This window comes from Passer domesticus, chromosome 5, assembly GCF_036417665.1.
Source record: "Passer domesticus isolate bPasDom1 chromosome 5, bPasDom1.hap1, whole genome shotgun sequence".
Classification (NCBI taxonomy): Eukaryota; Metazoa; Chordata; class Aves; order Passeriformes; family Passeridae; genus Passer; species Passer domesticus.
The window spans coordinates 52103153-52206780 of record NC_087478.1 but is presented as its reverse complement, the minus strand read 5'-3'; the positions used below and the strand labels follow the sequence as shown (position 1 = coordinate 52206780).

Below are 103628 nucleotides of genomic sequence, written 5' to 3'. Positions count from 1 at the left end.
GCACGGGAGACACGGAATCACAGAATCCTTAGGGTTGGAAGGGTCCTCTGGAGATCATCCAGTCCAGCCCCCCTGTCAAGGCAGGGTCACCTAGAGCAGGTCACATAGGAACGCGTCCAGGTGACTCCATGGAGACTCCCTGGGCAGTTCGAGTGCTCTGCCACCCTCAATGTATAGAAGTCCTTCCTCATGTTGAGGTGAAACTTCTCATGTTTTAGTTTGTGGCCATTGCTCGTTGCTGGGCACCTGCTGGGCGCTGAAAAGAGTCCGGCACCACCCTATAAGCACCCGTCTTCCAGGTGTTTGTAGGGGTACATGCGATCCCTTCTCAGCCTTCTCTAGACTGAAGCAGACCCAGCTCCCACAGCTCTTGCTCCAGATCCCTCATCATCTTTGTGGCTCTCCAGTGCACCCTCTCCGGTCACACCTTGTCTTTCGTGTAGTCACGGCCACCGAGGCCACCCGGGTGCCATTCTGCATGCCGTGTCCCCAGCAGTGCTCCAGCCATTTACAGCCTGAGGGGACAGAACCCCTCACCTTCACGTCTGCCATCTCTACCGAGGCTGCTGGCAAGACATTCCCTTGACTGTAGGAGTAAAAGATCGTGTGGATTATTACCATTAATTTTTAGTTTATTTAATGCTAGTAATGGGGTTAAAAAACATTAATGACTTACTGGAAATCCATATCACCACCTTTGCCAAGTATTATTAAAGCAGCTCACTCTACTTTGCCATTTCTTAAAAATCTTGCTCTTGAGCCCTATTACTAAAAGTGTTTCAATTTCAACATTATTTGGAAGCTACAACAAAATCTTATTGTCAGAGATATGGAGAAGGTCTTGAAAACACAACTTCAGGGTGCTAAAAAAGACCAGAAAGCGAGTGAAAATGACCCCAAAAATGACAGGAATAGCAAAAGCAAGAGTAGACAGCATGACAGTAATAATTTGCATCATTGCAAATTAGGTCAGGTTTAAACCCCAGCCACACAAAGAACATGGGTGTGTTATAAACTTAAATACATTATGTTCTGTCAGAAGAACAAGGAAGACAAAAATGGAAAAAATTTCTTATAGCCAAGTTGTGAGCTATGTCAGAGAGGTCAGAGGTAATGATTAAGCAAAAGTTATGGCGTGCAGTCACCTTGCTCCAGCTGAAAATAGAGCAGACATGCAAATATCCATATCTCAGTGATATATCATATCTCTTTTTTATGATTTCCTGCAAAAGAACTGCAGCAGTGATCACAGGGTTCTACTCCCAGGCCCCCAGAGTCTTCCCCAGGGTATTTCAAATGCTGAAAAGTACCTTAAGGACAAGGACTGCTGCACTCCTGCTGTTCCATCCCTGTTCAGGGGGTGCAGGAAGAAGAGGTGCTGCAAGAGGTAAATTGTGCCAGTCCCCAAGGAAGCTGGGTTGGCACAACACAATCCCCTCACAGAGTAAAGTTACACAAGGGCTTGCATTATGTCTCTCAGACCATTACTCATTCTCTGATTTAGTCCTGTGTAGCACAATTATATCCTGTCCTTTATTCAAGCCTCTTGGTGGTCCCATAAGTGTAGGTGGCCCTGAGCAGAATAAACAGAAATTAAACCAAAAACTTTTAAATTAAAATAAACCATTGCACTTCTGTTTTGCAAAGAAAGTTCTACAAAGAAAAATCACTAACCAGTTCCTATAATTTCTTTTCTGTGGGATGAAAAATCTACAGGAGTACTTGTCTGCTTCAGTGAAAATTCTTCTCATGATGGTATCATGTGGAGTGTGTGGTGATTTATTAGATCATGGAATAATCAGCCAAAAAGTCATCAAAAAGTTCTATTAACAAAGTGGTACAATATGTTTATACAAGAAGTTCCTTCTCTAGTATCTGTGGTACTGTGGGTTTAAAAAGAATGGTATACAGTAATTCCAGATTTTATTAAGAAAGCTAAAATTTTCTGCTTTGTGGCTTATTCTTAAAATATTGTTCTTGCCTACTTTCATGGGTATGCAGCTTCATATCTTCCAATTATCTCACAGAAAATCTACAAAATTTCATTGCTACATTTCTTTAAAATATTCCTTCTTTAAATTGTACAATAAAAAATTAAACCTCATAATTTTGTTGGACTAAAATGCATCATTTAACTATTGCAGGAGCTGTCGTTCTGAAATGCCTGTTGTTAATGTCTTGTTTTCCTTTTTGAATTGGCAGTTTCTTTCAGAAAGATTAACTGCCCAGTTTGATAGGTCATGTAGCAATACAAGGATTTTACAGGTTCATGTGCAGCTGGTTTGCAGCTGAGCAAACCCACAAACAAGAGGTATTGACAGTCCTCACTAAAGGAATGATAACACTACCTCTGACAGTAGGAGAAATGAATGTGTGGGTAGTATTCCCATGGCTTGATGGAAGCTGCACAAATTCCATACAATAAATAGGGTGCAGTCAACTCCTACTATGATATCTGGCATCAAAATGGTCCTATAATGCAAAGTTTGGAACTGGATTGAAGCATTGCTGAAGTTCATGGAACTTCAAACCTTGGTTCATGATCCAAAATCCTCCCCAAATCAAACAGCACACTTGGCATTTAACCACTGACTTGCGAGCTTATGGCAAAATGCCTGGCTTTCCTGAGCAAGCAATTTGTAATAACCTGTGGCTCTATTCCCTGTACACACACAACACAGACAGTTCAACAATGCAAGTGTAAAGCACCAAAGTTTACTTAATTGGCACTCCTTCATCTCCACACACAATTCTTAACCTAGTGAGAAAATAATAGATTTCCATTTACTTCACACACTACTAAAATGTTAGGTGACAAAAGGGAAAAATCACAAGAGGACATGTCTGTTGTCACCATATAAAGAAGAGCTGGGAAGGAAGAGGTGGGATTTATTTTAGATTTCATAGCAATAAGAGGGGCAGGGACATGAATGGCCATGAAGGTGTGCTAAAACACAGACAAAGATGGTATCTTCATACCATCAGCTTCACATTATCATCAGAGTTATGAATTCATACAAATGGGTTTAAATAACCACTTAACAAATTGCCTATGTCGAATTTCATATGCAAATACTTACAATCAAGATTTCTGGTATCCAGAAAATTATTAGGCTGACCTCTTTGAGATGGGTCTTGTGTGACCTAGTAAACACCAACATCAGTGTTAAATATTGTAACACAGTGCATTCCTCTGGGATTTATGTTGTTGGAAAAAGTGACACAAAGTATTATCCATTAATTTTTGTACCCCAGTCAGAGAAGTACCTTGCAAATTATTAAATTCTTGTTCATTTGGGAAAAAAATATGCTAGTACACCAGTGCTTACTTTGTTTGGAGCACATTTTATACATTAAGCTTAATTTTGGATTTTTTTTTTTTCCTTTCAGTTCTGATCCCTTTTCATAAAGCCAAAGTTTATCTTTGGGAAAAAACCTGCAATTACCCATAGTAAGCTTTTCAGCATGGGGTTTTTCCTTTGTGTCACCAAACGAGATGTATGTCTGCACGTGGCAAAAACTGATAGGGGGATATGTTCGCCAAAGCTATTCAGGAGTTAAACGTGCTTGTACAACAGCAAAAATGTGCAAAATGTGCTTGCATGTGCAGAAATGTACAGAACAAATATAAGACCTAATGTAGCTGAATATTTTAAATCCTTGTTGATTTCTGTGAAGCAGAAGCTACTCAGTGTGTTGGAAGACATCATCAAGACTTGGCAAGATCGTTAAGAAAGACTGTTCCACACAGCGTGCACATACTGAAAGTGCTTGGGAAACTGCTTGGAATCTTCCAGGATTTGCTTTCTTTTGAAAATCATGCCCTGGGACTCTGTAATCAACTAAATTAGCTCTGCATAGGCTTTTTGTTGTTGGAAATTATCCCTGATGGGGCTTTTCATGATGATTAAAGATTTGGTCATAGTTCAGACTCAAATTCCTCAGGAATACTTTAGAGTTTACCCAGTTCTAAAGACTGAGTAATTAAAAAACTAAAGTAAGGCTTTGTATGGTTCACTAAGTATGTTAATTGCATGACAAGTTTCAACTAAAATTTTACATAATAAAAACATTTCATGTTTTTCCCCTTGCTGAAGCAAAATTTTACGGGAAAGTTACTTTGTCTGTTATCTCTGCAACATTTGTATTTAAAACTTGTATTATTTTTTTTCCCCCACAGGGTCTTAATTAGATAGTAACCATTTAAAACTTTACACTTGACATTTGATTTTTCCAGACTAACCAAAAGGAGGTATATATTTGTTGAGAAAAGGAGATTATTTCACCAATGTAACAAGTGGCAAGAACTATCATGTGCAGATGCCTTACCCACATGGATAAATGTAAGTCTCTCAGATTGCATACAATAGATTAGGAACTACATCTGCAAAAGTGGTTGCTATCTTAGTGGAGTGGAGCCGCAAAGAGCAGATCTCAGACGGTAAATCCTTTCTGGGAATTCCGCCACAAAAACTTAGAGCAAAATCTTTATTTTATTTTAAATGTTCAGAGGTAAGCATCAAACATTCCACAGACAAGGAACATAGAGAATAGTTGGGTTTCTGCAGATACAGCAAGTCCAATTCTTTCTCCTGTAAGTAATTACAATTCTAGAAATTACTGTCAGTCTTGTTGGAGCTTTGCCTGTATGCACAAGAAGCAACATCTGATCTGGGTGCTCTTCTGACCCCTCTTTTTTTTTTTTTTTTTTTTTTTTTTTTTTTTTTTTTTTAAATGGTTTCTGTTTGGGTGGTTAAAATATCTGATGGATGGTTTCAAATATCAGAAAAATGCTGTTTAAAATACCAGGCAACTGAATTGTCCATTGTAGCATGGTATTTCCAATTGTAATAATTTCAAAGGAAAAAGGGTTTTTAATATCTCATGGCATCAGGCTCCTGTTGATTTATGAATCCATAGAGACCTAACCACTTCATAAATGAAACAGTCATAGTACAACATTAATTCTGCTGTATTTTGGACTTTATTCTCTCATCCACTTTTTCTGGTACTCAGGTGTAACAAGTAATTTCAGCTGGAACATATTTGTGTTCACATTTTACTTAGTTCCTGTGAAAGTTCATGATGAAATTTCATTTCATGACCATTTTGGCGTGACGAAAAAAAAATATTGTTTTATCGATTATGTCTGTGTTCAGTAGTGGTCAGCTTAGAAACCACTGTCTATCAAACAAAGTCTAAAGAATGTTCTTACTACTCTATTTCATGAAGATTCTAACAGATATTTGAGCAATCTTAGCAATTCCTAGGAGTTTGTACCACATAAAATCTTCCTGGTACAATGGAAGCTGTGTCAGCCCACTTTCAGAAATTCTGTTTATAAAATGTCAGTAATTTCACATGAGTGAACAGCATAAAGCCATCCACTGATAAGACAGCCCAGCAAACTTATCAATCAAATCCAAGCCAGTATCGCTGCCAGGGAGCTTCAAGACAAAGTCTAAATCAGATTTTCAGAGAAGACAGAAATTCTAGCAGAATTTCCAAATGACCTAAACAATTTCAGTGTGAGCAACAAAACACTGCCACCTAGGGAGCCAAAGAAAAGACAATTATCAGTCATTTAAATAAACTGACCATGAATGGCAGCATAAATTTAACCGGTGTACTTAATTGAGTACAATTGTGATTTTTTTTTTTTTTCAGTTACAGAGCCTCCCGCTCCATTAAAAAAAAAAACCCAAAAACAAAATCCACCAACAAACTATTCTATTTCAATGCATTTTCTTTTGAAATAATTTTATTTTTCCATATTTAAAACAAAGGCTACATCACTTATGCTGTGGGGATCACAGTGCACCCTTTGGTGTGGCACAGACCACCTAGCTGGATTACCTTGCATGCAGTTTCAATGATCCCACAACCTTACAATAAGCAACTCTGCAACATTTATTTTACACATTCAGTTTTGATGTGGGAAGTGAGAGCCCTGCCAAGTGCCAGTTCTGCAAGTTACTCCCTTGTACCTTCCTGCAGAATTGAAGGACACGTTTTTCTGGGACAGAGAACAAAAGGTCTGATAACTGCTTTTTAAGTAGTCTGAAAGCCTCTGTTCATGTGCAGTCTTACACAGCTGAAAGAAAGTGTTTGTTTCAAAGAAGGTTTGTGAAGAAAACTCCTCTATTTTTTGTTTAATTTTTCAGAATTGGAAGACATACATTGAATAAATGTATAGCAGCTACACTGAGCTCGATTAAAGCTGCACAGACAGAACAACATCCTCAAAGTCTAGCATAAGTTGTGTTTTCATTTTGTGTGATACTCATCATCTTAGAGACACTTGTGTTCACTGCCAGCTGTCAATGTCCTGCACAGTTAAACTTCTGGCTCCATTGAAACTCAGTGTGAACCTCTTCAGTTTGCATAAGAGCCAATGAGTGGAGGAGATGTATTGACATATTTGCATCATGATTATTTGACAATATGTTCCAAATCAGAGTTCTCTCCAGTAAGAAAAAAAAAAAAAAACAACAAAAAACCCAACAAAACAAACAACTTATTCCACACACTATTTATTTAATTTCACACAAAGCTGAATTTGATCTCTTCTTTCCCAGAGTGGCCTCTTAGAATGCACTTTATTAAGAAAAATTAATCAATAAATGTGATCATTCAACCAATCAGATCTTTCATTCCTAGAAATCAATAGATTCCAAAGGACGGCTTCTTTTGGAAGCAACCAGAATCTAGTAGGTGCTATTTTCAGAATTGTTGCACTACCAAGTTAGCTTTTATGGATGGTCCTGCACTTACTGACACATCTCTCATGCGGGTTGCTATTTCTGTTGCTCTTTCCCCACTGATATGGCCGATGCTCCCGGTGATACTGCTTTTGAAAGCCATTTCCTTTTCTGCTGCTGACAGATTCTGCTGAGCTAATGAAATTGCTGTGGTCGCTGCTAATGGCCCTGAACAGTTACTTCTCTTCCTTTCCCAAGTACTTCTATTTTTATTCTGATTTTACACCCCCCTAGGGTGCTGGAAAAAAAGAAAAAAAGCGGCACGTGGGTAAGCACCTCACGGCCCTTGTGACCACAAACGACAGGGGGATGACGAGCGGGAGCTTTGCAACTCTCCCTGAGCTCCAGACCGTCCCAGAGCAGGGACAATTCCTCCAGCACCAGAAAGGGGCAGCGCTGGGGCGGCTGCGGGAAAGGGTCACGCTGTGGGCGGCAGAGCTTTCCCTCCTGCCAGAGGCTGGCAGAGGCTGGGGTGCCGAGCCGAAAACCAGGAAAGCTCCCAAAGCCCCGGTGCCCCCGAGGCCAGCCCAGCCTCACCCAGCAGGACCGGCTCAAGCTGCCGGGGGTCGGAGGAAAGGGGGCAGCGCACTCCCCGCCCCGCGGGGCCTCCCCCGCGCTCCCTCAGCCGCAGCAGCGCTGCCCGGCGGCGACCCCCGGGCGGGGCGGGCGGAAGGAGGGAAGCAGGGAGGGGCGGCGGAGCGGCGCCAGCGCTGTCCCGCCTCCTCCCGCAGAGGCCAGGCTCCCCTCCGCCTCCATTTCCCGGCGTGCGGCGCGGGCGCGGGGCAGGAAGTCCCGTGCGCCTGAGTCAGGGGCGGCCGGGCGGCCGCTGCCGGGGTCGGCGGCGATGGCGCTGGAGACCCTGTCCCCGGACTGGGAGTTCGACCGCCTCGACGACGGCTCGCAGAGTGAGCGCCCGCGGAGGGCGGGCCGGGCGGGGCCGGGCCGGCGGGGTGCGGCGGGAGCCACCTCGGAGCGGGGGGAGGCGCGGGCTGAGCAGACCCTGCTTCCCCCGGACCGCCGCGCTGTATCCCCGCCGGGAACGGGAGGGAGGGAGGGAGGAATGGAGGGAGGAGGAAGCGGTCGCGGGAGCTGAGCGGGGTCGCCCTCCCCGCGGACCCTGCCCCGCGCCCCCCCGCCAGCGCAGCGCCGCTCCCCTGCGGCCAGGCCTGAGGGGCTGGGCGCCCGCCGTGACCTTCTTTGCTCTCACACCCTCTCCGTAGCTGTCGGGGCTGTTTTGGGGTGTGGGGAGTGGCTTTTCCAGCCCTTCATCGTTTGCTCCTCGGGGGAGTCGCCTGCGGTGCCCCCCGTGCCGGGGGGGGGCCAGGCTGAGTGTTCACCCCGTCTGTTCTCGCACTGACCGGGCTCGTCGTGGGAGCGGCGCTCCTTTCCTTCCCGGTCATTTCTCGCGGCCCGCGAATTTTTGCAGTGGCTTCCTTGGTTATCCGGAGAAGTCACATCGAGATGTGTTGTGAGCAGTTAGTTGTACTCAGCTTTTATTGGTAAAGGCTCTCTGTCACGGGAGGCGGGCCGGCGCTTGCAGTTTCACCTTTAAAATAGAATTGAATAAGATGTTCAGCGACGCTGAAGTCTTTCACGGTGGGTTCGTGTGCCCGTCAAAATACACGTTTTACTCAGCCTGTGGAGGTGACCTAGTTTCTAAACAGGGAACTTATATGGTTGTCACACTGTAATACACGCTGTAAATTGAACTGTGCCAAATTAATTATCCCAGGTGTTGCTGTGAAAATATGTCACTCATGGACCAACTGTTTCACATATAATGTTATCCCAGGGGATGATACTGTTTATGCCATGTTCATTTAGTCTGGATTTCAGTGGAAACTGAAGCTGTCCTGAGCAGAGCTTTTTATCAGTTCTCTAGTTGTAGAAAGGAAAATGTAGCTTTGACTCAAAATGCCAGCTCTCTGCTAGTTTGACCAGGACATGAAATGAAACTCCAGAAAATTTACGTGACTTAATATGCCCCATTATCACCATCTCAAGGGTGAAGAAACAAGGCTGATCTTCCAGCCAGAACAGCACACAGTTTTTCTATAGAAAAGCCAAAGAATAATCGTGTGACTTGAAAGGCATTTTTTGTTCTTGTTGTCTACTTTCACTTTGTATCACTAACATTTAGCAATTACAAGTTTCTCAACTGAGGACATAAGTCTAGTTTGTAAGTCTAGTGTACTACATCTCTGTCCTGGATGTGTATGGCTATGGCACTTGCAAATCTTGCTGCCAGTGACTTCATTGAATATTGATATTGCTGATTTTATGGAAGAAGTTAAGATTAAGTTGAGGGATCTGTGCTGCTGAGTTGATCTCTTGCACTGTTCCAACTATAAAGTTTTAGTTTTATCAGCTGAGAAGAAACTTTCTTGTAACATTATACCTTATCAAGTATGTATGCTGCTCTGAAGAAATGGATGATATTTGCTTTCTATGATTTCATTTTCTTCCTCTGTGTGAGTCAGTTTATTTAGGAAAAATGTTCTGCGTCTTAGAAAGCTTCTCTCCCAAGTAATATTTTATCTTTGCAACTCTGCCTATTGCTGGCTAGCTAAGAGCTTCTACTCTCTTGTCTCACTAAGAAAGTGAGAAATTATTCCTGTCTCTTATTTTATAGATGAGCAGTACAAGGTGATTGATGGCTGTCAATAATTAAGTATTTGGAAGCATTTAACGAGCTGTAGTGTTGCTCAAATCCATCATTTGTCTGCTGGAAATGTGACAGTCTGTGACTCTCTAGCGGGGTGCTGTTGTGAGGTTTTGTTTGAGAAATGCTCTGTAGTTTTGGTTCATAGAAACTGATTTGAGCAGCAATGCAAATTTCCTACTCTTGTATGACTATGAAGTTTTTTCTGTTCTTATAAAGCCCCAGCGTCTGTCAGTTTTTTTGTTCTTAGTCTTTTGTGTGAAGGGAGGAGATGTGATGGGGAAGTACCAGAGCATACCTCTTCAATGTCTCCCCTGCTCTGGATTTTGTAGCAGTAAAGCACTGAAGCTGACCTGGTGGCTGGTTAAAATCCATTCAGCAGGGCTATGCATCAATGAGTGTTTTACTGGTTTGCTGCAGCAGAGCTTACAGAAGATGCACTGGAAAGAACCTGAAGATGAGATGGACTTGATGGAATAGAATAGTACAAGGACACAATTTAAGGGCTACACATCAGTGCCTGGAGTGCTGCTGATGGAGGGCGTTTTACTCACTTCTTCTCCTGAGTGAAGTTCATTCTCCTGATCTTGACAATGCCTGATCTTGACTGTCTAGGCTGCAGGTGCTACTAGAACTCAATGGCACTAATGCCATTATTGTGGGAGAGTGTGCTGTGCTCCCTGGGTAGGCTTTGCAGTCTGCGTGCCTTTGTGGTTCGCATTGCTGCTGCTTTCAAAGTACTGTCTTAAAATTAATTCAGGTCTTCGCTGCAGTCATTTCTCCTTCTCAGCCTCCCTGCACGTAGTCCTTTTCATCTTTTCCTTATCAATTTGTCTTTATTCATTCTTCCTTTTCTACCTGGTGCAGTTTCTCAGATATTTTCTTTCTGCAAAAGATGTTTCAGTGGTGATTGATTCAGCAGTGCTCTCCCACTGGAGTAGCCATCAGCTACCATTTGGCTCAGTTGTTTGCAATGACAATGACTAAGAGGTTGAACATGCAGAATAAAAGAATATATAATTTTTAACTTTCTAGGCCAGTCTACTTGCTGAAATGTGAAAAGGGCACATATAAAGCTACGTGACAGCTGAATTCTTGTGTAAGAAAAGTTTGGTTGTCCAGCTGACCTTCATTCTCTAACTTTTTTTAGATAATCCTATTTCCAGCAAATGGCAGAAGATCACAAGCTGTTAGATTTCTTATCTAATTATGGAAAAGACACTTTAGTCTTCACATGAAAAAGGACTATACTTCCTGAGTGCAGGAGCCTTGAACTGTGATCGTTTACTCTGTGGTTCAGATTGGGCAGCTAAGTAATTGAGCATGATTTGGGGAGGAGGAGTGGGGAACATCTTAATATGAGAAATAAAAAAGATCAGGATAGAGAGCATGAAACTGTTTTGCACCAATTGTCTTTAGATTTACTTTGCTACTTAAGACCACTGTGGTTTGTGTTTGACCAGCTGAATGTTAGCCTTTGAACCTATTTGTCCCTTTGAACCTGCTTGCCCCCGACACTAACAGGACAGCTGTGCATTTCAGTGCCCAGCAGAAGAAAAATTCTGCCTGAGAAGGGTGAATTTGAAAGTGGGTGGGAATGACTAAAAGCCATAAGCTTTCCATGTAATGCTCACATAACTCACTGAGAGGTACCGGGGAGAAGTGGAAAGAAGATGTTGGGAATTCAGCTGCTGCTCAGGCTGAAATGATTAGACCCATTGCCTCAAAGTTCTTAATATAAATGCATTTGTATGGTTCAGCTGATGGGTAGGGTCACCTGCTGTGCTACAGTTTCCACAGTAATTTCTTTGCTTGGCACCTTGTGTGATTGTTAAGGTCTTAGTTTAACAATACATGTACCTTGGAAAAAAAAAATCTGCATAGTGCTTAGATGTTTGATACTCTTCAAGTAGTATTTGAATTTCTATTAAACTAACACTAAGTTATAGGATTGTTTTTAAACAAATAAGAACTTTGTATTAAATCTGCATTTTATTAAAGAAAAATGCCACAGCAAAATGAGGAATACAGGACTAAAGCTAAATAGCAAACTATTAAATGTTTTAATAACATTTTTTGATACTGCAGTTTATTGAATTGTCTGTAAAACTGTACTAATGTTATCAATTCTCAGAAATTCATGCTGAAGTGCAGTTGAAGAATTATGGAAAATTCCTTGAGGAATATACATCTCAGCTGAAGAGAATTGAAGATGCTTTGGATGACTCTGTTGGAGATGTTTGGGACTTCAGTCTTGATCCCATTGCTTTAAAGGTCTTCATATTTTTAATATACTCTGTTACTTTCCTAATTTGTCCTTTCCTTCAAAACCTCTGCAGGAAAAGCTTGATACATTTGTGCTCTTAAAATTTTGACTTGTGTGTTTGAGAAAACTATCCAGTACTATTTTAATTATTAAATAATTAATAAATTGGTGTATATCATATGAGAAGAAGCTTTCACATTATTATTTTCTAGTCTTATGGATACTGGCTGAAGTTGAATGAATTTCTAATTCTTCATGTGCTGGGAAGGCTGGTTGCAGGAGACTTCTCCCCTGTGACTGTTAGTGTTTTTGTCTGGGGTTCCAGGAGAGCTCACTAATAGTTGTAAAACTGCACAGTGAACTGTGTGTGTATTTGTAGGTTGTGTTTTGACCTAATGGCCTTGGTGCAATATTGGCTGTTTTCTTGGTCACAAATTCTCTGTCCTTTGTGGAGCATTAGCTTTTCCTCTTCACTGAATTTGCAGAAATAATTTAAAAGTGCTTTTGTTGCCTTGTGAAACTTGTCTGTACTGAAGATGCACTCTCAAGTAATCATCTGTCTGAATAATTTGGATAAATTATGTGTAGGGCCACCACAGTACTGCATGTTTATGGACTAGTTAAAATCAGGCTGACTTAAGTACAAATTGTCAGTGCCTGCATACAGATGTATTTTCTGCTTCCTGTTTCCAGCATTTGGAATTATTAATTCATGTTTTAGTTTTCCTGAGCTGTTTTTCTCCTACATATGCCATAATGATCATGCTTTCGCTTTACAAGTTTTGTAAGTAAATTGTTGTAAATGCTATGTAATACACCTGGTTATTTGTCTGTCTGCCTAAAGTGTAAGGAAAGGTATTTCCATGTGAACGTTAAGGGTTCCTGCAGTGCAGGCTGCCAGTAATGTGCAGTTGTGGCTCTTTTATTACTGACCCTATTTCAGATTAAACTGGGGGGAGTATTTGCCTAGTTGGATGAATGTATTTTTGACTAATGTTTTCTAAAGTTGCTGATTTGTTGTTTCTGTTTGGTTGTTTTGTGGGTTTTTTTTGCTTTTTATTTTAATTTTAGCTTTTGCCGTATGAACAGTCCTCCCTACTGGAGCTCATAAAGACAGAAAACAAGGTAAGCACTTTATGCTTAAAGGAAAAAAAAAGTTATTCAACCTCAATCCAAGCCCTCTAAATGTGAACTTGTTTGTAGTCTGTGTGATTTTTTTCCTCACTTTGTGTCTAGGTTCTAAACAAAGTTATAACAGTGTATGCTGCTCTTTGCTGTGAAATCAAAAAGTTAAAATATGAGGTAAGTTCAGCTGACTTTTATTATTGTGTATGAAAAGGTTTCAGTTTGGCATGCTGATATATACATTTAATTTTGTCAATAAAGAAACAAGACGTCTAAATAATTTTGTAGCTTGATTACATATATCCTATTTATTAAAAAACAAATTTCTGCTTTCGTTGTTAGGCAGAAACTAAATTTTATAATGGCCTCTTGTTTTATGGAGAAGGAGGTAAGTAGCTCCTTTTATTGTAAAAGTATGTAGTTTTATATTATTGCTTCAAGTTGCATTAAATGCTACAATAACTGTAATTTTGTTTTATGGATACATTACAACTGTAATTTTATTTTATGGATACATTAAATAATTAATATAATTAATAATTTCTCTGTGATGCACACCAAATAGAGAACTTTGAGGGTAAAGGGATAAATGTTAGTGTCTTGTAGCTGTCCTGAGTTAGCTTAAGATTTATCTTAAGATTTATCAGGTTTATCTGTAAAGCCCTGCAGTAAGTATTGTTACATGAACAGGAAATTTTGTTGCAGCCTTATTTACATGGGAAGTAGGGAGTGTGAGCTCCCTACATACAGCTTGTCTGCTGTAGCAGCTAGTTTGCAAGGTATAGCACTGAAAACATGTTTTTCACATGTAAACACATCCTAAACCAACTTATTTCCTTTTGGAACTCCATTTGACATCGGTTGTAGTAAAACAATAAATCTGTGATGTAACTGTAGTGAAACAATGAAACCATTAATAAATAACTTGGCCCAAGTCCTGCCCTCTTCACTTATGCAATTGGTGTTCCAAGTCAAGTTGGAGTGTGTTGGTATCACCCCCCCTTGCAGTGCAGGTAACTCACACTACATGTTTAGACCATGGCACAAGGTAAGAGGGGCCCAAGTGATTGTAAGCCAGTTCACAAATTGTGAGACACTGCTTCAGGCGTGAGACAGCTTTTTGCCTTGGAGTTAAACTGGTGACTCCTGAATGACTGCCCTTAAGCTTCCACCTTAAGGGATACTACTGTGGGAATAAGCACAGATCTTTGTCATAAGACAGAAATATCAGAGAATGTGAAAACTTTGAGCTCAGGACTGTTTATCACACTTCTGAGTGCTATATAAGATAACTGTTGTGCTTAAGGAGCATGGAAATGTGGGGGATTTGTTAGCTTGTTATGTGGGAGGTTTTTCTGGGGGTTGTGTGTTTTGGTTTTTTTTTTTCTTTTTTTCTTAGCAGACTTGCATGTCTTATCAGATATGGTTTTAAATATTTTAAAGTCATATGTTGCCAAAATGATATTGGGTGATCCCTCAGAATTTTCCATGTCTCTAGTGTGAAAAAGCCAGAGTATAGCAGATTATTATATTACAACAGCAATTTGTTCCTGATGGGCGTTGTGCAGAGAGTGCTTGGGAATGGCAGGAACTTACAGGTTAGCCTTCTGAGGGTGAGGTAGGAATGCAGAAATTATGTTATTTCCATATCACTACTTGTAGCATTTTCTTTGATAACAGCAAGCTTGCTTTCTTTAAACAACTGACAAAGTTACTGGCTCAAGGATGATTGAAATTTAAACAAATACTATGCTGGCTTTTTCCATTTATATAGAGATAACATTTTATCCCATCTTGTCGTTGCAGTGGCTAGGACTAGTCTAGGAACTTCAGGTGGTTGGGTAGGGTTTTTTTGGGACATACACTGAAGAGATTAAAGGTTGCATAAAATGTGTAAATGGGAAGCAAAGCGATGTTTAGTATCCTGTCCCAGAGCTCCATGTTAGAGAAAAATGGAGACTCCTTTAATCTCTGACAGCTGTAAAAGAATATATTTTATGTAGCAAGAAGACCTGCATTTCTTAGGCAGGTAAACTTGTAATTTTAAGTGAGCTTTTCTTGCTTAGAGTGACCCAGAAGAAAAATCTCAAGTCTAGAGCATCTGTCTGTTGTCAGATTAAAAAGACAGTATTTTGTCAGGTGATGTTCAAACCGCTCCAGATGACTGAAACACTTTGGCATGGCTGATGTAATTATTGTATTTCTGTGTTCTGTGTCATACAGATAATGCTGTGAAGCTATGGTGGTAAGCCTGTTCTTTTGTGCAGAAGGATATGTAGGAAAAAGAAATTTAATTATTTCTGGTTAATCGTGTAGTATATTCTCTCCGTAAAAAACATCTGGATGTTTCTTGCAAGATAAATACCTAGTATTTTCAGGCAAATTTCTTAAAAGTAGAAACTTTTATATGAAGTTACATAATACATATGCCCTTAAAGAAATATGAGGCTTATTCTTTCTCTTTCAGATGAAGGAGACTGTTCCCAGCTTTGTATCTAATTTATAAATAATGTAATTTTTAATGAGGAAGAAACTCCAAAAATAAGTCTACCTTAGGAAAGCAAAATTAGGAGGTTTTGAGGCTCCATTAATACACTTGTAATAGTGCACTCTACTAGTATGACTAATAAATAGCTTGGAGGGCAAGATTCAATATTAGTTTAACAGGTACAACACAGGCTTTAAAAGTGTTGACAAATGTTTCTCTTTTAAGCCACAGATTCCAGCATGGTGGAGGGAGATTGCCAAATACAGATGGGAAGATTTGTTTCTTTCTTGCAGGTAGAGTATGTTTTGATTGTTTGACAACAATTATAATCTTAATTTTACTTGCAAAATGGATTTAACAGTCTGCCATATCCTGTTTGCATTTTACTGAAAGGCATAGCAGCCATTTAATATGTTACTGTTTTGCCTGCAGACCAGTTGTTGTGTCACACATTATTTAGGGATTTTTTTATACTTCTCTTTAGAAGTCTAATGAGAGAAGAAATTAGAAATTACTTTAAAATATTTCAGTAGGAGAAGATAAATTGAGGTTGCTTTCATCTGTAGTTAAAGATAGCTGTTTTTATGACTTTGGTTAGCAAGTTCTTGTGTTCATTGAACATTGGAAATGGGTTAATTGTTTTATATGTTTGGGGGTTTTTTAGCTGGTAGAAGAAAACAAAATCAATGTACCTGAAAAAAAATTGCTTGTGTTTCTTTCAAACATTTTTGGAAGAGCAGTCCTTTGCATGAAAACAGGATCTGTTTTTATTTTGAGGATTTCCTGTGCTCTTGGGTTTCAGTCTATTGTGGAGTTTTTTGTCCTTAATATAACTTAAGCAACTGTCCCATTCCCAAAAACATTTCTATTTTTATGCAATATTGCTTGTAAGGAGTAGCTGTGGTAAAGTAGAGAATATGGAGGAAGCTTCCAGAATGTTTAAACAAATTCTGGTTTTACAGGAGTTAAAATTTATGTTCTGCTTCTGCAGCATGGCACTAATCATTGTCATGACGAGACAAATGCTGTGTAGGAAGTAATTTCTCAACTTCCTTTACCATGCTGAAGTACAGTGAATTGCTAGGATCATTTGGGTTTTCTTTCTCATTTTCCAACCTCTTGTTTTATCAGCTTTGTACGTTTCATCCTTCCTTCTCTGTTTTGCTTATGAAATTTGTTCTTTTCCAGCAGTTGGATTCTCCTAAATCCATTCAGTGTTCTACATCCCTAGATTAGGAAATGCTGTTCTGGTCAGTGTTATAAGCATATTCGCAGAGGTGGTGTGAAAATACAGAAGGTGAAAAGTTGCTTTCATAGAGCTAATGACCATGTATTGGTTTCTTGGCTCTTTTGGGTTTTCTGGATTAGCTAGATGCAGTAGCCTCAAATTTGCTAGTCAAAAAGGTTTTTTAAAGCATTATCAAAATAATATTCTTAAATATTAGTTTAAAAATTATAATCATGTCTGTATTATGTAGCTGCTAATATGCATGTGCTGTCGAATTGTACTTCTTGCCAGAAATTTTAAAATGGCAGCTGGTGCTGCCTCCCCAGGAAACATGATCTCATCTGTCTATTAATCCATTCTTCTGGAATCTGTTGGCTTATTTCAGCTGCATTTGTTAGAGTAGTACAATTTTAAGAAGTAATGGTTTGTGAAAACTGGTGACTAATAGAAGGCAGAAACCCAAATAGGATCTATTTTTGATGGAGAGGAAGACAGAATTCAGCTGTTAACCAGTCTCCTGGCTGGCTGACTGTTCAGCCAGTGTGGACTGTCTGCTGTAAAGCCATCTGTGTGCAGACTGGCTAGACTCATCACACACTGACATTTCCCTGATGGGATTTGTAAGGTAAATTAATGAGCAGATATTACTGCAGTTAAGGGAAACTCAAATTAATTTATCCTGTTGTTCAAGGAATGCTGTGTTAAAATCCATTATAGAAATGAAGATACCTCTTTACATGGTCAGAGTTGACATGTTCTTACTCATTTTGTGTTATGTAACCAAGCCTAAGTTCTGCCTTCATCAGGCAAACCTTTCAAAGACATTGATTTTCTTTGTTTTAAAGCAGTATTCTGTGGCTTATCACTCTTACAGTAAGAGCTTCTGTGGTAATTTCCAATTTGAATTTGGCTATTACCAGCATCCAGAGTGTGACTCTTGAATCTAGTGGGGAAAAAGCACAGCCTCTGCTGGATTTTGTCCTTGAAAGTCCTTGGTCTCTGTTGTCAAGTCACTTCTTTCTGTCTTTGATAAATTGAACCAATACTATAGGTAGTCAGAGTTGTAATGAAAGTTTGTGTTTGGTAGTTTCTTAGCTTAGTCCCAGATCCTTTTTCAGAGCTGTTAGTAGAATGTTTTCCATTTTGCTGTAGATCTGTCCACTGACTTGGGTTAGGGATATAATTGGAGCTTTGGCTGCATATTCTGTAGGTTATGTTCAGTTTTTTTGGTGTAATGACAACTTGTCTATGAGGAGGATCTATACATTTATTTATATGCATTTTGTTTTCTTATATTTCAGGAGCTGTCTTGCTTTGTTACCCGATGTTATGAGGTGGTGGTGAATGTAGTGCATCAGCTGGCTGTTCTGTATACCAGCAACAAGTAATTATTCCCTAAAATGCTGTATTGTTGCTATGTAGAGTTAAATGTATAAAACATGAATGTTCTATGTAAGGACATGGTCATTTTTGGAATATTGTTGTCTAGAGATAGAGTGCTTTGGTGTGCAAGTTTGAGCTTCGTAAATGATTATGGAAATGGTTTTGTTTTGTTTTCAGAAAAAATAGTGGTTGTATATAATGAGATGCAAGGATGTTAGTGTTTGTCATTTTTAGCCTTTATGTTTGAGAAATATTGCTGATTTTTCATCCTTGCTCTATTTGAGACACTCCTCCTGTTTCTTGATACATAGTTTAAAATCAAGTCACTTCTACAGTCTAATTTGAAAATGTAAATCTTGGCATATATTCTTTACAGAACAGCCATGGTTTTAGCATCTCAAGTTTAGCTTGGTAGGGGCTGTTTGGTTTAGCTCCTTTGAAAACTGTGAGGAAGGTTTAGTTCTGAACAGGATTGTTGGAGTTAGCTTTAGCTTTGAATACCTCTGCAGGACTCTCAATTGCTTCCCCATCCCCCAATAGGATAGCACCATTCTCAGTTTTATTTGTTGCTTTTATTTTTGGTTTGTACCACACCACAAGGCAGACTTCCTGTGTGGTGCTGGATGTGTAGCTTGGACATGGCTTGAGTAAATACAAAGTGATTTTATTCTCTGGGTATGTCAAGGTTATTTGCATAACTGAAGTGGGAATTGCTGACACATGTGTGCACTGAATACACTTGGTGGTTTCAGCCAGTCACATCTTTAAAAATACAGCTTTAAATTTGATCAGAGTATACAGATTTCACACAGTATATACTTTTCATCAGGTTTTGATGTTCTTTTGTTTCCTGGAGTTACTATGTTAATGAAGAAAAATGTACCCAGAAGACAGAGAACACACCATGATACAGAACTGATAAATATGATCTGTTCTAAGGATTAAAAAGGCATTAAAATACTGTTTTTATTTACAGGAATGCACCTAAAATTATAGAGACATCTGGAGTTCATTTTCAGGTAGGAATGATATGGAACTCTTTTGCTTATGTGAATATATAGATCTTTATGATTAATCCTGAGAAAAACAGCATGAAAGTGACTTTAGAGAACAACTTTCAATTGAAAGGTTTTATTTTATTAATCAGCTTTTTCTGACCTTTATATGGGAAGGCGTGGTGTCTCCATGTCTGTCATATTCTAAATTTCCTAGCAACTAAGTGTTTGCATGCTCCCTTATTGCAATGTGTGCCTTGGCATATAGACTATTTTAAAAATTGTGTTTTCAGTGTCAAGATAGATCAAGAAATTTAGTTCGTGTGCAGACATCCCTTTAATATTTCTTGTGTCACTACAAATAAAATATTTAAGCTGCTAAACCACAAATTCTCCTGTTTAACTCTCTAGCTGATGTCTCGTTGGCTGAAAATGTGTTAAAAGGAACTGAAATTTTATGTGTCTCATATGACTGCAATAAACTTTCTATTAATTACAGTCCTTTTCTTTTTTTTTCCCTTCACAAACAGGCAATGTATGAGCATCTAGGAGAGTTGCTCACAATCTTGATCACTCTGGACGAAATAATTGACAATCACGCCACGCTTAAAGATCACTGGACTATGTACAAGAGGTGTGTCTCTGATATGAAAAGTACTCCCACAAACTAAGACATAAAAGCATATGCATCTCTCTGTGTTCCAGGAAAGTCAGTGTGAGAACATGGATTTTGGTAGTCTCTCCAGAAATTTCAGTGAAGAGCTGGGCTAAGCTCCCACAGTGTCCTTCTAAGGGCACCAGTAAATATTTTGTGTGTTTGAGTATGAATGTTGCATTTTCAGTGCAGGATAAGCATCTTGGCAAACAGTGTAATAGTTGGTGGGATTTAAAGAATATTCAGTAGGTAATTTAGTTGTGTAAAGAACTGAGCTAAGGCTATGCCTGTTCATATTGATCATGGGAATGGGCATACAGCTTTAAGAAGGGGTGGAACCTTAAGTAAAAGCTGAGGATTCAACAATTATAAAGGTAGCTGAATTAGTGGAATATTAACTCTGTCCTTGAAAACCCAAATAAATGGAAGTTACTCAAATGCAAGTTGTTTATACTGACCTAGTGTTATTTTTTGGAGGATTTTTGTTTGTTTTGGTTTGGGTTTTTGTGGGGTTTTTTGTTTTGTTTTTTGGGGGGTTTTTTGGGGTTTTTTGTGGTTGGTTGATTGGTTTTTCTGTTTGTTGGTTTGGTTTTTGTGTAGGTTTTTTTGTGTTGTTTGGTTGTTTTTTGGTTTTTTTTTTATTTTGGGGGTTGCTGCTAAGGGCAGGAGGGGGAAATCAAAACATCTTAACAAAATAGTGCAGGATATGATAAAACTGTGACTATCTTTTATGTGTGCTGTAAACTTACAGGCTGCTAAAATCTGTCCATCACAACCCTTCTAAGTTTGGGATTCAAGAAGATAAACTAAAGCCATTTGAAAAACTGCTGTTAAAACTGGAATGCCAGTTACTTGATGGAATGATATTTCAGGTAATGAACTTAATAGTCCCCAGTATGTTAGAGGAAGCTTACATGAAAGCAACACTCTTTTCAGAATGATTGGTTTGTTTGTATTTTGTTTTTTGTTACGGTTACAGTGATGTGTGAATTTGGCTCTTGCATCTGTGCCTGGGAGAAAAAAGGTTCTGTTGTAAGATCCTGTCTTGCTCTTCTCATATGCTTGAACTGTGCCAGGCTTTGAATGGTAGCAGTAAATGCTGACTGTTTTGCTGAACTAGAGAAACACAGACAGCTTGGCATTAGGACTGTGTACTGTCAGAATTCTGCTTTTGTCCACATAGTAGTGAGCAGGTTTACATAGATAGGTCTTTATTTTAGCTGCAAATTAATTAGTTTCCTCAATAATCTTTAAAATATGTTGAGTGTGACCTGTCATTCCTTGCATAGAAGACATGTTCATTAGAGACCACTGTGGTGAGATATACCCCTGAATCATGCAGGGGCACAGGTGGATGAGAAGGATTTTGTTACATTTTCTGTACAGTTAAATTTAATTAAATTCATACAAGAAGCCATTTCTTTAGAAAAGTGTATATTATGATGTTGAAATGTTTTGGCACAGTGGGCAGATGATAATGTTGTTGAACCTGTTCAAAGCAGAGTGAGTTGCTCGGGTCATGCCATTACATCTTAAATGGTATTAGGGAAAAAGTGCTTGTTCTGTAAAAGCCTTCAAAAGGAAATTGTAGGTAAATAATTAATCACAGTTTGGCTTACTCTTTCAAAGGACATTGCTATCAGCTATCCATTTTTCATGTTGTATTTCCCTAATGCTGTATAAGTGCAAAGACTTTGTTATAGGTTTGAGACATCAATAGAATTTGACTGGAATTTATTCCAGAAATTTCCCCTCCTGTCCTGCAAATGCCTCTTCCTAAAAAAAAATTTGTTAAAAATATTAGATGCAGTTCTAATAAAGACATTTCTAATCTCCTCAGAAAGTATGGAATATGTCTCAATTTTTTGTCTGTCATGGGGTTTTGGGACCTTTCTTAAACTGCCAGCAGTAGTGTGTAGTTTTATGCTGCAAGGTCATGAGCCACATCCTACAAGCGACTTGTATAATAATATTGATTAAAGGACAATTAATAACACGTTATAATGTGATAATACAAATATGGATCTAGTTTCTTAACACTAGCTCATCAAATGGCTTCTTTAAAAATGCTCCTTAAAGGAAATGGCAAAATAAATAATATGGGGGTTGGAATGTCAAATGTAAAAGGGTTTTAATATTTTCTGGTTTTATACTTAAAAATGTAATCATAGTTAAGAACATGTATGTCATAAAAGGTTAAGGCTACTTTAGGTTAGTCTTAAATCAGTGTGCTCTTCCAGTATTCTCTTGAAAACCAGTATTCTTTCAAGGTCCAAAACTCATGGTATTATCTTGCTATATTGATATTTGCCCCCCCCCCCCCTTTTTATTCAGGCCTGTATAGAGCAACAGTTTGATTCCTTAAATGGTGGAGTGTCTGTGTCAAAGAACAGCACATTTGCTGAAGAATTTGCTCATACTCTTCGTACATCTTTCTCAAACGTCGAAGCCAAACTTGGTAAGGCAAGGTCATGTTTTTCCTGCCAGCTGCACTGTTTCTCGAATTGTTTATATCATTTGTGTGGGAGTAAAATTCACAAGGGTGTATTTTTTCAGGTGAACCTTCAGAAATTGACCAGAGAGATAAATATGTGGGCATCTGTGGCCTCTTTGTACTGCATTTTCAGATTTTTCGGACTGTAGACAAGAAATTTTATAAGTCATTGTTGGATGTCTGTAAGAAGGTAAGTGCTTTATGGTTTTGTCTTTCAGTAATGAAGTAGATAATTTCCTGAGTTGCATAGTGTAGCCCATAGTTCTTTCTTTTGGGAAAAGAAAGAACACAAAAAACGTCTGAAGTCAGAGTTTTCTACTTCTTATAACTCCCCCTGCCATTTTCTTTTAAAGATGGTCTAAAATTTGTGCACTCACATAGCAGCAAGGTAAAATAAACTTAATCAACTTACCATTTCTATTAAAATCTTTATTCTCAAGATCAATATGGCACTGAAAACAAAAATCTCTTTGAGTTACAAATACTCTAGTGCTGAGTAAATGCTGTGGGTTTTGACTGTGACTTTTTGACATTTATTTTGGAAGACCTCTAAGTGCAAAATTGACTGGAATGTTTTCATATTGGATGGCATGAAGAAATTGTTAAATTTTCTAATATTGTTTAGAATCACTGAGAGTCGTTATGATTTTGCCCATGGTGTCCTTAGTGAACATCTAGGGAAACTTTTAACATCAATGCAATACTCTGTAGAAAACAGTTACACAGAAATAAACTGAACTGTGCTAATTGCATTTATTGCTGCTTGGTAGTATTTCCTCCTCCTTTTTTTTTTTTTTTTTTGTCTTCCCAGGTACCAGCCATTACATTAACAGCTAACATTATCTGGTTTGCTGACAATTTTCTGATTCAGAAGATTCCAGCTGCTGCCAAACTACTGGACAAGAAAAGTATTCATACAGTTAAAACACAAAGGGAGAACTTTCTACAGCAGAGGGCACAGTCACTTACCAAGTATGCATCCTAATACTGCCTCATGATGCTATTTGGCAAATTGTTTTGAAGCATGTGGGCTTTTTCATTCAGTGTAGTAGCATGTTCTGTGGTGTCTCTCAGTGGTGTTAGTCACTTGTTCCACTTCACTGCAGCAGTGTGTGTGTGTTAGTGTTGTTGAAAAATTTTGGTCAAAACTAAGCTGCTTTTCATGTCATGCTTTCAGAAAAATATGTATTATTACACCAAAATAGCATATTCCTGGCATTCTAAATATTTGTTTCAGTTATTTCTGTTTCCATATTTTCAAATTCCCTTTTGTTTTTTTTAAACTAGTGTCTAGTAACCTGGGCTGCTTTGTTTTCTATTAGGGCTCTCTGCTTTCTATGTGTTTGTGAAGGTAAGTTGCTAGTAGGCTGATAGTGGAGCTTTGCTCTGCTTGGTGATGGTACTTTCTTTGCAAGGTTTTCTTTCTTTGTGACTTTTTTATTGCTTGTTTAATGGTCTTTGAAATTATCTGTATTTGAAGAAAGCCTCCTTTGTTTTGTGTTCTGCATGTAGTGTGCAGCTCACTTCTTTGTCTTCTAAAATATGCTTAAAGATGGGATGGAATATTTTTAGCTGTTAGTCTTAAGAACTAGTGTCCTGCATAGGAAGATAACAGGGCTAAGGTTTGTATGTTTCAGAACAAAACAAGAAAGTGGAAACTGGGGTCTGTGGAATGGCAATAAAAACTTAGGTTTTGCACTTTGTCTTCCAACCCAATAAGCAAGCTGGCAGAACTGAGTTGGAGGGCAGGAGGGAAGGGGGAAAAAGCAGCTCTGTGCCTGATTCTCTGACAGATTATTTTCACTTCTGCCCTGTTTTCAATCCACTTTTTCCTAGTCCTGATTCTTTCCTGGGCTTTAATTCCTAGGTAGGGCATAATTGCAGTGCTGCTTTGATTCTGGTCTCAGGCAGTGGTACAAGTCTTAAGATTAAGAAAAAGTTCAGAAAAAAATCTTGGTATTCACATACATTTCATAGAAACATAGAATCATTTAACTTTGAGAAGGCCTAAAGGATCACCAGTTATAACTCAGCAGTGCCAAGTTCACCCCTAAACCATGTCCCCAGGCCCACATCTGCACATCTTTTAAATACCTCCAGCAATGGTGGCCGAACCCCTTCCCTGGACAGCCCCTTCCCAACCCCTCCACTGTTCTAGTGTTTGACACCCTGTTTGGTGAAGAAATTTTCCTAATCCTCAGTCTAAACCTCCTTTTGTGCAACTTGAGGCTGTTTTCTCTTGGCCTGTCTCTTGTTGCTTGGGAGAAGAGACCAGACCCCACCTCACAAAAATCTGCTTTTGGGGAGTTGTGATGAACAGTGAGGTCTTCCTGGGCCTCCTTTTCTCCAGGCTGAATGCCCTCAGCTCCCTTGCAGGTCTTATGCTCCTTCCCCAGTTTTGTTGCCCTACTTTGTACACACAAATTTGAGGATATTTTAACAAAATCAGGTTTTGCATCTGCTGATTTGAATTGTGCAAATAACTTTTTTTGCTTGTTTACAAATCCTTGCGCTGCCTTTAATTAATTGGACTGTTCCCTAAATATGAGGACTCTTTTTAAAAATGTAATTTTTGGTAACAGCATCAATGACCTAAATACTTTCCTGCTACAGCTGCTGGAAGAAGCTGTATTACAGTGTCACAATTCTCTATTTAACTCTACTTAACCATTTATTAAAACTAGTGTAATTCACACAGATAAACTTCTGTAGAATTATGTTACTTAAGAACAGTCCAGTCTGGCATTGGTGTAATGACAAGTTATATTTGTTAGTGTGTGTTAGTGTGTGTGTAAGCAACAAAAAGTCAAACTGGGATGAAAAAAAGTAGCACCAGTGTTGGACTTTTCTGTCTAGTGTTTAAAAGCATTTTCTAACAATTTTATGTAGCCTTTTAATTTAAGGAGGTGTGGTATATGCACTGCTAAGAGGGCCATGTGTTCTCTTGAAAAGTAGATGATTTTTGACTCATTAACAGATATAATTGGCAGACTAACTAATCCTTACCTGTAGAGAATTAAAATGTAAATGAGTATAGGGTTCTGATACTTTTGGGAAGGTGAGTTATTTCGGGGACTGAAGGTTTAAAATATTTCCCTTGCAAGGGAAAGTTTTGGAAAGAAATAAGAAAATCTTCACAATCCTCTTACTTGAAGTGAGCAACATTCTCCGTTTCCTTCCACAGAGATATGCAGTCATACTATGTTTTTGTGAGTTCATGGATGACAAAAATGGAATCTATCTTGTCCAAGGAGCAGCGCACAACAAAGTTTTCTGAAGATCTTTCTAACCGCTGCAATGTCTTCATCCAGGTGTGCAGTCTTTTAGTGTGGTGATGCAGCAAACTGATGTTTTGGTGCAAATTGTTGAACATAAAAAGAAATCACAGGAGTTCTGTGATCATTGGTGTGTAATTTCACAGTTTTGGAATTCTTATAAAGCTTTTAATACCCAGTACTCTTCCAAGAAAATCTGTTAAAGGTCTTCTGATAAAGAATGTGAGGAAAGGGAATCTGACTAAATATTCAGTGGCTAGAATTTTGGATTTTTCTCTTGACATGGGAAATCAAGAAAGCTTAATCTTCTCTGTAGTAAAGGTTTTGAGTTTCTTTCCTTTTGAGTCATGAGCTACTTACAGTGGACTGAACCTGTGTTTATTTAGTTTTATCTAGGACAGTACATACTCCCAGTAAAGGTTTTGTGTTGTTTCTTAGTGATGGGACTTTGTAAGAATCTTACTTACATTTGTAAGAATGTTCCAAGACAGCTGGGGGTTTTTGCCTACAAACAGCATGCAGTCTTAATATAAGTTGCATCTTATTTCTGAATTTATTTTTTGCTAGTTTTCATAAGTATCTGTCTACCTGACAGAAATTTGATGAGAATAGGTGAGTGAAAGAAGCATGATCCTGAGTCTCCTTTAGCTAAAAATAGGCATGTACTAGGATCTGTGTTTTTTACGTTTGAATTAGTTGCAGTAGACTTTAAAATTTGCTCTATACTGAATTCAGTTTACTGCACCACTTACTGTATTTTTTAGTCTCTTTTTCCTTTTTTAATTTATTTTCCTTTTTTTATTTACTCACTTTCTTTGAAGTGAGTTTAATAATTGTTTGCCATGTTATATATAATCAACATTGTGTTTAAAAGCTTAAAGCTTAGCATATATTGATGTAGAAATTATTAGTATCTTTATTGTGGAATGAACATCTCTATTTAGAAAATGTAAAACTGTCTAAATACTGTCAGTGTGTTTGTTCCACAGAATCTGGAAGTTTTAGATTGTTTTTTGTGATGGGATATTTCCTGGGGAGATGGAAATTGTTTGATGGGTTGGTTTACAATAGACTGAAACTATTAGACCTTTGAGGCTCTGTGATTATTTGACTCACTAGCCTGTATTTAATTTGAATGGCTTTAGAAGAGGTTAATCAGATGATCTAATGAGTCATAGGCAGTTTCATGGTGCCTGCTAATGAAAGGGTCTCATTCAGCTTTGGGATCCCAGGCTTGCCTAGTGGAGTGATAGGCTCTCTGTTGTGCAGAGGCAAAGATTAGCGGTCTGTCATGTATGGAACAGAACAGAAAGCACTTACTTTATTGATATGTGGAAATACTGATTTTTAATTTTTCTTCCCCTTGTATTCATTTTATTTTAGGGTTTTCTTTATGCATACAGTCTTAGCACCATCATTAAAATGACAATGAATCTTTACATGTCAATGCAAAAACCTATGACCAAAACCTCAGTAAAAGCCTTGTGCAGACTTGTGGAGCTTCTGAAGGTAGGTCACTGGATGAAAATTATTTATTTCATGCAGGCATTACAGAGAACATTGACCAAACATCCTGTATTAAAAAAAAGAAACTGTGATGGGAAGTGTTTTTGCATGCATGGCATCTTGTTTGAGAGTGGTTTGGTTAGAGAATAGATTAGGGAGCCTAGGACTGGGTTTGTTGGTTGGTTTGTTTGTTTGGCTGGTTTTTTTTCGTAGCTTCTAACTGGCTTCCTTAGTTGATGTCACAGAATGTTTGAGGTTGGAGGGGATCTCTGGAGATCATTGGTCCAACCTATCCCTGCTCAAGCAGAGACCCCTAGAACTGATTGTCAGAACTGTGTCCAGGTGGCTTTTGAATATCTACAAGTGTGGAGACTCCACAACCTTTCTGGGCAATCAGGCTGTGACAGTGCTTGGTTACCCTCATAGCAACAAAGTGTTTCCTGATGTTCAGAGGGAAACTCCTGTGCTTCAGTTTGTGCTCATTGCCCCTTTTTCTGTCACTGGACACATCTGACAAGAGCCTGGCTCCATCTTCTTTGTACCTTCCCTCCAAGTATTTATGTACAATGACAAGATCCCCTTCCAAGTCTTTTCTTTGGCTGAGCAGTCCCAGCTCTCCCAGCCTTTCCTCTCATCTGAGGTGCCCCAGTCTGTGAATCACCTTCATGACCCTTGGCTGGACTCTCTCCAGTGTGTCCATGTCTCTCTTGTACTGAGGAGCCCAGAACTGGACTGAGGACTCCAGATTTGGCCTCACCAGTGCTGAAAGGGGGAAGGGTCACCTCCCTTGAGCTGCCAGCAAAGTGTTGTACAATGGGGACACATCTACTGTTGGCCTTCTCTGGGACAAGTGCACATTGCTGCCTTGCACTCAACATGCTGTTCACCAGGACCCTCCAGGTCCTTTCCTTCCAGGCTACTTTCCAGTTGGGTGATTCCTGGTATATACTGGTGTATGGGAGATTGTTCCTCTCCAGATGTGGCAATTCACATTTCTCCTGGTAGTTTTTCCAAAAGGAAGATACTCTTTTTCAGGATAACTTCAGAAAGCAGTGGTGAACAAAACTGAAAAAAAATCCCAAGCCAAAAAACAAAACTTAGATCAGTCCTGAAACTTTTTTATGCTCCTGAATAGTTTTATTTTCTTGGTTTCTAAGGGTTAGTTGTAACTGCTAGTTAACAGCATATTACAAAATGGAAAGAGTCTGTATTTGCAGTGTGGATGAGTCACACAGCATAAAGCCAGATTCCTAAGGCAGCAGTTTTGGTAACTACATGAGCTAATGTGTTTTGGGATTGACTTCAGGCAATAGAGCATATGTTTTACCGAAGAAGCATGGTTGTGGCAGACTCTGTGACACACATCACTCAGCATCTGCAGTATCAGGCTCTTCACTCTATCTCTGTGGCCAAGGTATGTAATCAAAGTTCTAATGATTAATCTCCCTGAGTATTTTTAAAAATATTTAAAAAAAATTTAAATGAAAGTAGTTTTTGTATTTTTCCAACATCTGTAGTGTAATGCTCTATCATAATCCAGAGATATAAGCTTTCCAGTCATTCCAAGCTTTTTCCTAGAAAACTGTATAGCATAGATGGTTACCTGGTTTTTGGCCAAGAATGGTTCCCCTCTTCCTCTAAACTGCTGCATCTCTTGTTATCTTCTTCTTGTGTTCTTTTTAGATTTTATTTCTAGTGAATTTTCACAAATTGACCTTTGCTTCCATCTTTTGTGATGCACATTCATAAAGCAATCTGTTGCAGGTCTAAGCAAACAGGCTGTTATTTAAATCTCTGGCTTCTTGGCAAAACAGCAGTACATGATGGCGTACAGAAGCCTACTGTGGGCATAAATTCTCTGTTTCACTGTGGGATAAAATAGTTGCTTTTGCTTGTCAAACTTTGAATTTCAGAATTCAGGTCAAAGGGAAAAATGAGACTTTAGTATGCCTGTTCTGATGTATTACTGATTGGTTGTATTATTTCATCACATTCAGTAGCAGAGTTGCAAAGGATGTATGCTGTTGTTACTGGTGCAGCTATGAAATTTCCTTTTTGTTTGGCTGTAATCTCAATTTATGTATCTGGCATCTCTGTTTTCTATGGTAAGGAAAAAAATAGCTGTAACTAAAAAAATTTATATACAGATATATATGTAGCAGGAGTAGCATGAACTGAAGAGTTTCCAAATTTCAAAGTCACTACGAAAAATTGTATATCTTCAAACACTTCATAGATATATATATATAGATAACTTTCATAAACTTTTCAAATTATATCTGTAATTACATTGCAATTATTTTAAATGAGTAAAAATAGGTTAAAACTTTTTCATTGAAGAATATTGAAAAGAACGCTTGTGTGAACAGTTCTTGATATTTTGACAACTTATCAGAAAATATGTAAAAAGGCAAATGTTGGTAAATAGAAGGATCCATTAGTGCATGTGTTCATGTTGGCTGCACATATTCCAAGAGTATAGACAGGTAATATCAATTGGCAGAGTAAGTGAATTTGGATTCAGTTAACTCTGTTCACAAAACACGTTTGCAGAAATACTCAATTTATGACAAGTCCATAAGCTTTGAAGAAGTAGTAAGCTGAGTAAGCTGTTGCCTTTGAGCTTAGGTAACTTTTCTCTGAATTTCTGTCTTTTTGTCATCAAGAAAAGGGTGATTTCTGATAAAAAGTACAGTGAGCAGCGCCTGGATGTCCTCTCTGCTTTGGTGTTGGCTGAGAACACCCTCAATGGGCCAAGCACAAAGCAGAGGCGACTGATCGTGTCCCTTGCACTGAGTGTGGGAACACAGATGGTAAGTGCCATCATTGTTCCAGCCCTTCCTTTGTTTGGGGGAATGTCTTATGAAAAAATATCAGCTTGTGATCTTATGCTTGTTTTTTTTTCTTCATTTCTCCAGAAAACATTTAAAGATGAAGAACTTATTCCCCTTCAGTTAGTTCTGAAAAAACTGGACTTGATCAGTGAACTTACGGAGAGGTAAGCGGTGACAGCGGTGTAAAGGAGGTAGCATAGTCTCCTGGGGGAGCTGCATCCTCGCTGTGTGAATGGCAAAATCTGGTCTCTGCATGCTGGTGGTGATGTTTGCATGCTTTATAGACCAGGAATGGACAGAAAGAATTCCAGAGTTAAGCCAGAAGCTTGCTTGTCTTTGCACAAGTCATATTTCACCTGGCTGTTGATTGTTTAGAAGTTCTGTGACTTTCTTGGATGACTTTGTTTTATGATAATCTGAAGTGTTCTCCTTAACCCAACCCCAACATTTCTCAGTTAGTACCAGTCTGTTTGGGAGACTGGGCTGCTAGTTTACATGTGAACCATGTTTTACTGCTGTTGTAGTTTTTGTGCACACTCAAGTTACATCATGCTGGCCGTTTGTAAGCCAGGTGAATATCTGGGTTCATTGCAGTTTTTAGGAGAGAGGCAAACACCTTTAGTGGTTGACTCATGAGATACAACCTGCCTGCATTTATCCCAGGAATTCATCAGGAGAGGCCTGTTTCTCCTTTGACTTACAGGAGAAATTTAGAATATATGTTTGATCTCTAGGCTACTAATTGCATGTAATAAGAAAACAGTTATTTAGGGATTTGCTATAATGTAAGATTTAAGTCCTTCAGAGACTGAGTTAACTTTTCCTCAAAAGCAAGTACCTTTTATTTGTAAACAGGCTAGAGGAAAAAAAAGTTTTTAATAAAGAACTTTCTTTTGATGGTCAGTGCATGTGGAGCATTAAAGTAATGGTGTAAAACTTAGGCTTGAAATGCACTTGTCTTTAGTTTAAACACATTCACTGTGTTAGAAGAATGGTTTCTTCCAAATCTGTGTCTAACAATTAATCTTTTATTCCAGAGTTCGAGCACAATGCGACTGTTGCTTCTTATACTGGCATCGAGCTGTCTTTCCAATCTATTTAGATGATGTCTATGAAAATGCAGTAGATTCTGCTAGACTACATGTAAGTAATAATGTTACAACTTACTGACTGTTGTGACAGATACAGATAAAAGAGATGATAAACCTCAGTCTGAAGCTCTTAAAAGAAAAGCTCAAAAAGTAAAATCCCTGACTACTACTGGGTCAGACATTTCTTCTCATTCTGGAGGATATAAAAGCAATATCTGTTCTAAATCTATCTAAATCTATCTGTTAGATTTCTTTAAAAAATCTTGGGTTGCTATTGTTAACTTTGTGTCTGTCTCTTTGTTTCTCTCTTCATTCTAATTTGAAATGAACACCTGCTAGGCTTGAACGTTAAAAACCTTTGTTCCTCTTTGTGGTTACATGTATCTAAAGCAGATTCCACTGTGTTCACTGATTCTATGTTAGATAGCTGTCCTGTAGTTTTTTCCACCCCTCATCTTCTCCCCACGTTGAAGTAATGTGTACTTGCTGCAAATGTGAATCAGGCTTTGGCATGACAATCCTAATAAAAATCAAATGTCTGTTCCAGGGTTGTACAGTACTGAAATGAATAAAGTGGAAATAATTTCTGATGAAATAGCTAATAATTAGGATCTTCCAGTCAGTAGTGAATAATAGCTCAGATAAAGGACAGGACACTTCAGTAGGGTTTACAAAGTCAGTTTTTAATGGAAATGGGAAGGCTAGTGATTCTGATTTTTGTTAGCTTTGAACACTGTTGGAGGTGCTGGTGGCATATCTGTCTGTTAATAATATGTGTTTCTTAATAAGTATATGTTTAGTGCACTACGGGACTGTGTACCTCCTATGATGCATGCAAGACACTTGGAATCTTATGAGGTGCTTCTGGAATGCTATGACAAAGAAATCATGGAAGTGCTCAATGAGGTAATTTGTTGTGGTTGGGAATTAAACACACCACTGTGCTTGAAATATCTTCAGCCCAGATTAGCATCTATTGTAGCAAATCTGATATGATCTGTAAAATAGCACAGAGAACTTTGGTGTGAAGAGTTTAATAAATTTGGTTTTAATAAACCAAATAAATGTTTGCTTTGACTGACAGCTTTGACTCATGTTTAATGGTATCCATGGTGGCTGGGAACATGAAAATACTGCACTTTAAATTATGTAAATTAACAAAACCTCAGTTACAGATTTGACTGTGCAGACAGAGGGGTGCTTTTTGTTAGATTAGCTTATGTTTGGATGAATGCCTAAAATAAATGCTACTGTTCTTAGTTTCCATGCATGGCTTTTAGTAGTGAAGGGTCTGCAAATACAGTTGGCCTCTTGACTGAATTATTGTCTAGAATTATGAAGGAGGTTTGACAAAGAAAATGCAAATTTGGATTTCCTGAGTCTTAGTTTTTAACCTTTGAAATATGCTTTTTATTTGCCTAGTTCAAGACAAAACATTACATATTATTCAGAAAATCAGACCAAATTTCTTATTGCAAGATTCTTCCTTGCTGAATTTGTTCTTACTATTTAGATAGGTAGCCGTAAGCTTAGTTCCCCTTAAAATGAGAAGTGAGAATACTTGAGTTGTGTTAAACTTGCATGTGGACGTTTTAGGCATGTAAAAAATGGCATTAGGTAGGTAAACCTTTACGTTTTCTGAGTTGCGTAGCTTTTTCTTGCCATTTGTACTAGAGCAAGAACACAGGAAGTCAGTATCTTTCTGGTTCCCATGTATTTATTCACTTTGACTTGTGTGGCCCTATCCAGGCACAGCTTTCTTCACTAGTTTAATGAGTCTTACACATATGTGTGGAGAGAAATGTTGATTCTTCTAACAGAGCATTGTAAGTGGACACTGAATATGACTTTTTTTTTGTCTGTGGTTTGTTTGTTTGTGTGTTTGTTTGGTGTTTTGGTGGATTTTCCTTTGTTTTGGGTTTGTTTTTTTTTTTTAAACTTCCTTGAATAGCACTTGCTGGACAAATTGTGTAAAGAGATAGAAAAGGACCTGCGCTTGTCAGTTCACACTCACCTGAAGCTGGATGACAGAAACCCCTTCAGAGTTGGCATGAAGGACCTGGCTCACTTCTTCTTTCTGAACCCAATACGTTTTTTCAACCGGTTCATTGACATAAAAGGTGAGGACATTTGCTTGGTTCTGTTATTTTCATCTCTTATACTTTGTATATCTTTTGACATCTTTCCACACTTTCCTAACTAAATAGGTAGCATTATTTTAGTTCATCCTTCATGTTCACAGCTTATGTAACTCATTATTTGGACAAGACCTTCTACAACTTAACAACCGTAGCCCTTCACGACTGGGCCACCTACAGCGAGATGAGAAACGTGGCAACCCAGCGCTATGGTTTAAGCATGACTGAGGCTCACCTTCCCAGCCAGACTCTGGAGCAGGTACAGTGCCCACAGGGCAGGAATAGCATTTAAACCATTCCACTGTCATAGGACTGAGTCACCGAAATGAAAGTATCCAAGAGCAGGGAACTGTTTGGGAAAAGCGACCTTTAATTTCTGGTTGAATTGTGAGGCAGGATCTTTATCTGCCTTTGGAGATCACACTGATATTTGTTAATGTAATGTTGGACTTGAATTGTTTATTTTTTTAACATAATGAAATGAATTGAGTATGCAAAGTCAGAGGCAGTTTTCTTGAAAATTCAGTGTCAGCTGTTTGGCAAGATGCCAAGACAGCTGTTACAGTCTGGAATGACCTTTGAGTGGTGGGTCTTTTTCCCTGGTTTATTGCTAGCTCTTTAGCAAATCTGCTTAGTGATCATCAAGAGAAACCATTCCACAGGCTGAGACGGAGGACTTTGGAGTTACTCTCCTGTCTAAGTCAGGAGAGTGACTTAGAGCCTCCTAAAAGCTGCTAAACATGGTGACGTTCAGACTGAGTTGTAGAGTCATCAAGTTAATGGTGAAGATATTCACTTCTACAGGGTCTACAGACTGCAGAGTTCTGGAGACTTTCCTTCAGGAGTTTTAATATCTTGCATATTTTTGGCAGTTTGCTTCATTCCCTCATTTGAGTTAACACATTGGTGAAAGCTCTTAGAAATACAGCCCCTTTTTTCTTAATGGGCATGATGGCTGTGTCTTCCTAAGTTGAAAGAGTGCATAGAACTAATACTTCAGCTGTGTTTTTGACACAGAAGTGCTGTAAATCAGTTTCTGTTTCCAGATTTGGTTTTCTCTTGGCCATATTTGATTCATTGTTACAAAGAATTAAAACAATTTCACAACATTGGTTTCATAACATTGATTCTGGTATGAGCTTTACTTCAAAACAAAGACACCTCACATTTCATAACCCCCCAGCCTCAAAAGCCTGATGAAATCCCTGGCACAACTGGAAATAAGGTACATAAATTAAATAGCTTCATCTCTAGACACGATGATAATTAAGGGACTCCTTAGGGGAAATGATGTAAACAATTGTAAAATTTATACTGTAAATAGCAAACCTCAGTCTTTTATACAGGTTGGGTTAACAGTATTGAAAATTAGCTAGTTGCTTATTTCTCTGTAGACATCTATTTGTCTGTAGGAATCTCTAAGGCAAGATTCTATATTTTAGAATGTGAAAACAGATACATCTCAATTTTTTTATTTTTTTATTGTTTAATTACACCTTGTGGAATAGGCTGGAGAGTTCCTTTCTTGCAGAGGAAGCTGGGAAAAAACAGGCAGGAGTGCAAATGTTAAAACATGGGCTGAGCTGCTTTTTTTCTCCTCTAAGCATTATCTTACAGACACTGAACAAAAATTTTAAAGAGGTTCTTCATTTTGCAAAGAAAAACACTGCTTTCTAAAATACCCTCAAATAACTGCAGAAACAGTATTTCTGCACCTTAGTGGTTAGATGTGTCAGGATTTCTTGAGAAGTTTTATTGTAGTAATTCTCAATAAATAATATTGTTTCAGGGTCTGGATGTTTTGGAAATCATGAGAAATATTCATGTTTTTGTATCCCGCTACCTCTACAATCTGAATAATCAGGTAAGGTATATCCCACACTTTTCCTGGCATTTGGCTCCAGTTTGAAGGGATTGCATAATGCTGAGTGAAGTTACGTGTAAGGAAAGCCCAGGCTGAACATGCATAGTGAGGGGCTATAAAACAGTACTGGTGCTCTGGAAAAACATCCTGGGGGATGCTGTGGCTTGGTCTTGGAGAATGTTGTGTAGCATATTTTGGAAATGTTTTGCCAGTAGGATCACTGCATGTCAGTTTTCCAGGGAAGCTGGAAGGCAGCAAGGATAATTAGCTGCTCTGTAAGAACATGCTAAGTATGATGTGATTTTTGAGCTTGAAAAATGTGTATCTGAAAATGGGTTATTGGAGAGATGAAGCGGTGAATGACATGGAGAACATGGACAGGGAACAGGCTTTGGGGTTTCTCACAATGTGAAAATGAGGTGCACATTACAAAAATGATCGTCTTCCTGAAAGAAAAGAAGTACTTTTTTTCAAAGCTTCTAATTCAATAGTGGATCTCATTGCTGTGGTATATGTGGGGTCAAAAGTGCAAACAGGTGCCAAAAGAGTTTAGACTGCTTAATGTAGGATATAATCTCAAATATGGGAGACTCTAATGCAACATCTGTCTTAGAATTGTTGAATTGCTGCTGTTTAGAAATTAGAAGAATTTACTAGATAAAGTTAATTGTATCCATGCTGGATTTTCTTGCTTCTATCCCTAATCATCAGTTATCAGCTGCTGTCAGGATACAGGCTATTTAGATGAATAATTTATCACAGAACCAGTTTTGGGTACTTAACTTTATTTTCCTCCCTGCCTCCCAGATCTTCATTGAAAGAACAAGTAATAACAAACACTTGAACACCATCAATATCCGACACATCGCTAACTCAATTCGAACTCACGGAACAGGAATCATGAACACAACAGTGAGTGTCTTTTGCACTGCTGCTGTTGGGTTATTTGTTTGTGATTGTGCACAAAAACCTCCTCTTTGCATCTCCTAATAGTTTATTTGGTTATGCAGTTTTAATAATGCAGTAATAATGTTCTGTGTGAATTAATAAAACAAATGAGTTCTTGGATGTGGCACAAATCAATATCACAATGTTTTGAGAGTGTTATTGCTTCCAGTTACCTAAATGTTAAGGAAGAGATCTAAAATCACATCAAAGAAGAAACAGGTGTTCTGGTTGGACTTTTCTAGACAGTATGCCCTGATTTTCTCCTTATCGACACTTAGTAGACAGATACTTTGCTGCAGTTAAAGCAGATGTTGAAAGAATGCAGTGTTGGTTTTTTTCAAGTTCTTCTTGTAATTGTTATGCTTAAGAAATACCAGCTTTTCAATTTGCAAAATAGAGCTACAGACCTCTTCTCACTTGTTGGAAAAATGAGTTCTTATTACAAAGCTTTTAATGATGTCTGAGGTGCAGGTGGCCATTTTAACCAGCCAAAGGTATTTGCCTCTTTGCAAGGTAAATGCAAAGAGGTGCATTGTGTCTGCTACAGCAGGAATTTATCATTGGGATTCTCAAGTTTGGATACAGTTACAAAGGTGTTTTCAGGTTAGTGCTTTCCAGTCTGCTGCTTAAGTTCTACCTTGTTGCTGTTTCCTTTTTTCTATTCTTCTGGCTCTATCAAAAAAGAAAAGAAAAGGAATTTGCTGAAATGTTGAACCCACTCTCAAGTCATTATTTTAGAAGTGGAAATTACTAAAAATAAAGTTTTGATGATTTGTTTCACTTTTCTTCTGAGAGTGGGAGAGTGGGGACTGTCTCAAAAAATGCTGCTGCACACATTTTTTGGTGATGTAGATTTACTCCTGATGGTGAGGTAAGTTGGTTTTGCAGACATGAGAAGTATTGAGATGAGAGAGTACTTTAGGAAACTTTTTGAAGAAGTGAAAAAGAAGGAGGTTATGCAGATTCTACAGACTGAGGAAGTTGATCATGTCTGCCTGTTTCCACTTGATCGTCGTATTGTTTCAAAAGGACAGTTACAGCATATTCCAGATAAACTAATGGCTGTGTAGGGCAGGTGATCAACTGAAATTGGTCCTTGGTCCTTTCCTGGAAGAGAGTAGGCCTTCCATGAGAATGTTTATTCATTTTTCCTTATTCTTTGAAAACAGTGAAATTAAAGTAAGTTGAGAACTTGCATTAGAAGTTACTCAGGCGTGTAGTGAAAACAGGGTATTAGATGTCTTTGTTACTTTTTAACTTTCTTGATTTGACTTATTTTTTTCTTTTTGCCTTCTAGGTAAATTTCACTTACCAGTTCTTGAGAAAAAAGTTTTACATTTTTAGCCAGTTCATGTATGATGAACATATCAAATCCAGACTTATCAAAGACATCAGATTCTTCAGGGAAGTCAAGGATCAAAATGATCACAAGGTATAGTTGTTTTTGAAGGCTCAAGAATAATTTTCTAAGAGAAGTGCTACTTTAATGTGACCAAACCATAACACTCCTATTATTTAAATGGGTAACCCCAGACAAAAGGACAGCTTTTCTCCTGGCAAAATGCAGTGTTACCAATGTCTGTGTTCAGGAGGGCATTGTTTCATTCCATCTGCTCTGTAAATACAGAGTTGGCTAAAATAATTCTCTCAGTGACTTAAGGATGATTTGATGGAGTTGTGGTTTGTTGGAGGTTCTAAACTTCTTGTTCAACTCATGCATAACAGTTTTCAGTTTTGAATAATAAGCTTGCTTGAATGGAATCCAAAATGATGTGATCATGCAGCACTCATTCTAGTATGTCAGGATTTGGGAATGAGGGTCTGGTTTTCCATCCTAGAAAATTGTCTTAAGAAGAGGAGAGACATGGTATTTAGTAAAATAGACTGCTAGCTTCCTTGCTTTTCAAGTCCTTATTTGTTTTAGGAATGCTTCTTTTTTCACAGTAAAACTATTTCACTTACCAACTTGCAGAAGTGACTTAGTAAAATGACTCTTGTGAACTAATACAGACAAGCAGGTCTATAATTTATAAAAAAACAAAGCTGTAAATGTGATGTAGAACTACATTTCAAATAGAATTTTATTGATGTGATGAAAAGTTGTTTTGTTTTCTAAAGGTGGGTAATTATTGCAAATAATTTAAATTTTTTTTCTAGTATCCCTTTGAAAGAGCAGATAAATTCAACCGTGGCATCAGAAAACTTGGAATAACTCCAGACGGCCAGAGCTATCTTGACCAGTTCAGACAACTCATAAGTCAAATTGGTATGAAATGCTATCTAACATGTTATAAATGTTATTAAATGGAAGAGGTCTTCATCACCTAGTAACTGACCTTTTAGCTGATGCTAAAGCTTTATTTATTTCCAGTCAGATGGAAGGTAGTTCACTTGTTGCCCATGTTAAGTATATGCTCTCATCTAATTACACAGAAATGGCCTTTACATGTCTTAATCTAAAATACAGTTATAGCTTGCATAGATTCCTGTTCCCTTTTCAGTTCTTTTCTTTGTTATGGACCTTTACCCATGGTGAGTGTATTTCCTAGTAAAAACCTATTAATGCTTAGTTAATGTATTTCAAAAATGGGATATATATCTAGTTGAACTATCCTTGAGTAATGCACAATTTGACAATGATATTTTCAGCCACTGGTGTTTTAAATGTACAGAACTGATGTGAACTTACAAGTGTTTAATGTGCCCAGTGGAAAGAGTTTGTACTAAAGTACAAACCAAAGTTTGTACCTTGCTTGATGATGCATTTTTGTTTTATTCCTCTACAGAGACTTTTGATAGCAGGGTTCAATTTAACTTCTATAACTTAGCTTTCAGAGCCAAGTTCTGCACCGGAACTACATGGCAACATCAAATTGCATTTCAGAGCCTATAGGAGCTATGCAGAGTGTGTGTGTTTTTAAGTAATTATAAATGGTTTCCTTGTTTTTTTTTGTTTTTAAAGGCAATGCTATGGGTTATGTACGAATGATAAGATCTGGTGGACTTCACTGCTGCAGTAGTGCCATTAGGTATTTGTACAAATATTTCATTTTTCTCTTAGCTCCTTCTCTTCCCCTTGCTCTGTATTCTTACTGTTATTCCCTATGCTCTTACCTATTCCCCATCAGTTTTGAAAAGCTCCATTCATATGCTTCCATTTAAGTGTAATTATTGAAGACAGTGCTGGGATTCAACACTGTACAGTCATGGACATAAATCACTAAAAATTAAACAATTTCTATGGAAAAACATGGCACAAGAGTTAATAGAATGTACACATTAGTAACACAGTCCCTAAGCCAGCAATTTGTAATGTTAAATAATTTCAAGGATGCATTAAGGAAAAATAATACAAACCTTGAGGAACTTGGAAAACACATTCTTTTCATACCTTTTTCTGTACAGATTTTGTCTGTGTTTATGAAAGGTCATTAAAACATAGTAACTTTTACATAATAAGAAATAGTTGGTTTTCCTGCAAATAATAGCAAACATAGAGTCATCACGAGTATGAAGTGCTAGAGAGAGGAGATGATAGTCCTGTAAAAACAGAAGTACAACTAATCATGTGTCTGTGAAATGAGGTTAATAATGCCTGGATGAGAATGTATGACAGATATGACATAACTTGAACTAGGTTCAAGCCCAGAAGATTAAATTAAGTAAATTATAAATCAGGGTAGATTAGCTCAACAGACAGTTGAGCATAATCCTCACAAAGAGTAAGTTTTCAGGTTTGTTCCTGATCTGGAAGATATTGTTAACTTTGAAGAGCTGGTGAAAGAAGAAGGACTCTCAGAAGAAACACAAAAAGCAGCAAGGTACACTAACGTGCTTTTGAGGTCTGGGGCAGGGGTGGGATGAGAAAATTGTCATTTTATGTTTATAAATGCAGCTATTAGTTATTTGTGTATGTGTTAAAAGTTCTGCTGCCTTTATGCAGAAATATTTGTTTCAAAGCAAAGAAAATAGAAGCAGTTGTTTTGAAAATGTGAAGTAGCATTGATAGTAATAGACCTAGAACCTGATTTCTTGAATAAATCCTTGTTCAAAGGCTGACAAGCTTTCCTCACTGTGTGCCTGAGCTCTACTTTTAAAATTTTCAGTGTCTTAGATAAAAAAGATGCAAGTGTTCTATTCATAGGCCTTCTTTTGAGACAGTGAAATCAAAACCCACTATTCACATGGGCTGTAGAGGGAGGGTACTCTCCCGAATCCTGGATTGTGGACGTTGGCAAAGGGCAAAGAGAGGGTTGTTATCCCAAGAGGTGTGTAAACAGAAGGATTTTCAGCAGAAGCAGGGAACTCATTGCTCATCCCTTGCAGGCAGCTGGACTCTGTGCTTGGTGACCTGACCCGGAACTTTGCGGAGGGAACAGAGTACTTCAAAATGCTGGTGGATGTGTTCGCCCCCGAGTTCCGCAGCACCAAGAACATGCACCTGCGGAACTTCTACGTCATCGTTCCGCCCCTGGTCAGTGTCTGCATTGCACTGGGGCTTGCTTCAAAACGCTCCTGTCAGATCAGGGCTGTGTTTAAATGGTTTGTGTTAGACTGCAGTAGCATGTGTGACAGTGCTTTGTGACGTTTGTGAGTTTCTTTGTGATTCCAAGACAACCTTTTGTTCTTTCAGACCCTCAATTTTGTGGAGCATTCAATCAGTTGCAAGGAGAAGTTGAATAAGAAGAACAAAAGTGGAGCAGCTTTTACTGATGATGGGTTTGCCATGGGTAAGTTTCAGCACTCTCACTAACCTTTGGGTAAGCCAACATAATGGACATTTGCAAGAAAAGTCTTGTTTATATTTTGTCTGTGCCCAGAACTTAAAATTCCATAATTTATTTGGATTTATCTTTGTTTCAGCACAATGGATTTGAGGGTTATGGTTGTGTTCAGAATTTCCTAAACATGGAATAGATGTGTATGGGAGCAGTCAGTTTAAACATATATTGATGCTTCCAAATTGCTTTCCAAGCTTGTGGTTCTCATCCATATGACAAGGAATGCAAGTATTTGGAGAAGTGATGTTTTTAAAAAATTTAAGTGTGTTCTTTATTGTGACTTTTCCTGATAGATTAATTGTAAGTTAATAACAATTTAAGTTATATTTGCATGGAATTATTAACTTAGGCTCATCCATTGAAAACATTCACAAAATGTTTTGCTAATTGCATGTTGACCTCAGTACATGGTTTGTTAATGACTAGGTGTGGCTTACATTCTGAAGCTTTTGGATCAGTACCAGGAGTTTGATTCTCTGCACTGGTTCCAGTCTGTTAGAGAGAAGTATGTGAAGGAAATAAGAGCAGTAGCTAAGCAACAGAACGTGCAGTCCACTAATCAAGATGAAAAACTACTACAGACTATGAACCTTACCCAGAAGCGACTGGAAGTTTGTTTACAGGTACAACATGAGCCTGGTTATGTGTCCTGGTAACAATTTCTGTTCTGGGTTCAGCACTTATTCATCACAAATCATGTGACTGTTCTGATGGAGCTCATTGAGAGCAATATCCTGAGCACTGACTGCAGCAACAGTGCAAAAAGAGCATAAAGACTTGGTGTATGACCTGAGGAGAATATCATTGGTTTTTGTGATATTTGAAGACCTGTTTCATTGGAATTCATTGTCCCATGGAATTTGAAATCTAATGCAACTAAACCATGCTTAAATAGGAGAGAATATCTTCTGGTTGAACTTCTTATAACAAGGATTGCACATAACACTGTGAACCCTTAGAGCTGCCCGTGTGTTAATTCTGAGCTGATAAATTGAATGGTGCATTAGCTATCAAATAGAGGAAAGGTGCATTTGAATTTTGGAGCACAGCAGCTCAGGTTTCATCTGTGGTGTGCTGCTTTCTCTCTCTTGATTGGAGAAGCCTATGGGACAAATCCATCAATGGCTAGTTTTGCAGCCCGTGATTACATTCTGTAATGTCTTATTGGAATAGATAAGGCCCTGTATGCCTCTGTATCACTGAACCTTGTTCAGATCCTGATCAGGCTTGTGGTTGTTTAAACTACTGGCTGCATGATTTTCCATGGGCTAGTTGCTCTGTTCTCACTGCTGCTACAAACCTCATTTTCAGCCTTAGTAGATCAGTAACAGATTTATTGCAGTGATGCTGCTTTCCTTAGGTTGCCCTTTAATGTAATTTGACATTTGCTTTGTAAAATGCGTGTGAATAAGGAATGAAAGGAGGAAGATATTCAAGAGCATTTAAGTGATTTAGATACTGAAATCTAGGAGCCTAAGATGCTCATAAAAAATTTGTCTACAAATTTGTGATACACTGATGTGCCTCTTTTCTTTTCCTTAGGAATTTGAACTCCTATATTTCTCACTAAGTAGTGCAAGAATTTTTTTCAGAGCAGATAAAACTGCAGCAGAAGAAAGTCAGGAAAAGAAAGAAAAAGAAGGTGAGTGAATCCTATATGTAGAACATTTTGGTTAATGAGATTGTGTGCCTTAATAGAGGTTTTTTTTTGTAGCTGCTTTTTTGCTCATAGGTTGACTGAGTATTCCAGAGAGAGGTTTATGAGGTCGTAGGTGATTTAGACTAAGCAAGAACAGCTCAAGAAGTCCTTTGGAATAGGTGAATTTCAAGCTGGGCTTTTGGGGTGTGGAAAAAAAAACACCACAGAAGACCCAACTGATGAAAACAGCCTGGGACAGGGAAAATTGCATGCTTGCAGTAGCATTAAGTTCAGTAACTTCAGCATCATGCTTACCTCTTCAGTTACCAGTGTTGAGAATGACAACCTTAGGTGGTGCTAAAGTGGTTTTCACCTGTTGTACCAGGTGGCTTTCACCTTACATAGCAGATTATGCAATTACTGTAGATATTAATGAAGTTTGATACAGAAATGCAGTTTGGGCACTAGTTACTTAGAAACTCAGGGAATAGTAGTATGTTAAAAACTGAATTGGTAAATAATTCTCCACTGTACTTCTGATAAAGGCACAGGTGACCTGTGATATTATAGTCACTGGAGAAAAAGATTAATTTTCTTCTGCACTAGAAAAACAGTTTGTAAAGAAAAATTCTTTTAGCATTAGTTTATATTTTATCATAATCACTGAAGTTGCTCAGATAAATATTCAGTGCAAGAAAATAAAACCCCAAATTCAAAGAACTCCAAGCACTGTGGGAAGAATAGACATGCTGCTCTGGACTTTGTAGGAGACCATTCTGGAGAACATCAGCTAACTGTATTTTAGGCAAATATTCTCTGTTGTGGTACCTGTTCAGTTCCCCAGGCAATGTGTTTTGCAGGGAGAAAAGCTGGAAATGCATATCAGGGTGGAAAGTTTTGAACATGGTAATAATATCTATGCCCTCTGCCATGATCTTTGGACTTGGAGTCTGAAAAATGTGTGAGCATTGTATATGTAATTTTTAGACAAGTACTGCTGATTGAAGAGCCTTTCACCCCAAATATGAATTTCTTCATAGGGCCAGGACTTCTTGTGCTGCAAGGTCAGGTTGCATATGCTGACCATGAAATACAGCATGAGGTGTTCCTGTGACATCAGCATCTCATATATATATATATATGCTAGAATTTGAGGGGTTTTGTTTCAAATAGAGTGTTAAACATGATCCATCCCTTTTTTTTTTATCTTTGTAGAAGAATCTGGTAAAGCAAGCAATGGAGATCTTTCCAACTCTACACCTGCAGAGCCTGTTGTGAAATGACATGGCTGGTATGGGTGATGATTACTTACTCAAATAACTCATGTCCTTGTCTTCATCAGTAACACTCTGTGGGGGTTAAAGCTCTAGATTTGATTTACTTGCTTTGTTAAATCCAAGACAAAATGTACAGTAGCATACTAGCATCCACTGGGGCTAGGTCTATGTTTGTTTATATTTTCTGTAGAAACTCCTATTTTTCAGGAGTTTGCATTATTTACAGCACTTTCTCTAGACTGAAAATAATTTAATAAAATGCTGACCTTGGAGGTAGTTATTTTAAAGTACAGATGTGCAGATAAAAAAATCCTTATTAATTTCTAGATGCATTCTCGCATCTCTATCATATAATTTTAAAATCCCAAACTCATAGGCTGTTGGTCCAAGGTTTGAACTGGCATCTCTTCACAAAAAAAAACTGAATCCAGATATTGGCTGTATCTGTTGTCCAAAAAATGATTGAGACATGTCATTGTGCAGTCATGTTGCATTTAATGCAGTCACAGATTACACTGTGGGGGTAACAGTGTATGTTGTGAATGTATGTTAAATCTGTTACACAAAATGCAAGTGCTTTTTACTGTTCTATTCCAAACCCCCTTGTTATTACTACAGACAGTATTTGTACTGTGGGAACTTAGGATCCCATCAAACATTTATTTCCCCCTGTTTTTGCCCCCTTATCAAAGAATGGGAAAACAAGAAAAGTGAACATAACAAATTACTTCTCATTTCATACTGAAGGTCTGATTTGCATCCGCAGAAGCAAGGAAATCCAGAGCCAAGATAAAACCACAATCAGCTCTTTCTTTCATGACCAGACACTGTGAGAGGTGTCTGTAACTATTAAGTGATCTTACAGTTCATGAACATGTTGTGCCTAATTGCAAGTTTCAGCCTCAATTCTGTATTTCCTAGCCTTTGTAGGTCTGTTGTACCGTGTGTTGTTCATACAGTCGTACATGCCTGATTATTAACAATAATTGCACTGCAGGCTCAGAAGCTGCTGAACACTGTGAGAACTCTATTTAACATCTGTCCATGCCTGCAAGTAGAGGTTCTAGAGCAAGAATTGTGCAAGAATTACTTGGATTCCTAACTTAAGTAGCTAGACTTAAAAGAAAACACCACCTTTATTAAAATATACAGGTGTGTTTTAATCTCCCAGAACATTAACACCCTTCTAGTTCTTACCAACCAGAACTAACTACTCAGTCAGTCCAGCTGAGAGAACTACCCTTGGTGGGGGGTTTTTTGGCACTCTTAAAACTGTATTTTTAGACCAAACTTTCTTTAATATTAGTTTTAATGGTTCAAATTGTTCCTCCCACTCTTGGGTCATTGGTTCAAGCAATTCCTGATGTGCTTCTGATTCACCCTTTCCTGCCAGTCACTTCAACATTCAGACAGCAAGGATGAATGTTTTGTTGCAACTGGAAAGACCAGACTGATACGAACGTTCCATTTGTTGGTTCTGAGAACATGACACACAAGCTTCAAGGACTGTTAAAATCAGCTGGGCTCATTAAAGTTTTTATTTTTAGTTCATTTTATAACTGCCCTAAAGAATGCTGCATTACTTGATTTATATTTTTGCTTTTTTACTTTGATACTGGATTTTTTTTTTTTTAATTAGTGTGCATTTTTTTTGACCAAACTGTGCCCGCACTGAATGCTCAGTAGGATTGCTGAGATCAGCATTCTTGCTGCTGCTTCCCATCCTGCTGCAGTTGCTGTGCACATCCTTCTGCATTCCCATCTCTGCTGGAGTCACCCAAGTTTGTGGAGTGGAATGGCCAAGTGCTGCATTTCCTTCTTCCACAGCAATGGCAGAAGCACCCACAGATGGTGTTCCTTTCCCCAGGATGGCCTTGCTAGGGAGCTGTGTGGAGTCAAGACACAACCCACACTCTAGTCTGTACTTGTATTTTCCCTTCTCCATTTTTAATTTTGAAAGACATTGCCTTGCTAAGGTAAGACTTTGCAGTTGAACATAACGTGAACTGAGCACTGCCTTCATGCACAGTGGTTAGCAAATTCACGTGGTTCTGGTGATGGAAATTCTAGAGGAAAGACATAGCCTATTTTTATAGATGCCTGTTTTATCTGGGAGAACTGAATGTATACTCTGTGTGGCAAAAATATATACATACACAAACATGTACAGTGATAATAGAGCTATTCTTGCTAATACAGGACTGTAGTTTGTATTTCCTTCTTTCTCTTTGTCATGTAGCAGCATAGACATGCAGAAAGATTTTTCTCATCTGAAATCCAAGGTGGGTCCTGGGTTTGGATGTCACGTGACTGAGTTGCATTAAGTCCTTTTTTTCTCCCAACAAGGATATGGAAGGGGGGGCAAAATTCACGCTGTGGTGCTACTATATTTTTGTTGCTTTTGGCCTCCTGTTACAATTACAGAAACCAAATGGACCCTAACCGGTTGTCTGGAGAGGAGACAATGGAGCTAAAACAAAAAATCCCTACACTAAGCCAAACATGCTCACTCAGAAATTCCCAGGAGTGACAGAAGTGAGGATGATGAATTTTCTGCAGGGACATAAAACATGTCTAGGGGCTTTTTCCTTCGGGGCAGGGCTGGAACAGGCTGAAGGCCAGGCTGTCCCCCCAGCAGGCAGCTGTCACCACTGCCCTCAGGTGTTCAGCCTCGTGCCAAGGCTGCTGGAAGTGCAGCAGCTGCTCTTGGAGGGGTTGTGGACACCCAGCTCCCTTCAGCCCTGCCACCAAGGGTTTGCATGGCCCCAGTACTCAAACTCCTGGTGCTGAAGGGCACCTTCTGCAGGTCCTAATGCAGCCTGGAACCAGGAAAACATGTGAGTTGCATCAGACGTCCATCAACAGCTGTTTTCAGCTTCTCAGGTACAAAGGACCAAATGTAATACTTAATGTTTCCTAACTCATTGTACAAAAGGGTATTTTGTTACTCCAGTCTCTTTGGTTTGTGAGTAGAGAACATTATGTATATAAAACTGTGTTAATAAATGCGATTTTGAGAACCTCATTCCCAGTGTTTTCAGTAACACCAGTTCAGTGGGTGTTAATTTTCTTAATAAGACAGCTTCAGCTTTTATTTACAAAGAAGTTTTTGTGTCAGTTACTAACAGTTTTCTTCCACAGTACTTTTAAACATTAAATAACCAGTTAAGTTAGATTTATTCCACATCAAACACTTCCAATCTGGGATCTTTCAGATACTGTTGCATAGATTCTGCTTATGGAAAATCTAGTTTCTTGATGACTGAGAAGAGTTAAATTAAGTTTGAGGAATTCCAGCCATTTTTTCTAGGTACCTTATCTTGATTAATATAAACTATACTACAGATTACACCCTCCCCCCACTAACAGGTCTTCATTTTGTCTATTTTGTTTGCTCTTGCAAAGTGATGTTGCTGATGTTTTCAGGATGGAAAAAAATGTAAATTTATCAGCCAAATCTCTCTAGTGTCCAGTCTCAGGAATGTACTATGAGACTTGTCAATACATTGTAGACTTGTAATCTAACATTTTATTGCTCAGTTTCTTAAAACCAAGGGTTGTGATAGACTTAGCTGTTGCATGTCACCACAATGTTAAATATACAAAGAATTTTTACTATAAAAGTACTTATTTGTCCTACTATTACCATCTCTGGTAACAAACCTAACCATAGAAAAACTGCACACAGCTAACATGCCACATTCATTGCCTACTTCTGAGGTTTGCATGTCAGTGGTATTTAGAATAATAAATCAAGAAGGTACAATTTTTCCATTATTTAATTACAGAATGTGAGAGTGCAGTCCCCTGGAAGGTAAGAGTAGGCACTTAAATTTGTTTTGTAAGCTTATTCTAGATGCAATATAAAAATAGATTATATTAATAGGAAAAATTTAGTGTTTAACAAATTGTTTTGTAAATAGGCTAACACAAAAGGTAAATCTTGTTACACATAAACTAGACTAAAAATAACTTTATCTGAAATAAAGTAGATAGTGCATTTTTAACCTTCATTCAGATGCACATAATCATGCAAACTATGAAAATTGACTATGGTGGGATGTTTGAGGCCTGATATTTGTAAGAGGAGCTGGCAGCTCACACAAATTTCAGGGGAATGAGAGGCTGCAGGGTCTGTAAATGTAAGAAATACCATTAACCCTCGGTGGCTGACAGCTGTGCTCTCCTGCCCACCAGCAGCACTGGCCTCCTGCTCAGGACTGTCAGCTCCCCAGACACAGTTCCACCCTACACATTCACAAATGCTAAATGCCTCGAGTCCTGCTGTGCTTTCACTGTAAATCCAGAGGGACTCTGCTCCAGCAGGAAAGGGCAGCTGGCCGCAGGTGACTGAAAAGCAGAGATTCTTGCAAAGAGACTCCCTGCTCTTCTGCTCCCACACAGGCTGCAGGAAGTGACAGGAGCTGCTTATACTTCTGATTCCTCCCCTCCTTCATGCATGGTTCCATCCTCTTCTGACAAGTCATTCAGAAGCATGAACTTCCCATCATTTGTTAATGGCACAGACTTCATTAGCTGAGCTAATGCTTCTGGATCCTGAAGAAAAAGAAGAGAGGTCAGCAAGCTGCAGCAGCCTTTGAGGAACACACATTTCTCAGTACTTCTTGCTAAGCTTTTGCAACTTTGGGTTTTTTTAACAAGCTGTAGAATAAAGATTTGAAACATAAATAATACCTTTTTGGGTAAGTAAAGATAACCCTTGAATATTTAAGAAGAAAAAAAAGTAATTATTTTGAGACTTTATTTTGCTGTTCTTTAGTTACGGAACAAGGAGAAAAGTAACTGTCTTAATAAATAAGAATTTATTATACATGTGCTTAGTGGTTGTGACTAAAAGCTCATTCCCCAACTGGTTCTGAAACCTTAGCAGCAAAAACATACTGCAAATAATAATGTCACATCTATACAGATAAAATGTATCTACAAGGGACAGGGTAACTGCCATTTATTTTAAGTGAAAAAACACTGATTTTCCTGCCTAGGTGAGGAAAGAATTTAAGTTTCTAAAAGTGAAACAGCAGTGTGTGTGATTTACACATCAGCCCCAAAGAGTGTGTTTGGTTTTTTGAAAACTTTGCTCACACCTTTCTTTCAGACATGAACATTTGGATTTGTGTAATTTTGAATTTGGACTGGGGTGGCACATTTTCTCTCAAATCACATTACTGAGAAAACAAACAGTTTATTTTTGCTATGTTAAATAATGCCTGCAAAACTCTGTCCTTAGGAGTAGCAGTTCATTTTTCTTATGCACCTGGACAGTGCAGCTAGAAACCAGAACATGATGTATCATACAGATGTGGGGAATGAACAAACCTACCTTCTGTGCCTCAATAATTTCTTTTCCCAAGCTAATGGCATAGCAAATCTACAAAGAAAAAATACATGTAAAGTTCCATTCTCTTGATTAAGAGTAAACCACACAACTTCAGTGCAGACTTAGTGTTCAAACCAGGCCTAAAAAGCAGAGGTGGAATACTAATTTGCTATGCTAACTACTGGTAAAGAAAACTATCTCGGGTTCAGCTTCAAAGCTCACAGGGGATGGTAAATCTTTGTACTCAGCTTGGCCAGTTTTAGTCACCAGACTTTATTTCCACACTTGAGGGAGTGCACGTAAGTGTTTGTAGGAACAGAAGTTCTCCATCCCACTTATTTCTGTTACAACAGGCAGCAGTCAGTGGTGTTGGCACATATGGCTGCCTTGTCTGTGAAAGCTTCAGAGCTGTACCTGTCTCAACATAGTGACATTCCTTTTGTTCATGCTGCTGCTGCACAGCACTTTCCCACCTCTCAATGCTGGGATTAGCAATCCCTTCCTTTCCTCCCTTATACTTGCTGCTGCATTATCTGTTCATTTGGTCCCTTTTAGACATAAGCCAGTAAAGGCTTGCATGTTAACACATGTTTTCTTGGCCAGAATTTGAGCTGCTCTTGCTTCTAGAGCACTGTTTCCCAGATGTGTAAGCCAAGAACCCACAGACCTGTTTTCTAAACAAATTATTTTATTAAACATTACACAAACCTTTTCCCCTTCTGTGTTACTCTCAAAAACATATGCACTCATGGATTCTTCTCCCAGAGTCTCACTGAGGCGGATCACAAAGCCAATCAGTCTCCTGTTCTCCTGGTGGGCAGCAAACTGTGTCACAGTGGTGAGTTCAAACTGGAAAAGTAAAATAAATGATTTGTTTTAACCAGCTCAAGTTAGCAGGTTAGCTCAGGTTCATGTAACTGAGTAGTCACTGCTATGATAGAAAAAGTTACTTACGCTTGCTCGTGTAACTTGGGTTTGAGGATCTATTAACCTGCAATTACATGTAAGGAAAAAAAGAAGAAAATTATTTTAGAGTGATTTCTGGTAATTTCAAGGGCCTTTATAATAGAAAAGCAGTAACTCCAGCAGTTTTATAGATGAGGAAACATATGCACAGAATCAGGTGCTGTAGCTGTGACTGGCAAGATTCAAATCTCAGCCTTGACTCTCACCTGCCTGACAAGAACAGGTCAGAGCACCTTTCTGAGTCACTTGGAAAGGATCCTGAGTGCCTGAGCTAACACAAAATGCAGAGGGACATAAACACACCCCACCTAAAGGGAATGTCTGACAGCATATTCTACAGTGACACTACTGTCAAAGGACATCGTTAGGAAAGAGATTTTACATCAAAACAGTCATTGTTTTGCATCTTTCTTTTTTATCTTTGCAGGGTCTTGTAGCCCCACTACATCCCTTAGATTTTGATAGGACATTCTTACAATTGGTCTGGATGATCATTTCTAGGTACCACAGAATAAGAAAAGAGACATTTCTTTCTAGGTAAGGTGACTCTTGGGATCTTGCTTCCTCAAAGGTTGTGTGTCTTAGAAAAACGAAGCAAACAATACATAATAAATCACAAACTGTATGAAGAGAACAGACTATTGACAAGTTAAGGCTTTTACAGTACCTCAGGTTCTTGCTGGTGACCATGAGGTGGGATTCAGTCATGCGGAAGATGTTGTGAATGGCCCGAGCAGCCAGCACTTGTCTCATGGCTTCGTAAATCACCTCGCACGTCTCGTCGGACTGCACGGCCATGGACCCTAAAAACCGAACCACGAACATCTGCTGCAGCAGGGAATCTGCAAGAGAAAAGCCACGACTTCCTTCACTGTGCTATTTCAATTTTCCAGTAGCTCAAAGTATCAATGGAATTATTTTATTCACTTTGGAAATTCAACAGTAAGCCTGTGGTTGGTGACTGTCATGAGTGGTGGCTTTCTGCCATGAGTCACACAGTGCCCTGACCCAGTTTCAAACTGTGTGAACAGGCAGCAGTGTGGAAGTGGGGAAGGAAGTTACTGCAGTTGCAGTTGGAAGCTTTAGAAGTGTGGAAGTCCTTTATGCTTCATTTGATCAGCTAGTAAAATTCCCTTGCCTGTTTAGCTATTGGGTGCACATAAACTGTGGTGAATTTATGACTGGGCACAAGCCTTGGCTTCCATTAAGCCTTTACATTCTTCCCTTTCTTCTATATCCTTCTGACCTTCTATGCAGCTGGGCCCAGTGAGGTTTTCACCAAATCCTTCCCTGCTCCTTGACTGTCACTAGAAGATTTAATGACAACTAAGCAGCCATTATGCAGCAAAGTCATCACTTGATCAAGCTCCCTTTATGGCTGGTGGTGAGCAAGGGAAAGCAGGGTGAAGTTCAGAGCAGTAAGTACTGCTTTGGTTCTGAGAGCAGTTTTCTGACAAGGCTGCAGGCACTGGTGAAGAGGAGAACAACCAGGGCCAAGCCCTACACATGCTAGTACAGGAAGGTCACTTTCTTATTGGATCTGTTACTTCTGTTCCAAGGTGTCAGGTGCTTTTCTTAAGAGACTCTGGGTAGCTAAAATCATGGCTGATTTTATCTGGATGAAAGAAGCACTGACCTTCCTCCTCATCTCTGCTGCTGTCTTCAGATTCCCCAAATGGGTTTGCACGCCTGTGAAATAAGAATTAAAACTTGAATTACAGATTCTGGTCCTCACCACTAACAGATGCTGCAATACTTCATCTCGCCTGAAATCAAACTGTTACAGTGATGGATCACTGTCTCTGGCCATACCTGCCACCTCTGTTCTGGTCCAGAAATTCCATAGCAGGCAGTACTATATCAAATTGAATTGGTGTTCCAGGAGCAATGAGTTGTGTGGAGTCTTGAATGCCAGCTGATCCACTGGGAATTATTTTGTCATTTTCCATATTCTTTACAGTCTGGCTGAAATGCAAATGTAGAAAAAAATTATGTTTCTATCCATCAGTGACACCCTACCTTTGCTCTGGAAGAGAAACAAGATTATTCAAAAATACAAAGCAGGACTGAACCACTATGCAGACATGTAAGATATCTTCCTATTTACCTGTTACTGAGGACCCTAATAAAATCTTTTTTTAAACCTTATTTAGGACAAAAATAAACATTGGTATATTAAACCTGAATACAGATCAGCTCTGAGTGTGGGCTGACTTTCAGCAACAGGTGGCCATTTGTCTCCCTGCCCTGTCTATATTCCCAGCTGCATTACCAGCAGAGACCTGGACTTGTGTCTACACTTCTCAGTGACAAGCCCAACATCTTCCTAGGCCCCCTCAGCCCTGGGCTCAATACAACTGCACACGGTCCCTGCTCCATGCAAGGGAGAACGTTACCTGGGGTGCTGAACTTCATGTTTTTTTCCCAAGCTGGTAATGGGAGTCACTGCTTGCAGGGCTGTCTGATTTAATTTGATTGCAGCTGCCTATGAAAACAAGACAGAACAGCTCTTTTAGACATGTAGCTTACCTTACCATGTTGAAGAATAATGGGAGAGCAAGTTGAAGGAATGGACTGAAAGATCAAAACAAGCTCCCACCTCTGGATTGTCAGTAAGGTAGATCTGTCTGGAGATGTTGTTGATGGCACATATCCACTGGAAGGGAAAAATGAAACTGAAGTCTTCAAGCTCACTTGTATGCAAGAATAATAATATTAAGAAAATATTTTTACCTCCTCATATTCTTTCTTGCTTTCTGCTTGAAGAGTTATACCCCTAAAATATAAACACAGTGTGTAAGTGCTAACAGTGCTTATAGTAATCTCACCAAGCTTTACATCTATTAACTACCAAAGGAACAAGAATCAGGAATAAGCTGCAGCTAAAAGACACCACATGTTCCATTCAGGCACTTGTGGGGGAGGATGGAAGGTATGCTTTTAATTTGGAAACACCCTTCTGGAAACCCAGAAAAGCTTACTACTACACCAAGCAAGTTTTACAGGAAAGAGTATCTGAAGGGGTAGGTGTGACTGACTGTCCTCAAACAAAACGTCTCATACGCTTTGCCTGTAGGAGTAGTGATCTGAAAGCAGTATCTTCTGTCTTCACAGTCCACAGCCATAACCGAGCAGTTATCCAGGTCCTGAATCAATCCTCCAGCTACTGCTCCCCTTGGCTGACACATCAAGTTGCCACCTTGAGTGAAGAAATAGAGTCTTTCCCAAGTTGTAGTCACCAGACCTGTTTTACTGATGAGAAGGTGCAGTGATAAAGACTCATTACTGTTCAGAACTTTAGAAGTACTGTTTAGAAGTAACAGGTATGAAACTGCAAACATGGCCTGATACTAAACAATTTCATGTTCGCCCTGGCATTTTTTTAGTGATCTCTGTTAAGAAGAAAAAGAAGCACCTGTTCCTAGAAGAAACTAATCCGTAATGAAAGCTGAAGAAATAAATTAATTCCAAACATCCAAGTTAAAAATCGTATCTTCTAGCTAAGGAATAAAAGAGTATTGAGTAACTGACATGAAATACTATGTAGTTTCAGCACAAAGAATCATAATATAAAAAATTATCTACTGCAGTAGTATCTCAGAGTCCATCTCTTGCTTAGCTATAGAGTCCTATTATAGCGTAATCCAGTTTTTGGAATACTAAGAGAAATTGCTAGATGTACACTCACAAAGAAAAAAATTACTAGATAAACAAAATAATAAACTGATATTTAATCAATCACATAAATAGGGTTATTATATGCCACCAATATACCCAACTTGTGTGGAAGTTTATGGAAAATTTTATATGTAAAATCTGCAGACATAATTCTACATATGATACACATTCAAAGTTACAAACTTGCATTGTCCATAAGGCTTTTATTTATGTAAAAGAGGTCACTTATGAAAACATATGTTAACTACAAAATATAGCTACTTTTGTAAACACCATATCTCATTTAAGATTTGGGAACAATCTGAACCCAGTCTCATCAGCTTCTAATTTTTAGCCACTTGAATGCAGGAAATTTTTCCTGTAGGTACATTCAATAAGAAGCAAAATTCTGTTTTCAGAAAAATAGTCTCAAATGCCTCTAATTTGGTTAAAGCTTCAAAAATACATTTCCAAAGATGACAGAGGTACTCAGAGGATGAAAAGTAGAGCTACCAAACTGATTTAGGACCCTCAAACATCAATACCTGAGGAGTCTTTATGACCTTTCCCCCAAAAATGTAGCTACTAAACAAAATCAGGAGATAACAACAATCTTCTTACTTTCTAAGATTTAGGTAGCCAGCCTTCTGGATGAGATTTCTATTGATGGCAGGTGAAGTTACATCAGAATCTGGGGTGTAAACAGATTCATTAACTGCAATTAAGTCCTGCTGGGATATTCTCATTTTTTCAGCTTCGGCATCCAGCTCTCCTTGTATACTGGAAAAAAAACCACAACACAAAAAGAAACCCAAAGCCATCATTACCCATTTATACTAGGATACAGGTAACATCTGTAAGCCAAAATGAACAAAAACACCATCTGAGATTACCTTGGAGGGTAGTGCAAAGATGGAATTTATTTTTCTAATAGATGTTATAGGAAATACTGTTTTGTGATACTGAGAAATGTTGAGAGAGTTATTTTTTGAGAGACAGCTTCTAAAAGTAATGCTTCTAAGAATTTATACTGATGAACACATACAGACATTGCCCTACTATAACGGCATAGTTCAAAACAGGGTGTACTAGAGGATCTCTTGGCTTTCTCAGAACTGTCTAATGCCTCCAAGGCTGTAACACACAGGAATTCCTGCTTTGACACCACTTACTAACTGGTCATGGATTTTCATGAATTCAGAACAATACAGTAACAAAATCTATAGTTCAAGTCTCACTTTAGCTTTAATTCTTTGTTTATAATACTGTGTTCTGCTTTGGTGTGATGCAGAGAACATCAGGTCTGAATTAAATTAGACCATATTTTGCAAGCTAATGCCTTTCCACTCCAACACTGAATGTCAGAATAATTATTTAAATTCCATTTTTAATTACAATGGAACTACGCTGTCAGTTTTTACTTCAGTGTTATTTCAATCAATCTTTTGATCTGTCATTTCTGTTGCACCACAGAATGCTTTTGATAAAACATCCCTGGCACCTTTGTGGTTTCTGAGGCTGTATGTATTCCTTTTCCTAAGATGTGCTTCTCCCATCTCCAAGGCAGGAAGAAAAGTGAAGTAAACTTCAGCTCTGAAGTTATATGCATTTGTGGCAATTAGGCCAAGTGGTCACTGAGAATGTGTTAGTGTTAGTGTAGATATCTCTTGTGTTTTTACAGCATTAGCAATATTCACTGTATAAATGAAAATGCTTTTAAATGCCACTAAAATTCTGTAGCTGCACAATGGGTCACATCAGCTTGTTGTTCCAAAAGAACAAATATGCAAGTGAAAAGCTTTTAGCTTGACTGACAAGCAGACCTGACTCACTGAGGCCTTGTGATGCCCAGCACCAAGGAAGGAGAGGAATGGGCAGCACAGTTTTCAGTGGTTGTGCAAACTGAAGTCATGAAACCCTGTCTTGTGTCAGTCATTCTGTGATGCACAGTGCCATTCAGAATTTTACAAGCTTCTCTTTTGGTTCTTCCACAGACATCACACTCCTTTACTAGTTACATTTGAGTTGTACTTTCAAGCTTTACTGTCTGACAGACTTTAAACACAAAAACCAGGCTCAGCAAAATAACTGAGCAGCCTATTTTTGTTTCCATTTACTACTGTACACTGTCCAGAACCCAAATTCATCTGACTGTGGAAAACAAGGGCTTGTTCTATGGTGAGGATCCAATGGCAGGACCCTCCCTGTGCCTGTAAGACACAAGTAAGATGCTCCAGACTTTTTAAACAAAAGTCAAGATTTCAATGGCATTTAAAATCTGTCCTCCAGTCTGTACAAATGCTGTGTAAACAGTGTAGAGGGATTTATTTCACAAGTGAGTGTGCAAAGATATATAAGTATAAAAGTACAAAAAGTAAAGAATGATTTAGTGAAATAATCTACTGTACTTGTTTGCAGAATGGTTCTCAAGTTAACAGGTATGCATTATTTAAAGTGCCACCAGAGTGAGAATAAGTAATGATTTGGCTATAGCTTGATATGAAAGGAATGAAGGATTAAAGTCAAGGACTCAGTTGGGACTATATTATCTTTATGATCCATTCCAACCCCTTAACATTTTATCATTCTATGAATAATATCCTCTCTATTATGCTTACATTTCAAGTGTAAAGTTTATATTTACAGGGACTTAATTATAGAGAAACTCTCCACTACAAGTGGAGGATGTGGAGGGGAGGTGTAAGAAAAATGATCACAAAATTAGGAGTACAAAAGCAGTTTACTGAAATTTAAAACTTAGTCAAAGTAGGTTGAACTCACTGGACTAATACAGCCTACACTGGATGCAATAAATATGTTCCCTAGGGTAAGGAGTTTAGTTTGCCTTGTGTAGCTACACCATCAAACACTTTAGGCCCTAAATTTGAGAGCTTACTGGGTTATTGTTGCTGTATTATTACAGAAGACCCAGTAAATATAAATACCTATAATTCAGAGACCTTAAGTCTATTATATTAATACTGTTAACCTGTTTCTAGCCCAAATTCCATGCTTTTCTGTTCATGAAGAGACACAGGGATGTAAGAAAGCATGTGAACACTTTAAAGTATATAGTTTCTGACTATACTGTAAAAATACTCTCTTCAGTGTACAGACAGCATTTTCTTTTCCATGTACAAACACTTCCTTTCTACCTGTTACTTCAACAAAATATGCCCAACAATGCCATGTAAGCATGGAAGGAATCTCATTAGAAAGAAAAAGAGGCACTCTCTGGTACGTGCTGAAGGTTAGAGCGCTATTGCTCGGACTCCAATGGAATGACAAAAGCAAACAAAAGCAGGAGGTTACCTCTGAACCATGTCTGAAACAGATGACAAAAAGCTGTCCATCCTTTTGGAAAACATCTCTGCTCCTTTCTTAAAGAAGTTGATCTGAAAAATACCAAGAAAAAGGGCACTGAAGATTCTCTTGGCTTTGGCAGACAAGTAGCAGATTGTGGGAGTGTTAACAGTGCTTCCATTATGACTGAACTTTTGGCAGGTGATCAAACACATGGGCAAAACAGCTGCGTTGCCTTTCTTGCTACTTCCCACTTTTGCAACTCTCCACCCTTGCACACACAGATAAGCTACTGGCTGCTGACAGGTATGTTTCCAAAGAACTTGCTAAATGACTCAAATAAGGGCACAGGTAGCTTCTCCCACACTAGCCCTGGGCAGGGCTGGGGCCCGTGGTGTTAGGAACTGCTGTGTGCAATGTCACCCTATCAAAGGGAACGGGACACAAATCATCCATTAGATTTAGCAGGCCAACCTGAACTACCAACTCCACGATGACAGTTTTCAAAGTGCTGTAGCAAAGTCCATCAGCAAAGTGTAGCTGTGCTTGCAGAAGCCTCCAGGGCAATTAGTTGTATCAACTACAGTTTTACCATGGGTTTTGTTCTACTGAAGGAGCTAAAAAAAAGCTACTATGGCCAAAGTGCACATTATGTGATAGAAAATTAATTCTCTTAGCTGGCTCAGCAGGCACACAAAGCAAAACACTTGGTGTAGACTTGACCTTGTATTGTCTGCTGCAGGGCACAGCCATCATTAGAGCCTACTGGAAACTGCATGAAACATGGAAACAGATAGGATGTGTGTGCAATTAATTAGGATAAACACATAAAAATCAGTGACCTACTCTGGGAAGAGATGTAAAAGCAAATTCTTGGATGTTAAGCAATTTATTAGCTATTTCATCCACTTTTACTTGTGATTTCACTCCCTTTCTCTAACCTTGGGACCTAGGATTCCCAAGATTCAGATTTCTGAAACCATGTTATAGACCACAGCCTCCCTTTACAAAGGAGAGAAAGAATGGCCTCCTAAAGAATGATTTGCCTATTCTATTTCTGAAGCCTGTTTCAAGAGGAAAGAGCTCTAAATTCCACTGATGATATATGTTGATGCCAGTTTTCAGTCAAATGAACCCTCTATTAGCCACTGCTTCTTCCAAAATTTCCATATGACCTACTCATTTGTTGGAAATGTGAAACTGGAGACACATGCTTGAGTAATTAACTAAGAAAATACATATTTATACTGAAAGGCAGTTCACAATATTTAAGCATAAGCTAGCTTCTGGTTATTCAGTCATTCCCATGACAACCTGAGACTTCCCTGTATAAAGCATTGAGATAAAGCAGTTTTGCCAGCTGAAGTATGGGGAAAGAAAGTTCTGTTTGGTTTCCAGTAAAGAAACCAATGCAGTTCTTTCACTTAGGATAATTACAGCAGAGAAGCAGTGTGAACTCCCGTGGTGGGGAAAGTGACTAAATCCTCATTTACTACCTATTTTAAATGAGGCACATGGGCTGCAAATGACAGATGATGCAGATGATGATGAGCCACACTAAAATATCAAACAGAGCACCACATCCATTTTTCCTCTTTTCATAGCCCAGTTCTCATTTTCCAAACACTTTCTTTCATCAAATCCAAAGACCCTTAAAATGGGTAATAGTGAGAATCAAGTGCTGTGTAATACTGGTTGGTTGATCCCCCTGATATGCTGGAGGGTCAGACTTGAGAAATGCTCTATCAAATTGCTGTTAGAATAAAAATTAGAAAAATGATTTTCCAGCCTTATGCTCAATCCTCTCTACTGTTCTGTCCTTCCAGCTCTCCAGAGCTCTGTTCCTCATCGTGCACACTCCTCATTAGTATGCTGAACATTATGTGCCAGGAAGGGAACTGCTACACAGGAGAGATTGTGCAGACTGAGTAAACAGTGGAAGTAAATGCTACTGCATTTAGCTCAGCTGTGAAAAAACTAACGCTGGGCTGATTTTGCATTGAAGTGTATTGGATTTTCATTAGCATCCTTCCTGAATATCTAAACATTCAACTATCTGCCACAAACAAAATCTGTTGTTAGAATCTAGGCAAGCTGAATGCAAATTGTTTCCCCACCACACTCACTGTAATTTGTCAGGTCCCAAAATAAATACAGAACTACAATGTTTTACCTTTCCCAGGAACATGTCTAAGTGATACAGACACTTTACTGTCAATACCTGTCCCCGTGTATATCCTAGCATAGGTTCCATCATAGCCACTCTCTTCCTGTACTGCAGAGCATTCAGGGCACAGTAATATTGCAAGGATGAAAGGTGCTGCTTTCTTCTTGCATTTGCCACTTCTTTTGCCACTTCTGCCTTAAGCTGAACAAAAAATTATACAAGAGGTTGACAAAGTGTTACTGTGTATATGGATATATTTACTGATCATCTTCAAATTATTTTTAAATCATCATCTTTACAGAACTTCTCCAGGTTAAAATGAAGGATGAGAAACAAAGAAAGCAAATCTAAAACCCAAGGCAGGTACTTCAGGCCCTTAACTGTCATGATACTAAAGCATTTGGAGTTTGTAGTGACTACAAACTATGTAAAACTACCACCACTAAAAATATGGATCAGATCTCTGTGCAAGAAATTTATTTGCAGCTGAGATCAGAACACAAGTCTGCAAGTGCAGAATTCAGAGGTAATTCACAGTATGCTGTACCACACTGTGCTCCATAAGGCATTTCCTTTCAAGAACCATCCTGTAGAACAGATTCACTCTCAAGACAGGGCCAGCCATACACTTTTTGACAAAGGGATGTATTTTAGAATAGCAGTCCAGTGGGCAAAGAAGGAGGAATATAAAATAATCCCACCAAGAGAGTTATGTGCACTGTTAAGTGGAATGACAGGCCATACAGAGTAATTGAACAGGAAGGTACATGCAAAGAAATGCAATGCTTTAGGAACAGCAGACACAAGGCTTCATGGCAGTTCACAATGAATTGTGCTCAGTGATACTGCATCACCACCTCAGCTGTACAACACTAGGCCTATACAAAGCTATTTATAGTCACTTGGACTGCCTCTATCTGAAAAGCTCCCATGGATCTGAAGGGCTCTAGTTGAGCACAATATTTCATCACTTGCCTAACTTGGAGAAAACGGGTGTAAGTGCTGAGTTGATGTTTAAAAGCCTTGTGTCTGCTTGGAAACAAAATCACAAGTATTCCTGAGCTACTGTGAATTTAAGCAACGAACTCTCCAAAGTTCACAGTGAACAAGGATGTAGGCAGAATGGCTGATGAAAACATTCTATTTTCCCTTTCACATTTGTTACCTTTTCATTTTCTTTCCTTTTCGGTAACCTGCTATATTTTGCCATGGACACGTCATGTTCTGTAGACAAGGAATATTTATTTTTTTTTAGAAATGTGATGTGTATGTGCACAGATTAAACATGTCTTCTTTGCTCTAGCAGCTGCATATGAATAGAAACAAAACAGGGACACATACCATTGCTAGCAAGGCCAAAGAGATCCTTCAGTGTGCTTACTTCTGGAAAAGAGAAATCAAATATTCAAAGTAAAACCAGCTGTGAACACTTTGTTCAACTGAGACCATTTATGGCATATTTACTGCCGAAGTCACTCCAGCCCTTCCACAGCAGAGATGTATACATTGTGCCTGTCTTGCAAATGCTAAACCAGATGAGCTGCTAGAGAAATGAATAGGCAGATAGCTAATTAAGGGTGGAGTGAGTTTATTTTATTGAGCAAGTTGTCACTCCAAGAAAGATGCCTTATCTGCCAGTGTCATTTCTCCAAAGAAACCCCATTTCAGTACGTTTATTCTGACAAAAGGCCCGCCACTATCATGCAAGATCAGCAGTCCTGAACAATCTGACAGTGCTTATGTGATACTGAGAAATTTAAGACCCATGGATGTATGAACTAAAGCCTTCTTCCTGTATATGAATGTCCCTCAGTGTGGAACATTTTTGCTAAGCTGCTCTGTGAAAATAAATCTGTATCCAACACACCTGACTGCTGGGTATGATGCTTGCATTACAAATACTGGCCATGAAATTCTGATACAGGTAGAGAGAAGACAGGCTGAACAGGCACAGTAACTTCACAAGTGTCAGGCACAAGCTACTCTTAGTACCCCCACCAATATATGCTGCAACTGGTAAAAACTCTCTCAAAAAGCTACAAAGAAAGCACATTTACAAGAACAGACATTATGCAACTGTGAAAATATCAAGGGGAAACTGTAGAATGCCATCATGGTCTCTGATTATTTTTAACATCCTACTCATTAATCAGTTTCACTCTGCTTTTTTTTTTCCCCCAGAATGCTTCATTATGACTCAGATGAAGAAAGACAGAAGATTTTTCCATTTGTAAGTAACTTGTATTTAGAGGTTTCTACAATATTCAATGTATAGATGTAACAGGATCAAAAGTAAAAACAGTAACACAGTTATTCTTCCTTTCTGCCTTGTGGAACCCCTCTATGACATTCCAGTGTGGCCAGGTCTCCACTGAAAATGCTGTTCTACAGACTGCATCAGAAAAAGTAGATAGAATTTTTAAAAAACTGACATCCAAGGAAGTTGAACAAACTTCAGGTTTTTTGTCATGCAGCAGCTAAAGCTGTGGTTGCAGGCTTCATGTTCATTTTCATGTATTTTTTAATGAACAAGAGGGAAGAATCCATAAATATGGAAAAATAATTACTATCTCTGAGGCAACATGAAAGAGCTGAGGAAGTGTTTATACCATCAACATCTTACCATCCAAATTCTGGTTTATATTTGACAGCATATGATACATAATGTATTGTTAACACAGACACCTGGATGTCCTCATAATTTCCAATCAGATCCTATAAGGAACTTAAACCATCACTGTTTTGCTGTAGTCATTTTGTCTCACATCAAAATGAAGTCTGCAAGAAGGACATAAGTGGGACTGCAGAAAGTGAAATGAGCAGTGGGCTTTAAAAAATAAGAGAAAGAAAGAAATGCTGCTGCAAAAACTCACATTTCTGTGGCATAAGTAGGTAAGACTGTCCTTGACCTTGAATTTAAGCTTTTTTCTTTTGTGATTACATAAAATTTTTGTGTTACTGCCTTGCTGTTTAAGTAATGAAATCCCAAATTTGTGAAATCGGGTAATTTGCTTGGAACTACCCTTGCACGGCAAGGATTTAAAGAGGACTGATTCCTTAAAAAGGAGGGAATATACTATTCTCTGAAGTTAAAAGAACATTCTTGCTTGTGCTTGTCAAACAGCCCCAAACTTCTGAAGTGGAATAAATACTGTTTGCAAGCCCAATTCACTGCTAAATTTCCCTTCTGGGAATTACATCAGTGACTTCAGTGAAATTACACTAGTATAAAAACACAGTGACCCAACAAAGAACAAAGCTGTGTATTTTTAAACTTGCACCATATGGTACATAAAATGTTATGTGGTGAACTTGAACTGGTTTTGTCTGAGTAAGAGCATGCACCTGTCAATGAAATTGAAATAGCAGAAAAAAAAACCCACAAACTTTTCTGTGAATCATCAAAGAACAAATTAATACATGGCATTATGTCTCAGTTTGTGATGAAATAAACAAGAAGGAGCATATAAGGAAAACTGAAACTTAGAATATAATTTACCTGTGAGATCTTTTTCTCGAAATTGTATTATTGGGAGAACCATTGTATCTGCAAGCTGTTTTGCCAGTTCAGAATGAAGAATATTGAGCTGAAACAGAGAACTGTTCTAAGACACAATGTACATAAAAAAACCCAAACCACAGAGAACATCAAAACACACCAGCCACTTGTGTCCAGTGGATATAATGTACTTCAATGCTTGAAATACACTTCTCATGGTATCTGAGACAGATGGGGATGTCTCCCTGAATGCTTCATTCCAGCCTGGTATTTCCCAAGGATCCAAGAACTTCTCAGTTCCCACATAACAGATTAGGCCAATTCACTTGACCATTAATTCTAATGCTTAACCTAACGGGATTTAAATTATCCTTTATTAACCTGTTTTTGTTAAGTCTGAATGCCATGGAGTTACAGCCCCACCATCACAACTACAGTGTCTTTCCATGAACAAGGGTCAACCAGGACACAATCACAACAGGGGGCAAGCAAAACAAAAGGTCCCACTCAAATATTTTACTTTCATAGCAGTTCCCCATTCCTGTTTGTGTGTTTCTAAACCTCAGCACACAGCTGTTTTAAAGCACCCATGTGGACCATTTAGGATGAAGGCAGGCAAGGCTCTCATGTCAACAGTGGCCTGCTAAGAATATGAGATGTGTGCAGGTAGGACAGCTATCAATCCCACTGCAGGAGCACCAGGAAGGTGCCACACATTGAGGTGACCTCCTGCCTGTTTGCTCAGTGTCCTGGATACCTCCAGGCAGCCTCAAGCAGGTAAGGGTGAACTGAGGATTTCCCACGAGACAACACAATTCAATGCTGACAGAACAGACAACTAAAACAGGAACAAGGGAAGCTAACACACAGAAAAGGAGGCCAAGGAATGGAGCAAGTTCTCCTCAGGGAAAATGTGACTGACAAAACTGAGCAGCTACTTTCAGCTTTCTGCCCCCAAACAGCACCATTCTCTTGAACCTGGGAAGGGGAAAGCTCTTGTTTTGATCTATTTGGAGCTCACATAAGCAATTGCAAGACTTGTGATAAAAAATGCTCCTTTCAAGCATCCTGAGAACACACATGCAACAAGAAAAGCCTAAAAAAGAAGCAAACCTTTGGGATTCCTCTTACTACATCCTCAGAGTTATCCATGGGCTCTAAAGTTTTTTACTTACTTTTTGTCCCACAACCCTCTCCCCTCTACCAAACAGCAGACCAAACAGTACAACCTTTTGCCTTCTTAATCAAAGTTGGAAGTAGACAAACAAGAACAGATTTTCTGATGGCACAGCACTGCTCACAGCAGAGAGTGATATGATGAAACCTAAGCAAGAAGGACCTAGATATCAAGACCATACTGAAATTTTATATGGGCAGGTCTAACAAAAGCATTTACAAACACTTCAGTACTTAGTAGAAACCTCTAGGGCATGGGGGTATTCACTGCACACAGATTCACTGTCTTCACCTCACAGTACTGCAGCCTTCCCCAGACATCTCTGGATTCTGCATCATCTCACAGCAACTGAACTGCAGCTTTACCAATTCACAGCTGCCCTGCATCCATACCTAGCAAGTTTTGGCTCAAACTGCAGCATTTAAAGCTTAGAAACGTATCATTTTAATATGGAATTATGTAAAAGATTGCCCTAGCCTAGATGACACATCCTGCTTTAGTCCCTCTTGAAGTTCCCCTAGGAAATTCAGCCTTGCTCTGAGGACAGAATATGGGATGAAGCCACAGAAACACCTTAAACCATTATGGAAGGGTGATATCAAACTTCTTTATCCAAAATTAAACTACTCTAAAACTCAGGCACAATCTAGCCTTCAGTGGGAAGGCTCTGAATCAAAAGGAGAGACCCAAAGAAAAAACGCTAATATTCTGTATGGTAAAAAGAGAATATTAGCAATTCAAATTACCTCATCCACAACTTTTGAAAAATAATGGAGGGTGGATATCACTTCTTCATCTCCTTTACCTAAGGCAAAATGCTGGAAATATAAACACACATTTGGTCCATAAATTAGTAAAGATTAATATAAAATACAATACATGTTTTACTACAAATCTAATGAATATTTCTACAAAATGCAACAAATGCTAAAATAAATGTAAAACCAGATGATCATTAATATACACTCTTTTACCCTGCTCTTCTTGTATTAAATGAATGGATTTTGAACAACACTTAGTTCTTATTATACTCATTTTCAAGTCATAGAACTGGAACAAACTGACTTGTATCTTCATAAATTTATTAACTCAGATTTTGTACCTTTTTGGGTTTTTTCTAATGTGATTCTTTTCTTTTTTTAGGATTCTCAGAAATGACCCAACTCCCTTGAACATCCTGGGGAAAGTCACAACTGCCTTCACATGAAACCAAGTAAAGCAAATGCCCTGAGCACTTCCAGAAAACACAGTTTAGAGACTTCTTCACAAGTGCTGAGGCAGAAAAGAAATCAAAGTCATGTGTTGAACATACCTGCTTTTCATAGGCAAGGAGCTGCTTCGAAAGCTGTTGCGTGGCAAGACACATTTCATTCTAAAAACAAAAATGACATGTTAATAGAAATAATGAAAGGTCCCCAGCACTGCTGTTACCACTACTTTGTTAGCAACTTCTTGACTGAATCTGAAACTACTTTGACAAACATTCAGTTGTGTGCAAACAGCTAGTTCCAAAATACCTGCAGACATCCTGCTTTCAGTTAGGATAGAGTTAATTTCTTCTCAGCAGCTGTTACAGCGCTGTGTTTGGGATTCAGAGTAAGAATAGTGCTGAAAACACACTAATGTTTTGGATTTTTTGTGAAGTCATGTTTATCCTAAGTAAATGATTTTTTTTCCTTGTCCTACACTCAGCCAGTGAGAGAGCACGCAAAAGAAACTGGGAGGGAGCACAGCTGGGACAGACAACCCAAAAGGACCAACGGGATATTCCACACCATGGAACATCATGCCCAGTAAATAAACTGGGGCAAGTACCCTAAAGGGAGGCCAGTCTGGGTTCAGGAAGGGAGCTCTGGCATCAGTTAGTGGGTGGTGAACAGCTGCAATGTGCATCACCTTTTTTTTTCCTTTTTATTATCATTATTATAATGTACCATTATTATTTTACTTTATTTTCAATTATTAAACTTCCTTTATCGTAAAATACAAGTTTTACTTTGATTCTCCTCCTTATTCCACTGGGGTGAGGGGAAAAGAAATGTGGTTGAGCAAGCCCCACAAACAGGGCTGGCAGAATTTCCGGCTGGGCTTAAACCATGACAACAGAGAAGCAGCAGTAGGAGGTACATACTTCAGATCTACAGTTTAATTACTTTGAATAGAGCTAAGATTTGGGCATTTGGTTCTAGGCTTGGGTTTCTCCCCATCACAAGAATATAAGAAAACTAGAACAACCTCAAAGATTGAGGTATATTGCCATATCAGCATAAGAATGTTTCATACAGGTTAATCATCTCTCCCCAAAACTTACATCAATAAAGTGAACCAGAAGATGTGCCTCATGATGCACTCACGCTTAGGGAATGTACCAATGTAATTACAGCACTTTAAGTGGCTACAAGAGCACAAACCAGCACATCTCTCTTTTCCTGAAAGTATACACACACTTAAGATGTGCTTACACCAGGTAAGATTTGTAGAGCAGTTGTGTAATTTTACCTGACAGCTGGAAAAACCAGACAAGCACTTGGATATGTCAATCTTTAATCAAGGTATTCCTAACACTAGATCAACTGCTCTGTCCCTGATCTGTTAATGAGGACTTAAAACAAGAATAAAAGAAAAAAGGGAAGGGGTTAACTGACATCTGTCTTAACCCCTATCAGATCCTTTTTGTCCTCAGAAACGCAGAGAACCAGTAACTTTAAATTTAAAATTAAACTTAACAAACTATTCCTGTCTTCAAATATATAGAGAGTTTGTAAAACTAGGAGCAGATCTCTGAACTGCTTCAATAGAGCCCTTTTTACTAGGGCTGATACAGAAAACCATTAAAACTGGGACAGAGCTTGTGTGCTGTCTTATTGTCCCTTGTCATCCTGAGCAAGCAGAGCCCAGCACAGTGAACTATGTGGGCCAGAGACCCTGAAACACCCTCTGCTTTGGCCTGCTGCCACCTGTGACATACTGCATTACAGCCTGGTGCTTCTGCTCTGCCATGGCACGCCAGGAACGGGGGTGCACAGGGCAGAAGGGCCCAACGTTCAGTCAGTGTTAAAGGGTGCTCAAGTGCTCAGGGGAAAAATAAAAAAGCCAAACCAAACCAGTCACTGCATGGGAACACAGGACAGGAAAAGCTGAATGAGGTAATTTTGACCATCTGAAAACACCATGGTGATAACACTCCCAGGCAGGAGGATATGGCACAGCAGAGGCTCCTGAGGTACCAACAGGAGTTCAGAGCTGAGATAATGTGGGCCCATGCTCAGATCATGCACACCCCATGACTATTCTCACTTGACAGTGATGGATTAGTCTTATTTCTTGTCTCGGCCCAATTATTAATAAGCACATTTTCACACAACAGTAATGACAATGGTTCCTTTAAGATTTGCAGGAGGTTTTACAGATTACGTAGTTTTTACAATGAAAAAGCTTTACACAAACACTTGGTATTTAAGTATTTCCCAAGCTAGAGGATGGAAAAGGAGGTTCTGCCTTATAATAAAAACAAACCCTGTTAAGGGGTCAGACATGGATAGGAATGAGGCTTAATTATCTGTCCCCAAGCAGTAAGAACACCAGAGAGACTGTGCCACCTTCAAAGTGGGAGCTAGCAAGCAATGAGTTTATGACAGGGAGGACAGGACTCCCTGCAAGTATACAGAAGACATTTAAAGGGTTTGTTTGTATTAATGTGGGAGGAAATTCATATTACAAAAAACAAGCAGAAGTTCTCAGACCTGGCATCTTTTTCATAAACACAATCTCAAAGACAGTCTTCTTGCAGTTCCTACCCAGCTCTAAGTCCTCACACAACAACTGTGATGCCACCTACAAACTGTACAGCTGGATCAGGATGAGAGAAATCTTTAGAAATAAACCAAGTATCAGAAACATGCCTCTTTTCCCCATTTGTTTCAATTTATTTATTCCTGCAAAGTCTGCAGTTTCGTGATCTGCTCTGAATCTGGAAAAGACATGCTTCTGGCCTAAGTCTGCTAACACTACAAGAAGCTTCAGAATAATGGGTTGATACAAACAAAGAAACAAAATCCCCATATCCAAAGACACCCTGTTCTTTTATGTTCACCATCCACAAAGCTTATACCAGTTTGGTTTTTAGAATCAATCCTCAATTTCCTCACTTAACATTCAAAGGGCATCACTACTCATCTGCGTGGGGCAGTTTGAAGATTGGCAGTGTAAAGAGGTGTGTGGAACAAGCATCTTCCAGGGATCACCACTCCCCAGGAGTGGTCTCCAGTATGTGACGGGATAATGGGAGAACACAGAAACCCTGAGGATCTCAAAGGGGTGTAAATGAACAACACCTTACCAAGTACACAACCAGGTGACAACAGTTCATTACAGACCCCAAGCAGGCATTCGTAGTTTATTACTCCAGATACAGAACAAATTGAGAGGTGTGCCTGACACAAAACTTACTTTGGGATTTTAGGCTGATTTGGGGACAACAGTTTCATGTATTACTAACAAACCACTGCTGCCAGCTGGTCACATTTTTCATTTATTGGCTCAGTTCTTTGTGTCAGACCAAGCTTGGTCTTTGTGTCAGAACCACAAACTTGTTACTCAATCCCTACCCATGTGGAAAAGTTAACCCTTGGTCCTTCATCCTCCCTCCTAACACCTGCCAGACTCCGTTCCCATTAGAGGTACAAAATTATTCATTGCATCATTTGGGGAAAAAAAACCCAAACAAAAATCAAAACAAAACAGACACACGTCCAAAAACTGTAAAAAAAAAAAAAAAAAAAAATTAAGCTAGCAAGCTGAAACACACTCCATTGCATAAGGAACAGGAAGCAAGTAAAATGCTCTGCTGACCTAGTGGTAATACTGCATTGCTAAGCACACTAATCTGGGAAAGTTTGGTTTAATCCTCCTCCCATTTCTTCCTAATCAGCCTTTCCCCCTCCCCCTGCCCTGCTGCCATTCAGTTCCAAGACTCAGAAGTTATTTGCATTGCTTCATTTGACAGATCCACTAAATCCAGGCAAATTATTTTAACAGGTTTTAATCTATTTCCAAGGCATTTTCCCATGGACACAGCAACATTGATTTCCTTTGTCCTGAAGTGACTGCAATGCAATACACCATTGCAAAAGAAAAACTACAATACATGTCCTGACTCTACATCTCTTCCATATTATCCTGACATTTCAGAATTCATCCCACATTTATGGAGTATGGCACCTATTAATGAGATGATATATCAAGCAAAAACTCAAAAAAAAAAATCCTGAACAGAAACTGAAGCTTTCTAAATGAAGGCAAACTTAACCAGCAGTGGGCCTTGCAAATAAATTCATTTGCACTAGATGGTTTTGCTTAACAGGTAAGAAATCTCTGCAGCATTAATATAAAAAAGCACAGCAGAAGGAAGAAAAAAACATATGTAAATAAGTATAATTAATCAGTAGTGATTACAGATGTGCTGACTATTTTTCCCCTTTTCTCTAACCCTGGCTTGCATGATAGCCCTAGGAATAAATTTCTGTAAGTCCAGTTCAAATGGATAAGATAATGAAAGTGGGCCTTGATTCTAGCATTAATCTACCAGAAATGAAAAACAGCTAGTTTGAAAAATATTGTTTAATTTTCAAGTTACTTCAATACTTGATCCAGCCTTCAAATAAGTCAGTGGGAAAAAAAAAGTCTGTCTTACTTTCTAAGCTAGTGCCCAGAGTAAAGACATGTGGTTGATTCCACCTTCTTTATTACCACTTTTATTCACTACGCTATTCTTATCATCAGAAGAGACTGATTCTTCTGCAACAAAATATCCATGCCATTTACAATTTCCCAGTGAGGCAGTCCATCCATTTTTAGGATCTCTCTATTTTTCCAAAATAAACTCTGAGGACTAATCTGCTGAAATCCAAAGATATTTCTGTAGACAGTTGTCTAACAGACTACAGATTTGAGGGCATGTAAAGGATTTAGTCCAGCTATAAATTAACTTCTAAAGACACAGAACTATTCCAGCACACCCAGTTCAAATCCCACTCTAATGAAGCTTTCTGCAAAGCAACTTTCCTACTCCAGATAGAGTTGGCATTTTTTAAACTGCAAGTAACTATGACACAGAACTGCCAAAGGCTGCTTCATATAAACAAGCAAGACACTGGTAAAGGTATTTATCCATGCACTCTGTGTGTGCAGAATGACACATAATAAATTTTGGCTTACATCTGGGAAAACTTATCATCAAAGAGAAAAAAGACCCAGATATGTGGTTGAAGCAGAAGACCCAGGAGGTAGTTGCAGCCTGTCCATCCCTTCAGAACCAGGCAACACATTTACCTTTAAAATTAGGCACAGCACAAAAAGAACTGGGTCTTGACACAAGAGTTTTATGCAGCTCCATTTACATATGCTTATCTTCTGACAAAACAGAATTATCCAGCAATCTAGTAAATGGCACAGTCCTACAGGCTTAGGTTTGCATACTAAATGGCTTGGAAACATGAACCCAGGGTTGCAGAAGCTAAGCCTCACCAGGGTGCTCAGGCTGCACAGCACTTTACAAGATCAGGCTAATATGGCTTGCCCTGGTGCTGATTCACAGCATGGCATCCCATCCTAACAAACGGGAACAGCTCAGCAAAGGATCTTCCAATAGCTTCAAGGAATAGAAGCCACCAGTCAAAGCTCTGCTGAAAAACACCAACAGCAGTTACAACAGGATGGTACAGAAAGAATCTCTTCTGTCAAAACAATTACTATCAGCAGGGTATTCATACATTTATGCTGCCTCAGATTCCCAGATCCTCCTTAGCACAATGTTAACCTGTTTCCAGGCACAGTGAAAACTCTCCCGTGCCTTTATACATACATTAGTTCTCATGTGGTAATCTTCTGCTTATCTCTGTCAGCAATATATGGTGAATAAGCCTCAAGAAGGTAAGATGCAAACTTGCAAGTATGGAATAATAATACACACAGTATTTCACAGGAGTCAGTGATGACAATTGTAGTTTATTGCAAATGTTTGTCCCATTCTAACACTCTGCTGAAACTTCTCTATGTTGAGTTAGAAGTTTATAAAATGGTAACTTAATTTTTATTCCATCAAAATGTTTTAGGGAAAAAATGTTCTTATAATTTGAAAAGCCAATACAATTGCTCCCTTAGACATGAAAACAATTAAAAGAAAAAGTGTATCAGTGCTTGCTTGCTAAATAAGCAAGAACTCTCAGCACCTGGGGTTAGCTATGCAACATAATAAATATGAAAGTCCATGCATAACCTAAAGAGCCTGACACCCAACTACTGAGTTACAGCCTCCTGAAGGCAATACACAGGAAAATCAAACAAGCAGCACTGCTGAAAAATACAGACATGAGGAATCATGAATTTGCAGAGAAGTAACACTTGTACTACTTAAAAAATAGCTTGACAGATTCAAGATGTCCTGACACCCATGTAATGTGGTACCTATAAACCAAGACTATTCCGTAACTGTCAAAAGGTTCTCTAAGAGTCTGGATGTAAAAAGGCAGTGAGCCATGGTGGCTGTAGCTGCTTTGCCTGTGTGCCTCTGAAATCACAAGAGAAATGCTCACAGAGAGGGAGATGCTGAACAAGATCATACTTCACAATTCCTATGCTGTTCTCTCTCCAGATTGATATTGATAAAGACAACATGTGCTTCTTTCTACTCCTCTTCTGACATCACTGCCCCTCTATCTAGACAGGTTTGTCAGGACTCATGAGATGAAATATCTTTACTTTACAAAATACTGCATCTTACTCTCTTCTGATCTGCGCAACTGTTCATCCCTTCTAACAGTCGGCAGAGACACAAGAGTCTCCTAAGAGTTTCCTAAAGGCATTTTGCTTCAAGTGAAGATTCCCGGCTCAGCCACTTCTAGAGCATGATGAAGAACTGGAAATTATAGCAAAGCTTTGAAAACAATTTCCTATGATAGTGGTCAGGAAGGTAAACTGGGCACATTTTTCTCATTCATTATTGCAAGAGCCTCAGCATTGTAAATTAAGCAAAATAAATTTTCTAACAGTTGTTGCTTGCTGCTGCATTATAATATTGCTCAGGTAATAAAACATCCAGACTGACAAACACAACATTCACAGAAATCAGCAGTAATGCCAGATGCAACACCAGGGCTTGCATACAAGAAGGAAGTGCTACAAGAATAAACTCTGTAAGGAAGATCTCCTGTATAAGACCACTGCTGTGGTACTGTTCCAGGGTACTACAGCACAGCTGGGAGATCTACAGCAGGAAGTATAATGTGTACTCACATAGGTGTGGTTTATTTGATGAATATAAAAATGCTTCACTGTGCTTCACTGTGCTTTAATCACATTGGTTTGCCAGATCAACCAAGCCTCACTCCTCCAGTGCTACTTTTGGGTTCTGTAACTTCTCCTTAATCAGGGCATCAGGGCAACCTCACTCCTCCAGTGCCACTTTTGGGTTCTGTGACTTCTCCTTAATCAGGGCATCAGGGCAACCTCACTCCTCCAGTGCCACTTTTGGGTCCTGTGACTTCTCCTTAATCAGGGCATCGCATGCTGCATCTGCCTTGAAGCATCACAGCCTCTTTTGCACTAAAGAGTCACCACCTGATCCCATGTGGTGTGGGTGTCCAGGGAGGTGAGAGCACTGTCCTCATCCTGCAGGGCAACCAGAGCTTTGTAAAGCACTGAGAGCCTTGCAGCCAAGGCAATCTGCTACCCATGCATCTCCCAGCTGCAGCCCAGGCAGCAGAGCCACTGCTGCACAGGATGCTGCACATCCCTCCTTTACTCTCTTTTTAAAGTCCTGCTCAAACACATGTAAATCTGAAAAGAGGTTTAAAAGGATTCCTATTTTCCTAAATGTTTTTTAAAAATACGGGCAAGTATTTCTTTTTCACACTCCTTTCAAATGCACTGATCCAAGTGCTTAAAGCAGTTTAAGCTGTCACTTTACAAATTTAGTGTGGTGCTTCACACAGAGCAGTGTTTTGGCACAGCTATAGACAGCTATATGAATATATCCACACAGTTAATTAACAGCATGCAGTTGGTACTAATTGCTACTCCCCTGACACTCTGCACTGAATCTCTTCAGAACCTTTTACTATTGTTATTTGATCACAAGCTAGAGTGGTTTGAATTACACAAAAATCTGAGTTTTCATCACAAGAAACACCAAATTTCTAGTAAGCTAGCCAAAAAAAATCCTGAAAACATGGTTAAGTCATCTGGGAAATGTTAAAGTTTAGAAAAATTATGGAAGAAAACAAAATTAACATTTTTTTAAACTTTTGTAAGTGTTTTCAGGGGGCATAAACCCTTAATTTTCAGTACTGGAGACTAGTACAACCCACTGATGCTTTGTCTGGCTGCCTTGACTGTGATCCCAGTTATTTTATGGCCATTGCTTTAAAGTAGGTCAGTAACTGTAATTCCTATCTTACAGACACAGAAATCAGAGGAGGAGATGACAATGACTTTGCAAAAAGAAAATTTGACTTCACAGAGACAAAACTGAAGTCATGAAAATGAACAGGCAAATTTGGACTCGGCTTCTCAGTACTCTCAGCTTTAACAGGATTGGTAACACCTCCTAATATGCTGCTATTGAGGCCCAGATAACACATCAACAAAAGTGCTTTTTCTCCCAAACAGTGATTAGGCAGCCAAGAAATGCCACACATATTTTTCTTAACTGTCCATAACTAACTTTATGTTTAGTAGGCAATTCAGCATTATCCTTCTAGTTCTACATCTCAAAACTGTCTCAAACTCCAAAGACCTATTTTAAAGAATATATCAAATATTCACAAGCGACTGAATATTTACATCAAACTAAAGTAGTGTTCAGGACAGAAGTGGAGAAAAAGTGCTGAAAAAATGAAGTAGACTCAGTAGGACTGCAAAACAGTGATGGGTAAATGTACTGAGACAATGAGAAGAAAAAGGAAATGTAATTGTGGCGAAACAGAAATGGAGAAGTATAAAAACCAAGATGAAAAGGAAGAGGCAAAGAAAAGCAAAAACAGTGCTTTTTCTTGAATCACATAGAGCAACCACTTCCTAAAATCCCATCCTAAAAGGTCAGCAGCAGCGGAAAGGGACATGCAGCCCTCAAGCTGGACATTAAAAATCACATTTATCTCCTGATTCCCTTCTTCATCCTTTTCAATCCTACCCAGTCTTTGCTGTCGGATTCCTACCACACAAGGTGCCCACACTCTTTGTTACCCTTAAAGCGCAGTGACTCTGCCAAAATGCCTATCCCTGACTTTCAGTGTTGATTTCATGCCATCTCAAGCCCTCGGCCATGCCCTGCATCATTTCCTATGTACCTAAGCTGTGCTGCAAACCTCTGGCTGCTCTTCATTTGCACAACATCCAAGACGTGAAGACTTTGAAGCTCTCCAAAGCTGGATCTTCCAGATGTAGGCAGCCAGATCCTGGGCAAATGGTTCTTCCATGTCAAACTATCAGTCACCCAAAGAGCAATCCCACCACATGGACGCATACTTGTTTATAGCAAGACTTACAGCTGAACTGATTTCTAATAATGTAGGGATCAGGCACTCTCCAGGGAAATTCAAAATACCCCTGAGCTCTTAACCTCTCTGTGGGCTCTGATTTACTGGTTTAAGAATAGAAAAGTTGTTTCTAGTGAACTCAGGAATTTAACCTACATAACTATTTGCAAAACTTCCATGAGACATCGTGTATGTCTTTAAAGACCCAGATATGGCATTTTGAGACACCTAATTTTATGCACATGGGAATCAGCTTCACTGAAAATCACTCAGATTTACATTTTCCAAAGCACTGGATATAATTTCTCTTACAGATTTTACCTTCAAAGGGATTTAGTCATCTAGGTCACGTAAACACTCTAGAAAATGGTTTTTTTTCTGCTCCTGCTCATTTTTTTTCACAACTACTCTAGGCACTTAACTTTAGTATGAACCAAAGTGCACATCTGCTCTGTAATCAATGGACATGGGCAGCTCCCTCCATGAGGTGAGTCACAGCATCAAAGTCAGGTGCCTAAAGTCAGTGTGCAGACCTGGGAATCGTGTCTGCATTTGGCAAGCAATTTTGTCAAGGCTGGCCTCCCAATGTACCATAAGATGAGGACACAGCACAGTTTTACTCTGATTAATTGTTTGCAGACAAAGTAAATAACTTTTTTTTTTTTAATGACTACTACTTTTCTGAGCATCAGGCAGGAAGAGGTTGAGCTATCAGAGGAAAAACACCCACAACTCCTCTTAAACCACAGAAAGAACATGTACTTAGTAACTCTAATGTAAATAACAGCACCATAACAGCAATTTATCTTCTAATCCACATTGAACAAAAGAAATACAAATAAAAAATTACCTGTGCACCGTAGACTCGTTGCATTGCCTGAAGCAACTGGTTTGTATATTCTGTAAGGGTTCCTGCATCTTCTTCAAAGACACTGAGCAAAGAACGAGTCTTCAATAAAAGAAAAAAAGCAAAGTTTTCAGTCCTAAGTAGAAATATCAAAAAGAATCAAACAACTACAAAGAGATGGTAGTAAAAAGCAATCAGAAATAATATGTCCTTGACTTGCACGATTCTGTTTATTCAGAATCTCTAAACATGTGGAAATAGGTTCTTTTATTATGGATAGTAAATTGAGGCACAAGGATGTAAACTAATAAAATGCTACAGCCACATCCCAGCTCCCAGGCTCTTGCTCCTACCAATAGACAGTCCTTCCAACATAATTAGGAATGTAAAAAATCCTGAATATCTTCCTGCTGACGACAGTAATTCAAACCATGTTAAGGACTGGGGGTCAAACACCACTGCTTGCTCACTTTACTTCTCCAGTGTCAGACTGCATTGAAAGCACCTCTTTCCACTGAGATAATTTACACTCTGTTATTCACTCCCCACTGTCTTGAGCAACTCTTAAGGGGCCCTGGCCAAAGCAAGCTGATGTCACTGGACCAAACAACTGAGTGTTCATCTCAAGAGGCACACAAGGATACACCCACTCAGAGATACCCTGCACTTTCTTCACTCTGCTAACTCATCCTAGCCAGCAAGCAGGAAGGGGAAGGAAGAACTTGTGTTATCTTAAAGACACAAATAAATTCCCTTGGCTTCTTCAGGCAGAATTGTCAGGAATAAAAATTATGTTGCTGACACAGCTGCTGAGATGGGATAAAAACGGTATTTCAGAATAATGCTGGGCTCCAGAATTTGCTAGATGTTTACAATAATTAAAGAGGAAAGATTGTCCCTTTAACAAACTCATGATCCATACTTAGTCTTAGCTTTGATAAATCCAATCTATTTGAGGCTAACTGGAAATGTCTCTCCATCTGTACAGCTAACTCATATGACATTAATGAGCTTCATCTGCTTACATGAGGGGCATACATAAACTCCAGTACTTTCATAGACATGTCAGTCCTGTAAAAGAGTAAGTCCTTTATTTATCTCCCTCTTACAGGAATCTCTAATGTACCTGAAGTATCCAGATTTGAATTTGGGAAATTTATTTTCAAAGTTTTAAGATACTCCACTATTTTAACAGAAGGCACATGCATTTTTCCAAGGCATTTTTTCTTCTCTGCAAAACTCTCTGCCCAGACTTTCTTTGTTCTGGAAAACATAACACCAGCATCCTTCAAGAAATCCTGGCCTATGATTAATTATCATTTCATCTCTGCTGAGAAGTATCCAAGCCAGAAACTAGTGCTGCTCAGTGGTTAAAATACATGACCTGGGAGTCAGTCTTTGGATTTTCTTCAGAACCTTCCTCCTCTGAGTACCTTCAAAAGCTTTCAACAGTTCCCTTGGCTGACGTGCTGAGCTGCTACAACACCTCCTCCCTGAGAGATGCTGGCAGTTTGGGAAGCTAGTTTGAGATCCTAGCATGTAAGTGAATATGCATTACAAAGTATTATTCTCAAATAAGGTGAACATAAAAACCAGAGAATGGAGAGAAGTCCAAGTCAACGAAATTGATACCAGGATCCCAAATGTTTAAAGCACCTTTGTACAAAATTTCCCTGTAAGGACAGTGGCATGATTTTGAGTTTTCCACATTAACATATTATTTCAGTAACTGCAAACATACTGATTTTCAAAAATATCTGGTTTCAAATGTTTTATCTCCAACAATATAAAGCAAAATAATGTCAACAAACTATTTTACATCTATGCAGTGCTCAATTTGTGTTACAATGGCACCTGTTTTGTGTTACAATGGCACACGAAAAGCACAGGGTACAAAGATAGTTAAAAAATAAATCTGGGGGAAAAAAATTATAAAACTTGACACAATGTTTATCAAGCCAAATCTCAAAGGTTACAAAGAAATTGCCTGAAGTAGGCTACAAATCACACACTTCTGCCTGCTGGGAAAGGTTCCCCAATAGAGGGGAAAGCTGCATTTGTAAATTTTACTGAATTTTTGCAGACTCAGATTTTTCATTTGTCTAAATATGGTTTGAAGCAGAACAGCTCCGGGAACCAACTTGTGAAAGTCTTGGCCTCTGTTATTAGCACATTGTTCAAAAATAATAAAACCAATAAATTATTCAGACAGTTTGGAAGTTATTCTTGGAAACTTTTACATTTAACACCATATGAAATCACTGTAACAAAATACCAACATGTATGTCTTTTTTTTGTTGCTGTTTTGACAAATTTTGGAATAGCAGCTAATTCTGCCGAAATAAACTAGTAATCCAAATACTAAGCTAACATTTAGGAGGCTCCATTATTCACAACATTATCTCAGCTTCTGGAAGGATAGGAAACAATTTTCTAGTTTCATGTAAGTACTTCCCTTGATTTTAGCATGACTGCTGAAATAAATTTTTCTCTATTTTGTAGCCAAATTTTTCTTTAATTTGTAGTCAAAATTAAGACACTTATGGCCTCTTTCAGCCAGTGTCTGGAGACAAATCAAGATAAAAGTACTGTACTAATGGGGAGAGATAAATCAAGTTCCAGAAACCTGATGAAGAAATAACTTTGGCCTAATTCTCCTCAGTTTTGCATGTAAATCACATACTTCCCACAGATTATACAAAGTGAGGTTACATCCTCATTTCACCATCCCTTTGCACTCCTGTGACTGCACAGAGCAGGAGAGAATAATGCTCCTTCTTGCAGAAGTAACTGATCCTTTGCTGCTTATTTCTGTGGAACAGAGACTAACTTTTTGCTTTGATTTTGTGAATCTAAAGCTCTCCCCAGGGAAAAAAGTAATAAAAATATAAAAGACTGAAAAAGCCCACTCCTGCTTCCTTGCATAAAAATAATATATTTCAGCAACACCGGGCCATTATAAAAATTAAACAACGTCCCTCCCTCTGAAAGCTGTAGAGCTTGAAGAAAAAGCAATGTCCAAATCAGGGTAAAACATCCTGGCAATACTCAGGTTTATGCACTGCCTGGTATTCCAGTGATTGCAAAGGACACCTTGACAGACTTCATTTCAGGACACAAGAAAGACAACTACCTCCAAATTCAGTTCAGTGCATTGTTCAGCTGCTTTCAGTCAGCATTGCATTTTTAATCATTGAGGGAAGTGTTGACTGAAGAGGTAAATTAGTTCACTTCTCCTGCATGTCAATTTCTTCAGCTTTAGGAGGCAGTGGGTATTTTAACACTAAAAACATTACTAACTACCCATAATGAATCTAGTACGTTCTGGTAAACTGTGGAACACAAAAAAGGTCAGGCTGGTAAGGAACTCTGCAGGTCACCTTGTCCAAACCTGCTGCAAGCAGAGCTGACTTTGGTGTAACATCACATTACTGAACACTTCTTCCAGCCCAGAGCTTAAAATTCCTAAGGATGATTGCAAATGCGGCACATCAAAGAGATGAGGGAAATCCTTCTTACTAGAATTGGATTTCAAGAAATTACAAAAAAGCAGGATAAAATGAGGCAATTAAGATAAGACCCAAGGCTCATTACGTCCTGACAGGTGCATTTACAGACTTTCCTTCAAAACATCTCATGACAGACTCTGTAACACCTTGCAGTAATCTCCTCTACTGCTCACCTATTCATTCCTCCTCCTGATCCATCAGCAGATGAGTTAGGATTACAACACAGGGTTACCTGGGAGCTGCACCCATAGTGATCCACCCTGTCCTCATTTGTTTATTCCCTGCTTCACCAACCACTTCTGTATCTCACTCTGCACCATGCCTTGTCCCCAAGCACACCTTCCGCATCTCTCAGTGGAATTTCCATTCCCTCCCCTTCCTATTACTTCTCTGTTCCGCTCAACCAGCCCCTGAACACATGGAGACATGGCATGTTCTCCTCTGTGGGGCTTCCACAGTGCCAGGGGTCCCGCGTGCAGCCGGGGCAGCTCCCGGCGGCGGCACGGGGCCGAAAGGAGCAACATCCTCCCCTGCCCGCACTCGGGAAGGGCAGCGACCGCCTCTCCCCGCTCCTCACACCCCTCCACAGGAGGTCATCTTCGGTGGCATCCGCCTCACCTATCCTCACGGAAGCTCCTGTACAGGAGCTGCGGCCCTTGAGGAGCAGGCACCCCGGTGGTGACACTCCTCCAGCCCATTCTGTCACCGGGGCCAGGTGACTCACCGCGCACAGGTGTCCCTTTCCCTTCGGGGGAAGCCAGCGCTCCTGTCCTTCCCCGACACACCTCGGCTGTTCAGGGCAACCCTTACAGCCACCGAGCGCGCACCCGGACGGCACGGTGCGAGGAAAAAGCCACAGCAGTTCCACTAAGGGCGCTGAGGAGAACGGGCGCGCTGTCCCCGTCCCGGGGCACGCCGAGGAGCAGACTCTGCCTGCTTTTCCCCGACGAACCCCCCGCGGGACACCAGACCTCCCCGGCGGCCGCACGGCTGCCGTCCGCCCGCCTCAGCGCGTCCCCGCCCCCCGACGGCTGCGACCACCGAGCTCGCCCCGACCGCTTCCCCGCCCGCCGCGCCGTCCCCCCGCACCGCCCCGGCACCCCTCTCCCCGCCACGGGACGCTGCTCCCCGGCCCTCGCCCGCTCTCAACCCGGCCCGCCAGACCCGCGGGCTGCCCGCCGGCACCGAGCGCTCAGGTGCGTCACACCGACCGACCGACCGACCGACGGACGGGCTGTCCCGGTAGCTGCCGCTACCTGCGGGCTGTCCTGCAGAGCCTCTTCCAGGAGGAGCTTGTCGACGGCGGGCATGTTGGCGCTGCGGAGCGGCGGAGCCCTGGCAGGAGCGGGGTGCGCGGCGCTGGCACGCCCCGGCGGCGGGGCTCGGCTGCGTCCGTGCGTCCGTCCCCGCGGGGGTGGCCGCCGCACTTCGCAGGCACCGAGCACGGCTGGACGGCTCCGCTGGCGGGGCCGGGGCCGCTCACTCCGCCCAGTTTCCGTCCGGCGGAGGAAGCGAGTCACGGGGAGGGCCGGTGGGGGGAGGCTTCCTGCCGCCATTAGCTCGACGGGCGGCGGGAGCCAGGGCGCAGATGGAGGGCGGCCGTGCCGGCCTCCCGCTGCTCCGGCCTCCCGCAGCTCCGCTCCCTGAGGGCTGGGCGGCGGGAGGAGGGATGTGGCAGCGGCCTGGGTGCCCCCTGAGCTGAGAGAGGCTGTGAGGGTGTGATAAAAACCAGGGGAAGATGGGCCCCTCCAGCCTGAGCTCGTGGGGCTTGGGGACCTGTAGCTGTGGCGAGCCCTTCGCTGTGCTCTCCTCAGGTAGCGCGGCAGGGACACACAGGGCATCAGCACAGCCGCTTGCTTATCAGTGACCCTCCTTTGCGGCATCTGCGTTTGTTCTTGTCCATGGACAACTGTGCCAGTGAAACTCTGGGACCTTGTTGTGCTCCAGACAGGCAAATCCCCGCACAGCCATAGCCCATAGTACCGTAACCCCATAACACCTGGGGGGTTAGAAGGGATGCATTTTGAGTTACTAGTCCTTCATGTACCGAGCTATGTTTTTATGAGTCTTGATGCTGTCTTAATTGTGTTGGATAACTTCAGCGTTTGGACATTAACTTGGATTCTTAGTTGAACAAAATATTTGCAAAGTAAGCACAGCTTGATATGTATTTGATTATGTACATGCCTTTGAAGGGTGTCCATTGCTTTTAGATGCCTTAGCTTCTCCAAAAGTCCAGGGTTACAGATCTTGCAGGGAAGTTGCTCCGTTCTTGTCAGCTGTAGCTTTTGTTGCTCCAGCGTGCCTTTAGATAAAAATGGAGATACTTAAATCCAGAATCTCATTGAAGAAAAAAACAAAACCCAAAGCCCAAAAACCAACAAACAAACAAACTACAAAAACCCCAAAATAACAACAACAACAGCAACAAAACCCAAAACAAAACCCAAACAAGCAAAACCCACTTCTGAAGACTTCAGGAAGAATCCTGCCAATTAAACAGAATACGCAAACAACTATACTGGCTGTAAGATGCTACCATCTTTGAAGAAATTTCACAATCTTCAGATAACTCATATTGCTGGTCTCTTTTAAAAGAAGAAAAATAATTCTAAAAAATGCAGATCATGTTGTAAAAAATCTCAAATTATTAATAGCAGGCAGCTTTTTGCATCTAAGTCCCAGTGGATTTTTCCACTTGTCACTCTTAAGCAATAGCAAACATTTTATATGACAAGGTGATTGCTAATAAAGATTAAGGGGGGGGGGGTTCCAATTAAAAGACTTTTTGCAGATTGGCTGGATGATTGTTTGCTTAATTATGTATGAGAAAGACCACTGAACCCTGTAGTTTTGGCTAAGGTATTTCTGTGTGTCTGACATTGATTGGTATTGCTTCTGAAGCTTGTGATGGGACCTTTAACCCAATGTGCCAAGCTGTAACAGTGGGACTGCTCCACCACTCCTGAAATTGGACTCCCAGGCCTTTGAGTAAGAACAGAGGTCTCACATTCAGTTCTTTTTCCTGTCTGAATAAAGATACTGAACCATAATAGAAATCTCTAGCTAGTACCACAAATACCATGGATGACAGTATGTATTTACACAAAGAGAAAATAAAAATAGATATGGATTTATCATAATAATGTTTCAGAGAATTTTAGAATGCTGAAAAGAGGCCAGAGATTTTTTTTTTCTACAGAACATGAAATAGGGCACCAGTTAGGCATTAAGGTTAAGAATCCATGATCACATCTGAGCCAAATTTGTCAGTCTGTGTTAAGTCTTATTTTTCTTTCATCAGAGATTTTGAAAGCATTACTTGAAATTAATGAGGAACAAGAAAGCCATGCTGCATCAGATTTTCTGTATCTGTTAAAGTAGGTTCAGGGCATTTTTTAAATATTTCCCACTTAGTTTTAGTTTTAGTTACAGCTCTTGCCTCTTTCTTTCCCCTTCTTGTCGTGAAATAGTTCAGCAGCTGCTCTTACCCATTGAGTTGAAGTATTTCCTTCACCAGGAAAGCATTGAGGTGGTTTGTGGTTTTATTTCACACCACTACAATAACCTGGAAGATTTTGTCTTCTTCCTTTTGATGCCTTTGTTTAGTATGAGGTTCAAGAGTGGAAGCCTGTTGTCATTCCAAAGTTCAGAATAGTTATTTCCAGAACAGGTTCTACTAGTTTTATTTAAATAAAACAAAAAGCACTTCATTAACTTACTGAAGGGTGATGCTTTTTACTAGTTGTCAGTCTTTGTTGCATCATTTCCTACACAGCTATAAACTTGGCAAATTGCTTATTTATAGTGAACAAAATGTTTGTATTGAACTTTACCAAGTCAGTCCAGGTGTTTTTAAATTTTAAAAAGTTGCCTATTAGTAATTGAAAATAATTTCTCAGTCACTTGGTTTTATTGGGTCTCAAGAATTATTCTTCAGTTTTGGTAACTCCAAATAATGTTTTTCTAAAAGAATTAAAATAACCCACAGTACTACCACCAAACATTTAAACAATTTATTTATGCAGCATTAGCAGTACTATAAAAATAAGTTAGGTACCTTGTCCATGGGCAGTCCTTTGGGATGAGGTGTCTCATTCTTTGACACAAGAAAACAGTTTCTGGGTTTCCTGAGTTTCCGTGTTCTACATCCAAGTACTAAATGCAATATACTCACTATTACAAAAAGTCATGCTGACTGAAATGCACTCTTACAGCCATTCTAGAAACATTGAACATAAGGAAAGGGAACAGCAGGCACAGTACCCAGAATCAGTCACCTGACTACTCCAAAGACCTGCCATGGAAGCATGAAGTGAGCTGGAGGTCACTGCCAGGAAGCAGTGTGTGTGTGTGTATTCCGTAACCTACAGATGACTCAATTATGTTAAGAAAAATGGCTCCTAGAGTGTGCAGACTTTAGGGGAAAAAACCTCAGAAAGGCTGCAATTAAACTGATCCATACTGCTTATAAAACTAGCAAGAGATCATAGCATCAAGTAAAATCAATAAATAATTGAGTGTTGAGTATGAAGTAATTTATTACATAAACTAATTGTCCTGCTTCTAGGAAAAGATGATGCTCCCTTCCAGCAAAAGCCTGACAGTAGCCAAAAAATCTCATAGCTGGGAGAATGATCAATTTTAAAGGAAAGAAGAAAGTTTGAATTCATCTGGAATTTCAAGATTTGTCTTCTAAACAAATCTCTTGGCAAAATACTATAAAATCTTCCAGTATTGCTGTAGGTCCACAGAAACTGGTGTATTTTCAAACCTGAAATTGGGGTTTTACACAGGACAGTCTTGTTCCTGTTTGAGGATGGCCAGGAACATCCCTTGGTAACCAGCCAGTCAAGCCTGGCCCTGTGACAGGACAGGAAGGACATGGTGTGAGGTGGCAGCTGTGCCTTCTGCAGGACTGAAGGTGTCAATGCCATGCTTCCAGGTTTGCCCAAGTGTTTTCCCCTTAACTGCCCAACAGCAGCTCAGGGCTGGAAGCAGCAGTGCCAAGCCTGGATGGTGCTGTGCCTCAGTTAATAAGCCCTGCCAGCTTTAATTGGACTGTTTGGAAACAAGGCAGCTGTTGTGCATCCTTAGCCTAATTTATTTCCAAATTTCATAATCCACCCAGTATTAATGGAGAACTGACTGTAATTATTTTTTTCTGGTTAGACTAGTTACAGAGTAAGTCATACTACATTGTGCTCTCTTTCTCATATGTTTCATTATAACTTCAAAGAACGTATTGCATTATGCTTCCTTTTTGGCTTCATACCTTATACTTTACAAGAAATTTCTGAGCAGTGGTGTGCTATTTGCTAAGTCAGCTGAGTATACTTATGCTTTTAACAAAGTGTCTCATGTTCTTTGTGCTCAGTAACAAATCTTTGAACTACAGATGACTTTTAGACATGTAATAATTTACCATAAGTTGTGCAGCTGCTTTGTATAAATATATATATAAATATAAATGATATGTTATATGATAGTAGTAATAAATTGCGTAAAATGAATACAAGTGAAAGATATGAAAAGGAGTCTCAAATGCACTTTCACTACCAGAAGCATCCCAAAACATTTTTTTAATAGTATCTGAATAAATTACTGGTTAAATTAATACTAGGACATGTCTTGGACACATAGCAAACGAGTGTCTTGTGATTTTGTGTATGACCCATAACATAATACTGGGCTGAAATAAAATTCCACTGAAATTATGAATTGCTATGTGACCAAGATGTCGTGTTCTTTGTTTTAACATAAAACACATGGCTTTGTTTATTTCCATTAAACACGTTAGTAATATGCCAAAATGGATATGCACAGATGGACTGGCTGGTGGGATGGATCTAATTAAAACCTCATTGAAGGTGAAGGGTATAACTGCCATCTTTAATTTCATGTAATTTAAGGACAATTAAGTCCCCTCCTATAACCAAGTACAGCAGCAGTCTCCACCCAGATACAGAATAAAAATATGGTTTCAAATGCTGGAGTCACTGATGGCAGTACCAGCCAGAGATGTTGCCACCACTTCCTCCACACCTGCCCCTGCCCTGCGCTGTGTGGGCTTGGATAGTGTTTGCTTGGGGGCCTGTCTGATGGAGGACATCTGATTTAACTGTTTGCATTTACTTTGCAAGAAACAGGAGCAATGAGATAGTGGGTAGTTTGTTGGAGAATCAGTGGAATATTGTAAGCTAAAAGCTTTATGTTTTTGCAGTGCAAATGTCAATACACAGGCTCCTTCCTCCTTCTAGGTGTGCTTTTTGTGATGTATGTTGCTCCCTAACCTGCCTCAGGTGACGGTCCAATGGTGTTCTGAGCTGTCTGAGGAATGGTGAAAAATCTTTGGGTGAAATACAAGAAGTGACAGAAAGAATAATACAGGTACTTCATCAAAGAAATGCGTATCTGATATGATTCTGTACATTAATATGAGACCTCTAATGCCTGACATATGATTATGGAGTGCCAATAAATAAGCTTTATAACATAAAGGGTACCAGAAGTCAGAAAAACACATTCAAGTGCAGGCTGGATCTGCAGAACAAGACTGTCAATTTAGTGTCAGAGGGAACCTGCTTTTTTAGTCTTTGCAACATCAATACAAATATCAGAAGCAAATGCACTTAATGTTACTGTGTCTGAAGCCAGCTCTTGGTCTAACTTTTTTATCATGAGATCACATGAACCAATCAGGCCCTGTACTTTCGTGTTTCTTTCTGAACAACACAATTGAAAAATTCATGTGGTCTTAATTCTGGTCACTCCCTTTAATTCACTTTTGTTCATTTTTCTATGGCTGGTTAGGCTAAAAAAAGCTGAATGATAATGTCTTAACATTTATATATAGCAGAACATACCTTAAGGCCTATAGAAGTCCACCAAAGTTTGCCGGCGTGATTATATCCTTTTTGGTCTTCATGTTTTCTGTTTGGACTCTTTTTGTTCTCCGTACACCATGTAGCACAGAGGGGTCTGGGTACATAACTGAGGCTGCTGCAGACCATAGGAGCCCCAAACAGCTCTCCTGCCTGCTTCCCCCTTGAGCAGAGCCTGTCTGTGCTGCCCAGGGCAAAGGCAGAGCAGGATGTGGTGGTGCAATAGGATGTCATTTTGTATTTTTAGAGAAACAGCAAAAACCTCAGAGGATGATACAGAAAATATTAAGGAAACTCTAGGCAGCACCCAGATAGGACGGATACCACAATCTGTGTGTTTCCTGCTGGGCAGTGACTCCTCCCAGCAGGCTGCTGAGACAATGTCAGGAGCGCCAGTACACGAGCAAGTGCAGTCGTACAAGGAAATGCAGTGCTGCATTGCTGCCCAGGAAGCAGATCTGTGCACCCCCAGTCCAGCTCAGCAGGAACCCTCTCACCCCAGAGCTCTGTGTTCCTCCACAGTGCTCAGATGCTTCCAGTGTCGCAAGATCAGATGTTTCCAATTTTTCTTCTTGTGGCAGCTGCTTGGAAGTTCTTCTGCTGTCTGGAGAAAGCCAAATACTGGGAACCCTTTCCTGTCATATGACTGGACCTACTGCTGCAAATGAGGGGCTTGCCAGACAGCTGGAATTCTGCAGCATGTGCACTGAGCACTCCATCCAGCATTGCTGCTGGAGGCAGGGTTGTTGCTGTGGTGAGCTGGTGACTTGCTTTAGTAGGGGCCAGTGAGGTGTGTGAGGGAAGCAGAGTTGAATCATTATAGGAGAGGTTGCAAGCCACACACTGTCATTGCGTTTTGTGGCTCTTGGAGTGTCTTTTCAGAGGTGTGCTGCCCTTACAGCATGGGTGACAGAGCACAGCCCCTAGGAGGCTGACAGCAGGGCCCGACTGCTGCTGTTAGCAAAATAATTCTTCCAGTTGGCAAAGCTCTCTCAGTATTTTCCCAGGATAAAGGTCACTGTGAGCAAGGTACAAGCAAGGTGAACCTCACCAGGCTGTGGGCAGCTTTTTGGGCTATAAACTGCCCACCATATGTGACTGTTCAAGCACCTGAAATTGTGCAGAATTTGCCTTGCAGCCGAGAAGCTGCCCCACCCTTTTGCTTTCCATCATGTGATTTGCCATGCAGGCAGGTGGTTTGTAACCCTGCAGCAATGCCGTATGTTACCTGTGCACTTGACAGCCCAGCTCCAGTCCTGCAAACTTAGAAACTTATGTTTAGCCTGTCAGATTCCTGGAGATTAATCAGGCATATAAATGTTGGCTGGATCAGTAAATAGTTTCCCAGTTCCTTCAAATTCATTTATGGTAACACATTGCTTTTCCTTGTTTTTCTTTCACATTTTAAAACCAGAACATTTAGTTCAAGGGTCACATACAGTCATTATCTTTAAATACTCTGTACACGTAAGTGCTTCCAAGATCCTAGGTCAGCAAGTATCTCTCAGTTGAAGCATGAAGCATGCAGACAGCATGTACTGCTGTCAGACTCAACAGCACCTAGTAATGTGCATAGTTTTTTTTCTTAGAAGGGACCAATGGTTTCTAATTAGTTTTTCACCCTCTCAAATCACACTTCTATGAAATAGCAAAAAGAAAAAAGCCCCCCCAAAAAGAGCAGTATCATATCTGTTACTGTGAGAACATGAATAATAATGCAATGGAAAATATTCTCATCAGTGTTTAAACTAACTTAAAAGCTTTGAAAGAAATCTGTGACAGAAGTTGCCAGAGTTTTTCATTCCTCCCCTGAACAGAACTGCTTCTGCATACAGAATTTCAGAAGTTTTGTTAGATTTGATTTACATTGCGTTGTAGCGTTGCCAAATGGAGCAATGTTCTGTACTTTGAAAACTAAATCAAAAAAGAGTGGCTTTGTTTCAAATAAGTGCTCTGGTCATTGTTAGGTTTGAGCCCAGATCTCTTCTTGTTTTTGCTGTTGTACATCTGGACTGGTGCTGCCAGCTCCTGTGGTTTCACCATGTCTCAGCCTTCTAGGGCAGATTTGCTGTGAGGGTCTTCCAGGCTGTCAGCTCCCCATCAGACCTTCCCCAAGTGACATGTGCTTCTTATTATGAGATGGGAGGGATTTGGGATTGGCTGGCAAGTGACTGGCCCTTTTCATTCTGGAGGAAAGAGAAAAGCAAGTCCTTGAATCCTAAATGCTCACTGTCAGAAATCAAAGAATTAAATCTCTGCAGCAATTATTTTAAGCTATGCTCATTGTTTTCAGATAATTCCTTGCATTTTAGGAGCCCCAAGTCATGTATTTTGAAATGCCATGAGAATACTAATAAACAAAATACCAGTGTTTTGGGAGTAATTCCAGGTATATATTATGGAACAGATGGTTTGGGTGTGCAGCCTCGACTTTGCTGTTAAACCTGGAATAAATGAAACTAGATAAAGTATTTAATGCAATAATTCCCAAATTGCTGTCTCTACCATTTGTCTGTCTCTACCATTTGCCTCTATTTGTGGATCCAAAAGCTGATTCTGTGTTTAACAAGGGTGAATTCCTTAATCCTTATGAATATAAATTAGAGGAGTTTGTCACCCTTACATAGGTGCTAAAAGGATATCTCCTGTGAGAACATCATGTGAGGACATCAGATAACTACTATTGATTGCATACAGTTGGTTTTATTTCACAGGTACAAATATTCTGCTCTTACAAATACTTGAAATTATGCATACAAGAGCCTTCCTTAAATGCCTAAAAATTTCTAGCACTTTATCTGTCAAGAACTACATACTGTGTGTTAAAAGCCAGCAGAGCACAATATGTACTGGGTATTTATGGGTGCCCTTTTCTTTTTAATGACCTAACACACACTGCTTCCTTATTCCTAATGGTAAGAACTTCTGTTTACTGTATGCCTAGTATGATAGAAGTTTTGATTTATCAAAATTGTTAGCATCCTCTTGTATTAAACCCATATTTATATAGAGAGGTGCTGTTTTGTGGTACATTTATCTTTTCTTAGTCTGGCTGGTATTTGCTGAAGCAGAATTCTATTATTTCAATAAAACGGCACATGCAAGTTCTGAAAGTCACAGTCCATGTGAATTATATATAGCTACTGTAAAAAGACTGGCAAATTTTAGCTTCCCTAGGTTTTCAAAAGCTAAGGTATTAATTAAGCAGAGGTGGGTTGTAGCAGGCATAGGGCCTGCAATGCCTCCATGGCATTCAGCAGCCTAAGAAATGCCTAGCCATGATGACTGGACCTAAGAAGCCCCTCTCTTCCACCTTTGAACCCTTGTTTTCTCTCTGTAAGACCACAGGTCACTTTCGCCTCGACCCTTACTGTTGGGCTGTTTCCCAAAACCCCTGTACCCTGTATAAACCCCTACTTCTGCCCAGCTCGGCAGAAGAGCTGTCACTGGGAACCTTCGCAGAAGACACCAATAAAGACACATCTGTGGAACCTCACACAGCTCTTCTCCTCTCTCTCCAGGCATCTGCCAAAGGCACTGAGCAAGCAAAGAGCTGAAATCACAAATGAGCTGATAATCACTAAGAGCTGATCTCACTTGAGAGCTGAGCTTGCTAAGACTGCCTGCAGCTCTGGAGCCTGCCTGGGGGCCCGGACAGGTCGTGCTTAATTGAACTTCTCTGTCCTGGACACCCACAGCAGCCGGGGTCGGGGAGACCCTGAAAGCCCCAAAAGCGCATTAGTGGATAAATATGCAGCTTTGATGAAGACACTTTTTGTCATGAAGATGTGTCTGCTGCTTCTATAGTCTTCAGGCACTCTGCATACAAAAACAAGGCAGCGACTGTGCTGGTTGGCATCATTAACAATATAGGGCAAAAGTAATTTTTATGTGTGGAAAACTGTAATGGAAATTTGCATCAACAACAGAGGAAGAATTGGCATCTGAAAAAGTGCATGAAAATAAAACATAATAAAGCAGGGATATCATCTTCCCACAGTACTGTGCAAATAAGAGCTATGTGTGCCGAGGAGTCTCTTGAAATAAAAGTGTGGGACTCCAAACAAGAGATGTGCCTTTTTCATACACAGTTCTGAGGCAGAGAGTTTCCTCTTATGGATCTAAATGCAGTTGTCTTACACTACTCAAGTACTAATTTAGACTTTTCAAATGGAGCAAGTGTGCCTGAAGTGATGCACACACTTTGTTTCAAGAAGATGCAGTGCTGCACTGGCATCTTCAAGACAGCGCAGTATAAAGGTCCTTTCTCTAGCATTTTGCCAGTTTTTCATCTTTTCATTTTCTGATGCTGTCATTGGAAAAGGTGATTTAGCTGCATCTTGCAAATTAATTTATTAAGTGAGAGACAGGGAAAAAGATTAATCTGTCTGCACAGTATATTAAAATAAGAGAGTAAAACGCTTTTCTCCTCTGGAATAGAGCTTTGGGAGGCTGCTTGTAGAGACAGTGAAATGAAGCTTGAGGGATATCAGAGGTAAGAAGCATCCTTACTTGTCTCCTGTATTTTTCTCAAACCTCTAATAGAAGAATCTGATACATCACATATATCCTATACATCATATATATCTTTTGGGCACAGAAAGGATTCCAAACTGTTTCTTTGTATCCAGTTTAAGCATTTGGCCATTTTTTATTTTCAAGGGCACCTGAAAATAACTCTGAAAGAGAAATCTTTGTAGGGAGAGGGTAATAGCTGAACTCAATAACAAATTCTTCAGGTCTGTGTGCTAAAATCCAGACTTTTTAGGAACAGATATAACACTGATATGAACAGAGTAGCATTGAATTACGTCTTATTTCTTCCCCGTGAACTTACCTTTGAAAGTTTTAGTCTTGAACTCCATTTCTACCTTGTGAATCAGCTAAGAATCACATGCCCCATAAGCTTTTAAAAACAAAGGGGGTTCCATGACTATGGACAATAATCACATTCAGAAAGAATTATTGCAAAATTAATTGCTATTTATTCTGTCACAGACTGGGGAGGAGGGGCGTGCAAAATTTCTGTAAAGCTGGCATATCCACTAACAGAATTTTCACATTTCTTTGGCACTTATTGACTGGCCAGTGGGTTCCTTACTAGATGTTTTAGGGGAAATCATTGATTTTGTCCCAATTCATGTCTGATTTGGCCCAATAGTGAGAATTTTATTAGTGACTTTCATGAGAGCAGGAACAGATAGATAAATTAAAATCTTGACTTAAGATGAAAGAAAACCCTTGGTCTGGGAAAATACTCTTTTTTTTTCTTTAAAGTGAGGTATTTAAATAATATTTTTAAAGTCTGTTTCCACAGACCCTTATAAACCTACATGTTCTACCATTTTGTGTTTGTTGGCTTTTTTTTTAATAGAAGGAGTCATCATTTTCACTTAAAAGAAATATTCAAGTCAAATTTTCCACAGTCACTGCAAGGAGAAAGACAAATTGCTTTTCCTCTTACATTCTTGCAGTTTGATTCTGTTCCTCACTGTGCTGCCATGATAAACAATGCCATGTGGATCATTTAAGGTTAGATGGTAGCTGGCCCTCACTGTGGGGTGAGCTCAAGGTGAGGCAAGACCAGCTCAGAGCTCAGAGGAGTGTAGGGCTGGTGCTGAAAAACTCCCATGGTGAGTGTGGGGCTGCCAGGCAGCCAGAAGAGGGACAGAGGGGCATGTAGAAAGCCCTCTACCACATTTTCCCATTGCTGGCAAGGAATGCAAGGGGGGGACACTGGGTGGATTGCAGTAAGGTTATGATGGGCAAAGAAATATGACTGCTCCCTCCATGCAGGGTCCCTGCACAAGTCATATAAACTTGGTATTACTAGCAGAACCTAGTCTCTAGAATGGGGTTTCTAAACCCTTTCACAGCAAATCTCTTTCAAAGTGTTTTAACTACCTATTGATCAACTGCCAGAAAATGACAACTTGCTATCACTACTGCTAACTAAAGGTGAGGGTAGGGGACATGGCATATTGATTCTTTGGTGTTTATTCTGCTACGAAAAACAAAAAATCAGAAGTGTGTGAGGTGGGGAATTGATTCTTCAATGCTTGTCCTGATACAAGGAGCAAACCACCAACAGCTCAAGTGGGCAGGGACCAGGCTCAAAGCACACAAAAGTAGGTTCTTCAATTCAGTTTAATTCAGTGTGGCTGGGAGGTGGAACAGAGGATGCTCTGAGTGCCAGGGTCTTACATGTGTTCAAGGGTTGGTGGAACAGGCTTATAGAAGAGAAATGTGTTAAGGATTGCTAAATACATCTGCCTCAGGCAGACTGTGACCTGCAAATGCTGGATGATGGGAGACTTTGGGGAGCACATACCATATGAGTTTCTTATGTTCTTCTCAGCTGCTGTCACAGACAGAATCCTGAATAAGGTGGATATTTCCTTTGACCTGATAGAACTTTTTTCTTTTCTTTGTTCTTGTTAGGCACATCCATTTTATAAATTGTGATGCTATCTCTCTGCTTTGGCTCCTCTATTATCTCATCCATCAGCTGTTTCTTGTCTTTCTGACTGCCAGCAAAGATGAGCATTCTCAATGTGTCCAGCTAGTACCTTGCACTGTTGGGGTCACTTGGTGTGACCAAGTGCTTTCACAGTATAGCCATTATTAAGAAATAGTATAGAAACATGGTGGATTGTATTTTTTTTCTTTTTGTTGCCCTCTGGGTTTTGTTATGACTATCATTTGGCTTCTGTAACCCAAATCAAATTAGTTAACCCTTTTTATTAAGAATGAAATGTTCCCAGCAATGTAGAGATCTTCTCAATTCTCACTTTGCCATGTAGTAAGCAACTTCAAGGGCTGTGGGTGGAATCATGATACCTTTTACTAAGAAGTTCTTGATTTTTTCTCCCTCTTTCTATTAATGTAAATAATTTAGTATCTTGATGTATTGCTTTATTGATGTGTAAAACAATCAACCCCCAGTTGACACAAGAGTGCTTTTTTCTTGTTTGTTTGGGTTTTTTTTTGTTTTTTTTTTTTTTTTTTTTTTTTTTTTTTTTTTTTTTTTCCCCTTTCCTTTTCTTTTCTTTTTTGGTTAGGCTGGGGCTTGGACTACTGAATTTTTCAAGAAGAATCATCCTTGCAGGTTTACTGGGAAATTGGGTCATAACTTTCTGTGATTTACTAGCTTACTAGCTAAGTGTTCACGAGCATCATCTATGCTGAACCATACTATTTGAAGAAGTCAATGAAACCTACAAGTCCAGGTTGCCAGCTATAAAACAACATCACTCTAGCAAGACTGTAAAGCTGGACGGAGAAACATAATACAAGGTAGCCTGGAAACATGGGAAGTAGAACCTGAAAACAATGGAATTGAGAATCAACCACAAACAAGGTGGTTGCATAGGCAAACTCTGACCACATATTTGCAATGCAACTTGCCCCTCTTAAACGGGGCAACTCTAGTCTAAACTGAATTCCTGTTGTAGATTTGATTAGGAAAAAAATTATCTCATGGTGCTAACTACTGATGAAGAACTGATAATTTTTTCAGGACATTTGCAGTTTTGAGAACATCCATGTCTAAGAAATACTGTTCAAAAGAAAATACTCAGAAGATGCTAATTAGCACTGTATTTTTTTCTATAAAGTCACAGAGTATCCTGAGTTGGAAGGGACCCACAAGGATCATCAAAGTCTAGCTCTTCTACTTGCATAAACTGAGATGCAACCCTTTGGAAAAAATTGTTTTGTTAGAAATAAATAATGGATGCATAATGTTTCTGTGTGGATACTTGCATAAAAAAAAGGATTTTGAAAAGTATATATTATTGTGCAAGTAAGGGATATCCCTAGGACCCAGAAGTAATGGGTTTTATAGATCCTTTCCACAGACTTGCATACCAGCTTGACAGACAGATGGTTTGGATTTTAAGCACTCAGACCAACAAAAATATCCAAAAAGGGAAAATCACTGGAATTTCAGATTTAGATAATCCCATCAATCAACCTGTTTTCTCAGCTGGGTAAATTTTCTGTTAATTTAGGAAAAAAATAACAAAATAATTTTTCACTACATCTTCTGAAATACTTCCAGAAGTTTGTTGCGATGTGATGTCGTGGCTTGCCTCAGTTACCCCGGTCCTTCCCCAGTGTCACTCACCTCTCCTTTCCCCCACCCTGACTCCTGCTGGGCACTGTCTATCAACCCAGAAGTTCCAGGGGAGCATCGAGTGATTGGCAGGTTCAAAGGATGCTCTCCACCCCCTGGGGGACCATTGGCCCACCCAGGTGTCCCTCTCACCTGAGATCCCCTCCCCTCACACCTGGATTGGTGCTCCCTGGGTCCCCTCCCCCTCTTCCCAGGTAAAAGGACGGGCACACCACACACACAGGAGTTCTGCTGGAGTTGTTGCAGGATTCAGAGGCCATGCGGCCCAGAATAAAAACTCTGGATTAAAAACCTTCCACCAGGACCCACTCTTTCCTTCACCATCGCCTTTAAGGTTTCTCAGCTCAGGAAGGCCTGAGAAGTGTCCCCTCAGCAGCAAGCTCCAGCCATAAGCACTGGAGCTCGGGATGTGCCCAGACTTGTCCCCATGTGCTCACAGAGAGCCAGAGCATCTCTGGGGTGCAAAACGCCTCAGGTGTCACTATGTGGTTCAGCAGCAGGGACCAGGCAAGCCAAGGCAGTCCTGTTCAGTAATATTGGTAAAATCCAATAGAAGTTCACATCCATACATCTCCCAGTCTTCCTCAGAGGAGATGATGTGCACAGGGTACGTGATGGCAGGAGTTTGCTGATGCAGGGAACACATCGCTCCTTTCCCTTAATGTCAAGTGTTCATTTAATTAACTTGCTTAGGTGACTGTATTTTGCTACCAGTTATTTTCAGTAATAAAGTGAAATTCTCTGTTTGTGTAAAACACAAGTAAAGTTGAAACTAAAGTACGTCTTCCCATTTGTAGTAGGAGGCAAGTACAATAGAGCTGCCAAGAGAGGGGCTGACTCATTACAATCCCAGACACTGTATAGAGGAATACATCACATTTCCTGTCGTAAGTCCCCTGAAAGTGCTACTATCTCCAGCTTTGGATGGGTGTGCTGGAAGTTTCTTGTCTTATTGATCTTAGTGCAGCCCTTCGTTTGTGCACACAGGATGCTTGGCTTGTGTGTGACACACTGAACTTGTAGGAGGAGTGAGAGCGTTTAGAAGTTACATCACCGTTCTCTCATCCTTAATGCCACTGCAGGTTTCCGAACCAGCCTCATGTCTTCTGCTTGTGGCCAGGGCAGTGGCTTGGTGTCAAGGCATCTCCAGGGGAATTTTGCCTCCCAGCTGCTTTTTCTAATGTGAGGACATGACTTGGTTTCTGTGCTCATCACAACTGCTTCCTCCAAGGTAAATTGCATATTAAAAATATGCTCATAGATACTTCAAAACGTGCCAAGACTATGGTCAGTGTGGGTTTCTCGGAGGTTTTTTTTGTTTGTTTTTACATTAGAAAACCATGTGGGGCCTTAAGGAGCGTGTCTTTCAGCATTGCTTTCAGAGGACCCTTTCTTCCTTAACTCTGCCACTAAAAATTCGCTTTGGACTGATGCTTGGTGCTGAAAGCTTGGCCTGAGGGTTCATTTTTCAATGTGTGAATTTCAGAAAATTGGCCATCAAAAAGAGGTGGTTTTGAACCTTTGTGAGATTTTTTTCTCCTGAAGAAAAATGCACACATTTGCACTGTCTGCTGTAGGGTCGGTGATGGTGAAGGAATTGTGCGCCCAAACCTATGTGCCCATTAGCCCTGTCCTATTTAAATTTTGAGCTGATTGTTCAGGTTCAGGCAATTTGTTGGGAAGGTATAGACAAAGACCCTGAAAATACTGACTTTCTGCAATTGATGTGAAAATAGGTGGCCAGTCAGAGGAGGGAGATCTTACACCCTGTCCTGAGGTGGACATCAGTGAGCCCGTGTAGGTGCTTCTCCCTAGGGGAAAAATCCACAGCAGACTGGATGTTATTGCTTCTTCTGCTTATGGAGCTGCTTTGTTTTAATGTGTACTTCTTGGGAAACCTGGAAGAGAATTGTGATTTCTTTTTTTCCCCCCTTCTCTGAACACACTGCAAGATCAGGCAGCAGCACTTTATATCAGGTCCTTTTGTAGAAGACAATTATTAGTCAGATGTATATGTGATGCTCATTAGTCAGATGTATATGTGATGTTTCTGTGATACCCCTAAAACTTCTTTCTGAGCCCTTAAACAAATTTGTTGTAGCAGTAGTATCTATCCATTTATCTTGCGTATTTGCAGTTGTATCTAGATGTATCCATTGGATGTCAGCTTCCTGCTCATTTGAGAATGGAGGAAGAGAAACCAAGCCATCAGGATTTCAGAGTATTTTACTCCTTTGTTGTGGAAGACGTGTTTGGGTTAACAGAAAGTCAAATTCTTTTTGGCAAATGACACAAATGTTGAATGAAAATGATTGCTTGAAGAATTTGTAAACTTATCTTTCATGTTTCTCAGTGCTGCTGATATTACTTGGGGAAAGTGAATCTGAAGCTCTTCTCAACTCAATGGGTCTTCAGTTTCACCATCATGTTTCTTGTAAGTAGAAAAATACCCAAACCAATTATAAAGATTTGCTTAAAATAGCGAAGAGGATGTTATTAATAGCAGATATAGTTTGCAGCCTGGTCCTGCGGTTATGCCGATGTTCCCCTTGGGGAATGAGGGGTGTCCCAAAGCTCCCGTGAAACGCGTGAGCCAAGGAGCATCTCTACTGCCCGGGGAGGCTCTGGGCTTGTTGCCTGCGAGTGGGGGTCGTTCGTAGTCCTGCAGGCTTGAGCCTGGGCTTAGCAGCTCCAGCCCGTCCGGCGAGGGGACAGCCCGGGCTGTGGCTCTCCCTGGGGACGAACCGGGGCTGCGGTGAGGGGCCGGGGCCGGGGCCGGGCGGCGGCGCTCGGGGCCGGCGGTTTCCCGGGCGATGGGTGGGGAGAGGAGGAGGAGGAGGAGGAGGAAGAGGAGGAGGAGGGGTCCCCGCGGCTTTATCTCCCACCCGGCTCCGCCCGCCGCCGGCTGTCTCCCGTGACCGCGCGGCACCGGCGGGCGAGCGCCGGCCCGGGCAGCGCCCATGGGCTGCGGCAACTCCACGGCCGGCGGCCAGGGCGGGCGAGGTAGGGCTGCGGGGCGGGCCGGGCCGGGCCGGGCCGGGCGAGCGGCGGGGCGAGCATCCCCGCCGTGCTGGGCAGCCCTGCGGGACCGGCGGGGCGGCGGCGGGCGCGCACCGCAGCCGGCGGGGGTCCAGCCCCCGGGCGGGGGATGCCCGTCCGAGCCGCGGGAATCGCTGCCCGCCCTCTTGCAAGAGCATCTTCCTTTGCCGAGGCTGATCCGCTTGCTCAGGGCAGAGAGGGTGATGTGGCCTGCCGCGGGCACCGGCGGCTTGCTGGTGCCCGCTTGCCGCCAGAACCGCCACCTCCGACAGGAGCTGCCCGAGGCACGGCCAGCCCAGGCCGGGAGCTGGACGTAAGGATCCCGCCGGGGGTGTCCGCTCCCTCCTCTTCGCTTCCCTATAAGGCCACGAATGTCACTTCTGAAATGAATTTGTGCCACATCTTAGCCTTTTGCTTGTTGGAGAAGTTGGAGGATATTCCATGATTGAGGTTTCGTGCATGTTAATGTGTACTGCTGGCTGGTGTGTCCAGCTGGCTCCCTTATTTGTTCATTGCTATTTTCAAAAGAGATAAGATCTGGGAAGATGGTGCTGTTGTGCTCTTCCTCCCCTCTGCCCACGCAGAACAGGAAAGTACATGGAAACTGATAAGTGGACCTTCACCCTGTAATTATAATATGAGCATTTCTCAATCATTTTTCATGCTAGCTGCATGTGGCAAACATTGCCACCTGTTCCAGTACCTTTATCAAGTCTTTCAGATGCACTTGTGAGCTTTCAGCTCTTGAAAATGTGCAGAATAATGGTTGGACAACTTAGAATTTCTGGGTCCCCATCTCTTACTGTTTTGATTTGCTTTGATTTAACCAGAGTTTCAGTGGTGTTTTGGGTGGTGCTAGTCCTGACTTGGTCCTGCCTGTGAGTGTGAGTGATGATGCCTTCTCTTGGGTGTACGTATGTGTGTATGCTTGTGGGGTGTGTATGCTTGTGGGGTGTGATGCTGTTCAACTCTGCACTACACACTCGGAGGGGAATGTGATTCTGCCATTCCTTACTCAGTTTCTGTTAAATTATTATAACTTAGCTTTTAGGTACTATGCCTATCCATCAGAGGCCTCTCTCACCCATAAAGAACACACTGTGTGAATTTGCTTGAACATTCAGTGCTCTTACTAGAGCTGTCCCATTTGCATACATGAATTCTCTCCCTTCACTTGATTCCCACATTGCTGTGACTGGAAGTTCCTACTATATATGACCAGTCTAGGTTCATACCACTGAGGTGATGCTTGTTCACATCCCATTTCTGTTTGCCGGATAAAAGCACCAGAGAAGTTCAGACAAGAATGTTGAGTCGATTATTAGTCCATTTGTGGTAGTTTCTAAGTTGATGTTGGTTTGACTGCCCTGTGGAACTTGTACCAGGGTACAAATGGGTAAATGTCAAATAGCTAACTCTGACAGCAGTATTATTTTGAACTCAAAGTTTGTTTAAATGTGTCCCTTTGCATTAGAGGTAGTTGTCTTGAACAGGTTTTGGCTTATAGATACATTAAGTATTTTCACTGACGGTCTGACCTCTTTGATAATTAAACTTATTTATATGTTATACATAAAACATTTGAACTTGCATTTTTTGGTAAATTTTGGCATGCTCTTTTGAAATATTCCACAGATCTCTAAGGGCTTAGTGTAGGTAAAAACCAACAATGCCACGTAAAACCCATCATTAGTATAATGGAATTATTACTGTTGCACTGATAGACCTCTCCAAATCCAGTGCAGCTCTGAAAGGTCCAGTTCACTTCTCACTTTCACCACTGTCAGTCAGGAATTACTCTGTGCAGGCCATGGTCTTAAAATAACAAACAGCTGGTAATAAAAGCAACATGTTGGATGTCTACTATGTATTTACTTCATTTAACATTCCTTACAAAGTGTGTCTAATAAAAATAAAATTCTTTTATAAAGGGGAAGGAGAAGACTTACCATTTTGGTTTGGAATCCTCAAACTTTTCAGGAAAATGCAACTCATAATTTGACAAAAAGATGTGACGACTGTAATTTGTAAATACAAATAAATTTTGTGGCATGCACAGCATGACTACATTTTTAATGCTAAAGTTATGACTATTCTGTAGTTAGTAATGTCAAAGCTAGAGGTACATAACATGTAATTAACCTGTAACTCTCTCTGTCATATCACAGGACTAAGTATAATACTGTAGCATACTTCACAGAACACATTAAATGTGTTACACCAACCCCCATTTTCTTACTCTAGTAAAATTCCTATTGTAGCCTAATTTGATTTTTCCAAAGCAGATGTATATATGGTGATAGTTCAGCTAATGATATTATCTTCTGTTGCATGGCTAGAATGACATCAGAGCTTTCAGCTCTATGGTCTGTGAGGTCTAAACTAATAGACATGATCTAGAATAACATTTCAGTCTGTGGTGCAGCACTCCAGAACACCAATATAACTCACAGCATTCAAATGTTCTTTCCAGAGTATCAGACAGTGGCAAAAAGCTCTTCAATTGAGAAATGGCAACTTCAGTTATCCAAATAAACTGATGTATATACATCCTTCTTAAATTATCTGGCTATTTTATATATATATATATATTATGGCTTATAGTTATTTATCTCTCAACTTGCTGTTTTCCTTATGGTTTGTTGTCTCATTTTACATATACTTCTTTCATGTTATTTCCTAGAGTTTTAGAAGCTCAAAAATAGCTCCTTTTTGTGTCTTTTAAAAATATGCTCTTAAACATTATTTTTTTTTAAATCCTGAGTTAAGGCATTTCCCTTCATTCTAATGATTCTTCAATAAATTTTTTTAACTGCCTCCTCCTTTCCGTATCTATTATAGTAGCAATGACAGCACCTTAAATTATAGTACTTTTTGGAGGCTGTCAGTCTAGCCTTAATTTAAATATATAGAGAAGCTGTTAGTCTGTGAAAAGCTTCAAGTACAGCCAAGTTATGATGAAGGAGAACTTTCATACCAAGTTTTAATAGATTTATTAACTTCAAGTTTGGTGTAATGCCCACAAAGCCATCATGCCCTTCTATTGATTGGGTCTAATCTGTGTACAGAACTCCCACCTGATAAGCTGAAGAAATAATCAATGTGAAACAAATTGATGATATTCTGTCCTCAGTTACAATGGGGGTATAAATAGAATAAATTAATTGATGTTAGAATGCGCTTCCTTACTGCTGACTGTTGGAGAACATCAGAAAGGAGCCTGCAGTAGAAAAGTCGTTCTTAACAATTGCATGTATGTGTGTGTAATTTGGAGGGGTTTTATTTGCTTTTTGTAACAATTTGATGTGCAAGAAAATGTCGTAGGGCATTGTTCATTTAAAAATATTAGGAAGGTGTTTCATAATCTACTCAAAAGTCAGGTCCTGGCATTTTTTGTATCCATTTTATTCATGTGAGTGGTTGCCTCTCATGCTTTTCATATATTTCTGAGGCTTTTGCCTCTCACCTTCACTCATGGTGTATTTCTCAGCACAGAAGAGTATCCTCAGTGGCTATAAATGTCTCTCAACCATCTTTTGCACTGGGCCTGCATTTACTGAAATCCCGCAGTGTCGCCAAGAGAAGCTGCTGTTGTTCTGAAAGCGCAAAACCTCCTCTCACCTAGTGGAAGATGCTCTGGATAAATTTGTCTTCTTTTTGACTTGTCACTGTTTAAATGCTGTGGGGTTTTTTGAGGGATCACAGATCCCTCATTCTGCTCTAGACAGAATGTTTTTCTTCTGTAATCACTGGGGCTCAGAGTAACGTGTGGCTGAATGGGCCATATTTATTTGCAGGCTCTACTCTTTCTTCTCCTTCTGCAGCTCCAAAAGACCAAAATGCAGCTGTGATCCTACTGTGTAATGGTGTGAGCAGAGAGGTCAATCAGGACAATTCAGTATTGCCTATTTTTTATGGATGTGGCTTTGTAGCTACTCTTCAATGTCTTGCTGAGGTTAGGTTAGAAAAACCAAGCAAACAAGAGCCTATCGAGATAAGGCTTGTAGGGTCAAGTGCTGCCTTTTTTTGGGCCAAGCTCTTATAGTGGGAAAAAATGGACAAGCTTTATATATGTGAGCCCTTTCTCAAGTCATTTATGGAAACCATCATATCTATGAGAGCAGTAGGCCTTGCTGCTGTGGAGCGAGCTGCAGAGTGTTTGTGGATTGGTAGTAAACAAGATTCTTTGGCTGAACTTCCAGCAGAAGGAACTAGAGCAGCAATAAAATTGTGTTGCTCACTAAACATGCAAGAGTTAGACAAGTATGTCAGTGAAGTTACAGGGTGAGGGTGAATGGATTGGACTTCACAAATAAGCTTGTCTGTATGAACTGAGATGTTTTTGGTTCCTTGAGAAATAACATCTGTGTGTAAGGAATGTTCAGGCTCCCTAATGAACAAAAACTTAGAAGTTTTTACACAGAGATTTTTTTTATAGTACACCTAGTTAAAATTGTGTTCATTTGCAAGCTCAGAACTCTTGAAGGAAGAAAACTCCTTTGTTAACTGGAAACACTCTCAGATCTATTGTCAGGTACCTTAGAGACACTTGAGTGAATTTGAGCCAAACACTTGTTTCACTTTTGCTAGTGAAAAAGAGAAATAACCCCACTGAAATTAATGGAATCCCATCAATGGAAGTGAGGATAAACTAGTTTGCTGTGCTTATAAAAAAGTAGAAAACAATGTATTCCTTTTTATATGTACTTTTAAATTTATTGTAAAAGTAAAACGGATCTCTTAAAAAGTGAATTTGTTTTTATCATACTCAGTTCTCAAAGTTTTTTGTGCAAAATGCATTTCAAAACACTGCAGTGATTTTTCAGTAGTGTACCCTTGCTAATATTCCAAGAAAACAAGTGCTGCCATGTGTGAACATTAGTGGCATATTTCCAAACACAGTTTTTTATAGCTCTACACAGAGCCCAGGCTGAGGGGTTTGAGTGACATCTCCCATCTCCAGAGTGAAGATGGATTTGTACCATAATGCATTGAAGACAGGCATGGCACTGATCATGGACAGGGCACTGAGGTGCACCCAGTGACTGACTGGAGCTTGATTATCACCTCTGGAGAGTGTAGAAGTGCTGTTGGCACACAATTCTTTTCCCTTGGCTTGAGGTTTCAGTTTGTGTATTAAACACTGTACTTTTGCTGTACTTCCTGCAAGCAAGACACATTTTTCCAATGGGCATCCAAGGTGCTTAGACTCAGAAGAGTCTTGGCAAAGGCCTCTAAATGGGCCATGTACCTTTTTAGAGAAACTGATTTTGTTTGCAGAGAATTTAGACTAAAAAATAAGAAAGTTATGGCCCTCATGCAGGCACGGCAAAGGAATAGTTTCTTCTGGAAAAAATAAAAATCCTGCTAGCTCCAGCTAGGCTTTTCAAAAGACATGTTGTCTGAAGTGTTGCTGATGCCTGGGCTCTCTCTAGGGGTACAAGGGGGTGCCCTGAAGGCTCATTGCTGAGTTGAATGGATGAACTGGCCTCGGTAGCAGATGTCTCCCTACATTGACAGAGACTGAGCTCGCACAGCAATGCCAGCCTTCCACCTGGACACAATTAATTTGGGAGGTTTACATGTAGTGCTTTATAGATGTGCCCACAAAGCCAAAAGGTCTCAGAGGGCTGCCTGGTGGAGTAAAGCTTTGAAACAAAGGCCTGAGCTTATTGTGACTTGAGATGCTCCCTCCAACTTCCATAAGGCTTTCTGCTGATACATGTAGCCATACTGAGATTGTGCTGACTCTGGAAGCAAGACTAACAGAAGAAAAGTGTACAGTCTCATACAAGTCTAGTCTGTATTGTTGCTGGCAAAAGGAGGGATAGTCACAGCGTAGGAAATGGGAATAACTTTGCGTTCAGGAATTAGCTGTAAAGGGTGATGTTTTCTGCCATTCAAGCAATCCATTCAGCTAGACAGCCAGAAAGCCTTGCAGGTCTATTTCTTCCTCTTGTTTAACATGAGAATGCAAAAGGCATATTCTTACACATCAAAGAGAGATGAAAGGTATTTGCTGTTTATATACATTTTTTGCCAGCAGAAGAAATAAAAGTCTTCCAAAAAATGAAGTACCATGGGAGAAAAAAACACAACCTACCTCCAAACTCAAAACATCTCTGGGATTGGCTGCTTCCGTTTCTTCAGAGTGAGCTCGGATCACTTTTTCCAGCTAAGTACTAAGAGGAAAGGAGAAGTGAAAGGTTTTTCTAATGTCTGCCCTAACTTTTGTAATTAAGAGAAGGGATTATTTACGGGTTACTCAGCTGAATTATATACTAGCAAGAGCAACATAACATTAGTAACTTGGGAGGAGTAAGAAAGAGTTTGTATTTGGGTAAATGTTTGTCTCCCAGCAAGAAACATTTGAGTCACCAAAACAAAAAAGTCAGTCACTCATACCAGGCAGCCAGGTGGCAGCTTTTGTCTCTTTGGTTTTTTGTTAAATAGCAAGATGAATTAAGGGGTGGTTGATCTCGTTAGGTGTCTGGGGCTTTGGATGGGTTGTGTCCCAATGTTTATATTATTTCTGTCTAGTCATTTTATAAAACTTTGTTTATCTGTCAGGAAGAACAAGGCAGCATTTTACACATGTGGTGCCAGCTCTACAACTGCATCAAATGGCAGAATAATCAGGCATTTGGTTAGCTGTGCCAACTTTGTGACAGACAAAACCACCAGAGTTCTGAGCAAATGGAATCATATAAAATTCACAGATTATTTTTTTCTTATGTTGCTCCCATCTTCAGTGACTGCACCTGGGCACTGGTCCACAGCAGCATCATTCTCACACATGAGAGTCTGGCCCAGATGTGGTAGATTTAAGAGATCGAGCGGATTGTCATTAAGGATAAACTGAACAATCATGACAAATGTGTTCTCTTACAGTAGCAAATTTTTGTTGCTATTTCTGTGTTGTTTAGGATAGAAAGACAGAAAAACAGTTACTGCACTCTTGGTTGGTTTAGAGGATTATGCCATTACCTGCTAAACGTGTTTTGTTTTGTTTTGTTTTTTTTTTCTCTAGGTGCTACAGGGACTACTAAAGACGTGTAAGTACTTACTCTCCTCTACTACTTAAAATATATAACCCTGGACATATTTTCAGTCATACTAGCCTTATACTGGATTTAGTCATACATGATTCATCTGGCTTC

The 103628-nt window shown here is 39.8% G+C and overlaps 3 protein-coding genes across 11 annotated transcripts in view; 2 read left to right on the top strand and 1 right to left on the bottom strand.

The window, feature by feature from the left end:
• The first annotated feature begins 7509 nt into the window (after window positions 1-7509).
• On the top strand, window positions 7510-65506 carry WASHC4 (WASH complex subunit 4). 6 transcript variants are annotated; one of them, XR_010362493.1, is made up of 35 exons: window positions 7510-7666; window positions 11558-11697; window positions 12761-12814; window positions 12926-12991; window positions 13157-13202; window positions 15528-15595; window positions 17832-17914; window positions 18890-18932; window positions 19439-19542; window positions 20315-20435; window positions 21898-22021; window positions 22120-22247; window positions 22869-23029; window positions 25242-25368; window positions 26716-26841; window positions 28145-28252; window positions 29505-29651; window positions 29757-29836; window positions 30710-30815; window positions 31553-31669; window positions 32715-32883; window positions 33006-33160; window positions 34691-34765; window positions 35573-35677; window positions 37011-37145; window positions 37871-37979; window positions 38676-38742; window positions 39448-39534; window positions 40040-40187; window positions 40347-40443; window positions 40921-41117; window positions 42037-42136; window positions 43349-43424; window positions 61023-61071; window positions 64661-65506. XR_010362493.1 is itself a non-coding variant. In XM_064420454.1 (34 exons), the coding sequence occupies exons 1-33, from the start codon at window positions 7606-7608 to the stop codon at window positions 43414-43416; spliced, it is 3522 nt and encodes a 1173-aa protein (XP_064276524.1). In that variant the 5' UTR covers window positions 7510-7605; the 3' UTR covers window positions 43417-43424; window positions 45835-46435. The 6 variants fall into 6 exon arrangements, 5 of the variants coding, with proteins under 5 accessions (XP_064276524.1, XP_064276523.1, XP_064276522.1 ...); XM_064420454.1 differs by lacking the exons at window positions 61023-61071; window positions 64661-65506 and adding an exon at window positions 45835-46435; XM_064420453.1 differs by lacking the exons at window positions 61023-61071; window positions 64661-65506 and adding an exon at window positions 44158-46435.
• APPL2 (adaptor protein, phosphotyrosine interacting with PH domain and leucine zipper 2) lies at window positions 46472-79902 on the bottom strand. Of its 3 annotated transcripts, none has more exons than XM_064420457.1 (21): window positions 79665-79902; window positions 74903-75001; window positions 64830-64889; window positions 64264-64335; window positions 62341-62428; window positions 60183-60224; window positions 60007-60065; window positions 58896-59042; window positions 56684-56766; window positions 53993-54151; window positions 52778-52966; window positions 52448-52490; window positions 52314-52370; window positions 52111-52199; window positions 51527-51679; window positions 51351-51403; window positions 50382-50556; window positions 49703-49739; window positions 49457-49597; window positions 48752-48799; window positions 46472-47967 (listed from the first exon to the last, which is right to left on the bottom strand). In XM_064420457.1, exons 1-21 carry the CDS (start codon window positions 79716-79718, stop codon window positions 47839-47841), a joined length of 1977 nt encoding a protein of 658 aa, XP_064276527.1. In that variant the 5' UTR covers window positions 79719-79902; the 3' UTR covers window positions 46472-47838. The 3 variants fall into 3 exon arrangements, with proteins under 3 accessions (XP_064276527.1, XP_064276530.1, XP_064276529.1); XM_064420460.1 differs by lacking the exon at window positions 79665-79902 and adding an exon at window positions 79133-79412; XM_064420459.1 differs by lacking the exons at window positions 74903-75001; window positions 79665-79902 and adding an exon at window positions 65035-65055.
• Window positions 79903-96288: 16386 nt separating this feature from the next.
• The window catches only part of C5H12orf75 (chromosome 5 C12orf75 homolog), a 17148-nt gene continuing 9808 nt past the window's right edge, over window positions 96289-103628 (top strand). For both annotated transcript variants that reach the window (XM_064420450.1, XM_064420451.1), the window contains exons 1-2: window positions 96289-96432; window positions 103499-103523. In XM_064420450.1, coding sequence (XP_064276520.1) covers window positions 96390-96432; window positions 103499-103523 — 68 coding nt within the window. In that variant the 5' untranslated portion in view covers window positions 96289-96389. The remainder of the gene's footprint in view (window positions 96433-103498; window positions 103524-103628) is intronic.

What these genes read in the sequence shown, in the direction of transcription:
- WASHC4 (XM_064420454.1), top strand. Translation starts at nt 7,606, where the DNA reads ATGGCGCTGGAGACCCTGTCCCCGGACTGGGAGTTCGACCGCCTCGAC. An exon ending in AAACGTCGAAGCCAAACTTG is followed by an intron (nt 22,022 to 22,119) that starts GTAAGGCAAGGT and finishes GTATTTTTTCAG; the next exon opens with GTGAACCTTCAGAAATTGAC. An exon ending in ATCAGTGAACTTACGGAGAG is followed by an intron (nt 29,837 to 30,709) that starts GTAAGCGGTGAC and finishes CTTTTATTCCAG; the next exon opens with AGTTCGAGCACAATGCGACT.
- APPL2 (XM_064420457.1), bottom strand. Translation starts at nt 79,718, where the DNA reads ATGCCCGCCGTCGACAAGCTCCTCCTGGAAGAGGCTCTGCAGGACAGC. An exon ending in CTCTGCAGGACAGCCCGCAG is followed by an intron (nt 75,002 to 79,664) that starts GTAGCGGCAGCT and finishes CTTTTATTGAAG; the next exon opens with ACTCGTTCTTTGCTCAGTGT. An exon ending in GTTTCAGACATGGTTCAGAG is followed by an intron (nt 54,152 to 56,683) that starts GTAACCTCCTGC and finishes TTTTTTTTCCAG; the next exon opens with TATACAAGGAGAGCTGGATG.